Source organism: Lepeophtheirus salmonis, chromosome 7 (genome assembly GCF_016086655.4).
Source record: "Lepeophtheirus salmonis chromosome 7, UVic_Lsal_1.4, whole genome shotgun sequence".
In the NCBI taxonomy this organism is placed as follows: domain Eukaryota; kingdom Metazoa; phylum Arthropoda; class Copepoda; order Siphonostomatoida; family Caligidae; genus Lepeophtheirus; species Lepeophtheirus salmonis.
In genome coordinates, this window is record NC_052137.2 from 40455782 (window position 1) to 40599960 (window position 144179).

The 144179-nt window shown below is 30.7% G+C and overlaps 2 protein-coding genes and 1 pseudogene across 2 annotated transcripts; 1 reads left to right on the forward strand and 2 right to left on the reverse strand.

Moving 5' to 3' along the window:
- The first annotated feature begins 7702 nt into the window (after positions 1-7702).
- LOC121121496 (uncharacterized) lies at positions 7703-79677 on the forward strand. Its single transcript, XM_040716447.2, has 14 exons — positions 7703-7949; positions 39320-39481; positions 42236-42334; positions 64865-64966; positions 69201-69397; positions 70166-70268; positions 73217-73315; positions 74493-74927; positions 74987-75166; positions 76246-76503; positions 77252-77685; positions 77758-78125; positions 79053-79235; positions 79302-79677. Exons 2-14 carry the CDS (start codon positions 39335-39337, stop codon positions 79541-79543), a joined length of 2847 nt encoding a protein of 948 aa, XP_040572381.1. The 5' UTR covers positions 7703-7949; positions 39320-39334; the 3' UTR covers positions 79544-79677.
- Positions 61050-64212, reverse strand: LOC139906005 (uncharacterized; annotated as a pseudogene).
- A 6386-nt stretch (positions 79678-86063) lies between the features above and the next one.
- LOC121121721 (general transcription factor 3C polypeptide 1) lies at positions 86064-92277 on the reverse strand. The gene is given in 4 exon segments (XM_071889816.1): positions 86064-88941; positions 88943-89092; positions 89094-91794; positions 91854-92277. Coding segments are annotated over 4 exon segments (5655 nt in total). The 5' UTR covers positions 92152-92277; the 3' UTR covers positions 86064-86435.
- Positions 92278-144179: the final 51902 nt, after the last annotated feature.

Genomic DNA, 144179 nt, shown 5'->3' on the forward strand with positions numbered 1-144179 from the left:
AATAATTATGTTTTGATGCTCGAATAATATTTTATTTTCTCCTTTCAGTAATTGGATTGTTGAAAATTTATTTTAAAGAATAAAAGTTACTCTTATTTTAAAGTGATTTTCTTACGTATTAAAAGGAAAATATAATAATGATTAAATCATGAAATATATATTAAATTTTCTATGATATACCGTGAAGAATAGTAATCAGAACATGGATGGTATAAAAACTGCATATGTCTTGAAAATGAGGGCATCCTATGGGTAATTACTAGTGTTGGGTTTTGGTCTAAAACCGTTATGGTTTGGCTCGTTGCTCCACACAAGCAATGACAAGGGGTTCAAGGCACAACTTTAAATATTGGTAAATCTTTTTTTTAACACGCTCACTGCAAAGACTGTGAGAGAACTTTTAATTCTACCATTCAAAAGCGATGATATTGTTTGGAATATGAAATAGTAATACTTCTTCTGATAATATTAAGGCATTGTATCTTGCTTTGTCTAATGCCAAAGCCCTCATAGCGAATAAGATATGCGTCTATCATCCCCTGTAGGCTAAAAAGTTGCAAACAATTTTGATATCTGCAACTGTGCGATACTTGGACTTCTCTTTGAAGATTCAAAATGTGTCAGGTTATGGATGGCACTATGGAGCGGATTTGGTAGGATACTAACCAAAAATATTTGAACACTTTGATGGGAATTATTGAATATTATGAAACTTTTGGGAATTATGTCATTGTTTTGAATGTGAATTTTAGACTCTTGACTCAGTTTTTTTGTTCTTTTTTTTAAATATGTGTTACTATTTATGGTCGTTTTCCTCGTCATATTTTATTTTTATGTAAATTGATCATGTTTAAAATATCACCAGATTTTTTAAATTGCTGTGTATCAAGACTTACTGGAAGGTTCTCTAGGAGTGGAATAATTTGAAACTAAAAGGTTTATTTATGTTACTTTAACCCAAATCCTCTACCTACATATTTTAAATTATTAGATAATATAAGTGTGTATGACCCTTTATATAGAAATAAATCGGTCCACAATTCTAGAAGGTTAAATTTTGATCTACCATCTGAGATCACGGTCTGAACAATAATATCGGTAAAAATTCCTCTAGAAAAAATCACTTAAGACCGAATAAAATAAAAAAAATCAGTCTCAGACCGAGTCTCACCCTTAATAATCCCATGTCGGTCTATAAAACATAAATAAAGTATTAAAATCTTTATTACATGCAAGTATCCAAGTATTTGACTATTTATTCATTTGTGGATATCTGCTTTTTGCCAATTATTTGTCACCTGAGCCACCCCTCCAATCCCTCCATTGTTAGAATAAATACAATCGGATCTTGAACTTATTACAAATAAAGAATTACATTCTTTATTTTTAATCCTCCCCATAATCCAATTCGATAACCTTCATGAATTAAATCTCATTTCTAAAGGATATAAATTCCAAAATATTAAAGCTACCCCGAATCTAATAATTGATCAAAATATCTAAAATCCAATATAAAATAACAATTGACAAATAATTTCTAGTTTTTCCATTTTTGTATGAGTACTTATCAATATAAGTAATATTGATGACAGAGGAAACGGAGTAGTTCATTTTTTTTTTGTGACGTCATCATTATGGACGTATAACATTCATATTAAAGGAATTTGTATTTTATCATGATGAATTTGAACCGTTTTTTTAATGGTGTACTTTATCTGAGAGAAAAGAGGAAGAAAGACTATAGAAAAATAAATTTGAATAAACATATTCAGTACTGCTACTTCAACATTTAGGAACTTATATATATATATATATACATATTGCATCTTTTGACCCATGATTTTAATCGTGGATTGGTTGGATTATTTATCAAATTATATCTAATAAAAAATTATCAAATAATCTATCTGTAGAATTGGTATAACTTTTGTATTGCTGTTTTATGATTTTGAGAATATTGAATGGCTAGTATGACTCTGATTATTCACAGATTATACAAAAGGATTCGGTTCCTTTATTCTAGATTTAAAAAATTATTTATGAATGAACTGAGCAAGGGATTGTAATTTTGCAAAGATTAAAAAAATATTGTCTATAATAAATATATTTTTATTCCTCTTCTTCTTTTTTTTTCAAAATACTCAAGATATACTTTATGAAATTAGAATAGTATCAAGTGTTCCAAATTAGCCATTTGATATTTTATAAACGTAGAGTGGGCAGTGAAAAAACATTAATTTATGAGCAACAATGTGCACTTTTCTGACATTATTTATATGGCTTGAACAAGCATCTGTGCGAAATTTACGACCACTTAACCTGCCGATTATTGATCGACATTTATTACTTACTATGATTTAATAAGAAAATATATTTTCTATAATGTGATCATATCTCATAAACGGTTAGTGAAACAAAATCCTTCTATATCAATAATAATCAAATTACAGGATAACCAAGTTACATTTTGTTCTTTAATTATGTAATTAAACAAGTTTATTTATTTCGCATAGAAGAAAAAGATTTTTAATATCCATTAAAAATGCGGTACACAAGAAGACGTTCATTTTTACTACATATTAGTTTAAATTTGGCATAGGATCTTAAATATATAAAAGGAAATAATATCTGGAGAGTGTATATAGCCTTGAGCAAAAATTGATTTCTCCCTAATAAACATATACATAGTTTATTGTAATTTTTGGTACAAGCTGTAATTTTGTACGTCTCATAACATTTAGTTCAAGTTCATTTTACAACTTCAACCATTTTAATTATCAAAGATACATTTCATATCGATATGTTAATATAGATTATTTACCAGAGATACAGTTCTTTGTCCTTGAATTTTCTTATAAAATACCTGCAAATTTTTTATCTGTCATTATAAATATCAAATAACAGTTCTTTAATCATCCTCTTCACACAGCTTTGAATTATTCTTCTCACAAGCACTGTACATTATTCATTTATTTGTACTTACTAAAGCTTTAAAATAAAATTATTAAACAAGCCTGTGAGCTTGATTCAATTCCATGTCGTAAAGATATACTCTTTTTCACGTTATTTTGTATGACACCACAGATGACGTCACTTTATCATTTCCTGTCATTTTCTCTCGTGACAGACGTATGCAATTTGTTCTTCCTCACAGAGCTACTACACTAACACAAAGATACTCCATATATTTTGTTGTCAGCTGTCGATTCCTTGTCTCACTTGATACGTCATGGCTATTTCATAGTGTATGCTTTTTTATATATAAACAAAGTAATAAGTTATAATCAGAGATGGTATACCTGAGGGAGCGCGAGGAGAAGGCGAACACAAGACGCTATGGTATAACTAAATTAAGACCATTGTTTATATCAGCTGCCTGTTATATGATTTTGGGGTGAGAAAATGAATTACTGCTATTAAAAGGAAAACCTTCTATATTTAAAATATCATTGGTGTAGGGAAAATATTGTAATTATACTTAACTTCATTTATATTGATTTTATTACGCATTTGAAAAACAAATTACACCAAAGATAAGAGAGAATTCTTCTTTTAGAAGGAAATATTAACGCGCCCACGACTGATTTAATAATGAACAGAACCGAAGACAGAGCACACGCTCAAGCGCTTTTTTTTTTCTTTTTTAATCATTATACTTCGTTTTTCCTTTATACACATCCCATCTCCAGTTATAATAATGAGATGCTCCGTTTACAAAAGAACAGGAGTACAATTTATTGTTGATCCCTCGTCGTATACATATTCTTATCATAGAAATATATAACATAAAGTGAGGATGTGTAAAAGAAATTGACGTTAAATTGTAGAAGTTTTTTAATAAAAATATTTGATGCAACCTCCATAATATTAACAAACCTATTCATGTTCGATTCTCGCCGTATTTTAAATTTGATTATATGTTTTTTCAAAGCGCTCTTTAGTTTTTATAGAAGGATAGAATAATTCCATGCAAGATCTGGAGGGATTGATGTATGAGTAGTATAAATAACTATATTTTCAATTGTTTTGGTCAACTGACTACCGGCTTTAAAAAAAATTCCCTTGCTATTGTTCAACGTAAGGACTCTACATATTTGATCCCTATAGTACAAATATATCAGCCATCTTATCATTTATATCATATCCAAATGTATAGCTACGCTTTTGATAAAATATTACTGAGCAATATTTTAATTTATTATACAGTATCGAATGAAATAATGTGTAGGATTTTGATATTATGAAATACATATACAAGTATCAATGTGTAATTCTGTTTTAAAAGTCTGGAAACAATGATGGAATGCTCTGGAGTACATACTAAGAGATAGATAGTAATTAGTATGGTTGACTTGTATGGCTAACTACCTACAGATTTTGAACATTTTTCACCGTTTCTTTTTTGGAGGAAAGGTTGTGCTTTACCATAAAAGTAACGATATGCCCCTTGACAGAGTTATCCTTGTTAATTCTTCTAAAAGGGTCCATTCGTGGAGACTGCGAGTTGGTTAAAGTCAGAGTAATATTCAAGAATAATCAACACCCCTTGCAGACAAAAAAGTATAGATACGACCACTACTTTGTACAAATATTCATTACATGGTCTTCGTTTCCGAACTTGGACTATAGTTTTGTTGCTTGCATCATATAACATTTTCTTGGATAATTTGTGATTTTTTCTAAATCCAAATATCAAATCCTTCTTTTTAAGTTTGTCGGACTATTAAAAAAAATATGTTTGGTTGGGGAAAAAGTAATTTCGTATTTTTTGCTCTATTTCAATGCTTTATAAAAAGTGTTACAATCATCCAATTTAAGCCAAATATACCTTGTTCTGTTTGATAACTTGTTACCAACGAGAATCCAACTTCATAATGTCCTTTTAAAAGAAGCCCTTGTCCCTTTTGGCAAAAAAACTCGGACTACCAATTTTCAAAAGCCTCTATTGACGCCAAATTTGTATCTTCTCTATTGGTCATAGACAGGAATAGGTGGTAGCCACTTATTGCCAGGACCGGACTGTAGGGTGAAAACATAAGAATTTCCCATCCGAGCTCCTAGAGCTTCTGGTGCGGCATCAAAGATGTGATCGGCCTGGAGATATCTTTATGACGTCTTGTTGTCTCCTATTCACATATGTTGGACGTTTCTGTTCGATTGCCAGCTTTAAACAGTCGAGTTGATCACAGTAGAGGGCATAATTGAATTGAAAAAAAAAATCGCTAAAACTACTGTTGTGCAACAAGAACCGAAAATTATTGTGCTCAAATACATGGCAAATTTTCTAGGTCGCGTTGTCAATTAGTAAAAATGTAAAATATGGCAATTTTTTTCCTTTGAGACCTCCATACCCGACACACAATAATTCACGAGTGAACCTTTCAAGCGCAATACTGTAGAAAAAAGCGTTTGTAGTATACACTCACACCTTTACAACCTCTCAACGTATAATCTTATTGACCAATAATGAAAAGGATATACTTAGTTTATAAACTGGGGCGCGGAATACGAAATTACTTTTTTTCCACCCTGATATTAATTAACAAATTGCGGTGGATTATTATATTAAAATTAGAGGTTAATTAGGACCTTTTCCATGCATTAATTCGTTAAAAAATAAATGATAATTATATTTAAAATAATATAATTATTTTTTCCCTAAATTCGTTTTCGTTAATTATATCATGATTATTAAACAATTAAACTTGGAAAGAAATAATTTAATTTTATTAATTCTTTTACACTCAGTATTTTTATATGAGGTCTATTTTAGATTAATTTACACCAGAGAGTATGTTCTTATTCTTGATTCGTATTACATATAAAAATAAGTTGCATAGACTAGGAATTTTAGTCCGGAAAACCTGTTTGGAATCTCTTGGATTATGATGCCAAAGATTTACACTTGGCAGTCACTATTATATTGCAAATAAATAGTATAATTTATCAAATTAAACATATTATATTTTAATTTAAATACAAAAATATTCACAATATCAACACAAGAAATGTGGTCAGATTGTTAAATGAATGATAAAGGACCAGAAAAGAAGATACTGATAAAATTTTGAGTCAAAAGCTTTAGGAGATAGATAAATATACTATTATTATTATTATTGCAGAGGTTAAGTGGTTAAAAATCAATTCCACTAAATAAAAAAATATAATCATCTTTTGAGTATTTTTATTTTGAAAATCGACTTTGTTTTTGAGCCAAGTCGAAACAACAAAACTAGACTAGATTTTGGAACAATATTGCTTTCAATTCATATAGCTGTATAGTAATCGTTGTTTAGTTATGAGAAGACTAGCCCACCCAAACCGGTCTCAAAGTCCTTCAAGCCCCCCCCTGCCCCATTCAGAAATTTTTAACATTACCATTATTTTAAAATTATTGTTTTGTGAATTTTTTTTTAAAAATAGATTATTCGTTCATATTTTCCAAATAATTTAACCTCTAAGAATTTTGAAAAACATGTGGGGGAACCCTCTGAAAAAACCAATGAAAAAAATATATTTATGACTCAATTTCCAGTTGATCATTGCCTTCTACAATGAAAAAGGTTTGCAAATTTCTCTCTTTGAGGAATCCTCTATGTTTTAAATGGAAAATACAATATTAAATTTTATTCAACAAGGATAAAAGCTCTAAAGTTCAATGTTCTAATCATATATCACAAAGTATTATTTTTGTATAAAAGTCTATAATGCGTATAAATTATTAAAATAATGTATTTGTGAAAGGATAAAAACTCAAGGACTCTTGTCATCATATCCTACGAATATAATTCCTTTTAAAATTCCAAAATAAGTTAATTATAAATAGAAAAAAGATTCACCTAACTACAATACACTGCAAAAGACCTCAAGCGTTAAACTACCATAATATATCCATATGTTAAATTAAAACACTAGAATTGATGGAAGGAGGGAAGAAATTAGTGATGGGACGATTAATCGGAATTGAATTGGAGAATCGGGTGTATATTCTGGAAAATAATTTGTAATTTGGGATTCCCATACTTATTTATTACTTTTCTAAGTTAATGAAAAAAATAGCCCCCCCCTAAAAATAAGTAATTTTTGATTTTTACTAGAAAATTAAATATTTGAAATTTAATTTAATTTTCTGTGAATAACTATGTATTTTTTTTTTAAATTTGGGAAAAAATTTTATATTATAAATTTAATTTCTGAATTTTTTTGAGAACAACTGGGATTTTGAATATTTTTTCCCGAAAAGTTTTCTTTTCTATGATAAAATTGAGATTTTTAAAGAATATTTTGAATATCAATTTGTATATTTGAAATTTTATTTTCGAAATTTCTGATAGCAAAATATTATTTTTTAATTATTAGTTCAAATATTAAAGAATCGACATCGGGATTTTTTTTTAAGATTCGTCCCATCACTAGAAAAAATATATATATTTTTTTTTATATAATATAATATACAAATGTATGCTTTAAATATAAGAAAAATTTCCATATAGGTCAGAAATAGTACGTATAGGTACATACTACGGTTCTTAATATACCATGTATTTATACATTTTTGAACCAGCGTCGCCTCCCATAGAAATATGAAGGGCCTTAAAGGTGCTGCGCCAGGTATAGTATTTATTATTATATGTTCAAATCTCCTTGAAGCGCGCAAGACGTCGACTCAAGTACGTTTTTTTTGTTTTTTTACAATCTACTCAGTAAAATCCTTAGCCTTCATGTGAACGGTGTGTTGTGACTTTTTCTTCTTCCTATGTTATAAATTAGTTCCTTGTGTTTCAAAAAAAGAGCGTTGAATTAAAAGAAATAATATTTTTTTATGTTTTTAAAAAAACGCTAGAAAGTTATAAATAATTTATACAATATGAAGAACTTTGTGTTTTCTTTAGTTATGTAATATGCCACGACTAGACTCGACAAATTTATCAGAGCTAACATCCACAGAGGTAAGAAAAGTAGTCTTCGTGATTCATCATATTTTAAATGAAGAAAAAATTGCGTGAGAAAGTTTTTATGAAAAATTAATATATATGTACCTTCAGTAGATGTGAATGCCTGTATTTTTAAGTAAATATAATTTCTCATTCTCTTTTATTTGAAACCAACTGACTTTGTATCAAAAACATCTACTATATACGTTTCTATGTACACCATGAATTTTAAAATCATCATAATAGTAAATTTCCAACTCATCTCACGGTTTTAAATTATCAACTATCATTGCTCTACTAAGGTTGTTTTTTTTTTTTTTTTTACTGTTCAAAAACTATTTCGTGTAACAAAATTGAATCATGATAAATTGATGTTGTAATTTGTCATTGAAACAAAGTAATAGATGAATGTACTCTACAAAAATCCATGATCAAGTCATAATTATTGTACTAACTATCAACTTCATTCGTACTTAGTTTACAAAGCTATTTATACAGTGCATCAACATAAAAACAATCTTAAAAAACATCAAGAAAATATTTTTTTGCTAATTTACTTCATTACTTCAAATATATCAATATTTCACGGACATATTTGACCCCATTATTGATTCTATATTCAAATTTATGGGACGAGTTAATAACACACGAACTTCCAACTTGGTTTAAAACCTTTATTTGATTTAAGAGATTGTATTGTCCACAATATGGCCTTTCAAATAAAAATCTATCCACTTCTTATTCATTTATTGTGACCATCAACTTTGGCTACTTTAAATGCTAGTTACGACTTGATAACAATAACTTACTTAGAGAAATGGACGCTCATTTGTCAAAGAGGACAAATGTAATCCACACACAATTTTGAGAAAAATTATTTTAGTTTGCTTTTATGTTGATGGGCAACATTTACAATTTGAATAACTAATATACGAATAAAAAAGGCTTAGAAAATAACACATAGAATTATAGAGTTTGTGTGAGCTGTATGGTAAGTCTCATAAAAACATTACATTGGCTGCAATGTGGCTGCATGTTGGACATCCCAGGACACGAGTCCATTAACATAATAAATAATGGCTTTAAATGTTTTTCAAAAGATGTTATTTTTACTCGTGTTTATTTTATGTATTTGAAAGATGTATGGTTGGTGTGTGCTTGAATACAAAATAGCTTTATATTATACTAATACATGAAAATATTATCAAGTTTTAAATACATTTGGTTTATGCTTAAACGCTTAAGCATACTCACTTTCATTTTATTTAAGAAAAAGTATATTTGTTTTTTATCAAATTTCTTTGTTAAGTCGTATCGTGAAATAATAAACAGTTTATTTGAAAGGGCAGATAAACTTCTTAATATTATTAAATGTGATTGAGTAATAATAGGACTGTTGTTATTCTTAGAAAAGTCGACTGTTTTTTATTCCATTTTAAAGCAAAATAGAATTAAAAACATTCTATTTGAATAGGTAGTTAAACATCTTAATATGATTTAGTCATAATAGGACCTTATTATGACTTTACAATTAGTCAATAGTTTGAAGGGGAAAATAAGGCTTAAGGTTGAATCAATTTACTTTCATTCAATCTAATATTAACTTACCCTTTCAATTTACAAATAATTTTGGACATTTTTGAAAGACTTCAGATTATATTTTAAGCACTCTGATACCTTTTATCTCATATTTACGTTATTAAAAATTTCATTTATTATACAAAATGGGCATTTTTGTACGAAAAAAAACCACTCTTATTCAACCACTTTAATCGATTTATCCTCAATTGTTATTTATTACTTTGATTGCAATGATTAAATTAAATTGTCTTACAAAAATACATTAATAGTCAACGTTTTCTACGATACCAATTTTTAATACATAAAATATCAAACTTCATAGGAATTCATGAGAATGAAGATTTCCCAAGATTATTTTTCCTTTTTTCATAGGTACAAATTATAATCTAGCCCCAACATTTGCGTTCTGTATGTTTATTTTTGAACTCATTTCACATTGGTGTTCAATAACATATCCTGAGTTTCCCCCAAAAGCACTTTTGATGAAGGATATGCTCAAAATCCTTCATCATCTGTCAAAAAACAGGATCTTATCAAAACCGGGTTGCCTCGAAATAGGAAGTTTGAAAATTACTTATTTACATAAGTGACCAAAAGAAGGGGTTTTTATGTACTTTGTATATAAAAAATTTCAGATATAGTCAACTTTTCATCTGAAAAAAAAACACCCTAGTTTCCTTTATCCAGATTTGACTGTACTAATCTTGCTTTTTTGTTGAAAAAAAGTCAGCTTCTTAAAATACCTACAGGATAAAGCTTCACTCCCTATTTACAAAAAGAAAAAAAAACATCTAAAAAGACGCCCAGATTATGGACATTAAGTCTTTACACATTCATAGATATTTTCTGTTAGGACTATCAATTTTGTTTGGTCAAGTATTCATCTGTAAGAAATACAATATATCACTACAAGAGAGACACTTTTCTTAACAATCAAAACAGCAGCAACAGATATTATTTGTACAAAACAAAACAAAAAATTCTTTAAGAAAAAAAAGGGAAGCTCAAAAAGATGTTTGGTATAATATAAACGTAATGTCGTTTTTAAAAGAAGGCTTCTTCCTTTGAAAAAAAAAAAAAAAAGAAAAAAAGAAGAGAAGATGAAAAATGAGGACTTGATGGAAGAGACCACACATGATAATGTTAAGTGTATAGGTATGAAGGGGGACCTGGTTGAGTTCGTCTTATATATATATATATATAAGTATTAATATACGTTCGTTCATGAATCATATTTAGAAGGAATGAGGACGGGGGAAGAGAGGAAATGAGCTCATTGAAAAAACGCTAAGAGTACGTATATATAATATGAAGATAATTACACAAAAAAACAAAAAATGGTCGAAGAACAAAGAGTTCTTAGGGTTTGTTAAATTAAGGATGATTTTAGAATTAGAGTCGAATTTGTTTGCACAGAAGATATAATTTTATTTATTAAACAACCAATTATATGTATACATATGTATATATAAGTCATAATGTTTAAATTGGTCTGGGATAGGCAAACCACGACTCAGTACGTTCTATGCGTATGAAGTGTAACCCAATAATAGTTTTTATAAATTAAAAAAAATATACTAATTTAGTATATTGTAATTAATGTTGGGTTTTGGTACGAAATGGAATATTTTTATCAATTTGGTCTCATTTTTTTCTAGAACTATATTTGTGTCCAAATGGCAGTCTAAAAGGGAACCCCAATGTTATCCAATTTTATTAATTACAAAAAACAGAATTATTTATTTGTGATCAATCAAGGTCGATTTTTTTATTATATGTAAGCATAAATATATTATGAGGACCAGTCCTTAGCAAATTAGTTCAATATACAATACCTATAATGATCCTAGACCGGCTTAGGATTTCCAGATTGAACCCCAACACTAATTAAAATTTCTAGCAAAAGAAAACTAAAATAACACTGACTATACAAGCTGTAAATCCTAAGCATTTTTCAGTGTGCGAGTTTTGTTCTCGTTGGCAACTTGAACAATGTTTTGTTTTTTTAATCAAGCTGTTATCATTATTCTTCTATTCTGGGAGGATGAACGTCTGAGTATAACGTATAACTACAAGTATTTTGTACTCATATAAGATGGGAATGAACTCTGAGGCGTTATAAGTGTAAGTTCTTGTTGAACTCTGAGTAGAATTGTGGATCGAAAAGGAAGTAATTTCAGCCCATGTCCTTGATAGATACAGAGTTGGATTTACATGTATTTCCTTTATCTCACAGGTAATTTAATAGAACGTCATGATAGCTAAGTTCCTCTCCACTCAAACATTATTCAAATTGTCATGGTTACCATATTTTTTTTACATACCGGAAACTATTACAATTTACAATCCTAAGTAATAGCCTGTTTGACTCAGAGTAAAAGTCAGGATCCAAAATAGAGCCATTTCCCCCTATGTTCTTCCTTGATACGGAGTGAGACTTGTGTTTAATTCCTTAATCTCACAGCTAATTTAATGAAACACCATGAGAGCGAAGTTGATTTCCTCTCAAGCATTCAAATTGATAGGATTATCATATTCTTTTTTAGTATATTTTCTTAAATATCAAAAATCCTTACAATTTACATCCCTACCAACTTATGGACCCGAAAAAAAAGTCCCTAATTTTCGGACAAATCTCACAAACTCTACATTAATTAATTAATATATTCTTTTCCCGTTCATATTTTAATAAAAGAAATAAATTGTTAAAAATTATGTTCATGTCTAATAAATTAAGCTATTTTATTTATACTGTCTTCTGACAAGACATCTGGCGTTTCCTCATTGAGCTTAAAAAAATATATATAAACCAGGTAAAAAAATTTAAAGTTAATTGATTGTCATTACGCATGTTTTTATATGTAATGATTGTATTTTAAAGAAAAATTATGACACACGACACTGAGAAAAAAATAAGTATATATTATCATATACATAGAATGAGTAGCTCGTGAATAATCTAACTATCTGTCATTACAATATTATCAACCGGAAATGAAGAATGTTTTTATGAAGTAACCCTATAATTTAAATATAAAAAGGACATCATTATTTCCTTGTGAAAAAAAAAAAAATTAACCGTGGCTCCTCAACATAAAAGTAAGATGTAATAATTTTCTAAAAATTGAGTCTGAATTGCATTGGTATTCTTGGATGAATTATCCTTCATATTTCTAAAAAAATTATTCTAAGAAGTAAAAATACATTTTCCCAATAGAAAATATTAGAAATAGATAGCTTTGATTATAAGGGACATATCAGGCCGAATTTAGTAGGAGACTGTATCAAATACAGCCTCTAAGCCAGGGATTCTAAACAGACGACCATCAATTATGACAGTCATATAGTTAAAATTTTAAAAAATGACAATAAATTGCTTGAGAAATCAGGGAATTTGATCAAAGATTTCAAAAAGTCAATAATTGCGAGGGTGTATTTCAACTGGTGTAGTCCACATTTTCATACCTGCCAAATAGCGTATGGAATGGGCAGGTTCATCCATTTGTAAAAATTGTAAATGTTCCATGACTTCAAATAGAGTTGATTAACCTGCAATCAAATGATGAATTAAAGAAAGTTTCCAAATCATTATCTTCTACTGAAGAATTCTTAATTAGATTATTACCAGGACTTGAGCTTCTAAAAAAATTGATTATTTGTGTTTGTGGTTTGTTCGGATCTACAGAGTTGTGCGAATCTGTTTTCTCTGAGATGATTGTGGTGATAAATGAATATCGTACTAAATTCATTCATTAGCACATTATGAGGTTATCACAACCTGGGTGGAATTAAACTTTAAAAATGTTGCGCAGAATTTACTAAAAAAATAGAGTCATTAGACATATAATATATATAAATAAATATAGTCAAATGTAATTCACTTTTATCATGTTTATATTGGTTGCAGTCCAAATAAAATTAAAACTTTTATTTCATTGGTCTGGCCTGCAATATGATCACTGCATCACTCATTTGGCCAACACCCAAAAACTGTTGAGAACCCCTACTCTAAGCTATTATTAATATTTTTGCGTATCTCAAATTATACCGGAAATTTAATTATAATTGGGGAAATATGTTTATGAAATATTAGGGTATATTAATATAAGAAGTAAGAAAACACATTAGGATTTTCCACATTTTAATGATGTTTTGTTCAAGCTGATTTTGTTTTAACTCACAACATGAGTCGCTTATTTTATGTGGATTCTATTTTTTTTTTTTTTTATTTATCAAAAGTAATATTTCAAAACCAATATACATATATACGTATTTTTTACAGTATGTTTCGCGTGATTCCTAAAATTTATATCAATATGAGAACATTACACCCCAGTCGTTCTGAAACTGTGGTATACGAGTCCCCTTTAGCGGTACGAAGATGTCTGTAATTATGCCTTGAAAAAATGTATAAAATAAGACATAAATTTAATTAAATATTGTCAAAGAAGTAAATAACATATTCTCTTTTATAAAAAGATTATGCTTGTCACGGCTCTGCTTGGAGGAACGTCATAAATAAGCAATTATTTAAATCTGGTGTGTTTTTTAGCTGGGCTTTTAATTTGGAATTGGTAGTATAAAAAAGGAATTTTCTTTTCATTGGCAGTTGTCATTATTATTTAATACCTGAGTATTCAACATACTTTTACATTCAAAACCTGATGAAACATTCGTGTGTGCTCATGAAGACGGAGTGAGGTTGTAATTGTAAGTCCTCAATGGACTCAGAGTAGAATTGGGGATCGACATTGGAGTAATTTTAGCAGATATCTTGTTTATATCATTTTCTCCTTCCTCTTAGTCACAGCTAATTAAAGCTAATCTAATGAAACGTCAGGATCATTATTATTTATCTCCCCAAAAACATTCTTCATACTGATTTTTGGTTTTTTATCATACCCATTCTACAATGGATTCTCATTATTGTTCATAGACATATTTGAGTCAATTATAGACTTTTATTCAAATTTGCAGGATGAATTGAGATAACCAAATATTTTAACTATGATTTAGAACCTATATTTGATTTAAAAGATTTATATTCGCCCCAAAATGTACCTTTTAAAATAACTTATATTAATTTTTAATTATTATATTGTAATGCTTAATTTTTGCCTACTTGATGTGCAATTGGTATTGGCTACAAAGGGAGAATCCAAATAATTTTTTGATAGAAATTGGCGGTGATTTGTTGAAGACTACAAATATAATCCTTACTCAATTTTGAGAAAATCATTTTAGCTACCTTTTTGTGTTGACGGGCCACTCATGTGTAAGGAAAAAAAAAATAAAAAAGTTTTTCCTCGTAATAGAGTGACCTTCAACTGATGAGCTTTGATTTTTATTTGAGACATTCTTCGATTAACCTATTCAACGCACGAATGATTAAGTGTATTCATCATGAAAATAGTATACTAACAATAATAGGGATTAAGGTATTGATTAATCGTCACAATTAAAAGCAAATTGCGCACAAGAAGTGCATCAAATTAGTAAGTAAGGGATTATATGTATACCTATTCGTGCTATTGGGCACACCGGAACTACATATGGTGGTTCCGGTGTACTAACATATTTAAAATGGTATTATACATAATTAATTTTCAAACGTGTAATTGCAGCTCCATAATAATATAAGCTCTCACATTTCTGACCTCCCCAGGCAATAGATAAAGAAGTATATAGAGGCAACAGCTTACTAAATATCTTGATATAAATTGCAGCCTTTAAAAGCATGGCTGTAGTAGAGACGAAGGTACGGAGGCAAACAAGAGTTGGAAAGGAGAAGACAGTCATAGTATTAACGAATTAATTATCCCAATTGGGAGTACATTTTCTCTTTCTTTTGGAATATTGTTTTGGCCATGGAATTTTTAGGAAAGTGGTATAATTTTCTTCTCCCCCCCATGAAGAAATGTCGTAAAAAATGACGTCAACTCTTTTTTTCCTTTTATATTCACCTCATGTGGGAATAAAAATTATGCGTGCTTATTACAGATCTCTAGAACTCCATGGTTTTGACCAAGCAATTAATCAATTTAATTAACTCAGCTGACGTCAAAGAGAACCCCAATGAGTAGTGTTGTGTTGATAAAAATTAGAGCAACCCCACTACTTCCATATTTGATTTTAAACTCAGAGACTAATTCTCTTTCTCCTTTTGAAAAAATCATTACATTACTGACTTGGACGGAAGGGGATCTCTTTCCATAGCAGCTGAATTCTTCTACCTCAGCTGCATGTTATTTAAAAGCGCCAAAGAAGATTAAAAGAGGAAAAGAAAGTTTTTTCTTTCATAGAAAAAAGTATTCATATTTCTGAGCCTAACTCCACTCCAAATACAGACACCCCTGTAAGTGCATAGTAATTGGCCTTAACGCCATTTTTGTTTGTTATTATTTATAGAAAAAGTATCGAACATTACCCAAATACCAATACCTATATCAGTACCGGAATTTTTACAAAAATATGGGTATCGTGATAATATTAGTATTATATATACTTTTATTTAATATCGGTCTTGTGCTTCGTTTGAAATTTTATGAAGTAAAAAAAAAAAAAAAATTATAGTTTCACCTTTTTTGATTTTTTTGTTCATAATTTCCGTTATCTATTTGTTCCTCTCATGTACCTACAAAGGTATGATTCATAATTTTCATTAAAAATAAAAGACTGATCACGAACTGAATCTGCTCTATGCATATTCGTTTGACTAAGAAAACAAATAACACACGCATAAAAATAAGCATTTATTTATACCTACATATAATTATATATGTAGGTATAAATAAATATATTTATGGGGAATGGATTTAAATTTGTTCAATGAAAATTAAAACATATATATTTTTATAAATTAAATGAAATACTAACTTGGAAATGTTCCAATTTATGTAATTATCGAAAATTAACAGTATTATTATTATTTTTTTAAATTCAAATATTTTTGATTGCCATGATGACCTTGAAGTATGATCAATAACAAACGCCTAAAGAAACAAATGTTAATCACAAGTCATCCATTAATATTTTTTATTCACGTCCGTAGAATTAGCAACACTAATAATGCTAGAGCTTGATTTGTATATGCTTAAGCAATCGGAGAGTGTTATAATTTTTGATAAAGCAAATTACTTTGGTTCTTGAAAAGGGGCGTCTACAAGGATGGGCTGGAAGGGCTGAAGCCCTTCCCAAATTAAGAAATTTTTGCTTTTTACTACAAAATTTAATATTGTTTATTTAACTTTTGAAATATTTTTTCCAAAAATTTAAATTTTTATAAATGGTTGTGGATTTTTGAAATATTTTTTCAAAAAATTTAATATGTGAAATTTAATTTTTGAATTAGTTTTTCCAAAAAATATTTGTAAAAAGCTTTGGATTTTTGAAATTTTGTTCGAAAAAATTCAATATTTGATTTTTTTTTAATTAATATTTAATTTAATTTTTGTATTTTTTCCATAAAAAAATCCAAAAATCAAGCACCTCCTAAAAAAATATAGACACCCTTGCTCAAAGAAGTTTGGTTTGGATCGGTCTCACCATGAAAAAATCGTTCATGATGAGGCTGACTCAAAAATACGATCCATAACAATTTTGTTAAATAAGTATATCATGTGTTTTTCCCAAATTGTCTACATTCGTAGAATGTCGTCATTAAATGTCTAAGTTTTTCATATCTTTCACGATGTTCTCAAGTTATTTTATAGACGGCTGTTGATTTTTCCGTTTATTTTCTCCTTATCCGTCTTCTGAACCTTGATTGGTTGAATTAGAATAAGCTTAGGGTAAGCTCTGAACAAATTCCAACAATTATTAAACTATAATTTCAAATTTGGGAAGAATTAGCCACTACCAAGTTATTTTGGGGGTTTTTTTTCTTTATTCGGAGGATAATTGTGTGATACAATCAAATTAATGGCGTGTTGTGCAACTTCTAACACTGGGATGGGGAGAAAAACGGCCTACGATTTCAAAATGATTAAGTTTCTGTCCATTGTCTAAATATCAGTCCAAATCGGTCTATAAAAAATTAAACAAGTCCGAACCGATAAAATTCGGTCTCGAACTCCGTCTCAAAACTACTACTTACAACGATTGTGAAATGTTTCATGAATGTTGTACGGAAATTGTTGTTCCTTACATAATTTAATTTATTCTACAAATGTAGGAATACACTTACTATTTTCTGTCTTAATAGGAGTATGTAAAGATATCAATCATATATTAAATGTATTTTATTTTTCTAATAAGTGAATATGTGAAGATATTTTACACCAAATTAAGTGAATCCACCTTTTCTTCAACATGAAAAATGAATTATTTCCGATCGGAAATTCAAAATTACATATGTATGTAATTTTGAGCACCAAAGCGGATATTGGAAATTTCATAGTTCACTTAATCAATTACATACAATTAATAAGTTTAAAAACAAATTATCATCTCTGGATACACAAAATATTAAATCATATTCAAGGTAGTTTTCTATAGCAAAAATGTGTATAAGCATAAAATACATATATTTTAGTAAATTTAAGATTTTTTTGCACATTTAATCAATCATTTACGAAAACTAAAACCACCAGGAGCGATTTTAAATGTTTTATTTTAATTTCCATTATTTTATGGTAGTTTAATTATACTTAAATATTAGTGTTTAAACTCAGCCCAAGATCGATTTTTTTCTGGTCAGTCTTAAGTGATTTATTTATATCCGGCTGTATCGATAAGTGATCCAAACTGCAGTCGGAACCATGAACTGTACATTAAATTGTAGACCGTAAATTGAAAAACGTGGACGGGGGAAGGGTTATGAAATTTCAGTGGGACTAATCAAGACTGTGCAGTCCAAACTTTAATACAAGACCGGTCCAGAACGAGCTCGGACTAATTAGTCCGGACATTTTTCCTTCTCCTAAAAAAATAAAGTAAATTATAATTATATATTATTATATTCATAGTGTGATTAAATAACAGGTTCTGTTATCGAAATGATTTTTTTCGTATCCGTTTGATTTCTAAGATCAGCGTGATTATAATTCCTGGATCTAAAAAATACCATTAAGTGTATAATATTTTTTGAGGGGCCCTTTTCTTATACTGTTTTAGTATTGGTTTTAATTACTTTTTTTTAAGTAAAATGTTATACAAGTATCTACATGTATCAAAAGGACCTTATTTATAGATTTAGGTTATTTTTTATTAAGGCCTTCATAATTTGTTTTTTATACCTGTTATTCTCCGTTCAATCATTCCCGAATCTCTTATTGACAAAGTTATGTAACCAATACCAATACAATTATTGGGATATCGAAAAAAAAAATCATTATCTTCCAAAAGTGTACCTATAACTATATGTATGTAGTTTCATTTACAAGTCAACCTATGTGTACAAAATATGTAAATTATGTTGAGCTATTAAAGAAATTTCATATTTTAAAGTATGGTAAAGAATGTTTATATATATTTTACCAAAATATGATTATTTTTTTTAAGGAAATGAAATATGTGGTTTTCACTTGAAAGATTTCCTAATTGAATATTCATTATTGCTTAAAAATAAATCTTTTTTGGAAAGATTATGTAAATATTTATGTTGGTGCGTAGAATACTGTACAAACATGTACAACAAACTAAATGTTAAAAGCCAAAATAGTTCAATTTTGATGCTTAAGTGCCTATGTTGATCCTAAAATCCTATATTTAGCTTTATTTTGTATACTTTATGTCCTCCTTTACAACCAATAACAGCCTCGATACGCTGGCGAACAGATTGACAGCTCTTGACAATGGAGGCCGTATCTATACAGTAGACATTCTTTTCCAAGACGTCTAAACTTGCAAAGTCCAGGGGCTTGAAGTCAGGGCTGAATAAGGCCCATATAAAGTTTGGCCCGAAGTCAGCTATATTGTTGCTGCAAAAGTGTTGGTTCTTCTTGGCTGTAGGAGAAATGGTGCTCCTTAATGAACTTATTGATGTTGTAGGCAGTCCGGATAGAAGTCCCAACGGTTTCTCCGGCCTTTGCGGCACTAACGTAGAGGGGACTGTACAGACGATGCCTTTTTTGTTGATGATCCAACATTTTAAACTGAGAGACATGGGGTTCAAATAAAACTTGTATATTTTTGTTTTAGATGTCGCTCTGATTTCATTACGTCACCCTGTAATTAAAAATAACAGAGATAAAATTGTAATCAAATGCTACTGCAAGTTTTGCCTCTCCACTCTCTACGTAAATATTTTAAAATAATATAATAAACTTTTTATATTGATAAAACATATTTTACTGTCAATTAAAAGTTGTTGTTTTTTATGAACGCTTCAGGTATTTTTCTTCCCTTCATGCTTATACAAAAAGAAACCGGTCCTTATCTCTTAGACAACTCAAAGGGTAACAAAAAATAATTAACTATCCTAGAGAAAATATGATCTTTTTAATGAAAGAAATTCTTAATGAAAAGGCCATTTTAAGAATATGAATCATATATATAGCTTATATAAGTTTGGAATTTGTGCCAACTATACTTTTGAGTACAGAAACATGATCTTTTATAAGAAATCTCCCACCCAAAAATAAGACTACAAAATTTATAAAAAATTACTCTATAATAATGTAGAAAAAACTGGCGACAAGATTATTCTATATTCAAATTTTTCCAGTGTTTATCATTCGAGTTTGAGTTGAGTCGAGTTTTTCAAATAATGAGTTAAGTAATTTTCAGAAAATTTCGACTTTTTATAAAGTAGAGGAATTTTTTAGTTCGAGATAAACTCGGATCCAACACTAACTTATCATGTGGATTTTACAACTTTCTCTATATTCAAGTGTACATACATTAATTTAGAAAAGCTGTTATTTCTGTCTGTCTGACTGTATGAATATATGACAACAAGTCACCGAGTGCATTGATTCTGTTTGTTTTTGTTACTGGTCTCCAATGTAGGTATGATATCATAAATCATAATTTATGAGCGTATAGGTTAAGATTTGAATTAAATATAAACGCTGCTATGTTAAAATTAATTTTGTTTCTATTTATTATTTAGAGCTCTAAAGACTAAATTACTATTATTATTATGTTTTCATTCTTGTAAAGAGAACACGTCAGTTGAATCGATATGTTTTGTATTATATTGAGTAATTAGGTGTTATTGTGCTATTGAAAAAGAATGAATAGAACTAAATATTTGTTGGGGATTTATCTACTACATTATTCAAACAAAATTTGTCTGTTAGCCGACACCTAATTACTCCAGACAATGCCGAGTACTATAGGATCTTTAAAAAAGTTCAAAAATATAATTACAAACATATATTTCCTAATATTGACATAAAATATGCATTGAAAATGTAAGTATGCATACATTTTATGTATTTAAATTTGTTTCTACATACTATAGTATACATAAGCAACGCTGATATTTAAAAAAAGATACTTAATTGTTAAGGCTGTAAATACACCCACCATTCACGAGTCAAAAAGAAGTTATCAATTACAATGTATGTATATATAATTTTTGCTGTGTTTAATTATAGATGCAAATGTTTACATAGTACAATGGTACATAGGTATGTTGCAAATTGTATTTTATGTCGATACTAATTAAATTACTTATTTATATTAGCATATGGATTCTTTCATGCCAATTCAATTAATGAGTGGCATCTGATCATTATATAGTATTTTGGTGGGTTTTTTTTTGTACGTAATATGGTACTGAAAATCGGTTCAGTCCCTGTTATTGGTCTCTATAAACCCCTCTGTATTTTAAAAAGCCCTCTCCGAACCGTTAAAACGGGGCGGGAATATTTTTTGTTGTAATCATAAATTGATTAAGTCATATGATGTCTTTTTTATAAGCGGGGTTTTCATGAGAAAATGGATTGGACTCCAATTTAGTATGTAGTATTATTTACAGTAAATTAGCTCAGATATAAAATTTCGGATCTTTAACTCAATTCAACTCTAGGTTCTGAGGCTTTTACCTCAAATTTTTTAAGGCTTATGACATTTAATCATATAAAAGTAAAACCTCTATCAGTTTAAAAATAAAACTGTAGAAAGGAAAAGCTATAGAATTAGGAGTAATAGTGTGATTTATAAAAATTATATCTTCTTTTTATGAAACTTTTTTTAACTGAAAGAAAATCCCTCGGATATATTTATTTTCCAAAAAAAAATTGAGTAAACAAAGCCAGTTTGAGTATCGGATATTTTCCGATACTACCATTTAATTATACCACACCTGGTTACTTCGGATCCAGCTTCATGATCCGTCTTGTCTCTGTTGAAAAAACTGTTAAATCTGTTTTTTATTTTTTTAAAAATTAGGAATTATTTCAAATTTAAGATAAACAATTTATCCATATAATCAATCAATATAAATGTAATATCATGCTATTCATCTTGTATAGAATAATCTTAGGGACGACCCTAGACCTCCTAGAATTTAAGATACCCATTCTTGGGTATACTTACAGTAGGTTTGATTACGGCTCTAAGTACATGCTATATAAATTCACTTTCTTTAACGATCAAAACACCAAACAATTTAATAAAAATGTCTTTGAAAATGGAAAATAAATATTTAAGTGGAAGAACGGCATTATTATTATTTTTTTTAAAGAATATAAAATCTTTTTAATATTTCATTAAATACTAAGTAAATTCAATACCTATCTGGAATGAGATTTTTAATTTGGCATTCCTACATTATTATAAAATCTGGTACAGTCCCTGGGTACATATGGGATTTTCCAAAATGAACGAGACCATATTCGTGCACCAGTACATAAATGTTGTAAATTTTGGATAAAGTCCTTCTCCCATTTATGCTAACAATTGTGCCTCTACTGTAGTCTAAAAGCTTTTTTAATATTAAATACATTTCCAATGTTTTTTTGTCAAGTTGTTCATATTACGTAATATATGTAATACAATTAATTATAACTGAAAAATGGTTAGTTATTAGTACAAGGGTTCATCCAACTTTTTTCATGAAATTGAATTTTAATTCAATTATATCAACTCCTAGGAAAGGAGTCAATAATTTAAATGATATAATTTACATCAAAAATATTCAGAAACTGAGTACATTATGACAAAATTATTTCTCCTCCAAAAATTACTTTCATCACTCAAAGTCAGTTTTTATTCAAAATCTAGAGGAAAATTTGACAAAATAAAAATTTACAATAACTTTCATTCTATTTAACAAATTGTGATTCAATTTTGTGGGAAAAGGAGTCTAATGCCTATCTATAATGGTCTATCTATCACATATCAAAACACAATATGTTAATAAAGATGGCATTTGTTAGCTCGCATATTTTCTTGTAGTTGACAACATGTAGAGTGAATTTTCTTTTCCTATGCCACTATCATTAATATTTAATTTCTGAGGTGTGAGCTTCATATTCTACCATATACAAATTATCCTTGATATATACGAAACCGTGATCATGGAAGACAGAGAGAACCCCTGAGGATTTGTTGTGTAGTTATAATGGTTAGTCCTTGTTGGACTTAGAGTTGAACTGAGGATCGACATTAGAGTAATTCTTGCCTATTCCCTTGTCTTAAACTTTTCCCCCTCCCCCTCTTCGCCAACGCTGCTTGTAGCTGATCTATTGAAATGCCATGGCTGCCTAGCGGGTCTCTTCCAAAAAATTATTTAAATCGTTAGTGTTACCATGTTGATTTGTACTTCCTTCTTTTAAGCATGTCCAAAACCCTTAGGATTAGCATATTTGTAAGTATATTTTGATCACCAGACACCTCTGTGGATGAAATGATGAAAAAAGAACAGAAAGTATAACCCAACCAGAAACACGTTCGTTATTTATTTTTGAATATATTATGGTATAAAAAACATATTGATCAAGAGATTTCTAAATAATAAATATTTATAAATTGTAATAAAATATAAATTTGCTTCACTAAACAAATTAAAGTAACTTTAGTGGGATGTATGAATAAAAATAATAAATTGGATCTAGATCCTTGGGTATACTTTGTTTTCCCCTCTTGAACAAATAATGATTATTACTTTCTAAGCTTTTTGCTTAGAGTGGTAATATTTGAAATTTAAACTCTGAAGTTTTTAATCTATCCAGTTCGGACATAAAACGTGAATAAAAGATTAAAGTTGCTTGAAATTGAATCAGGTTAAAATGTCTACGTATCAAAAAATAGAAAAGTATCTATTTATAGTATAAACTATGTATTTCTATCTCATTAATATGTATTACATGGTTTGAAGGGGGAAAAACACTTTATAATACTTATGTGTTTTATTCCTTGTGGACTCACAAAATACGTAACTATTCAACGCTAATAAAAATACTTGGAATTTACCTGTAATTAAAAAAAGAGGGAATGCATGAGATACTTTATTTAGTAAAGGTATATTTTAGTCAATAAATTAAATTTCAAATACATAACAATAAGTTTAAGTTGATTTAAAATGCCCTGAATATAATTTAGTTAAAAATGTCAAGAAGTATTTTCTTGCAAAACGTTTATGGGAGTGTATCTTTTGTACATTCGAGCAAGAATATTAATTTTTTTTAAAGAAGGATAAGTTGAATTAATGCAGAAATTATATATACAATGTGTGTAAGCAAATTTTACATCACCAATTAGGGTTCCCCGGATAATTAAAAATGAATTGCTCCAAATTTTATGTGCTTTCATACGCTGTATTATTGGTTGCACTACGTCAAGAAAGTACGACAATAGAAGCAAAAAAGCAACGGATTGGCACTCTTCTACGCCCCTACTACTCTGTAAAGGAGGTCGAGGACATTGTGAATTGCTCTGTTGAGCATTTTTTAAAGTCAAGAGGCTCATTAAGAGCAGTTATAGCCTCTCCAGAAAGACAAGAAGAGAAGGACACAACAGGATTTTAACTGTAGACTTCTTGATGGGTGTGGATTTTCAAATAGAAGCTAAGGAGTATTTAGAGGTAACAAAGGAGGATGTGAAGCCCTGGTTGGATGCCAACTATCCCAAAACAGATAACTATTGGAACAAGACTCAGTACATGGTGATAAGGGCATAAAAAATCAGCTTTTTATGAGGAAAACCTCACCGGTTTCTGGCTTGTAGCCCCACTCATCATTGGACTGCTTGTCACAGTAATATTAAATATGGAAATATTGATTCCCTGAAGGCTTCCGTTAAGAAGGAGATACAGGCTGATATGTCCAATGACTACGTCATGAAGATGCGCAAGACTATACTGGAGGCCATGGTGACAAGGAAGACATTTTGACAAATAATTGGGGATATTATAAGTAACAGGGTTTTATTTTAAAATCGACGCTAGTGTGCATCAGCGATTTAGTTATGATTTAGCTGCTTCATGGCGTCTTTTTTCTTTCTTTTCTTTTTTGTGTAAGAAACGTTGCTGTATTAAAAAACTTTAGTGAAGTTTTGGGCATCTCTGCGACAGCTGCTTCAGATATAAATAAGATTGAATTTTCAGAGGGGGAACGGCTTGTGCCGTGAAGATGATTTTTGTCCAAAATCATATTTCTAAACAGGAGGTATCAATTGGACTGGCGTCTCAATCGGGACAGTGCAAAAGATTCGTATGGCTCTTCTAGAGACTAGAATCTGAGACAGGTAGCTGAAGTGGCTGAGTGGGCACTTCTATGACTTCATTGGGAATAAAATATGGCCACCCTGCAGTCTGGATCTTAATCCGATGGATTATTTTGCACATGGCTATTTTGAATTTTTTTTAAATCGAATATCTCATGACATCAAGGACTCTCGATTCCCTCCATCAATGACCAACATGCCAAAGAACTGCTTTGTGAACGCCTGTTCCACCTTTCAGACCCAGATACAGCCCATAATTGATGCTGGAAGGGGATACATCAAATGAGCTCTTCATATCTACAATTCAACCTAATTTTTAAGTAAATCCACCGAAAAATGTGCTTCAGTGACAATGTAAAGTTTTTTAAAAGATGTGCCAATTTGATCTTACTCCCCTGTATAATAAAATTAATAATATTCATGATACATATACGTCGTTTTTGACAAAGTTGATTTCAGTCTTACTATCAAGAACGGCACGATTAGCTACATTTAGTAGTTGTTACTATAGTTTTAAAGTGAAATAAAAAGATATATATATTTCAATAAAGTTGAAAATATGTACTCTGTCCAAAAGTACATATATATTTGTAAACTAATCAAATACAACATGGCCTTTGTTTTTTGTTACGGCCTCTTAACATTTTTCTATTATTATTACGTAACATGATTAATGAATAACTGAGGAGGAATTTTCTTAAAATATTATTCATGGCATATTCAATCCAACGATTGGGCGTTCTCATATTTTGTTTTGTTTCCAATGGACGTGCACCTTCGATTTATGCTTCATGTTCAATACAAAATCAAGATAATATGTATTCATTTACTGGCAAGTCAAGGAAATAATTCAAATTACTCATATTCTTTCAAACTATTGTCTGATGAATAAAAAATGAACGTATTGGGCCTATTTCACTTCTCTAGCTGACCAAAGTACCATTTTATTATGCAAACCTCTCTTGTTTACGAATTAATTTAATAGATTTCCGGTTCTATGACCCTCTGGTTCTATACTATTTGAATCCTGCCTCCAGCCAAAGATATACCACTTCAATAAATGTACATGTAGTCATATTTTAAAGGTATGTTTGTATATACAATACAAGTGTTCCTCCATATGTGATATTTAAAACACACGATAAAATAATATAATATGCTGAATTTAATCATTAATACAAACGTATTATATATTCATTATTCACAATCGTTATGCACATTAGGGTGGATCGGTTTTAAGGGATTTCATCAACGTTTATCAATTGAATAAGTAGGGTATTCGTAAATGTGTTATAGTGGTATTCAAATACTTGGTACAAAAAATGATCATAAGGGAGGGGGGTTTTGATGTTCCCAAATACATACATTTACATTTTCAAATTGTGTCATTTTCATATTTAGGGAGTCTTTTGTTAGGATAACTAAGCCAATTTACTCAATCCTAAAGAGAGAAAAATAACCCCTACATATTTTCATAAGGATTGACTATTTATTAGATATTAAGGATGATTAATATAATTATCACGTTCCCAAAGTTGAAATATTATTGATTCCTTCTTGATGCACAAAAATGATAATAACTAGAGTTGAGTAATTTGATGCGGGAAAAAGTGTTCAAGGAGAAGGCGGAAGCGAGACATATAGCAACCTTAAATTAAGATCTTTGTTAATACTTGCTGCCTCTTATATGATTTTTAGAACAAGAAAATGAATTACTCCTATAAAGAGGAGAACCTCTTACATTTAAAATAGCATTGATGCTGGGGAAAGGTATTAGTTACAAGGAAATTCTCTTATATGATGCATTTTTAAAAGAATTTACAGCAAAGATAAGCGAGAATGCATACTTCAGGGCGAGAAGTTCATACCGCCATAACTAATTAAATGATTCCATGAAAATTCCAATAAACCATTTTCAGACAAAAAGGGAAAAAATAGAGCAAGTCCATTTTTTTTTTTTTTTTTTTTTTGAATATATATTTTCTATTATATTTCCTAAATGAACTTCAAATATTAACATGACATAACAAACCATATATTATGAGCAATAAATAGCTCGTAAATAATAAAAACTTTCACGATTCTCATAATCATTTAAAATAATCAGAATATGTTGCTTACAATCACGATATTGTCTTCTTTGGACAGGCGGAGAATGACCTGTAAGCTGTTGAATGACCTCTATGTGTATCAAGTTTTATTCATCCTTTAAAAGTTTGAGAAACTTCCAGAGAACTGGATGGCATGACGTACAACTTTCGAGGAACATCGACGGTACCATCCCTTCAATTACAAGTATATTAATAACCTATATTAATCGCAAAGAGATAATTTAACAGCTTGCAGGTTATCCTGAACCAGTTCAAAGAAGACAATATCGTGATTATAACCAACGTATTGGAACTATTTTAAATAATTATGAAAATTGTGAAAAGCTTATGGAAAATAGTTAAATGCAAAAAACAATCTTTTTATTTTTATTTTGTTTATTAATATCGGTGGGAATTTACAGGGGGGAATACACTGTGGGGGAATTTTTCGGATACCGATTAAGTAATGGAGAAAAAAGAAAACAGAGGACATGCAAGTGCCGTTTTTCCATTTCTAATTTTTAAAGGCACTTTTTACATTACAAACTACTCAACTTTATTAATAACTAGTGTTTTGTAAGTCCTTATTTATTCAGTACAGTCTAGTCTTAGGACCGCTCCTACCAGTACTTCCGCATGTCAAAAAAAACAAAAAAAAACTAGAATGGTACTCGGTCGAGTGCAAAAACTCCCCCTAAAATCAAATTTTTATTATGTATCTCTATTTGTTTCAAAGTGTTGTGATACCCTGGTCTTGACCTCTCAAAATTAAATGATCTCTTACTGCGACTATATATAATCTTCGTTCCAAGTTTAATCAAAATCCATCCGTAACTTTTACCGTAATCCTAAGACTAACAAAAAAACAGAGGCAAAAACATACTTCGTTGCGGAGATAATAAAGTTGAGTGACGCGATCAAGTTTTAGAACTGAACTGGACCGGGGCCAAAACTGAGCTGGGCGGAACTGGTGTCTTTAATCCTAAATAAAAGCCCACAAAACACTAATAATGACACAATATTTAACAGAAATGACACAGTTTGATTTGAGGGACCTATATTTTTTCCCCCATAAGAACGAAACTTGAGCCACTTGATTACTATTGGTTAATAATACCAGTCGAATATGTATAAGAATCAAATTTCTGACCATAATAGATAATAATGGCTAAGCTTTTTAAAATATCCTCAAAATATGAATACATAAAGGTTCAACTGAATCGGAGAACCTTCAAAATACGTTCAATCGCCATGAAATATGGCATGGAGTAGTCTATCATAGTATTACAAATTCCCAACAGATTCATTTCTAGAAATTTGATTTTCGAGTCACTCTAATGTTCATTGAACATATAGAATCATATTTATAAATCCTTTTTATCATCATATACAAAATATCAAAAAAATAGACTTATAACTTACTTTGTGATTACCTATGTATGTATGAGAATATTAAAACATGTCAAAATAATATGTAATTACTTCGAACTGTTACTCATTTGTATTTAAATACATAATATAATAGAAGAAAATAAATAAACGATTAGGTACTCAAACGAAGATAGATTATAATTTATAATGGAGAAAATTATACGGGGTGAGTCGATAGTTTTTATGGTGTTTTTTTTCAAATAATTTGTGTAGAGACGTTTCCCCTAGAAAAAGCTTTTTATTGAATTTAACTATAATATCTATTAATAAGACAAAGTTTGTCTTCAAAGGACTCATTTTTGAGTTTGCCCTTAATATCTTAGAACTGCTTGACTACTCCATCTAAGAAACAACAATAGAGCAACGAAGTTTTGTAGATAAAGCTTACCGCCTGAAATAATAAAGAGTATTTTTACGTGGGATCCGTAAGTGTTGATCGTAAAAAGGGTTTTTATTACCTAAATATCGACGCTACCTTCTCACATTCAAAATTTTCAAGGGGTTTCATAAAGCAAGATGAGTTTGATTATTCAGGATTTACTACGAAGGTTAAAGGAGAGTTCTACATGTCTTAAAGATTAAAAGATCTCTGTAGACTCCTACCACAGACAATCAGACTCTACTCAAGAAATTTCATTTACTTCAATATCATCCACATTTTAATACAGAACAGAAGTCTAAATATATAATTTCAAAATTTATTTGTATTTGTAATTTTTAACTATTTTTTAGATGAATTTATTAAATATTCTTTAAATTTCCTGTAGAATAATTATATTTTCTATATACGTACATGATGAATTTGGGCATATATATATATATATATGTATATATTAATAGAGCAAAGTTTGTCCGTCTCTTGTCGACACCTAATAATTCCGAGCCATACCAGGTACTTCCACAATTACATACTCATCAAGATTTGATTAAGCTTAAATATGCTGCATTGTTTCACAAAGTTATATCTAAATAAGACTTAAAAGCCTTACATGTTTTTATAAAGTAGTTTTTTTGCCAATGGTTTGATTCAGAGATTAATTATTGTAGTAGATGATATTTTCCCCCTCTCTGCATTTGCCTCCCTATAGAATAATCTAACAGATTTAAAGGGAACCATGCTGGCCTTAGTCAAAAAATATCACAGTGTGTGAATATAAGTAATATATAAATTGATAAAATTAAGTCATTGCTGAGAAAAGTAGGCCTTTTTCAGTTCAAGTTGGATATAATGTTTCCACCTTTGTTTTTTCATACCATTAACGTCATACATCACTTATTATTCACTTATAACTCATGAATCTATTGATGAATGCCAACTTGTTAGATCATGCAGAGTTCCTTGTAAAGGAACATGTGTTGAATAAGACTATAATATCTTTTATGACCAAAACTGTAATTTTTTGTTTGCTTTTTTTAACCCTTCTTGAGTCGTCTTTTTGGCTGTGTAAATGGAAGCCAATAGGGTTCATGGTATTGAAATCATGATTAAAAGTTATGCTGGCTAAAGCTTATACAAATCTCAATGTTTAGCACGATTTAACATTGTTGGATCTTACTATGCTCTTTGCTGTAGTTTCCTTATATTATGTTTTGACCATAACTTATGAAATAAAATTATATTTTGGTAGTCCTTAAATGAAGGCCGACTCAACGATTTCCATTATATTACCCACATTTTCAACAAATTAGCCTTCCAGAGTGTGGTGCATCTTTGACATCAAAATTACCAAAACAAAGTCCAAGAAACCAAGATACTGCGTGATTGACTGCGTTATTTTTTGTTATACATAGTACGAAAACCATCAACACTATTCATATTTTCAGCTACCTGGCTTGAATTTTCAACTTTATAGAATAAAAAACAGTAAAATATGGCGGGTTTTTTTGTTTGCTGGTGTCCATCTTTGATGCAGGCCCAAACAATACTGAGCTAAACAATCACAAAACACTCTGGCCAGCTTTTCAGCATGAAATCTTATCTTTCTAACACTTTCCATCGTTAACCCATTGTACTCATAGAACGCAAGATACATATTATTAAAGCCATCAATTGGAAAAATGATGGATTTTTTTTCTACCTCTATTATTACAAATATATCATTTATTGTATTGCAGAAATAAGATTGGATGTACCAAGCCCTTATAAAATGGTTATTGTGTATGCGGTAAAACATATTTATTTCTCAAATATATATATTTTTAAACACCTATAATTTTTGCCCAAGTATCAAACTTAATAAGTTTAATATCATCTGCCGTTTTAGTCAAATGCTTTAGGGAGGATGACAGTATTATTATGTATACGTTTAAAATTCAACAACAGGGGAACAACAATCATATTTAGTGACAATAATAAAGTTAGGGAGAATGATATTGGTGTTCTTAATCATCGAGTGACTCGGCAAAAGTATTAAAAAGTTACTGTCGTTGTATATTATTGTACATATTTTGTTGTTAGATTCTATGTATTCTACGAGTTATTTTTAAGTGCATAATATACAATATACCTTCATTATTAATCCCATTAATGTAAGATAAAAGTATTAAAACTAAGTTAAACAAATGATACTTTTAAAAAAACCTGCAGTTAAAGTGATATTAGAGCAAAAAAAAACATAGTTTTTTATTTAAATTGATCAGTTTATGCAACCTCCATCAATAATAATAGATCATATAAATACTCTTGGTTAGATGATTAGAGTAATGTGTTTTTTGTTTTTGAAAAACTTCTATAACTTTTTAGAGCATAACTATTATCTACATATAAATGAGTGCTTTTAGTTGTTTTTTTTAAATATTTTTTTTTTTGCTCAGTATTATAAAAGGCGAGATAATAATAAAATGCGCAAAATATGAACTTAGTGCATGCACACGATTTTAAACCAATCATAATTACAGGCTAGAAAAATCTTTTTGATTGATATACTTTGTATATTTTTCGTTATAGTTAAATTAACGAACCAATTGCGAAACGACGATCACGTGATCAACTTTTTCCCCTGCTCCCCCTAACAGACTTGGCTACGATAATGCTTTTTTCTCCGTTAGAGGCGCTGATACTTTAATGGACTACGTAATAAGTATCTTTATGAATTCACTCTTTTATTTGAATTGCCAATGGAAAAATATGAGAAGGGAAGAAAAAAATGGTATACGTCATTGAAGGAGCAAGATCCCCAGCGTTACCTCACTAATATAAAAAATTACAGGGAATTTTGTTCTTATTTTTTTATGCTTATGTGTGTTATTCCATAATCAGTGTTCTGAACGTTGATTGGTTGAATTGAAATACGCGTTTGTTAAGCTCTGAATAATTTCATACAGTTATTCAAAAATAGTTCCGTTGTTGAAGAGAATTAGCTAATTATCAACAGTTTTTGGACCTTTTTGAGTAAAGGATGCGAGATGCAATGAAAGTAACAACGTGGATAAAGTGATATCTCAAAAGCGACATCTTGTGGTGAGAATAAATTTTCATACAGTGGGAATCAAACTACGAGTAACAGGCACATTTCGTCAAAAAAAAATTATTTCTTGGGGTTAAACTAATTCAAAACTGAAATAATTTCATGTAGCATTATATAAATTATAATTCCGTTCTATGACTAGTATTTATCTATTCTCCAAACATAAATTACAATACAAATGCATATTTACTTACGCCATTTTCAAAAAAAAAGAAAAAAAGTGTAACATTTTTTGAAATGGCGTTGAATAAAAAAACTAATTAATTGACGACAGTATTAACAAGGTTGAGTGATTAATAACACAGAACCGGTCATATTTGTTTACTTTACACTTTTAAAAAATTACTCAGGACAACATGGACGTGAAATGCCAAATTGTGCCAAATTGCACGGGATGATGGTAACTGAGATCTCTAAGGCTGTGGGGATGAGCCGAAATGCAATCTATGCAATCAAAAAACAATTTGAAGAGTGTTGGACAGTCCAAAAGAAGAAGGGATCTGGGAGGATGAGGTCAGTCACGGCCAAAAGGCTAAAGTTGTAGCTGTCAAAGCTTGGATCAAGAGAAATCCAATCAGGACTATTCGTTGCATGCCAAAGGCCATGTCCTTGACCTCCAATACAGTTCATAAGATCGTTCATGAGAAATACCTCATCAATGACTCAAAAAAAGCCAGGGTAGGTTCTCCAAAGATATGACCTTCTTTTGGCAAAAGTGCATGTAGCTTCTCAGCTCCCCCGACCTAAACTACAACTACAACATTTAGGATCAGGTTGAGGGAGTTTCCTGCAACAAATCACAGAACTCAATTGCATCCCTGAAGGCATCCATCATGTCAGCCTGACTTGCAATGTCAGAAGACTATATTACTAAGATGTGCAAAGGCTTCAGAATGAGGTTGGATGCCTTCATAAACGCTGAGAAGGGCCATATCGAATAATCCAATTATTTTACAGTCATGTAATAATTTTGGAATAAAATAAATACAATTACTTCATGATGTAGTTCCCGTGGAAAGTATGTCATTATTAATAAGTGTTATAATTTTTTTTTTTTTTTTGGATCATGGGTAAGCATAAAATTCATGAGAAATATTACTAGTCTTGTAAATCCTAAGTATTTTTATTGTACGATTTTTGTTGTAGTTAGCGCCCTGAGAAGTGTTTTTATAATATTTTATAGTAATTGTCATTATCATTTTGTTCTTGAGGAACATACGTATAAATATAATGTGTAACCGTTATAAGTATCATTTGGCTTAGTATAAATATCTGATAACATGAACAAAAATATTTTATAAACGTACATTAAAAGCCCTAGATATAAATACATTAAGTGGCTGACAATACATATACCATATAATTGAAAAAAGGCAAAAGAGCCAAATATATCAATGTAGTTAAATATTTTATTCCACTGGATTCTACCTTGCATCATTCTTAGGACTGTAAATCCAGAGCATTTTCTAGCGTGCAAGCTTTGGTTTTTTTTTGGCAACCTGAACAGTGTTTTTTTTTAAATTTTATATAGCTGTTATAATTTATTTTTCTTTTATTCCTGGGTTGAGAGTAAGTAAGTGTAACAAGGAAAATGTGATCATAAATGCTGACAGAGAGAAGCATTGTAGATTTATTGGAAAGTTAAATGTGTAAGTCCTAGTTAGACTCACAAGAGAATTGAGGATAGACATGGGTGTAATTTCTGCTTTTGCATGGACTTCTTCCCGATTATATTAAGGGGTAGAAGCTTGATTTTGGAATTTTATTGAAAAATAAAATTTAGTGGAAAAAAACTAAGTTTTTTTGAAAAAAATTTGTAATATTCAATTTTCTAGAAAAAAATTTCAAAAATTTAATTTCAATATTAGCTATTTTGAAAAAAAATTCAAATATTTCATTGCAATATTAATTTTGAAAAAAAAAATCAAATATTAAATTTTTTGTAAAAAAATTTAAAAATCAACAGCCATTCACAAAAATTACATTTTTTCGAAAAGAATTTGTAATCTTACATTTTTTTGGAAAAAAATCAATAGCTATTCTAAAGAAAGTAAACTTTCTGGAAAAAAATCAATAGCTATTCTAAAGAAAGTAAATTTTCTGGAAAAAAAATTTCAAAATTTTAAAGTTCACAAAAAAATTAATTTTTTGGAAACAAATTTCAAATGTTTAACTTTTTGCAAATAAATTTGAAAAATCCACGGCTATTCACAAACAAATTTAAAAAATCTACTAGTGTTCACAAAAAAATAAAAACATTTGAAAAACATTTCAAAAATTAAGTTTCAAATATAAAAAATTTTGCAAAAAAATTTCAAATATTAATTTTTCAGGAAAAAAATCCGTTTTAAAGTTAGAATAAAAAGTACTTTAATTTGGGAGGGGGGCTACAACCCATCCACCCCACCCTCTGGGGACGCTCCTCTTTTTTTTTCATGATCGATTCAGAGTTGGATAGATTTGTATTTATTTACTCAATTTTGAAGCTGTATGTTGCTGATCTAAAGAAATATCATGTCAGCAAATCTGCTTCCTTAGTACTTCAGTAAATAATATTTACATTATAGTAAAATATATTTCATGATTTTTTATTTATTATTATTGAATATATTTTATTCAGCTTCAAAATGAATTTGACTTTTTTAATAAACAAAACATTCCCAATACTCAAAATCAACGAACAAAAGAAACCTTTCATGCAATATCTTTATACATAAATATAGGTAGATTAATTGAATTTTGTATTCATTAAACCTATTGTATTATTTAATATTAAAGAAAAATATTCTGCCAATTTTTACTCTGTGAGAGTAGGTAATAATTATACATACATATATTGCAGGTAAATAACAATAATTACTTTTTAATGAATAATGCCGACTCATAAAATGAAGGAAAAAATTTGCCATTTTTTCTGAATATCACATGAATAAATAAAAATTCACTTTAAATATTTCTCTCATGATCGTACTTGTCCACATGATTTATATATATATATATTTTTTTTTTTTTTTGGGTGGGGAGTAGGGGGGGCTTGGCTTTTGGATTTTTTATGAAAAAAAATAAAAAAATTCAAAAATTAAATATTTCAGAAAAAAAATTTCAAAAATACAAAACTATTAATAAAAAAATTAAATTTTATCGTAAAAAATTTCAAACATCAATAGAAATTCTCACAAAATTAAATTTTTGAAAAAAAAGGCTAAAAAATCCAGAGCTCTTCACAAAAAATGAAATTTTTGCAAAAGAAAATTCTAAAATTAAATTTTAAAAAAAGTACAAATATTATAGTTTTCGAAGAAATATTTCAAAAAATCATAACCATTCACAAAAAATAAAATTTTTGGAAAAAAATATGAAATATTAAATGCTTCAAAAAAAATCATAGAAAAATTAAATTTTTTCGAGTTTTTTTTTAAATTCTACAGTTATTCTCAAAAAATGAAATTTTTTGAAAAAAAATGCTAAATTTAAATTTCAAATGTCATATTTTTTTTTATAAAATAAAATTGACCCAAAACATGTTTTAGTATTTATTGAATTACCTTTTTTAATTAATATTGTTTTATTTTCATTTTACTAATACATTTATAAAATATATAAAATAATATTTCTTTATATTTTTAAAATGACCTTTTTAAAATAAAATATCATATATGCAAAAAAAAAATCTTATATACTTAATCCAATGGAAGAATATACATCCTTTTTCCATCACAAATTTGGAAAATCCTTTTTTAGTAGATACATTTGAATTTTTTCCGAGTCAACTCATAAATAATCCAAATTTTTGCCTCCCATCCCACTTTTCCTGACTCCTATAGTTCATAGGGAACCAGAAACACCCGTGGAGACGGCCTTGATTATACATACATATAATATTGTCGATGATTCCTAGTCAAAATTTGATTATGTAAGAATCTTACCATAAAATAACAACTTTACACTCAATGTTTCAATAAAAAATTATTCATTTCGGACAGTATACAAGGATTCATCGCATGGGGTTTTTTTTGCAGTTATTTTAAGTATGCTACTGTGAATTTCCAATATTTGCAATACCATATATACTTCTATTGATATATATAGTATATAAATATACCATATACAAAATTTATTGAATAAAAAAGTTTATATTTTTGCATTTTTTATATTTTGATCATAATGTTCGATTCCCTTATAATATTGGACTAAAATATATAGTAACTATATACATATAAGTTTTCACTTATTGAGAATCTATATATCTTTCTTTTTGAGTGTGGCCTGTGAAGGAATCTAAAGTGTTGGTTCTCAATATTATCCTCTTTTATCCTAGGAGGGATTTTTTATGATACAAAATACAGTGTTTATCAATTGCATGTTGTACATAACATGCCAGAAAATACTGCCTAGAAAGAAGACCTTGGAAAATATCTATTTTCTTTTCAAAAGATTTTATTTCATTCTTCATCTCAAGAAACTTTTTTTTCTTCCCTGTTCATACCTCAAGGTTATTAAATTAACTGAAGAACAGAATAAAATATCAGAATATTAATAAACCATTGATTAAGTTTATATATATATTGACGAAATTATATGTATGATGTTACAAAAAGTTCCGGAACATGTTTATTTCATTTTGTTGAGTCAATTTACTTACAATTTCCATCTCATTATTATATGGATAATATATAGAATGTAATATTACCTTGTTGAACTCAAGTACAGAGTGACTATCTTTTTGCTCTCGTGCAAGTTCAAAAATGTAGTTTTCTTTCTTTAATGTTTGACACTATTTAATTAAAAAATTTATTAGTACACATCGTATAAAAAACATATAATCAGTACGAGCACATGTATAAATAACTTTAACTTGTGGTGCCCTCGCAATAGTTTGCCGGTTATATATTCTATTACAGTCCTTCCTCAGCGTGTTCTAGGGACGGTGCATTGTTTAGCCAGTCTCGACATTAGAATTCATTAATACATTGGAGAGGCTGGAGCCCTTGAAAACGTCGAAAATTGTACAAAAGCTGTATCCACTCAATTATAAAAAAATTTGACATTCATAAACCAGATGAAGTTGTTTGTCATCTCTTAAACCACACCCACGACATAGTGGGCTAACTTTGTGGTGCATTTGGTGATAGTTTCGACGTAGTTGACAATTTCCAGTGGTAAACTGAAGCAAGGAGTTCGATTTTTCTTTCGTAAAATCTTAGTCTAATCTAAGTCTTACTTTTGGGAGCATCGATTGACTTTGACGGCAATAGTCAAGGTTCGACCAAAGGCTATGCCACTTGTCTATGTAATGGGCAGAGACTAATGAGATAAGGGAGGGATACCAACAATTTGGGTATGCGGTCGATCCAGAGCTCCTGCACTGGCTAGCAAATCAGTCACCTAGTTTTCAGTGACAATACTGCTACCTTCTACCCGGCAGAGTGAAAGAAGGGATATTTATACACTAATAAACTTGAAAGTAATAAGGAAATATATCATCATTGAAATATCTACCTATCTTTTTTATTTTAATATGATAAGTAAAATAAATTCTCAGCGTTGTTACAAATGCTGTTAGGGATGAATATTAAATAATATTACATACAGATTAGCTCATAAAACTTTTTTTGTAACGTGATATTCTATGTAGGTAGGTACGATGTAACTCTTTCAGTAAATTTATGATGATACTTCCGTCCTAGTTTTACAAAAGTCCTACTCTACCAAATAATAAATGTATATTTGTATAAGCCTTATTAGTGTTAAAACTCGGTCCGAAAACAATTTTCTCCTCACATTCGTTTTTAGATCAATTTGGGTGGATATGTATTTCAGGGGTTTGCATTAACACTAGTCTGACCGTTCCGGGACAGGTAAATTGTTCTGGTGAGCAGGCTAATAAAGTGTACATGCTGTCATACCGGACAGGGTGTCCCAATTCATTCAAACTAAGCTCGTTTCGATATGTGGCACAGTTATAATAATTGGATTCTGCTTTATTTTAACAAATTTAGTCATTATTTCCCGCTTATAACTATCGGACATGCATTAAGTTTTACAAAAGTCTACACCGTATCCTCAAACTGTTGAACCGGTGCTTTTTTTCTTTCTTGAATGAAAAAAATTAGTCGATAGACTTGTATTTCGATCAAGTCCCTTGTCTCAGATTCATATAACGTCATTGTACTAATGTTCACAATATGGAAAATAAATGACGTCTTCTATAAAATGAGTCTGTATTGAATTTTAAATTATACTGATCCAGAATGAATGTGTCTATTTGACCGATCCCACCCGCACTTATTTAGAGAATCGAAGAAGTACGGCTCAACAAATAATAAGCAGTCTCAATCCGATCCATGATTGATTTCCAAACCAAAACTCAACACTACGCCATGTATTTATTAAATGAGGGAAATTATTTTTTATTCAGTAATTTTTCTTTTTTCTAATTTTGTTATTCACGATGGATGTTATTTGATATACTTAGTTCTGTTTCACGGATAATTTTAATATTTCTTTCTTACCTATTATATTTACTTTATTGATTCGAAAACTTTTGAAAATAATGCAACTTGTTTTTTCATATTAAATAAAACTTATATAATGAAATAATAAAATGCAGTATTTCCTGTAGGTGTAAATCCCCAAGAAATCCTGCAATCCCATGAAAGACCCCTAATACCCATTATGTACATATATGTTCAATAAACATTATGGATAGAATCTTTATTGTATCGTCCATAAAAGAAAAAAATCAAATATCATCTTATAATAGTTTTTATATTGACATTACACATTTTAAAAACTGATTTATTCGAAGGAATTGCTTAATGTATTATATATACTTTGGAAGATGGTATTTGATTTACATCAATGTTATAGAAAAATGGCACATGTCGTTTGAAAGATCTTTATTAAAGGAATTATATAGGCTATAAATCAAAAATATTTCACTGTAATCCTTTGAGAATTTATATAAAAGGTTTGTCACTTTAACATGCATTCACCAATTTAATTATTTAAAAAACTAATGATTTGAAATATTTACAATATATTTATTTAGTCAGTTGGAAAATCATAAAACTTTTAGGGGTTATATTTGTCTACATTAAGGATAAAATTGTACCAAATTATTTTTCATATTATATAAATATGTTGTAAAAGCGTGTTAAATATATTTTCAAAAATAAATGATTCTATTGATTTTTTTCAGGTTTAACAAATAAGGATGAATGTTCTAAATTCTGCTTCGGATCTCTCCGAGGAAAACCGTGTTGAAAGTTTAGCAGATAAACTCAAAAAAGCAGTGGAATCTGGTCAAACAAATCTTGTTCTCTCACTCCTTAAGATAGGTGCTCCGGTTACCATTGATAATGTAAGACATTTATTTTTATTTTTTCTTTGTCTAGATACAGTAAGATTTTTTTGCATTTCTTTTTTATTGTTCATTGTATATCAAATGTCACAATTCGTTGTACGTAGGTTTATAAAATGTATAACATTATCTGCAGATTCACTGATTGAACTCTATGAGTAAAATACAAAACGTTCCTGAGTAATATATGTATAAAAATGTCAGAAATAATACAACAGAAAAAAAAATAACTTTATACATAATCCGTAGGTTTTTTTTTTCTCCATTAAAATTGTTGTGCAGGTACATAAAGGTATATGTACCTTTATATATATACATATATTGGCCTCTTGATGCTAAATACTTGCGTCGTGAAGAAGGGTATGCATCGCTAGACTTAATGATTTAAGTAGTATTTATATGTGTGGCTCGTCAGCACTACAGCAAGATAAAATTACTTTTACCAAAGATTAGTCTGGATTACATTTGCATTCATAACATAATAATTGTAGTTTATTTCTTAGAACTCTCTTTAGGCCATGCTATGGCTAACATCCAAGCTTGTTGTGAAGCATATTTATGTTTAATAACAAAGTAGAATAAAAAATACCAGGGAAATTCCAACACTTGTTGCAACTGACCCCTCTGTACACAGCCTTTCAATTTCTAGGGGCGTCCAGAGGATTATATATATATTTATTTATTTTTATTTTCTTTTTTGGAAAAGATTCAAAAAAAATTTAATTTTTTGAAATTTCAGAGCTCAAAAATTAAATTTTGTGGCTTGCTTTTAGGATTTTTCTCGTGGAAAAAAATTTGAGAATTAAATTTTTTGGCAAAAAAATTCAAAAATTAAATTAATTAGCTATTTTAATTTATTTTTTTCAATAAAATCAATATAGTAAATGGTGGAAGCATATTTATATTTAATAATAATGTAGAATAAAGAAATTGCGAGAAATTGTAAAACTTTTTGAGCTCCTTTGTTCTAAGCCTTCTAATATCTTAAATTTCTCCTCATAGAGTGATTTTTGAATCGAAAAATAAAATTATAAAAGAGTTAATGATTAAAATGTTAAAAAAAATCAAAAGCTAACAGCATTAATACAAAAATATATAACTTTTATCGTCAAAATCAGTTTTTATACAACTTGTTAGAAGAATTTAGACAAGAGTTATTGATTTTTTTACACAACAATCTATATTTTATTATACTATTGTAATATAAATTGTGTGGATGTAGCTATTTTGATGTTTGAGACAAGGAATAGCTGAAGGCCGTCAACACAGAAGCAAACTAGAATTATTTTTCTCAAAATTGATTGTGGATAACATATAAACAAATTTACAAAATTAACCCTTTACGCCCGTATGTGACTAATTCGTCATCCTATAGCTTAGAAACAGAAGGAGGCTATAGATAAGGGTTCTGTTAACATTTATGTTTGTGTTGCATCAGAAAAGTGCACCACTTTTCAGGAAAAAATAAAACTTTGGGGGTGCATTTGCGTGCATTTCATTTTACTGGCTAGACAAAATTTTGAGTACGCTAAGTTGTAATAACCAATCATGAACGTTAATCTAAGTATCCATTTATGTCACATCAACATCTTAACTCATCCCACAAATCTGATAATAAGGAAATTAGGATTTCTGCTAAAAGAATTATTTTAGATTGTTTTTATGTTGACGGCTGTCGGTCAAATAATTTATGTTTTGTATAATTTTTTGTAAACTTCTAAAATTAAATAGAGCAAGCCAAAAAATAATGGAATCATTTACCAAAGAATTCACAATATTTGTGATGAATTGAGGGATAGAACCTTCATATATACACTAATATTATTATTATATAAATTTAATTTCATATATTCTGAAAATAGGTCTTCCCAGGGTAATCTATTATGACAATGTAATTATATCATTAAAAATCTGTCATATGTTATATTAACAAAAAATGAGTATGTAATTAAAATACAAAAATAGATTAAAAAATATTCTTATTTATTAATACATTTTGAGATAGTGCTTCTCCAACTTGTGTTTGCTTAGTGCGTATTAATGACTCATTAAGAAGGGACCTGTGTATTGAAAAACTAAGATTAGCGATTAGAAAAGAAAAAACGGTTGACAAGTGTGATCTTTTTTTTTTTTTTTTTTTTTTCATTATTTAATAAGTCCTGGGGTGTTGACATCTCCCTCTAAAAGAAGAATTCTCGCCCATTTTTGGTGTATATAGTTTTTAAAAATCATAATAAAATAAAAATATATGATTTAAGTAGAATTATAATATTTATCTTGTATGAGTACTATTTTAAATGTAGAAGGTTATAGCATTAATTAATTTTTCCCCTCAAAATCATATAACAGGCAGCTGATATTAACAAGGGTCTTAATTCAGTAATACCATATGCCTCGCCCCCTCTTCCCCCTTACGCTCTTACAGCAATCCCATCACTATTAATGAGATAATAATCAAACCCATTGAACTTTTTTTTGTCTCGTTTACTTATGGATTGTAGAATCCTAAATTTTGCAGCGAATTGTTATTTTATCAGATTCATTTTTTTACAAAGACTGCTCTCAATAAATTAAACTGAATGTCTATAGAATAGTTTTTATACACATTTGTATTTCTTTAATGCTCTATATAATTTTTGAAATATGTTTTGGGTACATTAAATAAATTTGAAAATTGATTCAAAAGTTATTTTCAATAATAAAAACATCAACTTCATTTCAAAAAATCATTTATGTTTGTTATTTATTTTTTAGGATGGACAAACAGCATTACATCTGGCATCTGCCGCAGGTCATGAATCTGTTGTTGATGCTCTAATTCAATCCGGTTGTGATGTTTCAATACAAGATTTTGTAAGTAATTTTACCATCATAATAATCATTTAAATATTGTAAAGCTTTATATAATATTAATTCAATTATAAATAACTACGTACTTTAGAAGAAACCACTGGAAATGTGTGCAGCTGAAATTCGATCTGATACATAAGTAATCCAGACATACGGGATACAAAACTGTTTGAAATGTCGATAATATTTGTATTCTATATACCTTAGTTATTATTTAAATATTTTTTAACAAATTCATTATCTTTATTCAATAGAAACAGCTGGTGTTCGAAAAATCATCAATATGATAATATTTGAAATCTCACTTTTTGTTTGATTACTCAATATGAGTGTTGCATCAGTCCTTGGACTGATTTTCTAATCAGTCTTCCCCCCTCTTTAATATTTTTTTCATCAGTACGATATTTTTTACCATTCAACTCGTCCTACGGTCCTAGCTATCTTCTGTTTTTTTTTTAACTCATAGTTAGGATTAGTATTGTGTTGTTCCTTATTTTTTCGGCCCAGTCCAGTCTTAGGACTGGTTTCTATAAGTTCTAAAGACTGATTCTTGGACTGCCAAATTTTATAGGACTGTAGACTTTTTAGTTTTTTAGACCGATTCCACACTACTCAATATAAAGGGAGCGGGGATCAAATTGTAGGCAAAATATTTTTCTACAAAAAACCACACAAAATATATATTTTTTAACTTTTTTATTGAAAATTAAAACTATGACGAGCATATAGGTATAGAATAGCCATTCATTCGATATAATCACCGTTGGCATCAATAACGGCCTCAATACGGCCTCTAAACCGGCCGCTGGCTCTTCTGACCATCTCATTGTCCATGTTGCCGAATAATTCCTTGATGGAGTCCATCAGGCTGGCCTTGGTGCTATGGGGATGTCTGGGGCTATGTCTCTCGACATTGTCCCAGACAAAATAGTTCAAAGGATTAAGGTCCGGAGAGTTAGGAGGCCACAAATCCTTGGTTACGACGTCATAACAGTTCTTGGTTAACCACTGCATGGAGATTTTGGACACATGGCAGGGTGCTGAGTCCTATTGCCACACCCAGGGCCTGTCTACGGCCTTCATGGACCTGGTAGGGCCATCTTCAACCATCTTCTTTACCTTGTCGACAAAGTCGGTGTCCCTGACCTTCCTGTCGGCGCCCTCCTCCTTGGGTGCCCTCTTTATGGTGGCATCAACATCCCAGGTGTCCTCTAGCTTCTTACAGATACGCTGAACAGTCCGTAAATTCACTTCTAAGGTTGAAGCAATCGTTGAATTGGAGATTTCACCTCCATTATTAACCAATGCCATGACTAAAGCTCCTCGTTCCACTTATAGCTCTTTATCTCCTCATATGATGATGGCATGATGCTAACTGAACTATGTATCTTCAGCTGACGAGAATAGCTTTCCTATTTGGTAACCGGTTTTTTATTTGATAATGTCGTCTTCAAGTTATCAAGGTTTAAAGTAGGCGACAATTTGATCCCCGCTCCCTGTACATACTTGTGATTAAAATTATTTGCTTAAATTTCAAAGTTATCTTTTTAAAATATACTTTCTTGATAATACGTGTTGCTATTTATTTTTTTGACATCATTTCGTGTAGGCTATCTCTTTATTGATAATACGTTTCTTTTAACTTTTTCAATAAAGACGTCTAAATATGGAGTTTTTCTATCGAAGTGTATTACAAAGTGAATTTCTATTTTTGAGAGCTCTTTCAAATTAACCTTTTACGAAATATATGTATTTTTTCCTTATGTATATATTTAGAGAGAGAAATTTCCAAGAACATAAAAAGGGCATCCCACTAAGCACAGTATGAATTTAAAAGCCACTGATATACGAAGGGTAAATCAAACATTGAAGTGATGAAGGAAATAATGCTTATTGTGAATAGAAGTTAAAAGTTTTACTAACAAAGTACGTGTAATGTCAAAAGGAGCTTGAGCTCTATGGTATAATGTTTTAAAGGATTAGTAGTAGCAATTTTTGTTCTATGTTCTCCTTCAAAATTAATACTATTTGTTTGTGAGTAAAGTTTCTATTTGACCCAGGAATAAGCGTACATTTGCATTGACAAAAATACATACATAGTTATAATTCCAACCCCAATACTTTTTCAACTTATACCCATCAAGTATTTCTCAAGTAGAGAGCAGAGCAATGTTGGCTATGCGCTAGCATATATATACAGCGTTTTTAAAGCTATACCCCAGCATTATTTAGTCATAACAGGATACAATTATTCGCTATAGTTCTTTGTTATTTGCTCAAAGATTTAACAGTATCAAAACAGATTTTGACAAAACACGCAACCACTCATTTACTATGACGTCAATATTACAAGCATGGTGGAAGTCAAACATCAGTCGTACGCCCGTTATGGTATAACCTTGTATTTGTATTAACCTTGATATAAAGTAAATAAATATCTAAAGTCACATTCAAAGTTGAGCTTGAGTAAAATTGTTCTTGATTCGCAGAAACACAATTTATATAATTGTATAGGTGGAAGACACACTTCTGCATGCTTTAACTAGCTATATACTAGCGTTAAGCAAGGCAAAATTTGTGGGGAATCTTTATTATGATTTTAATCTTGGTTCATGTTTGAATTAAAATGTGATTTTAAATATAACATCAGAGTATTATTAATACTTTCAACTACTACCTCGAATATACTTTATTCACATTTGCAAAGTGATCAATCTAAATAAAGTTATATTTATAAGAAACCATGCATTGTTTGAAGTTAACTTTTCCCTCACATGACCTCAGTGCTCCTTCAAATTAATTTTTTTATTAATTCACAATTAAAATTTCAAAAGTGTATAACAATATTCATTTCCAAAATTAAATTAGACAGGGGCGAATTGTCAGTGAATAGCTTTGGATTTTTGAATTTTTTCAAAGAAAATTTTTTTATTTTAAATTTTTTTTCAAAAATTTTAAAATTTAATTTTATAAAATTTTTAACTAAATCATTTATTTTTTGAGAACAGCTCTAGATTTATGAGAAAAAAAAATCCAATAAGTTTAATTTTTTGAGAATAGATACAGATTTTTGAGATTTTTCTCCAAAAAATTTTATATTTTAACTTTTTTCTTTTTCTAATTATATTTTATGTTTCATTTTATAAATTTTAATAAAAAATTTCATTTTTTGTGAGCACCTTTGGATTTTTGAAGAAAAACTTGCCAAAAAAATAATTTTTTCAAGAATAGCTAGTATAGATTTTTGAAATTTTTCTCCAAAAAATTTTATATTGGTATTTTTTCTTCAATAAACGGTAATTGTAACCAAGCCTCGCCCCCCCAAAAAAAAAAAAAAAAAAAATATATATATGTTAGAATAGCAAATCTTTTTAGGTCATGGTTAGTTGAAATAAAAAAAAACATTATTTATTTAGAACTTCAATAATTAATTCATATATTTTATGAAATATTATGAAAGTCTAATTATTTTTATTCACTCTATATAAAAAATATTTATATTCATTTCTGCTATTTGTGTCTCAAATCCTTGAACATTTTGTTATTGTTATGTATGAAATTCTATATTCGAACCTTGGTAAAAGTTGTAGCTACTTATTAACATACTTTTTTTAATTTTATATACTTAACTTTTATAATCGTGATATATGTATGTATGTTCACATAAATATTTTGTTATGATAATTTTAGGTTTGAGGCCATCTTTTTTTAAAACAAAATAATACATATATTTACCGAAGGGGATTTTCTACTAAAAATATTTTGTAAATAGCCTAACTTCTCAAATTAATGATGAAGTGGATAAAAATTATGACTTCTTCATATATATTGATTTAATTTCGTGAGAGATGCCTCTGGATAACAATTTAACAACTTATCAAGTTATTAAAATTAATACATTTCCTCTGTAATTTAGTATATTAAAATGTAAACAGAATATTTTCGTGTTCATAGCTTTATATTTTTCCCTCCGAGGGCTCATATAAGATCCCCTATGTTGATTGACATAATTATGAGCAGCTGGACATTTCTTTAAATAAAAAAAACATATCAAACGTTCACTTTCTTTATAATTAACTATCCCCTTACCTAGAAAAATGCCAAACTTCCTTTAGACACAAAATATTAGGTACTTCATCAGACACATTTGAAATTTATGAACCTCTTAAAGTTAATTAACTTTACCGTTACTACTTCCCTTTGAATCCTAACGCGATTGCTTTCAATATGAATATACATGGGTAGCTTAGCAATTTATATAAATACTTTATTTTTCCTTGGTAGTTGCTATCAGTGTAGTGCCAGTCCTTATTTATTGAGTCCTATCCATTCTTAGTACGTTCTTAGTTCTCAGTACTGAGATGAGAAACTTTATATACTACTAAGCTAACTACAGAGGTTATCATTGATCCATGAGGATTTACAAATCTACTAACCCCTCACCCCCCCCCATCCACCTATCCGTAGCCCCCCTCCCCTCCCAGGATAGTCCTCCCTCTCTGATTCATAACTCATTCAAACCCCCATGACCTTACGCTCCCCACTGCTGTCGATTTACCAAATATCCCGCATTTTCGAAAAACCTTATTACCTTACCGCTTTTCCTCGGGCTGTTGACCTAGGAGGTACTTAATAAAACTTACAATAGAGTGATGTGGGCTTTGTTTAGGTGTGGGGTAATTATTTAAGGGGTTTATGGGTTATAACTTAAATGCTATATAAGTAATAGGGTGGAATGTTCCATAAGGGAGGGGTTAATTTTTTGGAATTCGTAGGACCAGTCCATTGGACTGCCAGTACTAGAACTGATGAAAAATGACGTCATCAATTACGGAACTTAATACGTTTTAAGACTGAACTGGACTAGGACCAAGACTCATGACGTTTTATTAGATCAGCTGCAAGCAACTATGAGAGGAAGGATGTATATACAAGTCTCACTCGGTATCTAGCGAGGACAAACGCAAGACTTACTCAAATGTCGATCCTCAATTCCACTCCGAGTCTAGCAAGGACTTATACTTCCAAGCAAATTCTCATTATTACTTTCCATCTTTCATGAGCACAGGCAATAGTGATTATTTTATACTTAGATTTCCACAAAGTTATTAGCCATTGACAAAAAAAAACAAAAAATTGTTTTAATAATATAGACTTGCTTTATTAACAACAAATAAAATAAAAGGTAAATCCTCAACACATCATGACAGTTACTTTCTGTCTATCATGAGCAGACGCACTAGTTATTGATCTATACTTGCACTTGTCCACGGCATATGCTTGGAGTTATTAAGCATCGACGAACAGACAAACTTCGCTTTAATAATATAAATTTTCCATATTAATATTAAATAATTTAGAAGATAAATACCCAACAAACCCTCAGTGTTCATCCCCGTGTTTCATGAGCACATTTACTTGTTGTTACTTTATACTTAAAGGCAGATGTTATCTCTTCAAAAATTAAATAATTATGATAATATCTTTGAAAATTTATACAAAACCCTGTTCATATTGTCAACTAAAATTAGCCACTCCCGCTTTTTAGGACATATTTTATACCCTTATAGGGGCATCCGCAGGATTATATTTTCAGGAGGGCTTTTTGAAAAAAAAAATCCAAAAATTGAAATATTTTGAAAAAAAATTCAAAAAATCATTGTTATTCAAATTTAATTTTTGGAAAAAAAAATTCTTAATTCAATTTTCATTATTAAATTTACAAATATTAAAATTTCAAAATTTCTATTTTTTGAAAAAAATATTCAAAAATGCAAAGATGTTTACCAAAAAAAAGTTGGTAAAAAATTTCAAAAATTACAATTTTTGGTGAAAATTTTCAAAAATGAATTGTCTAATGTAAAATTTTTTCGGAAAAAATTATAAAAAACTATAGAAATTCACCAGAGAATATATTTTTTGGAAAAAATTTCAAAAATTCACAGTTATTCACAAACAATCTATTTTTTTTTTGGGGTAAAAAAATTCCAAAATTTATTTTCAAATATGAAAAAAATAAATTAATCCTATTCTTTAACTTGGGGATGGCTACAGCCCCTGACCTATGGTCATATGTGACAAACACTGGACTGGGGAGGGGAGGGAATTAGCACTCCAAGGAAATAACAAAGGGATAAAAAAGCTCATTTAGACCTTTGTATTTTTATTCAAAACAGTTCAAGTTTTAATTCATCATGTGATTTATTATGTAAATATTTTCATGTAGTATTTACGTGTATCATTGATTAAACTATGACACTCCTTTTTCATAAAATATAAATATATATATATACAAATTATAATAAGTGATGAAAAGATTTTTGTGTGTCTGAGTTGAAACCAGCTTTTCTTGAGAAAAAAACCGTCAAAAGATACATATTATTTGCATTTAATCTTACTTACGTACTGGTATTAACAAAATTGGCTGTTATTTTATTTTTCACAAAAAGGTAAAGTTATAATGCGATCTTTTAACCTTTTTGGAGCATATAAATAGGGTTATGTCTTGCAATCATGGGTGTAATATCTTTTTAAATTACTTTAAAATAATGCTCTTAATACACCACTAAATTATTTTCATTTTCCCCTCTTTTCTAAGAATTTTCTAGATCTTTTTCATAGTTTATTACTTAAAAAGTATGCAAATATGCATTTGACTTACTCTAATATACACAAATAAAATATTATTTTCCCCGAAATTATAAACTTAAAGCTTATACATACTTGTACAATATTTTTTATATGAAGTAAATAGGTTCAAGGCATTTATCAGTGCTATATAAACTAAAAGCTGTATTTTTACTTGGATAAAGGTTTTGATTGACGTTCCAAATTGTATCAATATTAAAAATGACGCTGTTTGGAAGCTCAAGGATGATCTATTGATGTAATAAAATCAACAACTTTGAAGAAGACCAACACAATAAAACGAAGATGTTAAGGATCCCCTAAACATCTTCGTTTTATTACGTTAAAACTAACATTTAATCGATTTCGTCTCCATTGGAGACCTCTTCCGAAAGAATAATAATATTAAAAATCTCTCCCCCCCCCAAAAAAAAACAAAAAAAACATTGAAGAAACTTCATATAATGGTCTTAAAAAATAAAAAAAAACTAATTGATGCCCAACAAAACCAGTGATGCATAAGTTAAACCCAATATTCTTTATTTTATAAAAAAAATAGCTAGATTTTTACAAATAATATTGTAATGGATTGACAAGAAAAATAAGCTATTTTTGATCATTGTGAATGCAATAGAAAATGATCTACACTATTCTAAAAAAGCTTATAACGATGTAATAACATATTTTTAAAATATATTAGGGTCTGATATATAATAAAAATTCAACAATGCTGACTTCACATTAAATTTATATTAACATTGCTTTAAAAGCACATTCAAACGGGTAAAATTTATTTCTTTTTTTTTTTAAATTATACTTTTATTTGAGATAAGATGTAAATTAATTATTTTTGTAGCCTAACAAATTTGGAATTGATTTATTAATTGGTCTTACGTTAAGTAAGAGTCTCCGTAATATGATAATTGAAGTCTCATTTTCACCCAATTACTCAATATATCTTCAAACCGATGACAAATGATTAATTTACACTGAAAAAGTCATCAGGAGTGCATGCAGGGGCGTCCACAGGATTAAATTTTGGTAAGGTCTTGATTTTTGGAATTTTTTATGAAAAAAAAATCCAAATATATTAAAAAATTTTAGAAACTTTTTGAAAAATCAGTATCTGTTTACGAAAAATTTCAAAAAACCACAACGGTTTACAAAAAATTTAATTTTTTGGTTAGAATTCTTTAATATTAAATTTCAAATTTTTCGGAAAAAATCATCGAAAATCCATAATCTTAAAATCTTAAAAAATATCAGAAATCCATAGCTGTATTTAAAAAATTTTAAAAATTCTCAACTACTTACAAAAATTAAAAATTAAATTTCTAATATCAAATATTAAATTTGATGTAAAAAAGTTCATAGCTATTTACACAAAATTAAATTTCAAATATTAAATTTTATAGTCGAAAGGAAAGAATTCCTTAATTGGGGGAGGGGGCTACAGCCCCTTTATCCCACTCCCTGCGGACGCCCTTGACATGTGATGACTGGTATAAATTTGAAACATACACATCCATAAATATTCATTATAATTTTAATTATGATTTCGCATATTATAATTACTCATCATAAAAGTTGAAGACGCTCATTTATTTCAAGATTACGTAACTTAACTAGTTCATGAAGTTACCACATGCCACAACGTAATATTCTTCTTCCACCTCTGTATGTCGTTGGATATTTTTGAGGTAATTATTTTTGTGTTGGCTTTAATGTCTACATAGATACGTAAATACAAACATTAAAGCTTTGAATGTTTACACAATTATCTTAACAATGAATCATCCTTTTGTTGATTATGAATTAAATATAGTGAAAATATCATTTCTTTATTTTTGGGTGGCCTTCTCTACATCTTATAGAAGAAATAAATTATATAATTACTTACGTCCTTAATATATATATATATAGGTATATGATATGATAATTTCCAATTTGGATTGGAATATAAAAAAAGGGCACAAATTTTGCACCAACTACGTGCATCTAATCTTTATCAAAAAAGACCACTATTAAATAAAACCATTGGTATTATATAAGGCAAGGATCGGCAACCTATGGCACACGTGCAACTACTGGCACGAGTAGGCATATTCACTGGCACGAGAAAATTAGAACATACTCCAGTAGTTTGTATATTTTTTTTACAATTATTGTTGGTAGTGGGACACTCATTGATTAGAAATGTTGAAGTTGACACTCCATGTCTCAAATGTTGCCTACCCCTGATATAGAGTATTGGCATTGACTATATAAATTGCATCATGATTGTAGGCGGCGCCATTTTAGGGCTTTAAAGTTGATATTTTGACTACATAAAGTGGACAAATTTCCAATGAACATTCATGAGACTTCATCAAATGGCTTTAAGAGTACAAAAAGACTGGATTGAATACTTCTGAATACCAATGATATACACTAATATTCAGGCTTGCTGATCAGAGTTTTTTCTGATCGGGGATCAATAGCGATATGGCGATATTATATCACTGATCGCAGTATCATAATCTGTCCTGATCTTTATATCGTAATATAAATAGCAAAAAAATTGCGATCCGATCAAACAGATCCTGAGCAGGACTAGACAGAGACTGAGAGACGACAACTTTGAGAAGCAGCTCCTGTTAATATCAAATAAAGAGCTAGAAGAGAAATGATTATTGATAGACTATAGAGTTTAAGTCCTTTTATTTGTTGGTACCTTTTAAAAAATCTTCCACATTATGAACACCCTCAACAGTGTATCATTTTTACAAATATTGTAGTAAACGTGACCGGTAATTTCATTCCCCGTCTTTTTATTCCTAGTAATTTCATTCCCTGTAAAAATTCATCCCCGGACATTTCATTCCCATCTTGAAGTAGGATATTTAATGATGTCATGCGGTTTATGTTTCTAAGCTACTTAGAAGTTTTTTTGAAGGGCTCAGGAGGAAAGACTGAGCAGTGAGCAGTCGGCACTAGAGATATGTGAGGACTAGAGATAGATGGGAGATGAAAATGAATGATATATAGTGTTTATGGATTAGAAATGTCATCATGATAAATCTTAATAGTGTTTAAGATTAGAATCCCGATCCGTGAATAGTTTACCCAACGGATTAATTGTGCAGTTTAGTACGACCTAAAGTATCTGTCATGAAAGAGAAGGGTTTGTCATTAGTCATTACACATAGTTTATATCTAAGTGAGGTATTTTTTTAAACATTGAATTATGACGTCACTGGTTGATATTAATAATTATTTAGCAAAGAAGGTTCTATGGAAAGACTTTTATGCTCGTGACATTAAACTTTTGAGGGCGCTATATCCTTAGTCTGATATATAATGAAATACTAAAGCTATGGAGAAAAGAATTCTTAAAGAGTTACGACATTCTCCCTCTCATTTACGGTATTCATCGTGCAACTTGATACATAAAATCTTTTGTAGGCTATAAAAATATGAGTAATTTATAGAATCACGAAGGATGTATTTAAAAAAATGAGGTTATGGCCGCCTACTGTGTAAGAAGGGATTTGTGACAAACTATATGTATATATCTTCCTTATTATACTTGTGGCTATGTACGTATCCAATGTAAACTCATCTTCCAAAAGAGGAACTTTATATCTTGAGGAGTTTTTGAAGGTAGCAATGGATATATTATGTATATGATTATTATTTCAATATTCGAAAAATGCTATGTACCAACATTTTCAATTTTTGTAAGATATTTCTTGAATGCCTCTGAGGATGGGGAATAAGAGGATTCCTTCCATTCCTTAAGATACTATTTCAGATAAAATATTTATTTTTATTGTTGTTGAAAAGATGTATGTGTGTAGATAGCAAGCTACATATAATCTTCTTGTTCGAATAATGACCGTAAAAATGTTTTACAACATTTTTATTTGAGACTGAAATTGTTAAATGAATGTTTGTCAAATCCATTTCGTAATCCTTAATCAATACAAGAATTCAATTTACTTGGACAAAAAAAAATCAACCTTGTGACTCATAAAACATTAACAATAGGTACATACCTATCTTTTATTTTTAATGTTATACATACCTGGTTATTATTGATGTGTTAAAAGATATCCTTGAAAATCTTGTCAGCATATAAATATTTATACTGTATAAATAATAACAGGGAGACAAGAATAGTTGCTACACTTTTTTGCTATTGCTTGAATCTATTTAGTGATTAACATACAACATACTAGTCAGTATTTTTTGCAGGAATTGCATTTGAATGCAATCCGTCAATCCTAACTACACCTGCTGGGATTTGGTCTGAAACCCCTAAACTGGTCAAACAGTATAGTGATTTTTAGTGGTCCAAACTAATTTGCTTATTTAAAGAATTTCGGTCTCGACTGGTCCCAAACAAATAATCAGTCTCATTTAAAATTCGGCCAAAACCGATTCTATAGATGAATTAATCATGACGTCAGTTATGTTTCAAAATGGTGGACATTGATCCTACAATAACGTCATATGAAGGAAATTGTGTTGCATATATCATATTATAGAATTTTATTAAATATTTTATGGTTATAACTTTTTGAGGTTTGAGAAAAAAAGCCTTTTACCACTGCCTGAGATCGTCTCAACATATATTTGCCCCTCTTTGAATGTTTGAACATAGATATAAGTTAGTTTTTGATTAGAGTTACAACTATCGATTTCGAGTCAAGAGTAAATTTAATAAAACACATGAATGTAATATTCTGTTTTCTCTCGTAACCCACGTGTAAAGTAATCACTACCCTATATAAGCATCTTTACAATAGGAATTTCGAAACATTTAAGTCGTCTGGACAATACGGATCACTTCAGTACGTTCCTAGGGACAAAACTGTTTTATTTTTTCACCCATTAAAATTTCCTGTGTAAGATTGGTTTTATAATCCCTTAGCTGTTATGAGCCGGATTGAGAACATTAGGGTCTATACTTGCTCCACGATCCGTAGGTTGGAGACCCCTGAACTTCAATAGCATATAATAAAGGCTAAAATTGATGGTTTTTTTTTTTTTTTTTTTTTGTAAAATGGACAAAGAAGAAATCCTAGGCATCAATTAGACATGAGAAAAATATAATTTATAACATGTTGAAACAACTAGAGATGAGATTAATCTATACGTAAATATTTCGAATCTTGATCATTCGAGTCCGATTTTTTTTTCGAGTTTGTTTGAGTAATACTCAAATCCAACACTAATATAAATCATGATTTCACTACTAGTTATATACTGAGTAGTAAAATCAAGTTTTAAAATAACTATCTACATAACAAGTTTAATTGTTTATCTAATTTCATACTCATACAATGATCATATACATTTATCTAAGTAAAACTTGCGACCATATCACAATCATTAGCAAATTATGTATAACCAGCTAGGTTTACAATGATTATTTAATTTACAAAAAGTTATACATCTACATAATGATTTCTTCCGTTTGTTTTAATTAAACAATTTCCTCTGTAACTAAGTACGAAAAAGTATTTAGCTTTTTCGTTTCATCTGTGTACATAGATATACAGAAGAAGCCTTTGGTTGTGACAGAAATATCAAACTCCGCCTATGCTAAGTATTATTATTTATACATTTTTCAACTACAGCATTTTATTTAATAAATAATGTTCATATTATATATTATTTGATCCTTAAAATGAAAGATCGTAGATCAAGTACCTATGACGTAGTGTATGTTGGCCATCTGTACAAAAATATACACATGAATGTTTTCAATATTCTTACTTCCTTTTTTTTATATAAGATGATAATTGACCCCTCAACAATAACCCTGTCTACCAATTATGTAAAGATTAACACCTGCAAAAAAAAAAAAAAACTAAAGCGGTCGTATTGACCATATGTTTCTCCTTCAATAATATCCCTCCATATTTTGAAAAATAAAAGTATATAAAATGTAAAACTACTATATAAAATAACAATAATGGAATAGATAAGTGTATTATGTGGACCAGTGGTTCTCAAATGTGTTACACGTATCACTGATGGTACGCGAGGCATGTATAGGTTAAACCTCTGCCATTATACATTATGTTAGGCTATAATGATGGTAGGTGGCGAACATATAACCCCCTATACAAAGTTTGAGAACTAATGATGTAGACGAAAAATAATTCATCTGAGAAAAAGCGTGCCAAGATATTTTATGAAAAAAATAGAACAAGGGGAACAAGATACAGGGTACTTCTGAATTCAGAATATTGTTAATATCAGCTGCTTGTTATAAGATTTGTGGTGAGAAAATGGATTACTGCTATAAAGAGGATAATCTTCCACATTTAAAATAGCATTATTGCAGTGAAAATATTATTTATTCATATATACTAATTTGATTATGCAATTCTTAAACAATTTACACCAAAAGTAGGCGATAATTTTTCTTTTAGAGGAATATGTTAACACTAGAACGACCAAATAAATAATGAACAAAAAAAACAAATAAAAACGCACACGCAAACAACTGTTTTTCCTTTTCTAATTTCTACACTTAGTTTTTTCATAACAAAAATGTCAACTCTACTTATAAGTTAAACCTGTGCTGTAGTATATTCAGTTTGGTTATAATTATGGTAGATGATGAACTTGATATTTTCTCTAGTAGATCATACGATAAAAAGTTTGAGAACTACTGATGTAGACGGGAAAAAAAAATAGTTCATTTATTCATTTGAGAAAAAGCATGTTCAGATTTGTTATACTTTTGATGACCTCATGACATGGAAAACTTTCATAAATGAGGAAAACAAAGGAAGAAAATATTATCGTCGTTTTTATGTATTTTTTTTTTATATCCCAATTTGGCTAAATATAGTTATTTAAAAAGTTTTGAGACTCGGCCCGAAACTTCTGCTTTTCTAGTTCGGCTTTAAGTGCTTTTTATAAACGGATATTTCGGTCAAAGCGCCGGTTTCAGTCCGTGTGCCGATTTTCTTCCTAATTTTACAAGTTATACACATTTTAAACCCTTTAAACGGCATATGACGTCATTGTACCGCTGTTTATAATACATGATATCATCAACAAACCAAGTTTTATATGATACCGATTAATAATGATCTATGTATGTGTCCCATCCTATCCAAACTTTGGTTATCTAGCCTGGCAACCAACACTAATATACAAATTTATAAACCTATATAAATATTTATCACCTATACAAATTAATATTAAGAAGGAAATATTGCTCCATTTTCAATTGAATTAACAGATTTCTTACATAATTAATATTTTTAATTACATATTCTTCAACGGTACTCGACATGGTACTCCAGACTACATAAATACACATGACCTGAAGGTAATTGCGGTAGTTATCTTCTTTTTTCGTGCTAGGGATTATTAAGTATAATAATAATTAAAAATGGTCGTTTTTTATACTTTTGGATTAGCTGAGAGTCATTATGAAATCATTTTACAACATGTATGTATTTCCTTATCTTTTCAGTTGGCTTAAGAAGTGAACGTTCTTTTTTTTTTATATATATTTTTTTTTTTTGTTAAGTTCTCCAAAAAAGTAACAAATAAGTAAAGGCGGCATTGGAAGTTGTATATACAAGCATAAGAAAACACTGTTCTTAAAAATAGGTACTTAATGTTGTTATATGTGATAAGGCAATTACAAGTAACCTAATTTATAATTGACATTTTTGAAAACAAAAAAAAACACTTTTTTCTATACATTTTGGATTAAAATAAGCGGAGACCAAGTACGTTTGCTACCTGTCCTAGGGACTGGTCCTTAAGACTGTCGTTCTTTTGGACTGTCAATACTACAACGGATTAAAAAAGAAGCAATAAAGTCGAGTAACGACATTAAGAACCCAACTTTATAAGTTTTAGAACATATATAATTTAAATTGGTATACGTTAGATCAACTTGAGGGACCTTTAGAAGAGGGTGAATACTGTGGGGTTCTCCTCCACTAGTGAAGCTTCTTCAAACTTCTTCTTTCTCATGTAGTCTAAGACATTTTGGACCACCAATTCACAGCAGCCATCCAAATAATGACTGGTTGTGTCAAAATTAAGAGTCGATGACCGTGAAACACACTTTTTGGGGGTGGCAACTCCTATCTGAAACGCCCTGGAATCCCTTCCAACTTATTCTATATATTACGAGCCTGCCCCATATTTCAAATATTCAATTTTATGAAAATATACATATATATATCAAAAGTCCACAGCTGATCTCAAAAAATTCAATTTTTTAATTTCAAATATTAGATTTTCTAGTAAAAAGGAAAAATTCCTAGCCTTAGTCAACCCTTTTTGACCCCATGTATTAACATTTACCAACGTGACTGAACTGGACCGGACTACAGTCTTCAGTTCTAAATAGCGACCAACACAACACTAGGTAAAATTATATTTTGGTAGGAGCAATTTTTTTGAAGTCCATTTTTCATGATTTTCGTTGTAACTTAAACAACATGAATTATTCATTACTGTGGTATTATTTGATATAATTTTATCAGGATTCAAAACATGCTTATTAAGGAGAAATTTGAGGTACCACTGGCAGCTGTCTTATGTCTTCCATACTACATTAATATACATAGATAAATAACAACATGTTGTTATTGACATATTTTTTAACCCAACAAAAATTCACCCAGTTACAGTCCAGCATAAATAACTCAAATGTTACAATGATCAAAATGACTATAACTATTTATTAAATTTATATTTTTTAAGCCACTTCCATTCTTCTACATTTGTGGGTTGTCAACATAAAAACAATCAAGATAAGCACAAAATTACAATTCACATTTTTAGTTCATACAACATAAAAAAAAAAACAGCACAATATTTCATTTTAAATTCAAATTTGTGGGATAAGTTATAATACCCAAGGTTTTTAGCTCTTGTGTAGAGCTTTTCTTTGATTTAAGATACATTTCTTGGCCCCAAGATAACATTTTTAAATATAAATTTCTTGATCTTATATAGTGACGATCCATTTTGACGGGTCAGGGGCGTCTGCAGGTGGTGGGATTGAGCGGCTGTAGCCCTTCTCCCAAATTAAGGAATCTTTGCTTTTTACTAAAAAAAATTATATTAGTAGATTTTCTTTTTTCAAACTGTTTAATTTTTGAAATCGTTTTCCAACAAATTCATTTTTTTGTGAATAGCTGTAAAATTTTTGAAAAAAAAATTCCAAAAATGTAATATTTGTTATTTAATTTTCAAACTTTTTTTCCAAAAAAATTAATTTTTTGTGTACAGCCGTGGATTTTTGAAGTTTTTTTTTTCACAAAGATTTAATTTCTTATGAACTCTGGATTTCTGAAATTTTTTTCAAAAAAAAATAGTTTTTGGATTTTTTTATTTTGTTCAAAATCCAAGTTCCGTCCTAAAAATAATCTTGTGGACGCCCCTGCTGCTTTACGTACAATTTCCTACAGACTCCTAGAGCTCATGACAACAATTTATTAATAGAAATTGAGAATAGTTTGTTTAAGAATAAAAAAATTGAGAAAAAACATTCTAGCTTGCTTTTGTATTGACGGATCATATATGCAACATGTACAATATCGATGGTATGAATTTGAAACATTCTACAAATATAAAAGTATGTAACTTCTGCAAAAATATAAGGATCATAGCTTATAGCTTGATTGTTAACGGTTTCTTATAAGTTGGAGAAGAATTATTGCTGTTATTAAATAACGAACAGTAGTCACCTGGCGTTGTATTAAGATGTTATAGAATACCGTTAGTGTAGTAGTAACCTTCTTTACACTTAAGGTTATAAATCAGTGAATTAATATAGAAATCAAAACGAAATAACATCTTTATTTATCTTCATGGATGGAATTAGTTTTTAAATAATTAATTTTTTTCCCCAATTATTGTTAAGTTAATTTTACTTATATACGTGATACCCATTACATTAAAAATACCTATCACAAAAGGATATTAGACAGTTGTCATTAATCCTAAAATATGGTTAAAAAAGTATCAAATCTTGATTTATATTAAATTGAAAATAAGCATATAGGTGTATATATATATAAAAAAATAACGGACTATAATCATTAAGACTTTTACGAAAAGAACATTTTTTATTTACTTATTTCATCTGTTAGAAAGTTAAAATTATGTTAACCTATGATTAATTATCCCAACAAACATTTTGTTGGCATATAACAAATTATGTACTATAACATATTATGTAATGTGATAATATTGTGATTAAAAATATAAAAACCAAATAAAGAACATGTGCAAGAAAATACAAACATAATCAATCAATTAATAAAGAAATCCTTTCGCATTTGATCAAAATAATAGTGAGGAAATACGTAAATAGCTATATTGAAATCAAATTAAATAAAAATGTATGAGAAATTGAATTGTGTTGATCAAGGTTGTGCCCTTAGCGATTCTAGCGGTTCTGATTCTTGAACTGCTAGAACCGGAAAGGACAAAGTCTAACCGAGATCGGAACCGAGACTGCAATATTTCTTTGGTTGCGATCATTTTTGTAGTAACGGTTCTTAATACGGTTAGAGGCAACTATTGAAGGGCCCTCATAATGAAATTAACAAACAATCAATTGTTTCAATTCACGACAAATAAATTAAATATTCCCTTTTAAAATAAGAATAACATGAATGGGAATCATACCTGCTTTGTTACGACTACTTATAATAAAATGTACATTTTTCCCCCGTTTGGCAAAATGTTCTAAACCCATTAAAATGAATAATTTCGAATCAGGTCTACTGAAATAAATTCAATATATACTGAAGATTGAATGGAAAATATTGAGACTTTAATATGTCAAGTTGACAAATTAGATTAGGCCTGGAATACGAAACAGAAGGGATTCCATAAGCTTAAGGGAATCTGATCAATGTGAATCCATGATCATGATGACTTCAATAGGGATAAACGAAAGGTATTGATGGATTGTATTGACGATACAATTTTCCCACAGGATCAGTCCATTCACGGATCCATAGACCTTAGTAATGATACTTGTTCAATATCCTTATAGATATTAATTAGTAATTATTATTTATATGTATTCAAAATGGCTTAGAATTTATTATCACTAGGCTTGCTTGATGTTTCAAACGCGAGTTTTTTGAAATTATGATGACAGGTTTGAGAAAAACAAAAATGTTATACAGATTACCAACTGGTTATGATTTTGAGTATTCTAACTCTAAGCTCGCTGAAATTCTCTCTTATTTCCATATTAAGATGAGATATCACGTGTGCCATAAATAAGATAGAAATTGAAAACAAATATCTCTTGTAAAATCCGTTTAGTGCTTCCACTGAAAGTCATTATTATAAATTCAACCTCATAATTTTTCCATCGGCCAAAGTGAAAAAACAAAGACATAAAACGGCTAAAATCCCATATCGAAGCTGAAGAAGTTTAGGGATTCTTTTTGAGTTGAGAAAATAGAGATTGTCACGTTTATGATAGAGCGATGATAAAGTGGTGTTGTTATGGAAGTCAATGCCTAAAAATAAATCCACTTTTGCCAAATTCATTATTCGCATCCACGAAATAGTCTTTCCGGGGATATGTCTAATGTATTCCAGTAATGTAGGAGCCTTTGAACAAGGTAGTAACAGAAGTCTCTACAACTATTTCAATACCTTGTCATGTATATTTTAGGTTTAGTTTTTGAAGAATTCCCTTGGAAATGTGACACGGTCCTCTCTGGAGTCATTCGATCTTTCGCAATCAATCATGAGTTTAAGTTAATATCCAGGATTGTTCAAGTTTCTAAGCCTGCTGGCCGCTTAACCTCACACAATTCCATAGTCCAAGCTTTTCATCTCTAGTTAAACTGTTCGGCATTAATGGAAAAGATGTATCTCCTTAAGGAGCCAAAATTCTAACGACTGAATCCATCAAGGAAATAAATTATACCTACTATAAAACTGGTCCAGTCCAAGGGAATTATTATGCATGCTTGGCCCTATCTTTTCAGGTCTTTTTATCGATACATTATATTCATTAATTTGATTCAATTTAGTAATAGTCATTTATTTAAATAGATGGGATCTATAATAGCAAAGCTGTGAAACTTGCACATCGGAAAGCATCACCGAAATTACACTGGAAAAGAATTGATAGTAATAGATTAAAAACTACATTCCTTATAATAAGCATGTCATCACATACATATTCAATATTCTACATAAATGTACACTATAAAATTCAATTATGGATCCCTTACACTACCATATGAAGAATTAACGTCTTCTGTTTCTTGTTCTTTGCTAGCATATAGCTCTTCTCTCAGACCGCACGAACAATCCTAGAAAGATTTTATGTTCCCAGTGGTAGAACAAACACGAATTTCAGAGGCTTTAAGTTTCTTAAGATATTAAGGATCAAATAAGTCATCCAAATCGGTATTTTTAATGTCATTTAAATGGTCGTCAGGAAGACTCCAAACATTTGCAATAGGTTGCGGCTTTATGGAAGTTATTAACCTTTTCAATTTATCTACTTAAAATAAATTACTATTAATGAATTCAATCAAGGTAGTGAATGTAATCTATGTATATAAGGACCTTGGAAGATGGGGCAGGCATGAATAATAATTCACTTTGACTGGACCAGTTCGGTAGTAGCTATCATTTATCTTCTTACTAACTTCAGTCGTAAGAATTTCGGTTCCTAGAGGACATACATATCTTTCATTAATGCCGCATAGTTTAACTGTAGATGAAGCGCTTGGATTATGGAATTGTGTGAGGTAGAAATGGCCAGGAGGCTTAGAGATTTGACTTGAACAATCCTGGACAGTAATTCAAACTCATAACTAATTGCAAAACGTTGAATGACTCCAAAGAAAGCCACGTCGAATTCCCAAGGGAGTTCCTCAAGAATTAAACCTAAAAAATTAAAAATATATATGGCAATGAATTGAAGCAGTTGTAGAGACTTGAGTTAATACATGGTCAAAGGTTTCTATATCCCTCTTTATCTCAATCCTGTCATCCTCCATTTTCTTAACTTACAAAGAACCCCTAAACTTCCTTCAGATTTGAAACGGGATTGTAGCTGTTTAATAATGGTCATTTATTTATTTCAGGAGTTGAAATTTAGTCTTATTTTGTCAAATTACTATAACATACGTAATTATTAAATATAAATAATATCACTGAATAATATTTCCCTCTGTTATTATGTAAATTTGTGTGAGTTCAATAGTTATTTGATGAAGTTAGATTTCCAGTTTTATGTGATAGTATATATGATTATTTATATGATCAATTATATTTTGCTATGCAAAAAATAAGATGAAAATAATACCTGTAGTATTCTACTATATATAAATTTGAACACCTCCTTATCGTTAAAAATCGTTGGTTGGATGCCTTCATTCGAAGCGTAAAGTAACGAAGTTTCCAACTACAAATGTAAAAAGTTCATAGGTTAGAAAAAGTCATGGGTTTTAAGTATTTTAGTATATTTTTTCGGTTATATTTAGTACACGGAATGAAGCTGGCCAAAAAAGACGGGGAAAAAGTTAGTGTACATTGTATAAAAGTTATGGGAAGTTTATAAATAATAAAACTACTGTAAATGGCAATATGATGAAAAAAGTGTCAGAGGTCAAATCATGCGTAGTTTACTTAAAGGATGACCAATTTTATATTTAAAAAAAAAAAAATGAATATCTACTCTGGGTTTGTTTATATTTAAGGGGTCAAATATAATTGGTTTTACAAACAGTATCCACAAAAAAGATAATATTTGACTTCCCGGTAAACATATTTTCAGAAATAAGTTATTTTATGCAGTTCACATATATGAAATCTAATATTTGTTAACCCACTACTTATGGAGGGGATTTTTGTAGAGAGAAAAATATTATTTAGCGATTGAAAAAGGAAAAATTGGTGCGTTTCCCCAGGTATTTGTTTCATTCTTTATCACCCTCTGAATTAAGAATTATCTTATTCCTCCACTAAACCTATTTTAAATATAAAAGATTCTCTTTTTTAATTTATTTTCCCCAACCCCCGCCCCCAAAATAAATATTAATCATTTAACTGACATCTGATGTTAACAAGGATCTTAATTCAGTAATACCACAAGTAGTTATGTTAATCGTGTTTATTTTTTTGGCTGTCCCGTTGTTTGGAATTGGTAATTTCAGGAATGAATTTTCTTTTCCTCAGGTGTCGTCAGTAACTCCTGAGTAGTCAGCTTCCCCTCCTACTGCATTCAATTATATTCAAAACCTGATTGAACATTCGTGTGTGCTCATAAAAGACGGAGAGTAGCCTTGAGGGTTTGTTGTGGGATTATAATTGTAAGTCGCTGTTGGACTCATAGTAGAAATGAGGATCGAGATCAAAGTAATTCCTATAAATGTCTTTCTCTATTTCCTCCTCTTCCCTTGTCACAGCTAATTGCAGCTGATGATATGAAACGTCATGAAAGCTAAGCTGCTCTCCTCAGAAACACTCTTCAAATTGTCAGAATTGGAATGTTGATTTTCATTTTATGTAATATGCCCAAAATACTCACGATTTTCATCACTAACCATATCTACATACGTACTTACAACACGACATTCGTAGTGTCTTAAAGTTATGTGCATTCTAATCTAAGATCCAATCTTAAACTCATTAATCTTAATCTTATAAATCTAAGGTCAAATACAAGCTCATTTAAAATCACGAACGAATAAATGTGGAACTGATGTTTCTATTATTTTTGGGTGGATACCCAAAAAATGTTATTTCTATTCTTGTCGAGTAGGAGTTACTTAAATAAAAATAATTCCAGTTATCATATTATGAAGATATTATATAAAAAATGGTATGTCATCTTTGACAATTTAAATGGAAAGATTATACATTTTTTCTATATGGAAAACACGGTACATAGGTATAGAGGGGTGTTTGGGGCACATGCCCTAGGCCATGCTCATTTTACATATGGGTAAACTTTCAATAAATATGTTTAAAAATAAAATCATTTCATCAAAATCTTTAATGCTTAACAACATCAAAAAAAAAAATTATAAAACATTACGTCAAAAAGTGTAACTTTAAATTTTTTTGTCCAAAGTTGATAAATAATAAAACAAATAAAAAATATATAAATTTGTCTTTAAAAACTAAATGAATCTTATTCATGGTTCGGATGAATTCATTTTTATTCAATATAAAGTTTGCTGTGATAAAGCGTTTAGCATTACGTCAGCATTGTTGATGTTATCCATTTTGATGGCCTAAATAACCAAGTTTTATAAGAATGAAACTCAATTTTATATTAATATTAAGGAAAGTAGTGAACTATTTGTTGTCAAAGGACCATCAAATGAAAGGTCTTAAACCTTACTGTATACCTGCCTGCCCTACTATCCCTCTATTGTCTAGTTTTATTATATATCTGTGACTAAAATGTATTTCAAATATGTTACTACATCGTTATATAATCTTATTCCCATATTGTAAATCAAAATTAACTATTACAATTCAAATAATAGGATATTTTCACTTATTATTCTACTTTTGTTCTCGCTAATCGATCCCAAAAAATAATAATAGAGCAAATTTGGTAGGGATTTTCAGTAAATATTACTTCGATTATATTCAAACATCAGGGATTATCATTGGCATCTTATAGAATTCATTCGCAAATAGTATTAAGTCTTTTTTATTAACACATCATTCGATTGAGTTTTCTTCTTCAATTATGAGGCGATTTATGACGTAGGTGAAAACACTCTCTATTCAATAATCATTTAATGCATTTTTAAAATTATTCATGTTTTCATTTTCATTTTTTTTTTTCAACGTAAAAGTCATATTATATACATTATCATAAAAATTAAACTTCCATCTAATATCTACTTTTTGTGTTCATTACAGACGGGACATACGCCTTTACAACGAGCTGCTGCAGAAGGTCATATCGATATCCTAAAATTACTAATTAAAAACGGAGCAAATATAGATCATCAAGATGAGGTGGTAAGTGATTAAAAACTACGTCATTTAATGATTTAATCTTTATTAATAAAGTAAAGCTTGTCTGCCAAGGCATCATTCTTGAATATTTTCTTTATAACTTTCTGTAAAATAATTATAATGTGTAAGTACAAATTGGGCAAATTATTCATAGATGTAAAAAAAAATTAAAAAATTAATACTGAATACACAATGAATACGGGTAACAAAGACGCAGAGAAGCTTTGAGTTATAGTTTAACAAATAACTCACTCTGAGCAGTGCCGGGAACTCCTGCTGATGTATTGTTGATAAAGAAAAGTTTATCTGTGCGTATGAATGTATGTTGAAATGAAACTCCGTCATTTTTGATCTAAGAAATGAGATTACTAATGCGTTTTAGTATTTAGTTATTTAGCTTGTACATCAGGGTGCACTGTATATAGTGCACCCTGATGTACATCATATTCTTATTTTTATTTAAAACCTAACAATGTAGGTATACTCTTTGAATTTTTGTAGGTGTTTTACATGTAACATCGAGTGTGTCTAGTTAAAGCTCAGCCCGGTCGCGCTTTAGGGACTCAAGTCTCAAACTGTTATTCGATCACCCCGAAAAACTCCCGGTCCGTGCTAGGAACTACCACTAGCATATTATATTATTGAATATGAACTGTTTTATATCATTAAAGTCATCTTAAATACACTTTGTACTCGTGCAGTGGTTGCCCAACTTTAATACGCAAGTTCCGTTTAATGATACGTGAAGGCAAGGTCGTGACTATGGGGGTGGGAGTACACTGTACACCCTTGATTAAAAATTTATAATATTTTTGTGTAAAATACAACAGTTGTTGTTCAGCTGTTTAATATAATCACAGGGAAAAAAATCTTCAAAATTTGAAATACATTTTAAAAATGAAATTAATGTTGTCAATTAAATACAAACCATGTCTTTTATCATTAATAAAAAAGTCCTCAGAATATTTTACATAACCTCAAAAATTCAAAAAAAATCCCGTAATATGCATTCTACAAGGAAACGTGGAAGAACATCAAAAATCGGCTAAGACATTGCTATTGTATATTCATTTTGATCATAATGGTGATACTTGGATGATGCATTGCTATATCTTCAAGAGGTGCATCCTGTAAAAAACTTGATAACCACCATTGTATATGAATATGATTTAGAAACATGGGCTTAGAATGTGTATCCATAAGATCAATAATTATAAAATGGTTGAAGATAAATTGAATTCAATTTACGCCACAAAAGCCAAGGACTCGAGTCATTCCTTTTGCGATGATTAGATGGCATTTTAATATTTTTTGTTTTGTTTATTGAACGTGCATTGTGCTGTTTACAATACAAGATCCTTCGACTTTGAGGTATGCTTAAAGTAATGAAATGTAACCTATAAATAAAATTATGAGTCTACCTCTTTAAAAAAACAACAACATAATAATATATTTGTATATTTGGCATTAACATTTATGTTAAATTTGATGGATCATATCTTATGAGGATAACAGATATACATATTTTTTAGACATCTGTTAAAATGATTTATATTAGTCTTTAAAGCATCTCTTTAAATGGATAAAGTGATCAATCATCATATTTTTCTATTTTTCTTTAAAAGGTAAAATTATATGACCGATAAATAAAATTTGTCATCAAATGATAGACAGGTATCATTAATAGAATGTAAATACTTAATTTTATAGAAATATTAACACATAGCATTGACTAATTAATTATGATAAAGATATAAAGGAATCTCTTTTGACAGAATGGTAAATTTTGCAATTACGTATGTAGAATAAGGAAGAGGAAGATGATATTAATTTAAAGCAAATCTTTGAGTTTCTATTTGAGGTACAGGAAGCATTGTTGAAATTTTGAGACTTGTAAAAGAGAGAAATACGAAAAACACATTTAAGCGATTGATTATTCCTCCTATCAGCTGAAAAGCTGTGCGCATTGACAACCCCTCCATAAAAAATTTACTCAATCAATTAAAAAAGAGAGACAAAGAGACAAAAAATCGATATTACTGCTCTAATTTGCGCGAAACACACACAACAGAGATTCTAAACTTGACTAAAGCAAGCAAGCAACCTTTATTCAACGTCACTAAGCCCATTAATGACCTTATTTACATCAGAAGGAAGCCCAAGAGTGGTGACCGACAATAAATAAATCCAGATGACATCAAGGAGGGTGCCATGAACAGCCCAAAGAAATCCATGTGAGTTTATGCCAAAGAAATCAACTTTTCTGAAGGCACCATCAAAAATGCTGTTAAGAGGGCGAGGGAAAGAGTTTGAGAATGTTAAAGCGCCCGTTCATGACGTAAAAAGTAGGCCAGGAACAGCTTCAGCGTTGTAAAGCACTTTTCAATAAAGGAAAGAGCACAAATTCTGGTCGCATGCTGAGGACGGGGCATGCTGGACAATGAATCTTGAAGTGCTTAAGGCTTTCGTTGTGGAGCATTGGGACTGTATGAATTTCAGTTACATTATTAACATCTGTCATAGCTTTCGGCGGTGTATCAAGGCCCTTATCAAAGTCTATGGAGGTTATATTTAGGTTAGAAATGGCAACACATTTGCCAACATCTGTACAATATTTAGTTAATGTAACTCCCTCAGTTTCTGGAAAAAAAAACTTGTTAATAATCTATACTCAAAATGTCTAGTTCTGAATTACACACCTGGCATACGTTTCTTTATTTAAATTGAACACGTATTGAGCTTTTGATGTTATGACAGTCTTCATAAGGGTACTAAAAACCAAATTTTTATAAGAATAAAAAAACTTTTTTTCATCTAGATGAAAGGAAATAATAATCTATTTCTTTGTATTTGGATGTCAAAATGGGACCGACAAATAAATGAACCTTCACTGTCAATCAAAAATATATCTCTTCATTATATATCAAACCCTAATATGTAGAGATGAAAATCGAATGTATTTTTTAGTTTGCCCGTTGTTTTTAGGAAAAAGGTAAAAGGAAGAGTGAGTTTTCTTTTCCTAAGCTGTTGTCATTATTATTTAATCCCTGGGGAGTGAACTACATTTTCTACTACATACAACATAACATTGATATGTAAGAAACCGGATAGAACATTTGGATGTTCTCATAAAAGAACGGAAGTACCCCTGGGGATTTGTAGCAGAGTTATAATTTTAGGTCCTTGTTGGGCTCAGAGTAGAATTGAGGATCGGCATCATAGTCATTATGCTGTTGTCCTTGTTTATGTCCATCTCCTCATCCCCTTCATCACAGCTACTCAATACTGAGCCAGGGAGTGCTTGAGTCTCTAGAGTGCTGAGCTTTAACTACACACCTCGTTGCTCAACCTCATCTACAGTCGATTTGCATATTTTTTATAATATACTTCTTATTTTTTCTTTTGTCAATATGAAGTGCACGCTCGATGCTACATGCACAACGCCTTCGATATTTCATTTCATAGATCAAAAATGATGTAGGGATTACACCCATTATGTCGTTGCGGTTAATGTGCCACGCAACCTCTCCTCCAAAAAGAAACAGAAAAAAAGCCCGAAATCATCTGGTAGTTGGCCAATTAAGTCAGTCATACAAACTGCCATTTATAAAATTTACTCCCGGACTATTAGTGTCATATTATTTCTTCTCAATTTTTACAATGAATTACATATTTTTAAAATCTTTATAGTTTTTGTAATATTTTATTAAAATAGTAGTCATACATTTGTATTTGTGTATTATAGTCAAAATTTATTCATAGAAATAATAAAATGGCCGATATATATGTTATATAAATGACGAGGGATCAGCAAGAAATTGTATTCCTGCTCTTTTCGTAACGGAGCATAATTGTAAAATAACTTATGAGTTTGTTTATTTGCCAAAAAGTATAAATTATGAAATAAACAAATGCCTTAATTCCCTTAATGGAACATCCTTTTAAATTGAAAGTAGCAGGAGTTATGTTATTTTAAATGCCCAATAGTGAACGTGCCTACAGACAAACTTTGCAATATTAAAATAGAAGATAGATAAGAATTTCATTAATCAAGTAAATAAACTTTGACATTAGATTTTTACGATTACAAATTTAATCAATCATTACATAGTATGTGAATCGGTTATGGGGAAAGAATTAAAAATGTGAAATATAAATACATATTTAGTAGATAATTATCTTACAAAATGTCTTTTAAAAAAAATCAAATTAATTTATTTTCATATCTTTTTTTAAGCATGGAAACACTTCATTACACGAAGCCGCATGGAAGGGATTTAGTCAGAGTGTACAATTTCTTACTCGAGTAGGTAAAGCAAATTGTTATATGAAAAATAGAGGAGGTTTTGCTCCTCTTCACTTGTGCTGCCAAAATGGACATAATGAGACTTGTCGCATACTTTTACTCTCTGGATGTAAACCTGATATAAAAAAACAATGTAAGTAGTTTATATTTACTTATGTCAAGTAATAAATCATAATATTGTTGAGTAGGCTTCTACTTATGTCTATTCAATAATCATATTTATTGGCTAGTGATGAGACGCGGACCAAAACAGATTTTTTCCCGGTTCGGTCATAAGAGATGTTTTTCTTGAGCGATTTGAACCGATATTTTCTCAGACCACAGAAAAAAAAATTAATCGTTTTCAAATCGTGGACTGACTTCTTTGGTCTATCTATATGGATAGACCAACATTTTTTGCTCTCGATATATGTACCTATTTTTTGCTCTCAATATATGGGCCCATTTTTATACTAATTTATGAGTTGCACATATATGACTTATGCAGTCACTTAACTTCATATGACGTTATTATTGTAGATTGATATTCCCCATTTTGGAACATAACTTACGTTATCAACTTTAGACGCAATTTTAAACCGATTTTTTTAAATACCTTTATTTATAATTTTGAAATAAAAAAGACAATAAAAAATTCAAAAAAATCAAGCCCTCCCTCCAAAATATATATATATATATATTATCCTGTGGACGCTTCTGGGTTATAAATAAAATAAAAGCATTTTTGGTTATATTAGAATTCAGACCTATTTTGACTCTCCACAGTAAAAAAAAAAAACCAAAATCTTAAAGCCGACGGGGAAAAAATTGCTTTGGTCATGATAGCAATTATGCTTCAATAAATAATATGTGCTTTTATATATATTTATAAAATAATTATCATGTACAATTATATTTCAGTACGGAGATACACCGTTACACACGAGTGCCCGTTATGGTCATGCAGGAGTAGTACGAATACTCGTCTCTGGAAAATGCAATCCATCTGAACAAAATAAGGTAAGTTAACTTATTTACTACGAAAACACACACATTCCCGCTTCTTATAAAGGAAAAAAACTTTACTCCCCTACGAAATTTTATAGGCATAAACATTACTTTTTTTTTTTCATGGAGGGGGGGAGGGTAATAATAATTTTTGAGGAGTCGAGGTGAAAGTGAAAACATCATAAATTATATTTGTATTACATATGTACCTACCTATACTCTCATATACACAACAGGGGTATCATCAAGTATGATATAAGGTTGTTATTATTTTTTGTCAAATATGTACAAGGGTGTTGTTAAGAATTTATTACGCTATCTAAATAGGAAGTTAAACAAAAATGATTATTAGACACTTGTAAACACAAATACATAGAACGATATTTGTAGTCTAGGGAATGCTATGCACTTAAAAGTGGTGAGAATATATTGTACCAAAAATCGCAACCTATGAAACATCGTTGAATGCACAATGTGTGTGAGTAAATTGTACCGTTTTTGATAGTAAGATTTAAATCTATTCCATCAAAAATAACATATACAATGCATATAGGAGTATTTTTTATAAATTATAACTATACCTTATGATATTCACAATGATTTCTCAAAATATCTTATTTCTACGGCCGCAATGGCCTCTCGTCTGGTCCTGAACGAGTTGCACATCTTGATGATGCAGTCATTGGACATATCATCCCACTCCTTCTTAAAAGATCCCTTAGGGGAATCATTTCAGTGGAGGACTTTCAGGCCTTGCCCTCCACGAAACCCCGTATTCCATAGTCCAGTGATAAGGCCATTACAAGTTTGAAGGCCAGAAACCGGTGAGTTTTTCTTTGCACTAAGCTTGGGTTGTTATGGCCAGATTCTAAGTCTTCTTGCGAAAAGTAATCTCCTACGGAGAAGTTTCGATCAGAATCATCAGGGCTTCACAACCTCTTTCATCAACTCTTGGTTGGAGAGGCTTCAATGTCAAAGGCCACACTGGTTACGAAGTTACTATGATAATCTTGTTGGGTCCCCAGCTTCCTGTCTTCCTGAAGAGGCTCACGTTACTGCTAATGACTTACCGACAGACTAAACAGTGTATTTCACAATGTGATGTGAATGTTACAGAGTGATCAGAGTGATGGGCGAGGAAAGGATCTACCCTTTTGCATCCGTGTTAGCAAAAAATAATACGGATTATGAAAGCTTATAAACTTCGAAACAATTTATTTTTTTAATAATCCCGACTCGAATGCAGGGAATAATGAGCTCTAATTGTCGTGGTACGATTTACTTACACGCAGTAGTGTACATCTAAGTACCTTTGTATATAATTTATGCAAAAAAGAGTTTTAATAATAATTAATTCAAAAAGTTTTATACATATTGAGAGCCGTAACTAGGAGTTTAAAAAAATCAAAGCCCAAAAACCATAAAATATGTAACTTCAAAACAAAGGACGTGTTGAACTTTAGATATATATTTTTTAATATTACATAGGTTATTTTCTAGCTAACTGATAGCTTGAAAAGCTATCATTGATTATAAATTCATCAAAATGGTAATTTCTTCATCTTTAATACCTCAAAACTCTGAGTTGAATTGACGTAGATATCCAAAATTTCATTTCTAAATAGGACTACTTTTAATGATACCAGATACCAAATTTGAACAAAAACCTTTGTATCGTCGAATGACCCATATATATTTCAATATTCTTCAGTCATGTAACTAATATTCTTAATTACTTTGAAAAAATGAGCTTACTGAATGTTGTTGGAGGAGAATTAAATTATTTTTTATGTATTTATACAGGAAAACGCATCACTTTCTAGGAAGTTGATACGTACACAGTACATTAACTATGTTTTCATAGTATAAACTTTAATGGCTTTGGATATAAGCATATATAAATACATTTAAAGAATATATTTAAAGCAATGAAAATGATACTTTTATCCTTCATCGTCTCAAACAAAGTTCATAATATATATGTACAACAATCTTTTAAGATTTAACACTTAAATATTTTCATTCCATTAAAGGAAAGTTATTTGAAATTAACTGAAAGATAAACATACAATTAAAAGTTAATCAAAATATGTTCATTAACGTGATAGGGATGTAGGATAATGAGAAAACATATATATGGATAATGGAGCGTAACCATCAGCTCATTATTTAAGCTTTATATTACCGTATTATTATTATTGATTAAATCAGTGCTTCCAATGCTTTCTTTGAATCGCCCCTCCCTGGGATAATAGCGTTTGAATCGCTGTCATTGTTTCTATTATACTTATTCAAAAACTTTTTGGCCCCTTTATAGCCTTTACATAGGCAGAAATTATCCTGACATCAATCCTTAATTCTACTCTGTGTCCAACCTGGACTTATACTCATAAACTCCCCATAAATCTTCAGTATTACTCCTCGTCTTTTACAGACTAATGATTACTTTAAACTTCGATGTTCTCCATTTAAGCATAATGATAAGAGCTAGTGAAAAAAAAACCAAAAAAAAACCACTATAGTTGCAACAATAAAAAGTAATACACTCGTCCATATTTTTACAACTTTACAGATAAAACAGATATAAAAATTATTTCGTTTAGTCTTTGTATTACAATCGTTATACAAATAAGATTCTTTTAGTAATAACTGTCGAAATGCTATAGTTTGAGAAGCATTAATTGTTTTGTTTTTCTAAAAACAGGATAACATTAATTTATGAATGAAATGCTATTTTGAAATGCATATGTACCGTTGGAAGGTCTCAAACTTTGGGGATATTATTTGGGGAAATATTTCGGGGCAAAGTAAAGAAAATATATGAACTGTATAAACGTAAAAATTGGCCTATAATATTTCAATGAATGTTAACGACCCAGCACATTACTTTGAGTATAAAAAATAAATGACTTTTTTTTAATACAATGGATTAAACTTATAAATTTAAACATTTTTTTCAGAATGGTGACACGGCATTGCACATAGCCGCTGCAATGGGAAGAAGGAAATTGACTAAAGTCCTAATCGAGTCTGGATGTTCTAAAGAGACAAAAAACAAGGTTAGTAAAAAAATCAATTAAAAGGGGAAATGTATCATCAAATTTCGGAATGGATCTTTAACTCAGGAGCAAGGAAAGGGTCTTTAATTTCCGAGAGATAATACGTATACAAAGGCTTTTGTGTACTATTTCAACAGAGTAGTTAAAAACAAAACTTTCAAATTTGCTAGGTCGGTAACATCTAATCCCCTGTGAACGTCGTTTAGGCCGCCACTAATAATCAGAGTTGTGTTAAATATGACCTACCGCTATGTAAAAATGAACAAAGAGGAAAATTAACGTAGTAAACCTGACAATTTAAAAAAAATGTTTGGGAGGAAAGCAATTTGGCTGTCACCACGTTTATATTAGATCAACTGCGAGCAGCTATGAGATGAATGAAATGGGCACAAATCCCATTTTGTATATGGCAAGGAAATACATGCAGGAATTTCTCTGACGAAGCCTAACAAGGACTTTGCTTAAAACTTATTAGCAAACCCTCATTGTTCCTCTCAGCCTTTCATGAGAATTAAATACTAAATATAGGAGCTTTAGAAAATGAAATAATGTACAGGTTGTCATTACAAAAAAATATCGCAATCGTTCTAGGTCATATTTTATACAATTCTAATAATTCGTTAATAGAGGTAGCCTGGAAGGGAGGCTATGCCGTTCCGCACGTGGAATATTTAAATGGAAGTGTAAGAAATAAAATATATGAGATAATTATCAATTTCAACTTTTTATTAAAAGTATTTCAATTCAGTTTCAACTCAAATACTCTTAATAACATTATATTCTGTCATGATAATTAAATTAAATGATCAATTTTTGAGCCTGCTGTTCTTGTATGTTTTTTTCTATCAAAACGTAATGGTCTTGTATAAATTTTGTATATATAATCAAAAATATTATTTAAAAATCTATTATAAAGAATTACAAGGATTTACATGGAGTTTATTCATACTAAATATCTGTAAGAACATAAAACGACTAAATATTTATTAATCCACTGCTTTGAATAATAGCAAGCTTCAAGGCTTTGATATTAATCTTATTATGAATAGAAATAATATTAATTTTCTTATACTACCTTTATAAGACATTTATCCTTCTATAATCTTTTAATTATAGGACATAAGTAAATATTTCCTACATTTTAAATACATTAATGAATTGTTTCTCTTTTAATTAGCAAAATGAAACTGCCATGGACATTGCTTCTCGGAAAAACCTAATAGATATCATTCAAATCCTTCAATCTGTTGAACCTAATGTATCAATTAAAAGAGATGCTTCTTCTCCAGCGACTCTGAATGCTGCATTGAGGGCAGCCCTTGAAGAAATGTCTTCCGATGTTGATGCCATTAAACCAGCTGCGTACTCACATCCATTGGCGAATAATAAAACAAGACGATCTTCTCGGGGAGAAAAACAAAAGAAGTTTTCTAGTCGTAGACGTAGGCACTCGGGTGGAAGTGAGGATGTGGATGGTGTCGACTGGTCCTCCTACAGACATTTTGAACCAAATTTAGAAGAATTTTCATTTTCAAATCCTAAAGGTCTTCCTAAAGATCATTTGAAAACTGGAGAACAATACTTTTTAGATTTAGCAGGAAATATTCGAAAGGTAATTTCTTTGGCATGAAGTTTTCAATTTGATATATGTAAATATTTTTTTTCCCCAAGGGTCCTCTTGCTATGGGTCGAGACTGCGTTTGCTCACCATTAATTAAAAAAATGGAAAGACGATTAGATAGAGACAAAAAAGAAATCGTTCGAAAAATAAATGGAACGACATCCAAATTAGATTCACGAATTGCTCATTTGGAAAGGAAAACAAAGGATCATCTCTTTTCTTTAAACCAGGTACAGTTGATCCATGTTTTTCAACCATTTTGAGAAAACATGAAATAAAGCATAAATTTATGATGGTTTTTTTTTTTTAAAAGCTGATATAGAATCAGTTTTTGGATTTAAAGAGGGTGTGTTTTTATTTTGGGGATTCATACATAGTTCATACCTACAGAAGATAATTAAATGAAGATTTTGGAGTCTACTTGTGACAAAAAAAAAATACAAACATTTAATTTTTAATAGACGGTTGATATACAATGATGTAATTTTTTAAGCTTTCGATATCAATTACTAATTGATAACCCATATTGTGTGGCACAATGTAACGTTCAAACGTCCAGAGTTATAGGACTCGTAAATACAAAAAAATATTTATAATTTTAATTAATCTAAATGAAATATTAATTAGTAATTGAAATAGTTATTGATATAACTAATTACCTCCCCAGCAAAGAAGGTTATGTTTTTACCTTTGAATGTTTGTCTGTTAGACACAAGGATTACGGCAAAAGTTAGATATCGATTTTGATCTAACTTGGTACGAAGATTATATATGGTCACAGTAAGAAGCCATTCAATTTTGTAAGGTCAAGGTAGTGCAAAACTTTAAAATTAAATAATGCATCTTCCCTTTTGAACATATTAAGCTCAAATTGGTGTCATTGTGCAAGTTTAATAAAGATTATTTATATATAAAAATGATCCAAGGTCAAGCTTAAAGATCAAAGTCACACAAAAGGTCAAAAATGTAAGATTGACCATCACTTTTGAACAAATTGAGATACAGAGCTGAAATCATATGATTATGATATTAAAGTATGAATGCAATAGTTGTTAAATTTCATTAAATTAAACATGTTTAACATTGCACAGTTTTTACTGTAGCAACTTGTACAAAACATTTACATGAAATAAATCCCCCTAAATCTATTAATGCTCACATTGATCGAAAGTTATATCAATGATACTAATAGACATAAAAAGAATATGTGTTTTTACAAACCTTCATAATTACTTTTCATTACACAATATTAAGTATGAACATAATTTCGAAATGCGGAAATTAACTTTTTATTATTATTAATTATAAGGCGATGAAAGAATCATTTGCAAATGAAAGAGGGGATTGTATGGATAGAATGGATCGACGTGCGCTTAGAGAGAGAATTGCTATTGAGAGACAACAAGTGCTCAGGGATCTTTCTTTAAAGAGAGATCTTGCTGCATGGTTGGAGAGTAAACTCACGGAAATTGAGAAAAAACATGGACTTGATGCTAAAAATGCTGCATTATTGCGTGCAATGGCTATGAAAAGATTCTCTAAATATGGAAGATCGCAGCGAAAATTGGTAAGTATTCATTTCGCTAATAAAGTAAAGTAAGATTGATTGACTTTTCTTATAATTGAATCTGGATTAGAATCATTTGTGTGTTTTTTTATGAATGATCGATCATTTTGATCAACAAAATATTCTGATTAATCCTTTGAGGACACCGTAAATTACACTTAAAGTAGTAAATATTCATTGTCACAAAAAAAAAGAAGGATGAATTTCAATTAAAACGACCATATCGGGGTCAAATTACATCCCACAAATCAAATAAACATTCTCAACTGTAGTTAACATTCTTGAGTATCTAAAACCATCCCAGAAATTTGAATACAAAGTCAAAACTGACCAAAATATGTCTATGAACCATTAGGCTGTATGTTGTTTCTTATTTTCTTGATATGGGTTCAAGTTTGTTTTTATGTTGACTCACCATAATTATATGTTCATTGAATAAAATTATATTTATTTATTGTCTATTTTACTTATTTTATTATTTATATAAAGGTGTAATGTGTATGTACCCATAAAAGCACTCTTCGAGATTTAAACAAATATTAAAAATTACGTTCTTTTTTGTTTCGTCTTTCTGAGGGTCAAAGGTTAAGGTTATAGGTACATATATACAATCACGGTTACCTACTCAGTGCATGTACTTGCTTGTCTTTTATAAGAGAAGGTCGATAAACAATCATGTTTACAGTTATTTTGAAACTCAAATCTTGAACTTTTGTATAAATATATATCTTCTTTTTTTCTTTAAAAGTTACATTCAGACAACATCCTGGGCTCCAATTTACGGAGGGCTCACAGTGAAGAACTATTATCCGAAGTTTGCGTAGAAGAGGATGACGATTATGAGTGTCTCATTTCAAAGAAAAATGATTTTTACAAGGGTCTAAAAGTATCTGATCGACCTGTGCAAGGAGGCGGAGGAGATGGTGAAAAATCCAGACGAACACGCAGAAATAGTGAAGGTGATGAATCATCTCTTCTTGAAGAGGATATCTTCGGTCCAAGACGCTTTCTAGGCGAGTTAGAAAATCAAGAAGTGGATGATAGTGAAAATATGACGAAGAAAACCCTTTCCAACTATTATTCCAAAAATCAAGTGGATTTACATAGCACCAATTCTGAATCTTGTAATGAGCAATCGGATCATAGATCAGATACATCTTCACAAAGACTTGATAAAAAAAGGTACACATGAGTTTGATTATAAATTAAACATAATTTGAAAAGATAAATATTACATTATAATGTATATTTCAGAATTAGTTCCTATGAAGATGACAAGAATGTATATGAAAATACTCTCATGGGGGGAGGGAATCCCAAAGAGATTATTCGTCCAATTCCTACAGGTCGTGGTATACCAATGAATCCATCCAATGAATCGTTTAAGAATCATTCATCCTATTTGCCCATTCCTACTCACTTTAATCATAACTCTCAACCACCAAATAATGGACCTGAGGAAGTTCGACAATACCGGAGAGAATTAAATAACGTCCAAAGGCAATTATTTCCTCCACAACAAGCTCCGTCCTTTACCAATAATTCAACATTTAATCGCCCTGTTGCACCACAAGTTGTATCATTTAATTCAAACTATCCAAGTCGGTCAATACGTCCTATGTGTAGGTTCTAGCTATTAGCAGGATTGGCTTTACTGAGAGCGAGGCCCGTAATTATAATGTCTTTGTTTTTTTGGGGGAACGGGGGTTGACAAGTTCATATTTTTTAATAATCTTCAAAAGTATATTTTTTTCTCAGTAGACCTTTTGAATTAGTTTTTGTTCGATTAAGAAAAAATTAATAAAGATTTTGAATTTTTTTACGACTTTTATATTTATTCGTATTAATATATTTTTGAATGAAAAATAGTCATTTTTGATCTTAAAAATGTCAATGTAATCACATTAATGAAATCTCACAGTATGTCAACAGTAAATCAAATGTATCTCATAAACATTTTTTGACCTAAGAAATAACAATGTAATCATATTGATGACATCTCAGAGGCTTTTTGCATGTAGCATCGAGCGAGTATACAGGGTGTAATATATAACTACTCCCTGATGTATCTCATATATATATATTTTTCTCTAAGAAATAATAATGTAGTCATATTAATGAAATCCAATTGGTGTTTAGCATATAACATAGGAGTGTGTTAGCTAAAATGTGCCTATGTTGCGCTCTAGAGACTAGAGTACTCTCTAGCTCATCAGTTATAATTTCATATTAATTCTGTTGGACGACGCCAAATAACTCCAGGGAATGCAGGTCACAACCGCTAGCACCTATATAATATATGTTTTGTATTTCTTAATTTATCAAAAACAAAGTGACAACATTTATTTCACTTTTTGACACTTTTTCTACAGAAATTTTGTTTTTTAAACACCTTTTCTGTCAATCGCCACCCTTACGTACAATACAAAGTCATCTATTTTTTACCTTAAAGCTAGGGTGCTCTCTATCTCTCTTAAAACCGGCACTGGCTCCAATAATACAGTTTTTCTGCAGAATTATTATCTTAAATATAATTTTATCTTTTTAAGCTCCCCTTGATGAGGATGACTATGTTGGTCACAATGAGATTGTTGGAGAAAAAGAAGATTTTCATCGTCAACTATTAAATATTCCTATGACCTCAGATGGCGGAGGTTCTCATGACTCCCATAATGATTCTGGTTACTCCACGCGTTTGGGATTTAGTGCTGGCCCCTCTCCCAGTCTGTCCGGTAGGTGATTTTAGAATACAAAACATTAATTTAACTGATTACTAATTTATCTTTGTATTTACATAGGAAGTCGTCCAGAAAGTAATGAAGGAGATCATCCTCACTATCAAAATACGAATGGCTCACATCTTTTATTAGACCCAATGGCTATTAATATGATTCCTCCAGAGATGGAGCAATTTAATCATCCAAGACAGAATTCGAATGGTCCATATCGAATTCACGAAATAAACCAACGACTACATAATGTGGATTTAAGATCTGGATGTGAAATTCAAAAGCAGGCACCCAAAGGAAGTCTTGTGTGATCTAGTCCATGGTTTTGCATTATATCCCTTATTATTCAAGCAAATGCATACATTCGTCATTCATAGATACATTTATTCCTAATAAGCTCTATAATTCCTCGCATATATTAAGTAAATACATACTGGATGTTAGGGTGAGGTCGTTTTCCAAAAAACTCTTAAATTTTGGTAGATAACACCTTACTTTTTTTTTTTTTTTGGGGGGGGGGGTACTGTATATGAATCTAGTGAATATTTTTAATGTAGTTTCATTTAAACATATTTACCTTCAGCACAAAGCCTATACATTTTTGGAAAAAGTGACGTAAAACTCATTTTTTGTTTCTTTTTAATGTGTTTAACATTTGTTTCTAGCTAAATATACATATATGAAATGAATATACAATTATTTGAAAAAAAAATAATATCATTTTTTCAGAACAAATCCATATATTACCAACAAATGGATGAGAGTGTACGAGTTTTTAATAGATATCTTATTACAACATATATATTCATAAATGTATTTTTATAGTTCTTGTCACTTTTTTCGAAAATTGATAGGCTTTGTTGAGTACAAAGAAATATTAATATTAATATATTTCATTAAAATTGCACAAATATGCTCATCAAGATCATACACAGTACCAAAAAATTGGCTATACTTCTTTGGATAGAGTTTATGGCCCCTTTCTACACTAATGGATTTATAAAAATCGTTTCAATTCAATTTTTTAAGACTTCCAAATTGCCTATATCAATGTAACTACGTTTTAACATGAGCATGTATCTTTCCCTACCTACCATTTACCTTTAAAGTGCCTTAAATACATATAATCTCCATTAAGTTGTGTAAAATAATTTGTAAATATACCTACCTTCAATATATTATATTATTTATTTTTTGTAAAGATTAATCTTTTAAGGCTGTGAAGTACAAATAAAAAATAATTAATTCCCCTTGCATACTCCTCTTTTTTTATAAAAATAAAGAACATTTCACTAATGATTAGTTTTTAACATTGGCCTGGGGGTTTGACATAGGCAATGAATCTTTTTTCAGGAGAAATTTTACTGACAATTCCGTGAATAGAGTTAGATTGGTATAAAAAACAACAACTAAAAAGACTGTAGTCCTATCAGCACGGTCTTAATGAAGTTTGTCAGTCCTAGAACAGGTCCTTATCGATCTTTTATTCGAACTACAACAGCTGAAATGACGTAGTTACAAAGTCTTATAAGCTGCTTAACATAATCTCTTTCAAAGAGACAAGGTACCTCAATTTTAAAGTAGGAAGTATTTGCCTAGAACTTATTATTACAGGATCTAGCTATCAATCATTATTTTCTTCGTTTTTATAATACTCAATCCTAGCTATAAGTGAAGAAGAAAGATAGTTAGGATAATGGGACTGAAGGACCAACGTATTGACAGCAAGTCGGTTTTCATTCTCTGACAACCAGACTAAAGCCATTGTGTCTGATGTGTTGAAGACAGGAGGTGCAGATTTTGATGATTTTGTTATATTGGTCATTAGTCTTGATAAATATATGTTCTCATAAAACCTCTTGTTTAAATTTTACTCTTGAAAAATTGAAATAATAAAATGTTTACCAGTAGATAAAATCAACCCATGAATCGAAGTATAATTACAATATGTTCCCAACACTAATGCTATTTTAAATGTTGAAGGTTCTCCTCTTTAAAGCAGTAGTTCATTTACCCCCAATCATGTAACAGGCAGTTGATATTAACAAGGAGTATTAATTAATTGAATTGTTCCATATGTAAGGGTGGTTGCGTTTGGTCAAATAGCTAACCATTTTGAGATTAGAAAAGAAAACCGGCTGTTGCAAATCCCCCATCTTCTTTCCTATTTTGATATTCATGATTTATTAATAATTGTTGTACAACATCTCCCTCTAATAAAGACTATCTTATCTTAGTCCAATATTGAATAATACAATATGATTAATTTTATTGGCCAAACGCCTTAAAAAAGTTCCTTTTCAACCTGGATTTCAATTAATTGGATCTGTATCTATCCATTTTCCCTAAGAATTAATATTTTTCGATTTGGATATCCTAGCCACAAGCCTACTGATCCTCTCTTCATGTTCTGTTCAAGGGATCTCATCTTTCTGTGACTCACTCGGTTGATCTCATCTTCTTTAATGGAAGGATTGTTCATTGTACAGATACCCCCAAACCATCAAAGTCTCTGATAGTGACTTCTGACCTCTACATTGCCAATGTATATTGTATTCAGTTCTAAGATTGGCCATGAACATTTTTTTCTGTTACGTATTTGGCGTGTAACATTTTCGCCTTGAGACGTTCTCACCTTGTACTGTTTTGCCTTGCGACGTTTTCGCCTTAGATAATAATAGATGGTTTTTTTCTTCTTAGTTATGTAGGGTTGTAGTTGAATTTATTATCATTGCATTTACACTGGTGGGCCATGTGTAGGTATGCCCCTCACTTATTTAAAATTAATATAGTAATGCCAATTTTTTTTTGTAATAGGTAAACTAATAAATACATTTTATTTGGACTCTTACATAGGCTCAAAAAAAGAAATAATAATATCAGGTTCCTACCTACTGCTAAGTTCTAGACTGTAGGATTACAAAATATTCACGAATGTTCGATACAATAAGTGAATATTTAAAGTGAAGGAAACAATCAATCTTAGAAATTTCCTAGATATTTCTAGTCAACTTTTCAATTAATTCAGACAGATTTGTAAAAGTCCTTGATCTAGCTATTCTCTAACAGGGGGATTTCATCTACACAGAGTATATCTCTTTGGAGATTTAACCTGACCAAATGAATTTCATACATGTATGAAATAATTCTTTATACAAATAATCATGAAATACAATTTTATAGGCCTTTGATGGAAACTCTCATAAATTGATAACTGTTTTTATACTATCTTCCTCCTATACATTGAGAGTTAAATATAAATAAACTGGAACCAATAAAATATTCTGAATCATGTCACAAGTTATATATTTTTGAAATGGTTAATTTGGATAGATTTACTTATAATGATTCAGTACGGTTTCTTTTATTAGAGAAGTAAGGGTTAAATATGTTACTATTTATTGATTTATACAATGGAAAGGGGTTTCTGACTGTTGTTCTATATATTGTACACTTCTTTACATACTCATTTTATGTGATTTGGAGGTCAATAAAGTGTTTGTGATTGTTCGAGAATCTGAAATAGTTCACTCAGCAACAATTTGTATTTCTCCAAAATGGAAATTGATGATATTCTTCTTCTGTATCTCTTGAGGAAAGGAACTTTGATGTAAGATGATATTGTCCGACACAAGTGTATACATTCTTGTCAATCATAGATTGATTCGGTTCTAATAGGCTGTGGAGAAAATTTTCTTGATGTTTTAGGAAGATTAGCCTACATCGTACATGTCAAACGTACATGTCATTTTCATCCAATAATTTCACACAAGATTTTAAATAACACTGTCCCACATCAAAAATGTAACAAAAGCAGTATATGCTCAACTTAATAGACTTTGATCCCCTGATTCAAAATATGGCCTTATTTGTTCTCTCAGAGCTTCGTGGCGTTCAGAAAACGGCCATACTTTTTTATTTTTGGCTATTTTTAAGTTTCAAAGCTGTTTTAAGCCCTCAGTTTTGAAGACAGGGATAAATTATGTTAATATATTTTTAAACCGAATGTAAAAAAATTATAAAACCATTTTTAAAATATCTGTATCCTACTTATAACACAGAAAAGAGATTTATACTCTTACATTACTTTAAAATTCACTACTAAGAGTCATACCGCACATGCATCCTTATTTCAAGCTCATTGGACACAAAATGAATTTTAGCAGACCTCTAGTGTGAGAGTGATTCAAAAAGACGGGCATTCAAGGAAGTCCTGGGAACAACCTACTGGCCAGGGACAGTTCAGCAGGGATTATTTCCGTACATGCACTCTTCTCCATTGATGAACACCAATACCGAATTCGGAATTATACACTCTCCGGATGGATTGCATTCCGCAATTTGGAAATTTCTCCCCCTATTTTTTCTTTTTCTCTCTCTTTTCTCGTTCTGTCTCTTTGTTTCTATCTCTTCTAGTTGGGGCATACCCATATATATGGACTTTTATTATGAGATCCATTCAAAAATGAGTTTTAACAACGATATAGAGCGTTTTTGGGAAGTTTTTTTCTTATTTAAAGTTTATACTTTCAGCTATTCAACAAGATATTTTTATACTTTTTGAATCTATTCGTCTTGAAGCTATGAAACTCTAAATAAAAACCAACTATTTTGCGCTTTAGACAAAGATAACTCGTGTTATAAGTATGACGCAGCCGTTTTAACAATGGTTTTAGAATTTTTGACCATTCGGCTTTACAATATGTTAACATAATTTATTCCTATCTTTAACACCGAGGGCATAAAACAGCTTTGAACCTTAAAAATAATAAAAAATGTATGGCCTTTTTCTGAAGACCACGAGACTCTGAGAGAAAAAAATAAGGCCATATTTGGAATGAGGAGATCAAACTGTACTTTCTTGTTTTTGTGCATAAAAAAAAGTGTGATTCTATTGGATATTGTAATCAATTGTTGAGATTGGCACTCCTCCTTGAACTGAAAACACACTTTTATTCTTCGGATACACGATTCAGGTGGCAAGTAAATAATACCAGATTGTCTAAAAATTCAGGAGAGTATTTTCTTCCTTTTGTACTTACAGAGTAAAGGTGAAGTTGTTCTATAATAAAGCTTATATGATCTTTCGAATTAAAGTGTTGATGATGTTCTGCTTGTTCCAGTATCTCAATGGCATACTTTATGCTTGAAGCTAGTTTGGGTTCATTCTGTTTATTTTGAAATATGCTAAAGTGTTATTGATATCAAAATAACGGCTCTGACTCTTTCAAGAACATATATAATTTACTTCCGACAATAGATATAGGAAGTTCTTTTTTTTTTAAATTGAGAAAGAGAAGTCATTATTCACTTTTAAACCAAAAAAAAATGTAAGGAACAAGATCCTTTGATGAATGAGCAAAAAACATGACGAAGTCTTCAATATATATTACCTTTGGGAAAACACGATTTATCCAGGTTTTTGCTTTATGTCCGTGAAATTTTTAATTTCATCTTCTTGAAATAAACTTTCAATTTTGTGAATTAAGACAAAGTCTATCTTGCTTTAATCTGAAAAAATAACAATGCACTTTAAACTACTTTGAAATATTAACATGCCTTTTCTAAAGTATAACTGTTTAGTAGAAGTAGATAAAAGTGTTGTCCTTTTAGGATATGTTTGTTTTCTCAAGATATTTGGGATATCCGGAAATACGGTTCGAACAGCATCAAATTTTAATTTATATCGTTTAAGTGGACTATATATTTTTTGCCGAGTTGAATTTGTATCCGTTCTTTCATTAATAAAAATTATATAGGAAAATGCTTGTTACATATTATTGAATATTGATTTGGCTCCTTGTATTTTCTTCTGATGGAATTGACCCATACTTTTATGGTTCAGAATCTTTGGGATACTTATGTAGATAATCTTTTTCTACAACAATTTTTTTCTCACTATGATTTAAAGGAGTTTATTTCTTAGAATAACTAATCCTACAACCTGGAAAACAGCAAATCATTCTGTCTAAAATAATAAATGAAAATATCAATTTATTAGAGGAAATTGTTAATAAATTCATTAAATAACTCCTGTGAAAATGTAATACATATATGGGATAGATATGTCTTATATTTCATTATGTAATTAATGTCCGTAGAATGACACACAGTCTGTATTATAATAAAATTTATAATTGCCAAATAAAAGTAGATAAACAATTGTTGAAACAAATAAACGTTAATAACTTTAACCAAGAAATCTCTAAGTACACACAAAACTAGAATAATCATTTGGAATGAATATAATTAATTATATAAAAAATGAATTATTCGTTTCTTCTTTGCACTCTTGTAAAACAAAACAAAAAGAGCTCGTTCCATATTCATTTCAGTGTTCCTTGAATAATGTTTGTCATCAAGGTAAATATATTATATTCGCTATGCCAGGGATTCTCATCCTTTTTTTAGTGATGTACCACTCATCAAATATTCATTTAACCCAGGTACCCCTCCCCCTTACTCTTTCGAGAAAAAAACAATCAAAAATCCAGTTTTTCACAAATAAATTCAAAAAAATTTATAAAAAATTTCCAAATATTACATTTCTTGAAAAAAAGTTCAAATTCTTCCAAAATCTCCAGTACGCCCTTGTGTACTTCAAAGTACCTTTATACCTTGGTTTGTGATATGAGTACCCTAGCTGTCATCACGCTTCATTCTATTAGCTGTAAACGGCTATAGGATGAAGGAAATTTACACAAACCCCACTCGCATAGGCAGCTCTGTGAAAATGAATGAGTCCCGTAATCGGACCTATATACAAAGAGGGACTCTAAAATTCGTTGGGGCCCCAACTAGGATATTTCTTTGAAAGAATTGACATGCACATCAATTGTTTTCCCTTGGGAGTACATTATTATTTATTTATTCTTGATTTTTTTTAGATTTAGTAGTATATAAGGTAAATTCGGTTTATTTATATCTCAGTTTATGGGAGGGAGGGACAAGCATTGTTTTTGGAGAGGCATGCCACATAGTGCCACCACAATTTACATACAAAATAGAAGTCGCAGCAGTCGGCTATTTTATCCTATACGAAGGGAGAATTAATATACTGTTTCACATATTATATAGAGAAAAAACATTAATTATGGATATTATTTCTTTCCAAGGAATATCCGACTCAATATGGAGGAATATATAAATAAATAATTAAAAATATAAGATAATTTTACAAATTCTAGTTAAAAATGCGATAGGTTATCTTTTATCTGGATGGCAAGGACATTGACACACAAAATCTTGACTATATTGTTTATCGCCAATGAATTGACCCAATTTAATAATAGCATCCACTTCAGGCTCTACGATCAAGTCTTCGGGTTCATCCAATAATGATGAATGCACTATATCCATGGAAAGTACTTTTGAAAATAAATTACAGCTTATATTTCTTTTAAACTTTAAAACATTTATAGCCCCAAGTTCTTTTAACATGTCTAAAAGCTCTCTTGTATGCTGTGGTTGAAGAGCAGGAGAAAATTTTTGTTGGATTTTATCCATATACTGTCCAGGCTTGAGCATTACATATCCTAAAACTGCACCAAGTAAACGATCTAATACGCGTCGATTCAAATTTCCATCAATTTTAACCCATGGTCTTAAAATGATATGAATTTGATCTACTTTTGACCAATCTACTTTTTTAACAGCTTCTGAGACCTCATTGTTGGACTTATTTTCCAAATTTGGATCAACGTTGAACAATTTAGTTGAATGTTTTAGATTCGGAGCAGCTTCTTTGTGCCGTGTTCGTAACATCTTAAAAGAATGAAGGAGCCATGGCGAACTATATTCAATGCATATATAACGAGTTCGAACGCACCCAGCTCGTAATATTAAAAACGAGTCTATCATTGATATACAAATTGCTTCTATATTAATGTCAGGAAATTGAATGCACAAATCTGTTCCAGTTACTCCTAATTCTTTACCGGATTTGATATAGTTATACACTTTGAAAGTCAAGCTATCTGGAGGTATATTTTTGTAAAATGTTTTATCACAAGGCATACAGGTTTTTCGTAATTTATCAACACTTACATTGAATTTGCCATATACATCTAATCCATGACGATTCAATATCCTTTCCTGAGCTTCAATATTAGCTGGAAAAATGGATCTTGTAATTTCTTTATATTTGCCTCTTTGGGAAAAAATCAGTTTAAAAGTTTTGGATGATGGTGGTTTTTGTAGAGAAAGATACTTGATGAAAATACGACACGAAGAAATAACAAAGAAGTCATGACTATGTTGGATAGTTTTATCGTTTTTAGCCATTTCTTTATGACTAGATTTAGAAGATTCCTTATATTCTTCTTTCATTACATGCAAGGCAATTCTTGAAGCCGAACGAGCAACTACCTGGGAAGATCTCTCTTCTGCAGTACAGTTCGGCGAATCTACGTTTGATCTCTCATTGAAAATTACATTGTTAGTCCCAAGTGGTTCAGCACATTGTGTTAATTCTTTTTGAGTCTCTTTTTTGGACGAAGTCGCTTCCATAGATTTATTATTTACTTCATCCGATAACATAGTATTATTTGTATCATTTTGAGACGAAGAATTAACGTTTAAGTTTTGTGCTTCAATATCGGATTCGATCTCTTTACTTCCAGAATTACGAAGTAGCTCTTTATATCTACGTAGTATTCGTGCGTATGCATCATCAACTCCAGACATATTTGGATCAAGAACAACCAATTGATCAGGAACTTCAATTTTGAATTTCAGACATTGTAAACCTAAAAGACACGACACGCTAGCAGCATAACCTCCTTCATGATTAACTATAACTTCCTTAAAATTATTAGGTCTTAGTTTATATTCTAGAACAACATTTTTAATGAAATCCCAGCTTTGATGGTATATTTCATGTTGATAACGATTTAGAAAGACATGCGAAAAAGTAACTGACAGTTGATAAGGAGAAGAACTTAAAGGCAAATAATTGCCCGTTTTGACTCTCGAACGATTACATTGTTTCTTCAGGGACACCATTTTATTTGTTCTTAGCTTATTCATTACGTCTCGTAGCATCCAATCAGGATATTGTTGATAAATTTTAAAAAGCTGAAATGCCCATGAGTTTTTGTCCGAGGCTGAACATAGGGAACTAGTAATCAGTGTATTTATGGTCAATGCTTTAGCTTCCTCAACACTATTGGGATCTTCAAAATAAAACTGCCCTTCTTTTGTCTGGGGGAAGACAAATATGTATTGATCTAAAAGTTCTTCCATTGAGTCGGGAATCATATTAGTACTATTTGAACTAGATGACTCAACAGTTTGATATTTAGTAACCAACATGGTAACTAGTGGTTCAAAATTATTTTTCAGTCTTTGATCATCTTCATTTTTTCCATATTCATGTAGGGGAAATAGTTTCTTTATGGATGGATCTTGTTTTACATCCGATAAAAATAGGGATACATTATCCGCAGTAGTCGGATTTTTCATCATGTAATTCAGGCGTCTTTGGCATGCTCTAGATGTTTTATTTAAACTTTCAGGAAAGCGTTTATGTAATAGATCCCGAACTAACGTATATTGGACCATTTGATATCTAGTATTTTGACATAAATAACTTCCAGCAACTTTGCAAAGTAGCAATAAAGAGTCTTCAGTTTTAGTCCAGTCTACACGGAGTTTTCTCATTAATCTAAGAGCAGCTTTATCTACATCATCATAATAAGGTTTGCGTTCTTCTTTTTTGTCTTTTAGCAATAATTCTTGTCCGAACAGAACTTTTTGAAACACTCGTAGAGGATGACCGGGTAATTTGGTCACTTTTTCTTTTTCTCTTCAGATTTCTACTAGTACTTTTGGCATTGTTCATTAATGTTACTTTAATAGAGCCTTTTTTTACCAGCCTTATTAGACAAATTCTTCTTTGAAGAGTCTACGTCGCAATTACTTGTCCATGACCAGTTTCTTTTTAAATGAGAAAACATAGATGAATCAAGTCCAGCGGCACCCCGTTGATCTCCTGGTAGATAACCTGTATCATTCTCTTGAGCTTCTTCACAACTTTTTGGATTCAAGCAACAGACAAGCTCTTCTTTTTTATCCATATTTTCAAGTGTTATTTCTTGGCCAAGCGAATTCGACGAGACACCCAGGGGAGTATAAATACAAATTTCCCACATTCGGTACCAATACTGTTCCACGTCATCCAAAGAGTTAAAATTGAAAGATTTAAAAGTATATTCCTTTGAAGGATTTATTTTATGATAGCCAGGGGATGAGTTCGTTGTGTCGAGTAATGAAGCATTCTTGTTCACAAATAAAAAAAATTGATCCTTTTCTTTTAATTTATGGGGTCCAAATTGAACAACACCAATATATGCCAAACGAGTGGTAATTTCATAACACGAAAAAATATATTTACGATGAAACAACAATTTTTTTCTAATATCTTGTGGTAAAAACTGTATCAAATAATGTTGCTTTACTGGATGTGATAAGTAATCTTCGATCCCAGGAATTAAGTATGTAATATTAACTAGCTTCACAAAATAGCTGAGTGGTAATCTCAATAATACATCACACATTAAGCACCAACCAGAATCCCATCCTTGGTGATTTGGTAATTTTGGTATAAACATATTCCAACCAATTTCTCGGGAGTAAAGGGAGAAATCCTCTAATTCTTTTTTCATAGAATCATCAACGCTATATATATTGTTTTCTTTCCATTGATCATATACTTTATCCTTATCAGTTACAAGTTTACCATCATATCCATATGTTAAATAGTAGAGAAATACATGGAATTCTCTCATTCGAATAAACTTGGGTTGTAAACCATATGTTTTCCCTATTCTGGGGTTATAAATCATTTTGCAATCAGCCATAGAAGAATTTTGAACGGCATCCAAATCATTAGAACGAAATGAAAGTTCATCATTAACTTTGGGAGTTATATTGAATTTCATTTTCGCCTGCTCAATTGCAGATTGTATCACAGTATTTGTTTCATCTATATCTGGACCACATACAAAATGTAAAACTCGTTTTTTTACTTTGTTCTTGAGTACAACTCGAATATTTCGAATCTGTTTTTCTTTAGCAAGTTTGTTAAGTATTCTGAGAAGTGATTTTTTGTCCATACGTGTTTTGATGCCTTCAGCTTCCTCTTTAAGAAGTAGCATTTTGTATAGTTTAGTTGTGTCATCGATTACTTTCAGCTGCCGTACCGACTCCATTATAGCGTTTGCCCTGCTTAATTGACGAAAAGAGTTTGTGTTAGTGGGTTTGATAACCTTATCTGTTGTTGATGGGAGTACAGGAGAATCAACGACTTCAGTGTCGACATACATTGAGCCTTCATTAATTTCAACCTTGAGTACATCTTTTGAATCAGTTATATTTTGGCATTGAGAAGAAGAAGACGCAGGAGGTGATGATGATACTTCATTGGAAGAAAGTTTAGAGGACTGTCGAAAGGATGCCATTTTTTCTTTTTCAATTTTAAGTTGATTTGAAGCTTTACTTAAATGACTATACCTTAAAGCAATATAATAAGTAACTCTTTGCCTGCCAAAATCTTTCATAAGACTTTTAACCAAATTTCTTCTTTCTAAGTTACGACAGACTGTACGCGCTTCTAATTTTCCTAAACCCAATAGTCTCCCTAACTCACATTGGTATATACCTTCTGGGCCAACTTTTTCCAAGAGTTTATAAGCTTGATGCATGAGTGATCTATCAAATAAAACAGACTTTTGATTTGTAAATAAACTCCCTTCATCTTCATCTTCTTCGTCATCTTTCTTATCTTGCCAAATACTCTCGGGATCAACATTTATGTCGAGTAATTGTACCACTCGTATGGTTTTTTCCTTACTTGCGGAATTTTTACAACGCCATTCGGAGGAATCCGGAAAAAGTGTTCGATAAGGTACTATAAACGAACCTTTCATAAACTTCTGAAACTCTTGCGATTTGTATACTTTTTTGATGTTATGCCCAAGTTTCAAATGCTCCCTCATTTCCTCACAAGACACCATACCTTTAGGTTTAGTCTTTAGAAATGACACCATATTATGTACGAGAATGAGGGCCTTTGACTTTCGTTCAGTATAAAAACGAGGCAAATGAAAGAGAGTACCTTGAAAATTTTGACCATGGCTCTTTTGATGATGAATTTGCTTGGTAATGAGACCAAATGAGATAAGAGATTTTCTATGATAGAATAGCGTCTTTGGATTTTCATTCATGAATTGCAGAGAAAGTATTCCTTGGGATACCTCCCCCAAAAAACGTGTTCGAGCAATTCGTTCCAGAATACACCATTGCATACTAGAGAGTGGAAAAGAGACTTCGTCGTAATCCTCAGACAAAATAGCATTTGCCCGGTTTTTTTGAGAAGCCACAAGAACAAAACCATTTACTCCACCATGTTTTTTAATCGCTTCATTAAGGGGAATATCTTCAATCAGATTATTATCTATCTTTTTACGGGTAAAATAATCTGAACAAGACCCTTTTTCATCTCCATCAATAAGCTTGAACGGATAGATTTCAATTGGAGTATCGTCAGGTTCAATGATTATACCTTAAATATAAACTTTGATTTAAAGAGAGCAATAATTAAGTAGCGGTGCTCAAAGTTACCTAAATCTGGATCCACGAATTGATACCTATCAAAGATGACGAGAGGTTTTCGAGGCTCTTCCAATCTGTAGCTTATAATGTCTACCCTAGATATGAGCTTTTGAACAATCGACCATATGAATTTTTCTGAAAGTGAGAAATCCTTGTCCTTCCCAATAAAGAATGGTCTCCTTTGCTCCAATCGTCTCAATAACGCTTCCCATGTTATTCCATCAAGTCCCTCAAGCGCTATTTCATCAAGAATAATGAAACTATAGTTCAGAGAATTGAATATACGATTTTTGCGAGAATCACTCATTTTAACTCATAGTCAAATGATGATTTAAAGGCCAAAGATAGTGTGAACGAAACTAAGCTCGGGACTCGAGCCCTCAAGTTCACATGCTAGTTTAAATGTTCTTTCTAGGGTTGAAAATAAACAAAAGACTCTAGCAAACATCCCCGGACTTTTTTTATTCTATTTAATCACTCAACTTTTCATTTCCTCCCATCCACAACATGTTATCTACTTTACCGCATTTTTTTTTTGTCAAAATGTAAATCTATTCCACATTTAAAATTGTACGTATAATATTTTTGGGCCTCTAATTAATCTCTGAATTATAAATTGAGCTTATGAATATTTGCATTATATCGTTTATGCAAACAGTGAGAGGTTGTACGCTTAATAATACTTAGTGTCATAAAATGAAATGCCCTTTTTATAGCTAGAAAAGAAAAGAAAACATGACGAAAGTTACTAAATAATATGTAAATTAAATAGCTTTCAAATATTTCTGTAATAAATGTGACCAGTATATTTTAAGATCTTGTAGGTATGATATTTAGTTACAAGTGACATTTAATGTCAAATAAAACAACGTGGTAAAGAAGCATTTGAATTATCCAGAAATGAAAGAATTATTATATACATCAAGTCTCTTCTAGAAATTATAATACTTTTAATTGCATGTTGAATATGTATTCTCTTTAATACTATATTAACGCAGATAAATAAAGGTAATTTCACTAAAGTGCATAAATATTTATTTTATTATCAATTTATAACAAGAACATATTTGTACTCTGGATTAAATGCCCGTATGTGTATAATATATTTTTATAATTAGTAGCATAATACCTGTAATGATATCTTCTTTTAGTATATTAAAAAATAATTTCTTGGCCCATGGGGGGATCGAACCCGCGACTTTCGCGTTATTAGCACGACGCTCTAACCAACTGAGCTAATGGGCCACTTGTATTAAGTATTGAAAAATATAAAAGATATAAAACTCCTAAAATGTTTTTAGCGTTATTAAATATAGGAAACTTGGACCATAATTAATTTTCCTTGAATTTGCATGTGCTCAAATAATTTATATTTAAGTATCAAAAGACAACAAGATAAAAAATAGCCATAAACTGAACAACTTCTTTGATAAAATCTCATGATATGTTCAATATGATCGTTAAAAATATATTATTCTATGAAAAACCTAATTTATTCTTACAGGATATGAAATCATTTTTTAGGTAAAAGGAAGTCAAAACAACTAATCAAAAAACTATAATTATTAATGTAATATAACGAAAAAACGATCTCTTACGTTTGCCGTAATCCTAGTGACTAACAAACAAACAGTCAAAAACAAAACCTCTGTTCAACTTTGTTACAGAGGTAAATATAGATTAACAGTTTTTGAGCAATTTTAAATATATTCAAATTTGAATTACGATGATTTGTAGCTATAAATGTAAAAGCTAGATACTATTTCTTTACGTTTTCTAATTGATTTTAAGGAATTATATATATTTTATTGATTATAAATATGTTCAGGAGTTTGTGATTGAATCACATTGATAATAACTTAATGAACCCCTGGAGTTCTAGAATACAAAATGAAAAGTCTTATTCATTGACATCATCATGGATAGATAAGCTGAACATATCTCCAAGCAAGACTATATATATAATATATATTTATACAAATTCTTTAGGGGCAAACTCAAAAAAGTATGTTGTGTTATCCAAAATATCAAGTGGTACCTAAGAGCTTAGAACTACGGTCGTCCTTATTGTTAATCCTTCTCGAGATATGATGAATTATAATTATTATTTAAAAGCTGAAAATTAATACCTTAATTTAGCTGCAAAATATTAGGAATATATTTTTTTTATCAATCAAAGTGATTCGAATGATTAATTATCGTTTCAAGTCATTTCCGAAATAATTTTAACAATTCATCCTAGAAAGTTATCAACAAACAATAAATTACAAGTATGATTTATAATTATAAAATATGCATAAGCAATGACACCATAGTCGAAATAAAAAATTGACATTGTAATTTGTAACACAACTTTTTGAATATTAGAACGCATAAAATATAATGCACACTGTTATGTAATGTCTTTTATTTACTTTTAGATCATGACGTAGGGATTTGTTTTAAATAGATAGTAATGTGGGGTCTACGAGTTGGTATATTTTAATAGTTATAAGTATGTACATCCTTTTAAATGTAATCCCTTATAGAATATATGTTTTAGTGTATGATTGTATCCCCAATCCAAAGGTATTCTTATTGGCTTTAGTCCGGTCCGTTACTTCCGTCTGTTGGTGGTGTTCGTAGAACATTACACACACTCTAGTACTTAAGTACTCCTCGTATAATATGTTACAGTGCACACTATTATAAATTCCTAAATAATGTATTTAGATGAGAGATGGGGATTTATCCCAAGATCTTGGAATATTGGAATCGTGCGCAGAAGTCTAGAAGTGTTTTAGAGATCTCCATAGAAATGCTGGATTTTCCTTACTTAAATGAGGAAAATCGATCTCACGTCATTTATACTTAATGTAGATAATTTTTTTAATATTTCAACCAGTTTTTTTTCAATCCGTTCTTCGTTTAATCGCAACATGTTCTGGAAATATGTCCTTTCAAGATAGCCTTCAAAACCACAAATAAAGTGTACTGTATCGAATAAAAAGTATAATGGACGTTATTACATTTATTTATTTAATATTTTGTAAAGTTTTCAACTAATTTGTTTATTGAAAGTACATAAATTTTAATCCGACATCAGCACCATCAATCTTTATTACTGCACAATATGAAAGTCTTATATTTTATCCTCTCTTTTTTTTCTAATAATTATATTTTATTGTCTGCAGAGCGTGGGAACATATTCATATACTCGAATTTCATATTATACAATTCAATTGCAGGTATTTGAAAGTATCATCTTTTGCACAATACTGTATTCTGTAATTCCTGAAATTTCATTCAATTCTCTTTACGGTTAACAAAGTTGTGTTGTTTTATCGAAATATCATATTTTATTAGATCACAGATTTTGTTGCAGGTTATGGCATAAGCAGTATAAAAAAGGCGTAATTTTTTTGTGATAAATAGGTCATAACTTCCTTAATATTGAAGCTACAGACATGATTTTGGTATCAAAATGTCTTTTTAACCATTATCTATTAGATAAAACAGAATTAAAAGGGGGAAAAATGAATTTGTAATTTTTTGTTACACACTTAAATAATTAGACAAACCATTGTAAAATCAACTCAAACACTTGTGTTAGAAAAGGTAACGCATATAATCAAGCATGTGTATCCCGAATTATACAAATTAGTAGGGCTTTTAACACTCGAAAAGATCCATTCATTCTAGAACTCGAGTCACTAAGGAAACAGAATGCAGATTTACACGAAAAAGGGAAAAATTTTCAATCGAAAAATAGATTATTAAAATCAAAATCTAATTTTAAGGAAGCGATGAAAGGAGAACTGGAAAAGAGATTGACTAAATCTGAATTTAAACTCATAATTAGTGGGAAGAGGTTTGGAAAAATGGAATGAAGAGGATTTTATTAAAGGATTGATACTGAAGTAATGGTTGTTGAGAATGCTCCCGTCAGATCTGAAGGAGACCAATGTTTTGTTTAAATGTTTCAACAAATTACAGGTTGTGGTATCGCCAATCCACTAATCTATATATACTAATCCTGCATCTCCTTTTAGGCCCTATTTTGAGCGAAGCAGATTCAGAAGATAAAATAGAATTTTATCAAGACTTTGATGGTATAATTTATCCTCAAATCATTAAAGATGAGATTGAGGAAGATATAAATAATGGTGAAAATACAATAGAACAACCATCTAATGATTTACATCTTCCTAAAATCTGTGAAGATGAAGGATTTATTTATGTTAGTGGATATATGGTCGAATCGTTACATCAAAAATTTCCCACTCTGGGGTGTAATACTTCCAGCATCCAAGCTCCTCCAAGTCCATAGCTTAAAATATTGTCAAGAGGGGGATGTTTTTTGGAATTTTGCAAAAAAATACAGAAGCATTTAATTAAGTTTCAAGGGAATTTTTTTGATACCGAACCATATGTGATGGATCGACTCATCAGTATAATTGTGGAAAATTATCCTAAGGAACAATATGAAGTTCTAAAAAAATTATTAGTACTCGTACATTCATTAGACTAAAGTATATTAATATTGTAAACAAAAGTAGCATAAAAAGAAAATTAGCAAGTAACGTGCAAAAAACTGTTCATTTCATTAGTTAAAAAGTAGAGACGGAAATTATATATATATTTTTTTGAGGCTCTTTATTTAATTTTAAACAATAAACTTTCAAAATGTGAGTGACTGTGTTCAAGCTAAGTCTAAAAACCTTGTCAAACAATTCCAACATTTTTTTCGAAGTAAAAGAGTTCTTCTTTAACACTTCTTTTGTAATACTATTGGGAGCGAAGTTTTCTTCTTGTGTCAAATCAACGAAGAGTCAATATGGGAACTGTATGACTGTGGATTAATCAGTTCTATTTCAATAAAGTATTCGTTTTAAGATACTTAACTTTAATTAAATCATCACATAACAATGCATATTATGATTTTTTTTTTTTTTTAAATTCATGATCCCTAGTAGATGTAATTATGTTGCACTTTATCATAATGACCTATTCTTTAATGCTGGGAGTGATGAAGTAACACGATCTTTTGTTAGATTGAACTCCACACATTCTCCAAGGAGTATTCATCTAGTATCTTCTATTTGATGAAGAATGCTTACGATAATTTATAGCCATCCTAACAAATGACAGTCAATATAAATAACTTATAAGTAATTATAATATATATGGATTGAATATATTGTTCTTGGATTGAATGATAGAATTGATGATGAAAAGACTGAAGAGTTAACACAGAATAACTAATAAGCCTTCAATTTAATTTTCCTAATGAATTTGAGTGAAATCCGACAATCTTCTTCGTTCATCACTGTAGTCCACTATGGCAAAATGCTCCTCTATAGAAACTGAGACTTAGCTTCAAATGATTCACTACGACGTGGAAGATCCTCAATGGGTTTGAATGTCTTTTAATAAAATGGAGAACTTGTCAAATTGTAGAATCAAGAATGTAAATTGTTTTCTTTTTTTATACGATCGAAAATGTAAATAACACATGCAACTACTCATATGAGTTATAACCTTGTATTTCTATTAACCTTGAATGGAACTTAGTTTAGAGAATTGAATAGACTATTTTTGCAAGATTCACTCATCTTAACTCATAGTCAAATGATGATTTAAAGACCAAAAATAATCATAACGTAAATGTAAACTATAAAGTAATCGATAATTAATAGAGCCCTCAAATTCACACGGATTGCCCCTGCTACTTGAATGTTTTTCCTCCTGTTGATAAATGAACAATGGCGTTAACACAAGATTTGCGGACTTTTTCATTTTGATTAATCACTCAACTTTTCGTTTCGCCCCCTTCACAACTTATCTATTAGACTATTAGTCATTTAGCTAACGTGATTTATATTGTATTTATTGTGTACGCGTAAATCACTCAGTAACCCCCCTCTTTCTCCCGAATTTTACAAACTCATGTATTTGCATGAATTCTAAAGAAACTAAAGGAAAGTAATCAAATAATAGTTAAGAATTATTAACATATCAGGAGCATCAGTCATCACTACCAAGGTTAATAGAAATAGAAAATGTATTTCTAGTAACCAATTTTTTCTTTTTGATCAGATTAAATTAACACTAAATCAATTTAAAAGTTTTAAATATTATAAACTTTTCCAATTTCGTATAAGAGGCCCATTAGCTCAGTTGGTTAGAGCGTCGTGCTAATAACGCGAAAGTCGCGGGTTCGATCCCCCCATGGGCCAAGAAATTATTTTTTAATATACTAAAAGAAGATATCATTACAGGTATTATGCTACTAATTATAAAAATATATTATACACATACGGGCATTTAATCCAGAGTACAAATATGTTCTTGTTATAAATTGATAATAAAATAAATATTTATGCACTTTAGTGAAATAACCTTTATCTATCTCTGTTAATATAGTATTGAAGATTTTTTGTGAACAGCTCTAGATTTGGAAATTTTTTGACAAAATTTTTTATTTTTTGTGAATAACTATGGATTTTTGAAATTTTTCTCCAAAAAATTTAACTTTTGTGAATAGCTATACACTTTTGGAATTTTTCCCCAATTTTTTTTACTTTTAGTGAATACCTATGAATTTTTTTTCAAAAAATGTAATATTTGAATTTTTTTTTTAATAATAAATTTGAAATTTAATTTTAGAATTTTTTTTCCAAAAAATATTTAATTTTTTGTGAAGAGCCGGGGATAGGGGGGCTAAAATTTAGACATGGCTCCCCTGAGAAAAATTTTCCCTAGTGGTGCCATAACTATAGTGGTCAATGGACTTTTGGCTACCTCACTTTTGCAAAATTTTATAATGATCGGAATTAAAAAACCAAATATTGTCTATCTTAAAAAAACAAAAATGTCATGTAATATAGTATAATCATAAAAGTGACCCTAGAAGATAAATCAAGGGCTAGAAGGAAAACACATTTGATCAATGACAAAACATAGGAGAAAATGCTCCCCAGATCAACTTTATGGTCGTAAGTTAACAAGGTATTTCGTTTACTAACGAAGAGACATGTATGTATATATCCATCAAGAAGGTTAATAGTATTATATTTCATGTTTTTACTATTGATTATATTAAACTATTTATATTTAAACACCCCTTATTTTAGTCATGTACATTCGTAGTAATATTTACTGCCTTGAATGACCAATGAACGCTCTTCCTCTCTTACATATTCTATATTTTTGTCGTGTATCATCATTTCACAAATACACTCTAAATTCATATTAATTTCCCGTCCTCAATCATTCATCTCCACTCCGTGGCTCCTATTTACTCGGCTACCCCGGCGATGAGAATCGTATAACTCTTTAATGACATTCAAGTAAACACCACAATTAGATTCCCCAACACAAATAGGGGACATTTTAAATGCGGCGATGAAAAAAATTTGATCTCTTCATTCATCTACCTCCACCTTACAAGCCTAGATAGAATATGAGCAGAGCAGAAGATGATTTAAATTGTGAGAAAAAAGCCAATATTAATAGTTTTTTTATAAAATAAAACTCATCCGTTTTTGGTGATATATGTACATGTAAAATTTAGTCATTGTGCTCATTTTATCCCCTCTATGTAATTACCTCCGTTTGAAATGTCATCTCCTTACCTACCTTGCATATTTCTCAAAAGACTGTATTTTCTTCTACATGCCTTTGTCTTCGGGCAACTTCGCACAAGAGAGGTCATAAATGCGATGTGTTAAATGGCTACTGAAATAACTAATGTTTGATTCTGCCCCCAACCATTGTGTACCACAATTAAGGATATATTCTAGAACACCTTTGACCAGGGATAGGTCACCCAAAATAGGGACTTTACGTCTGGTATCCTTTCTTATAACCCCAAGGGACATAATCTTCGGTAGCACAATTTAACCCCAAGTTTTCTTTTTGCTTCTATTTCGGCCATGATGTCAATAGGATCAATATTTTAAAAGAAGAAAAGCCTCAAAGTAACTCATTATCACACAACCCCATCAACAATAAAACCTACTTACATTTATTTTACGTTAAATATGAAACATGGCGTAAACACAAATAATTTAGTGGAGAAGGGTCGATAAATAAATAATTGAACATACAAAAAAAGAGAAACTTATGACAATGTGATCAGATATTATCTGGATAAAATAATACAAAAAGATATTGTGTGTAATAAAGTGTGACTATTTGAATGGTCACATGCCGTTGCTGCATCCCGTTTGATGTGAATAAAAGATAAAGCTTTTCACCCATAAAACGTGTTTGCAAGTAATTATATTATTGTTTATATTTCTATATGGTATATTCTTAAGGAATAAAGCTCACCCAAAAGACATAATTCTCTTGGTTAACAGGATAATCATAAGAACCATTCGTTTGTATAATGAATATTGCAAACGTTATACATGTTTGTATATAATCTTATACAAAAATAAATAATAATCCTATAGCGTTCCTTTAATCTATATTAATAAAGCAAAGATTGTCTGTACATATGCCTTTCTTTCTGTATGGATGAATGTCTAAACCCCTTTGAAAGTGCCAGATAAAATTGTGGACTTGATTTTAAACCAATCCGAATTAATTTAGCGTTACTATTTAAAAATATTAGGTTGGGGTTTTAAAAGTGTGAACTATTTTGGTTAATAAATAATACAAAACCAACTTTCAAAAATAAACAGCTGTCAGTATGGAGGCGAAAGGCAAAGGGTGTCATATTTGCTCCGCCCCCAAGAGAGTGCGGAGAAGATCATGAAGGTCATAAAGTGTTTGTGGAATTTTGTTTACAAGATTCAAAGCATATAACATGTTATGCCTTGACGAGGTTGAGGAGACACAAACTATTTAAAGGTGGAGAGATCCAGGACGACCGAGAGAAGTGAGGAGAAGGAAAGGCGTGGAGGAATAATACAAAGGTTTGTTTAAATGAACATCTATATTATTAGTTAAACAAAAACCTACTCTGATACATCCATAAAATACACGACTATGTATACTTAAAACGAAAAGACTGTACTTTACACATATACAAAAAAATAAGAGAAGAGAAGAAGGGGGAAGAAAACACTAGTACATTACATAATTTCAGGTCAGAACCTTGAGAGGTCCCCTGAATACCAAAAGTCCCTTGACCACTATAGTTATGGCACCACTTGGGAAAATTTTATATTAACAACTATTCACAATAAAGAAATGTTTTTTTTCGTTTTTATAATACAGAATTATTCACAACAAAGAAATTTTTTTGGAATTTTTCCTCAAACTCTATGGTTATTCTTAAAAAATTTCATATATCTACAGTTGTTAACAAAAAGTTTAAAATTTAAAAATTTTTTTGGAAAAAAAAATTCCAAAGTCCATATCTATTCTCAAAAAGTTGTATTTTTTTCCAAAAAATATACTATTTTTATATATACTATACTATACTAATACAGCTATTTACTAAAAACTAATTTTTTTTACTGAAATAAATTTAAAAAATCTACAGTTGTTCACAAAAAATTAAATTTTTTGTAAGAAAATGTCAAACATGAAATGTTTTGACAAAAAATATCAAATAATAAATTTTTAGAAAAAAAAATCCAAAGTCCAGAGCAATTCACAAAAAATTAAATGTTTTGCAAAAAAAAAAATCAAATATTAAATTTTTTGTAAAAAGCAAACATTTCTTAATTGGGGGGTAGGCTACAGCCCCTCCAACCCACCTTTTGTGAACTTTCCTGCCAAGCGAAGCAATTTCAAGTAAGGTACTCAAAAATCTGTTGTAGAGGGGTGCCAGATGGTGCCCACTATAAATTAATTTCTAAGTGCTATCAATTACTATAGTTTGCCAATTTACATGATTTTGTAACTATCCTAAATAATCTTTGTCCCAACTTACAAGTTTTAACTAACTAAATTTTCAAAAAAAGAAATAAAAAGAATTACATATTTATATCTACTAAGATCACTCTAAAATCGGCCCTGCTTTTTAATTGGCTATAATATGTTTTTTAGACAAATACTTTTGCTTAAGCGCTGAAAAATAGACAAGCAAGCTATTTTGTACTTTTTTTATATTGTTTTACAACGTAGTATCCATTAATTAATGTATTTTAAGACTAAGGGGAGGGGGAAGAAGGGGGAATATCATTAACAATCTCATTAACCACCATAAGAATCAGAGTTTCCTCTAGATATTTCAAGAGTAGTTCTCCTATAGACAAATTATTAGTAGGTGGTTGTACAACACAATTTGCAAGTCAATATTAGTATTACAACTGCTTTCAGTTTTCGGTTTTGTAGCCATGTATGTCGTTCACCTTCATAAATCGTTTAGTTCACTTTCGAGTTCGTTGAGTTTACTAAATCGTTCATATTGAATTCGTTTAATTTTTCATCGTTCACTTTTTAAACGACTTTTCATTTCGTTTTAACCAATTTCAGAAAAATAAAATGCAATTAAACCCAGACTAAGCCACATCCAGCCTTGCATGACCTTTTGATAGGCCCACAATTCCTACTGCCATCTAACTATATAAACTGGCACTTTGGAGTTTATGGATTGTTGAAATTATTTTGCATTGAACGAGTGCTGATTTATTTAATCCCATAAATATATAGTGATAATTTATCTAAATCAACAAATAATGATTTAAAGGTGGGTTTTTTGTCGTTCATTGTTTATGAACGATTTTTTTAACAATGACCTGTTGTGTCTGACGAGGCTATTAGACATGAGCTATATAAAGTAGTGATGTGTCGTTCGCGAACGTCACAGCTCTATAAGCCAGTTCATTGAAGTAAAAAGGGGGAGCCGGCTCCCCCCAATGAGGAGCTGGCTCACCCCAATTGATGGATTTTTGATATATACCTATATATATATGTCCTGCATACGCCTAACCAAAAATCTGAAGAGCTGGAAAACTTTTTTAGTGAGGCGAACCGAAAGAGCCGGAATTCCGATCACCAATATAAAGAGGACCAACAATGACCAAGAAAAACGATGAGAGATATTCGTGGAGTAATAGGATGATGTATACTATATACACATATAGTAGACTACTCTCACGGTTACAATGCAATCAGGCTATTTATACTAAGAAATACATGGGTAGTACGAAGATTAATAATGTTGCGCCATAATGTGTGTATGACTGATGTTTGACTTCACCCACGCTTTTTAATATTGACGTCATAGATTATGAGTGGATGCATGTTTTCTCAAAATCTGGCTTTCTTGCCGAGCAGGTGGTACGATGCATTAAATTGAAAATTCTAGCAATAGTGACGTCATAGACTATGATTAGTTGCATGTTTTTCAAAATCTGCCTATCTTGCCCAGCAGACGGTACGATACATCAAATTGAAAATTCTAGCAAGCCCGATTACATGATGGTCTAACCTTGTATTTCTATTAACCTTGTCAAACTCTTATTATTATCTTCTCGCCCGTCTTTGTAGTATTTCCCGGCCGTTTCGAGAGTACCTGAAAGTACTCTGTTCTTAAAACATTTCTCAGGAGCGGTTAGATACTTATTTTTAATGGCTTTGATGCTTTGCTGTGGAGTTCTTGGGATTTTTCGACGCCATAAAATTAAAAGAGTAAGTGTAGGTTGTGTTAGACATCTTCTCAGGTACCAGGTGGAAACAGTACTGATCTTGATTCTAAAAGGGAGTATTGGTCGCTGTAATTGTAAAAAATGTCCTAAGACTGACTGATAGAAGGAGAAATCAATCTGGTTTACTAGAGAGTTTGACTCTTATAAATCAGCGGCTACTTCCAAAGTAAAATCACCAGTAAAATTGTAGCTAATGCAATTTTTCAAGGGTATTTCCCATCCCAAGGAGACTCCAAGTTTTTTGATTACTTCCCATGACCCATCACAAAATCCTTTGAGCTTAGCTAAGAATCCGCCCAGTTTTTCAAAGACTTTGGATAGGCTTCGAGTATGGGCAGTCGGTGTATTTTAAACCTTTTGTGACTATAAAGGGGTTAAATTGGACGCTCCAAAAGTGTTGTGTGTCCGTCATTTCCTGATCCAATAGGAGTTAAGGCATTTCCTATTTTGGCAAATGATATCATGCTTATGCTACCATATTTTATTAGATTGTGTATTCTTTGGGTTGATATATTTTTCTACTTTAAGATTTTAAGGAAGGAATCTTCAATTACATTAATCTCTGAAGCTATATTTGGACAGAATTGATATTCACAACAAGTGGGTGATTTTGGGAACACTCTACGTGTTTATGCGTAGTGGCTTAAAGCTATTTTTATCCTTGAGAGGATTTCTTTATAATTCACCAACATGCTATCGGGCCAACCCATGATACTAATAATTTGAGGTTTTTTCCAAAACTAAATTGTGGCCACTCTTTGGATATTAGAGGGCAATAAGGACATAAAAGTTCGGGTTTCTCTTCATTCACAAAAAGACCAGATTTGTCGGAAAAACTTTTAAGTATGCCTATAAATGTTTTAATTGGTTTTAGTGTTTCTATAGGACTTCCTGGAAAGTTAGGTCGTCTGCATAGCACAGACAAGTTAAAGCTCTCTCAGATAGTTGAAATCCTTTTATCGTGGCTTCTGAGTGAACATCACGAATAAGTTTGACTAAGCATGGGATGAAAATTGTTGCAGATAGTGGATCCCCTAGCGGACGGCCCTTTTATTCTCAAAATAACTACACTGGTTTCCATACCTTATGGCTGTTCTATTTCTTGCCAACGTTACGCCAACCATTCGAATGATATAGTCTCAAAAACCCTTTCTGTACAGCATTTTGATAATGTATTTGTGTGATGAAGTATAATGGGCCTTGGCGAAATTCACAGCCATTAACGTCAGATCTTGGTCACTTTCTATACACGTTTGTAGAGTGAAATGAATGCAGTCCATTAGCTTATGCTTTAAGAAGCCATACTGAGATTCATGTAAAATTCGAAACCAGATGGTCGAGGAGTTTTATTAGATTTAGCGTTTTCTCTCATAGCAGTTATAATTTAGTGTATCTTTAAATGTTTCTCGATGAAATTATTATCATCCGGAGGAATTGGGAATTTACAGTCTGGTTCTAAATGCTAGGTCAGCATCTCGAGAAGATCTGATCCAGTTTGAATATCTTTTAACGATCCCAAATGTCCCCTTTATTTATATTTTCAATGATATCAATTTTCCTATTCCTATTGGCGGCTTGTTGGGCTCCAGCCTGTTTGCATATAGCTTTTATTTTTGATAGCATAATACTTCATAGAAAACTCCGCATCCAAATCTCGTGGTCTCAATTATATCCACGATCTCATCATTGATTTTGGGTATATCGAATATCGATGAATTAAGTTTCCAAGCATGTTTATATCTATGATTTGGGAAATGTATCAAATTAATTTTAATGTAAAGTCCTTTAGGGTCGGATATTTTGGTATCGATTACTTTATACGACATAACTGATTGCTTTTGAATACCACTGAATAGAAAAAGGTCCATTCTTGAGGACGCAGGCTTGGAGGATTTTTCTAAAGAAAATAAAGTATGACTAATCTTTTACGGGTTCAACTGCATCATAGAGATCATATGATTTAATGATGGAGCAAAGTATTTCCTTTGCGTGGGCATTCGTGTTTCCGTTAGGGTTAGTAGAGTCCCTGTTAATGTACAATTTTAAATTAAAATCCCCACTCATAATTGTTGGCCTGTGAGTCAAAATTGGTAAAAGTTTTTTACTATAAAAATCAAGGTTGTCTTAATTTGGGCCATAAATTCCCAGAATATCAAAAGTAATTCCTGAAAGGTTGCAAGATACCTTTATAAAGTTCCCATCCGATTCTCGAAATTGAATTGTTGGCTTGAAATTTTTTAAATCAGCAGTGTAACTTTACGTTTCGGATTAGGAAGTTTCTTGTCGACGGCACTGAAAGTTAGAAAAATGTCCAAAACACAAAAATGGTTATCTAAACAACACCAAGTATTGGACAGTGATACAATGTTTTCATACAAATATTAGTTATCTATTACAATTAGTTAAATAATCGTCTTTATAGGAGATGAGCAAACTAAAAAAAAACACAGCTGTAAGTTGGTGTGTTGGTGTGCACAACATAAATAAATTAAAAAAGGGTATTCCTTCTTAAAACGCACAAAATTATTTGGCAGTTACCCAAATAGGCCAATCACACCAATGCTTTTATCTTTTAAGTAATACCAGACTATCCTTCTCATATTATTTCTTCAAAGAAATAATAACATGACCTATTTATGTATATACTCGTATACATATATGTATGATCGTGTAGTGTTCTTCGAACACCACCAACAGACCAGAGTAAAGCCAATAAGAATACCTTTTGATTTGGAGTACAATCATACCCTAAAATATATTCTATAAGGGATTACACTTAAAGAAGGATGTACATAGACATAACTATTAAAATATACCAACTCGTAAAACAAAATGTACATTACTATCAATTTAAAAGAAATCCCTACATCATGAGCTAAACGTATAAAAAAGACAATATATAACAGATTTTGACCGGTAATTTTATTCCAGGTAAATTCATTCCCTGTTTTTTAATTCCTAGTAAATCTATTCCCTGTAAAATTCATCCCCAGACATTTCATTCCCTTTTTAATATTTAATGACGTCATACTGTCAAAACCAGTTAGTAGTTTTTATGTATATAGGAAGGCCCAGACAGTCGGCACTGGAGATGACTGATGCCTTGTGATGGTTAGTACACGGATATGAAAGATATATGGTGTTTATGGATGAGAAATGACGTCATCATAAGTCTTTAATAATGAGTAAGAATGGAATCCCAATCCGAGGATCAGACCTAAGGAAGTAGAAGTAAATGACGTCATTACTATTCCCTGTAATCGTCTATCATTACCACTACTCCCTCACATCAATTTCATCACCCTATTTCTCTTCTCACAGTTCAGATCTACGTAAATAATGAGCAAGATTGCTCGGACCCCTCAAACCCTTTTCCAGAATCACTTAAACTCACCTACTTTAAGTTCATCCCTGTAATAAAACCCTATGACGTCACTAAATATCCATCTTCAAAGTGGGAATGAAATGTTCGCGTATGAGTTTTACAGGGAATGAAATGACCTATCACCATATATGATGTAGTGTTCCTGTCCTTTTGGAAACTGAGCATAAGTATTTACAACTTATTAGTTCCTTTATAAATCCAAAAGATTAGATTATGAAATAATGTATGACGTATCAAGTAAGAAGAAGGAATCGACAGCGGACAACAAAATACATAGAGTATTTATGTTCCCGTGATATGCTTTTATGATCGCTATTACTCGAAATACACAAATGAAATATTATATTGGGAGGACTCCATAGTACTCCAAATCTACTTTATACTAAAATATTCTCAAAACTTTCATATTTTTATTCACTTAGCTTTCATTTAATGGTATACGAGAGCAATACATTCGTACAACGTTTTAAAGACCTTTTGATAGGATGTTTTAACAAAGAAATACGTACGATTTATACATAAATATAAAATAAAACTAACGAAATGGCGTGCAACCAATAAAAAAGAAATAAAAATCTCTTCGTCATAATCATTTTCATTATCCCATCATTCAGAAATAAAATTTTGTACAATCATTGGACCCTATGTTTACGAGTATACGAATAAATGCTCTAGAATATCTATGGTATTTTTTTTTTTCCTAGTTTTGGTTGAACGCAATATAAATTACTGGATATACATAATATCCATAAATTCATCTTAAATGGCGAACTAAAAATATTCTATTCCATACAGGTCTACTTAAATATATACTTATATATCTATATATTTTTTCATTTACATTTTAGATATGATCTCATGTCTTACTTACGATATTTTTGAGGCAAAAATAGGAGATATACTTATAGAAACATGTGGTACACAGAGACTCAAGTTGGAGTTATTTTTTATTTGAATGATGAAAGCTATATATATATGAGTATGGCGTATACGTTTTACGACCTTTTTATTGTCTATCTTGCCTCTATTTTTTTTTTTATTTGTTCAAAGATATTCCCCATCAAACCAACCTCCCATTCCTTTTTAGTAGTTAGTGTAAAAATTCGTTTAAAAAGGATGACGTCATTTTCCATATCACTGAATAAATGTTCAGTCAAGCATTGGTTTTAAAAAACTACTTTTCTTCTTCAATCCTTCAATATACCCAGGGATATCTAGCCGGCGTTAAAATTAACCATTACCAACAGGCCTAGTCATTTCTTTTTACTAGCCCTCTGACAAATTTATTAGCCTAGAATACCACAAAATATAAACTACCTACGTAGCTGGTAGATATACGGGGATATTTGATTGGCTTAGATTCGAAGGGAAGCCTCAATGCAATACGGATTTGTCCAATCAGAAACAAGGACACAAAGAGCTTTACAGAATATATTAAATAGATCGATTGGTTCTGGGATTGGAAATTTAGAGTGTTTAGAATGTTAGTTTTGTTAAAAAAACGTTTCCAAACTATTCAAGAATTAAAATTATGGGAATTTCGTATTTAAAAAATATATTTTACTTAAAAATCAACCGTAATATTTATTTTTATGTATATGAGACGTTGATACAATGTAATACTTCTGATTGGAATTTCCTGTACAAATGCAGTATTTAAAGTGCTGCAATACATACCCAAACAGAATAGAAACAGGTCACCTTGCACTATCCCGACTGGTTTTTTACATGTCTGTCGAGCCCTGGATATACCATGGATTACTTGACATCCGGATATACACAAGCCACGCAACCTCGTAAGTAAAGCCTTGCAAATAAATAATAAATGATTCTTTCATTAACTCAAGACAACTAGAAGAAAAGGACTAGAGATAGAAAAAAATCAGGATGCAGGTGCAGTCCTATTTAAATGTTACACTCTTTTTTAGTTTCACTCTACTAATGAAATTGTATATGTATTTTGAACCTTAGAAGTTTTAGTTTTTTTGTTTTTAACCTAAAATCCAGGAGAAAGTTACATTTACAAAGACTGGAAAGTTTAGCCAAGTCCTTGTATCTTAATTTAATCTTGAAATGAGGATGGGACTCTTCTTCAGAATCTTCATACAAAGGAGGGATTCAATAAGTCAAATTTAACTCCAGTGTATCAAAAGCAATTCCTTTCATGGATAGAGGTTTCCATTCAAGAGATAGGACTCTCGTATCGTCCTATGATGGGATTATAGGCAAGAATCTCCATTGTATCAAGTGTATGCCTCATTATGTCATTTATTTTGTAGAGACAGCGACAGGATTGTCTCTCTTTTAACGACTTAACAATCTAAGTGGATTTGCACAAGAAGTATCCAGTTATTTTTTAGTAATGTCTACACTGATGTCATCAGAAGTATACCATCGAAGAGTAGTAGCTCTCAGCTTCTAACAACACAATTTAAAAAATATCACGCGTAGCAGGACTCGACTCCTACTCAATCGGGAACTCGTATTAATCAATGGAGAAGTTCCCGATGTGCAGTGGAATAGGAGGCGAGTCCTACTAAATGTGATATTTTTTAAATGGCACTGTTAGAGGCTTAGAGATAATCCATGGGATCATCTTCCATGAAATGAATTGCCTTTCATGTCTGGATGTTAAACTTGACTTATTCAATCCTTCTGATGAAAAATCCCATCCTTATTTCACGATGAAATTTAGATAGAGGACTCGGCTATGCTTTCTGGTATTCGTATGCGTAATTTTCTGCATTTTAGGATAAAAACAAAAATATAAGAGTTGCTAAGGTCCAAAAGACATACACAATTCCATCAGTAAAATATGACTTTGCAAGATTAAAACAAACAATTAAATGGGACAGCGCTTGCCTACTGATAACTTTCTGAAGGCCTGCAGTGACCTTCATCCAAATACTGAAGTCCTCAAAGCCACTGTAAGCCAGTGCTGGTACGACCTGAGTGAGGACTACATTTCCAGCGTGTGCCAGACCTGGTTGAAATTCTATTGTTAATTAATAAAGTATATCTTGTTGAAGTTTAAATTTAAAAGTGTTCAGATTTTAATGGACCACTTGCTATCAATGTTGATAACTTCCATAAAAAAATACTTTTCCAGAAATTCATTGATTGATATTTGATTCAAAAATTTTATTGAGTTGTTAATTCGCATGAAACCATGTTCTTTCGGACTTTCTTCATTATTTTACTTTGTTTGTATATTAGAATCCATTTTTAAGTAATACTATCATATAATATATGAAAATACACTTGAAAATAATCTTATTTTAGCAAAATCTAATGTTGATTTCAAGTAGATGTTTATATTTTGCAGAACACCACAATCTTGAAAATGTGAGTTTTAAAGAAAAACACTTTTCTCTTTCATAAGTTTTATTAGATAAAGAATAAAGTATTGATTTGAGTTAAAGAAAGTGAATTTAAGTGATATTTACAAGGAAACTATATAAAGGATGTAAGTAAAAGTTGATGGAGTTTGGGAGATGAAATTATGAAAATACGCTTTCCCATGGAATTATTGAAACGATAACACTTATATGTTTATGATATATATCTGGTATAATATCACGTTAAGTAAGGATGTATTGTTCCTACAATTTTGAAGTCCTATCTTCAATCTGAACACTAGAATTATCCTCATTTTTTATACATTTAATGGCCATGGTGTCAAAAATGAGACCAAGCTTAAAAGTAAAATTATTTTTTTTTCAACGATATGTTATTTATTTTATAAGATCCTAGCTTTAGTGCCAATTATTAGGTCTCGTCGTTCAGACAAACTTTATTTTACAAAAGAAGAAGATAGCCTCCTAAGAAATCCTTAGTGTTAGTCTGCGTTTTTCATGGGCACACTCACACGTAGTTACTCAATACCTAGATTGAGGATGTATCCTCATTCATGAATGTAATTTGAATAATAATAACTTGAGGAAAAAATTATGACCTTTTGACGGATGATTTAAAATAATACTAAAAACCTATAAACGAAGGCTCAATCGCCCACTCTACAAATACGGAAAGAAGAACCTACAAATTATCCCAATCACATAACATATGTTCAAAAGGATATTTGTCATATTTTTAAGGGAAAAAAATATTTATTTCATTTAAATAGTCAAATATATACAATATACATACTCATATAAAAATCCGGCCTGTTAAATTCATAAATCACAGTTTTTATAAAATGATTTAATTCCAATATTAACTCTATGACAGTCCTCTTGTTTTACAAATTTTCGACTATTTGAATTTAATAAATGATTTTTAAAAAAAATATAAATATGACTAATGGTCCAAAAATGACCTTATGAAGTTATTTCATGTCATTGTAGTAATTTATATAATATGTTTTTCGTTAAAGTAGTCTAATAAATAATTACACATAGTATTGGAATATGAATCATCATCAAATATATATATATATATATTTTGGGAAAGTCACTATTTGAGAAAGTGTCTATTCAGCTAAGTGTCCTATCGGCAATGAAGTCGTTCGGCAAAGTGGCTTTCGACAATAAAGTTTTCAGCAAGTTTCCTAAAACCAGAGAGTTTATATTTGATTAGAATTAGGGAACAATTGACTTAAAATTTAATTGTGTCAAAAATGGTATTTTGGTAATTCTGTGTTAGAAAAACTTTGACATCGAACACAAAATCCCTCCAACAGAACTATTTTTTCTCCAACTACGTTATCAATAGTTTATTTTGACTATTTCAGAGGCATAAGTATCCAATTTTTATATATATAATAAATACTTTAATTAAGTCTTACTTAAGAATATTGGCAGACTCACCGTGTTGACTAGATATAACAATGAAAGATAATGAATTCAATGAGTAAACTGAAGTACTGAACTATTATCTAACAAAGGTGAATGATGCTGAGTAGAGGCTGTTTTAAGACTAGAGGCTTTTTCAAACATCGATAATAGGTACGCAAAGTGAAACCTGACATATTTTAAGTACTTTTGTTAGTAGCTATATATCATAGAAGAAGCCTAAATTTGTGGAGAAGAAATATTAAATACTAGGAAACGGGTAAAAATCCAGAGTCATTGTAAAATAATAATTTTTCGAAGAATACAAATGTAATTAATTCACCCTCAATTTTGAGAACACTATCAACCTAGTTTTCCTTTGTGTTGTCGACGCATATACGGAGTGGGAACCCAAAACTTGCAGTAGAATGATTAAACTACGAAAAACGAGGATTTTATTAGAACAAGGCAACTCAAAATCAATTAATGAATTGCTTAATTGCTATATTTTTTATTGGGATGAAAGGTGCGACGGCATTCTCTTCCAAGACCTCCTAAACTTCAAAGGGCAGAGGGTTGACGTCGGTGCTACAGAAGACCACATGGAAACAGGCTAGAAGTCAGCCATATTGTTGCTAAATAAGTTTCGGTTCTTCTTGTCTGTATAAGACTGTAATGGACTTCTTGATGTTGTAGGGAGTCCGATGTAGATGCAACGTTCTTTGCAGTCCTTAATTTTTAGATCTTTTTTAAAAATTAAATCCTTTTAAAAAATTTTAACACCTATTTTTATATACAAAATGTTTTAGTATTAAACAAAGATTCCTTTGTTTAGGGGAAGGGGATATAGCCCATCAAGCCCCTACATTGCGGATACCCCGATCCATATTGAAAAGGTTTTGTTGAGTAATGAAATAGTGATCAGTTTTCAATGAAGTGGACTCCTAAATATCCCACATCCCTCCCTCCCCGTCAACTGGATGTATAATAAAACAGTTGTAATTTATATTCAATATATTGCTTTTGTGTTGACAAGCCACTGTGGGTTTCTTCTTTTTAACACCATTATTATTTTACTTTGTAATTTCCAAGGGATTTTTTGACTCTTACTTTTTAATGTGTGCTCCTAAGAATGATTAAAAAAACTTTAAAGCAAACAATTCCATCATTATAAAGTAATGAAAAGGATATTAAGAGACTCCTACGGATATAAATTACTTTTCTCTCACTTATGTTAAAGAGCTTTCACTCCTTCTGGTGATCCATACTGACAAACAAAGAACTTACTCTTTTTTATTTTGTTGAACAAAGAAAATTGTCTTGTATCAATGAGAAGGGGAATAAAGAGAAACACAAAATATTGAAAAACTCTTTTTCTTTGTCTTACAACAAATATAATATGGAAGACAAAGAAAACAGTCATATAATCATGAAAACAAGGAACCCATATTAAAGTTTAAATAAACCATATATTTACTATGATGAAATATTTATGGAGAGTTTTCCTTTTTTTTAGTTCTTTTACTTTTGAGTGTTAATTTATCAAAATTACGTAAATTAGTTTGTAAAAAAAGTATTGTTTATTATAGAAGGGACGATAATTTATCTGTAGAATAGAGGGTTTGTTTGTCAACTATTTTTCGAATTTCAATTACAGCTACATTGGAAGAGTTGTTATCCACTAAAAAAATAACCTAATCAAAATTCCTTTTCCTAAAATGTGATCTTTAGGTAGCTTATCTCATTCAAAGGCTGAGAGGTGTCAAAAGTTCTTTATTCCATCCATAATGATTAAAATACAGGATTGATTATTATTTTACATTAATTAATTAGGAAAGACATTATTCTAACCTATAAAAAATATTTGAAAAGTTTTTTTCTAAAGCTACCCTATGGAGTAAAAATATAGACTACCCTAAGAAAATTTAAATCTTTCTTTTCTGTAAGTGTAAACAAAATAAAAGAGCGTTTACACAGATCATCAAGTTTTTCCAAATTATTTTTCTATTTTTGTTCCATTGGACAATTTTTGAAATAAACTTTGAAAAACACTTCTTATAGTTTAAATTTTTTTAAATGTAAAATCACTAAAAATATCCTTCTAGCATTTATAAACTTAAAAAATGACCTCTTTGGACAATATTTTTTTAAACGCAATTTTCATGATAATATTTGCGTACTCGCCGTACTCGAAATTAAAAAAAGTAAAAAAAATCAGACCGTTCTACTGTAGAAGAAGTAACGGGATGGACGTAAATTCATTCTAGAATTAATAAGTTTTCTTGAAAATACAGTAATTCCTATCCTCCGTTAGAGTTGTGAGGAACGTGCATTTGACGTGGAAAGGAAATATTGCTAAAATATGATTTGATTTAACATTTTTTAAATTTAAACTAATTGCAATTTAGCTTCTGCGGTTATCGTTGGTGTAATATATGAAAATCAGTTAATTGATTCTATTTATAAGTGTAGATATATACAAATCAACTGTATATCCAACTAAAATGGTTTAAAAATCGTAATGCACTAATAACCACCTACTCAAAACTTTTTGAATACAATTGGATCAAAATTATTTAATTTCTAAGCTATTTTGTTTGTTTTGTTTCTGAAGCAAACCAATAATGTCATACAAATATAAAAGGAAACCTTTTAAGCGGAGAGTCAAAAATGGAAATTCGGTCCATGAGGATTTTTGAGGTAACTTGTTTGGCACCCTTTTTGAATGAATCCAGCCTTATTTAAGTGGTTACAAACCTTTTTTTTTTGCACAGTTTAGCTCTTGGACAATTAAAACAGAACTTACAGCTTCGACTATTTCCATAATTTTATCGATGCTTTCGATAATTGATCTTTCAGAGAGGGGTGCTACTTAGACACCAAAATTACTGGAACAGAATCAACGAAATCAAAATTTTGCATGATTAGCCCTTACAGTATACGAAACATATTTACATTTTTAACCGCCTGGCTTGCATTAAGCTTGTATCAAAGATAAACTGTAAAATATAGCGGATTTTCTCTTTGCTTGTATCCATCTTAGATGCTCGATCAAACAATACTGAGTGTAACAATAATAAAATTATTTAAAGAGTAGATTTAAAACGAAATCGTATCTTTCTTATGCCCTCCAGCTTAAATGGATCAGACTAATACAACACAAGATTCAGATTACTGAAGCTACCTATCGGAAAAACCTAAAATAAACCTATTATTTAAAAAACAAGATAGGATATCAGGCTTTAAAGTTTCAATTTACAGCATTTAATTCATTAATTTGAGAAAATTATTGTGCAATTCAACCAAAGTATAGCTGTGATCCCTGATTTACATCACATACATATTTTTTATCTAACAAATGACAATGTAGAACGTAGTAAAACATTAATCCAAGAAGCGCATCAAAGGCTATCGTCATTATTCGTAAAAAAAATATCTTGGTCAAAATTTACTTTTTTTGTCCGCTAGAGGTATTATTATTTCAAGCATTTTGGGGAATCATTTCCTGTTTGCACGTGAATGAGTCAAGTACTGTACTATTTCTACTTTTATTTACTTCATTATTCATATACTTTTTGCTTGAACAATTATGGAAAAATAATTATTTTAAAAATGATTTTCACATACAGAATGTATCAGGAGGTTTCCTATTAGGAAGATATTTAAGATTTGATATCCATTTTTATCTTTTTGTGACTTCTTTTGAATTTTTGGGAATGGGAAATTATAAAAAAGCGAACGTTTCCTTCAACCTTGCTCCAAAGAAACTTTCCTAGTAGCAGCCTTGACTCCAATGACGATATGTTGGTCTGAGGAGAAGGAATCAAGGATACCTTGAATCAGGATGCAATGTTGAATTAGTTATTTAAAACTTCACATTACCTTCCAACATTGACATATTCGACTTAAATATGTCAACATTCTCTAGTACATAAATACTCAAGGGATATTCTAGTTTGAAAAAAGAAGTAACAAACAAAAATGATGTATGTAACATATACAATTATTATCTTAAGGGAAGACAAATGTAGTTAAAAAGTTTCTTGTTTTTTCATCTACAAAAAATATAATTTTTTTGTATTTTTGAAATTTTTTTCCCAAAAAATTTAATTTTGTTGAAGGGTTTATGGTTTTTTGATCTTTTTTCTTCATAAAATTGAATATATGATTTTTTTATAAAGAGCAATGTATTTTTGAAAATTGTTTCAAAAAAATTAATATTTGAAATGATTATGAAATAATTAAATGGCCAATATAAAGAGTGACCCACGAAACTTTTTCTTTTTGATATTGCTATAAAAAAAAGACAGATTTTTTTAAATTTGAAAACCTCAACACACCGGCTAATAATGGAACACAACTTTATTCATATAGCCACCGTCACTGGCCTTACAGTAGCCCATTCTGTCGACCCAATTTTTCAATACATTTTCGATTGTGTGAGCTTCAATAGCTGCAATGGCGACTCCAATTTCGTGTTTCAAATCGTCAATCGTCTCTGGATGGTTGGCGTAACATTTATCCTTGACGGATCCCCACAAAAAATAGTCCTACGGAGTCAAATCGCAGCTACGAGGTGGCCAGTTGACGTTGCTGTTTCGGCTTATGTTGCGTTTGTCGAAGACAGTGCGCAAAAGATCCACTGTAACGTTGGCTGTGTGGCAGGTAGCGCCATCTTGTTGGAACCAAATGTCGTCGATGTCTTCCTTTTCCATTTGGGGAAACAAAAAATCTTCCAACATGGCCCAATAGCGCTCACCATTGACCGTAACGGCAGCTCCTTGCTCGTTTTCTCGTCTTTTTGCTTTCGGCAACAGCAGCAATGCTTTCGATTTACCGCACTGGACGAACACGGGAACGCGTTGTTTTATGTTTTACTCCTTGGAAGGTGCTTTATTTCGACGGAATTTCCTGCGTAATTTTCTTGCAGTTTCGTTTGAAGACTCTCCAATTTGGAAGTAAGTCTTCAGTATTTTCCAACTTTCTTCGAGCGTAAACTTAACTATTTTGTAAACCGGAAACCTTTTACAAAATATTAGGCACAATGAGAATGTTACTACAGCTGTCAAACGTAAAAAAAGTCGTAGTTCAAAATGCAACCTCTAGATGGGCCACCCGCTATTTATATTATATTAAGGACGAGGGATCAACAAGAAATTGTATTCCTGTCCATTTGGAAACGGAGTATAATTGTAGAATAACTTACTACTTTGTTTATTTATCAAAAAGGATAAATTATGAAATAGAAATGACGTATCAAGCGAGAGGAGAGAATCGACAGGTGACAAAAAACAAAACAAAACATAGTTTATTTTTGTGTTAGTGAGGTAACGCCGTATCCTCTTTAAAGAAACTAGGAAAAAGGTTTAAAATCATTTAGTAATAGCAAGACAATTCTTTCTAAATATGAATATATTATTCAAAAATTGTTAGGAATTCCTCACAGTTTTCACTGGACGTATATATAATTCCACCAATCAACGTTCAGAACGCTGATGAGAAGAACAAAAGAAGAACTATTGACAACCCATCACAAAATATAATGTTTCTAATAAATTTGCCAGAAATAAATAAGTATTATTACTACAGTATAGACTCCTGTCACTCAACAAAATTAGAACTCAAATTTGGCATCTAGAATGGAAAAGTCATCAATCCAGTGTCTTCTGTATCTACTTTTGTGACTTCCTTTACCCTCTCTGGTCCTTATTCAGTCTTGTCTGCATCGAGATCCTTATCCGTTCCGCCATCTGCTCCTACAATATCCTTCTCGGGTGAAATTCCATTTTGGGCGAGCAAACAATGGACTATTTCCTTATGTTAATCAATGGCAAAGAAAAATTTAATTTTTTTTATTATTATATTTTAAATATTTTTAAATTTTAAATTAGTGAGTTGTCTTGATACAAATTGATTATGCTCAGTTTACAATTAGTCAATCTTACATTTTGAGTTATACTCCTTGTAATCATAGAGTAAAATACAAGTACGGGCAAGCGTATTCCTCAAATTTGTTACGTCACTAAAATGGGATTGCTTACTTCTGTGAAATTATAAAAGTCGTGAGTGACACACCTTAATTATCCACCACATTTTGAAGATGAAAATATAGAAAATGGAAAATTGCTGAATAAACTAACAAAATTGTCTTTCATATATAAAAGAAGAAATGAAAATTGTAGGTCATATAGGATTTTTTTTTTAGAAAACTGTCTTGAATAAATATACTATCAGGAGTACCCAGCTTTGCTAAGATTTATTTGTAAGACACGAAGCTTTTCAAAACTTTTGTTACTCATATTCATTTTATATTTAGGTAATTTTAAAATTTTTACATTTTTATGTCAATAAATAATTCTTTCAACTTTAAATTTGAACAACATTTTTAGTAGTTCCGTCTTGCATTAAGATATACATTAGAATGGTCCAATTTGGACCATGCATCGCGCATTATCGATTTTTTTTTTTAATTAAACGGCAATATTGTCGAATTTTTACTAGAAAAAGGAACAATATTAGCAGCGGGACTTTGAGCCTTGAACTTGACAATATTGTCTTTCTTATATAAAACAAGATATGAAAATTGTAGTTCATATAGGATTTTTTTTTTCACCTATTACTCATAGCGCGCAATATCGATCTTTTTTTTTTAATTAAACGGCAATATTGTCGAATCTTTATTGTTAAAAATGAACAATATTACCAGCGGGACTTTGAACCTTGAACTTGACAATATTGCCGTTTAATTAAAAAAAGAAAGAAGATCAATAATGCGAGCTGTGAGTAATAGGTTAAAAAAAGTCCTTCACTACTAATCCGTTTAAAATCCAAAAAAACTAATTTAAGAACAAAATAGTATATATATTTTATAAAGGTTACTTCAGTATGTAAAACAAATTATAAGAAAGATTTAACCATATCTGCTAAAGATAATAAAAGAAGAAGACAAAATTTTCGAAATAAACGTCTATTTTCAAAACTTTAAGTTCGTTGCGCGACCTCTAAAACTTTTTTTAAATTTTTCAAAATTTGTCTTTCATCTATTTTCACCCAATTGTATATTTTAAGCATATGACGTCTCAATATTCCCAAAAAAAGTGCAAATTGGACCAGTCTAATATACATATGAAACTTTTTGATTCTCAACTCTTTAGCATATTATTATTTTTTAATATGATTCACTGATTTTTTATCTATACACACTTGTTGCTATATTGTTATTTCTTAGATCAAGTAGTCATGCTGTGCAAAGATATTATGTGCACACTCAAAAGTGAACTAACTCTTCAATGATGGATATATATAAATAGAAATTGGGAACCAATTTTCCTAACTGACAATTTTCTCCAGAGCAATCTTCCACGGCCAATTTTTCCCAGGGAATTTTCCTAGTATCAATTTTCATCTATATGCATTCGTGTTTTTTTTTTCATGATCAAGTTTTTTTTTTTTTTTTCCCCTCTTTATTCATTTAAAAAAGTTGCATCTTATAAATATGAATTAATGTTTTAGCTTAACATTACTTTCCTAGAAAAACGGACAACATATACTTCAATGCACTCGAACAAATCTGTTTAAAGCGACGACACAAATACCCACCACAAGTTTATAAAAAAATTGGAAAAGCAATAAATTAAATAGCATTAGAAAAAAACTAAATAGAATAACTTAAAAAAAAAAGGCAAAAGATTTTCTTGATTTAAAAATTGCGAATAATGTTATAGAAAAGCATCAAATATCTTGCTGAGACTAAATGATGAAATGGAATAAGGTCTCCTGAAAAATTCCAAGATGAGATGACAAATTCTGGAACTTTAAACGGATTAATGGTATGGCGAGCAGTTTATATTATTTAAATCTATGTTGATACATTATGAGTTGCATCCATCTTTTATAATTTTTGAACCAGACAAATAATATTTTTTTCCTTTAAATATATGTAGTGCATCATCCTTTGTCTTGTAGTAAATGATTGATGTCAATTTGATTATCCTAATGCTTGTGTAGATAATCAATTTCTTTTGAGGCATTGAGTGAATGGATTGATTAATATAAGATAAATTCTAAACATATGAAGCTTAGCCAATTGGGAGATTTATTGATCTTAAAAACTTTTATTCGGTGGCGTTTTTGAATGTACGAAAAAAAAGTTCCAAAAAGTAATATTATTTTTTAAATTTACGCGGGGTGGGTGGGTGGGGGTTGGGCGAAATGTGGAGAAAATACATTTGGTTTTCTCTTTTTTTTTTGTGTTAGAAGTATTTTAAGTTTTCGGCGATTTTTATATATTGAAAAACACGATCAAAGAATTTTTTGTATCAAATATTGAGTAAAAAATGACATTCAGTGCTCTAAAACACTTGTAATGTTGACAATGACACCACACTGAGAAACCCTTTTGAGCCAAAAAAAAAAAAAAAAGTTTACAAGTGGTACAAACTCTTCCAAGACAGTAGGAAAGATACGTATGACGATCCTTGCTGAGGACGTCCAAGCACGTCAACAACAGACAAGAAGACATTTTAGAGTTAAGGAGTTAGAAGACATTTTTTCTAAATTTTATTTATTTTTTAACATGGTTTCCTTGTAGTTCTACACAATTCTCCCATCTCTGTAAACTCTACAAATAGTACTCGACGTTTTTCTCGGCAAAATAATTATTCACGAGATAATTTTTATTTTTGGATCAATGACTCCGATTTGGATTGACTTGGACGTGTCAAGTTTTAACACAAGAAGCCTTTATATGTCTGCTATTATAATATTTAATGATAGCTCGATACTCCATTTTCTCCATTTTCACAAAAACACTCCCATGAACGCACTTAAACAACTATTACATAAGAATTGCGCGTTCAAAATGGCTGAAACCTTTGTTGAGTAACTGTTAACAGATGTTAGATAGATGTGAGCAGGTTTTATTTACAAATACTACCATCTTTACATTAAGATTGAAATTTTTTAGATCAACTCTAATTATGTTATACTTATTGAACATGTTTACAATATATTTCAAAATAGAAACAAAAAAATAATATTTATGGTCTGTTTTAATATCATGTTAACATTAATATGAGTGTTGAGACTCGGTCTTGAAAACCTATTTTTTCAGTTCGGTCTTAAGTGATTTTTTTAAAGTTTCGACATTTTAAACTGCGGTTGGAAACCGTTGACAGAAATTTCTTTAAAATAATAAAAAAGTAACATATTACTAATTTTGATATCTCTATTTTTTAAACTGTCATTATTAATACATTATTAATATTTATATGACCACATATTAATGTAAAATTATTAAATCACATCTCTCTTAAAAAAATGATTAATTTCACTGTTAAAAAATAATACCGGTGTCTTGACTAGTTATAAAAAAAACTCCAGCAAAGTCTAAATAGCAACAGTGAAACAACAGCCGATAATATGGAGAGACGTTGAGTCGCAATTTTGGAACTTTCCGTGGGTTGGGAAAAACTCCTACTGAAATTGCCAAGGTTCTGAACTGCAGCCACACCACCGTTTAAAGCGTGGTAGCCAAAGGGACTCCTGAGGCGACCACAAGATCTAAGTCAAGGCCTCGAAGGTCAGACGAAATGGTTGCTGCCATGAAAAAGTCTGTCGAGGACAAGAGAGGCAAGGTCACCGTCAGCAGCCTCTCCAGGGAGTTCAACGTCAGCAGAAGGACCATGGACTACACCTTTTCGGTTCATGTCGAGGGGAAGATCTGCAGTTTCCGTTATCCTAACACCCAGTCTCTCAAAGCCACTGTTAGCCAGCGCTGGACGCAATGAGAGAGGACTATATTTATAGCGGGGACACGCCTTTAGCCGCCACCTGGAAGCCATCATTACCTCTAAAGGTGGCTACATTAATGATTCAGAGAGCTCAGACACACATCTATTTAATGTATTAATTTTGTTGAAATCCTATTGTTAATTAATAAATTAATTCTTGTCGATGCTTAAGATTCAAAGTGTAAAGATAATAATGGAAATAATTAGTTGCAATTATTACAGTCTCAGACAGGTGTAAGGATTTCCATAGCAAAACCTTACACAAGTAAATAAGTATAATTGTAATTTATTTTTATGATGCTAAATTCAATTGAATTGCTAACAAAAAATGCATTATGAGATGATTTGCGTTATTATAGGCACTTAAGAGAATTAAGTTCTTTCTAATACAAATATATACCAATATATTAATGTCAAAAAATGAACTAGTGACCACATTCTTAAATGGGAAATACATGGAGACGTTTTTTCTGTCTGTGTGTGTGTAAGTCTGTATTGTACAAGGAACTTGGAAACACTTTTATTGTAGAAAGTATGTCTAGAAAGTTCAAGATCATAGACTATTATGCGTTTATGTTGAGAAAGCCTTTACTCTAAAAAGACAAATAGAAGGAAGCTTCTGTCTGGACAGACGTTATACACCGTTTTTATCTGACAGAGTGTAAAAGTAATCAATATAAATGTGATGTATGGCGTGGAATATATGTACACATATAAACTTCAAATTTCCGAGTTGGAAGCATCACACAATTGCATTTTTTATGTTTCATGAAAAGCGTCAGAGAAAGTTACTCCAGATGCACGGGAATGGCTGGCTGCAATATGTAAAAGGAATGCGTGTAGCATACATAAAAATATATTTTTAATAAGAAGAGGAAGGGGGTTGAATGAAATTCACTTTCGACTAGACAAACGCGGATCGATACTCTCACCCTTACAACAGGAGGGTTTTTTTTTAGAGGGGAGAGAAGAAACGAATTGATCTATAAAATGGAAAAAAAGAAGTGCATCTTTGAAACATAAATATTTGAACTAAATGTTTGGATAACTCTAATTTAAACAACCCTTCTTTTTTATAAAGCAATCCCTCTATTAAAACTTTTATAACTCTTATGTAAATTATCCTTAACACTACAGTGTAGAGAAAAAAATCTCTAATTCTCCCTTGATTAACCTCTTCAAGTTTCTCAAAAAGTACAAAGAGTTGAGCGTTGAAACTTCCAACATTTATTTATACATGCATATTCAATTATTTTTCAAAGTAGCCTCAATTGCTGCCAATCATTGACTCAATCTGGGGCCTGATCGTCTTACACGTTTTTTTTTTATAGAAAAAGTCCACCTACATTATGATGTCTCAAAAAAATATTATTGTTTGATATCATGAGACCTGTGCGGTTTTATTATGAGGTTTTTCAATATATAACTAACAGATATCTTCAAAGTTCAACCATACCTGGTGGTTTAAAGATTTATCCGATTTTGAAGGGAAAAATTGCAACAAAATTTGATGATTTCAGCATATTAAAACTTTATATTTCCGTGAATATGACTAATTATATGCATTTTATTACTTTGTTTGACCTATATTTTCATTTTGAAAGAACTAAAAATCAATATTTTACTTTATAGGGTTTTTAATTAATTTTTCTTTCATATTTTATGCATAAATATACTAGTTTGAGTTATTTATATAAACTTTAAAGTACGATATAACTAAAGCTAAACCTTCTACTGTGTGAATTTGGAATTTATCTGTATGATTTTTGTTATGTTAGTTATATATTGAAAAATATCATCATACAACAGCACAGGTTTTATGATACCAAAAAATTTTGTTTTTTGAGACACCTTAACCCACATATCGTTTCATCTCAACAGAAGCCTTCAAGTTTTCAAAACTTGAGTCACACAGGCTTTCTTCTTGACGGCGCCCCAGATACTGTAGTCCAACGGTTACAGTCTGGTCTGGAGTGTGGCCACGTTGTCCAATACCAAAAGTTAACCAAGTAGTTCAGACTCCATGTCTGGGTTGTCGTGTACTTGAGTGTCAAGTAGTGTTGCTCTAAGGAATGTTTGACTACAGCCAAGTCATTACCATCATTATTAAGACCTCCAAGTACTATTTGGCACCCTGTTCTACCTTTTAGAATCTAAAGGTGGCATTCCTTTGCCATCAGATGCAACGGCCCTGAGCATCACGTCAGAGTCGTGATGCTTTGTGCCATTTATGGTGGCACATTACCAGCACTGTAGACCAAGTAGCGGAAGTTTTGCGCCTACCAGGACTGGCCCATTGTTCAAAATCCCATTCTGGCATAAAAAAAGATGATACACATCTTCTTTTAGCCTCCATCTCGGAGTTGGTTGGTCTAATTATCCTTTTATTTACTTCAAAAGTTGTTGGTGTGTATTTGTAGATAACTCTTGAATGAAGTAATTCTTCTGAAAATTTTAATTACTCTATTTTGAAAACTTTAAATTATTTTTTACAATTTACCATACTCACACTGAATATAGATATAGAGACGTGTACCGACAAAAAGGTCATTTTGATTTGAAATTGTATTTATAACCTTCCAAATCAGCAAGTTACAAAATACTTGGACTGAGCAACGTCTGGAACTTACTTTTAGTACAAATAAACTACCCATTTTATCTACTATAGATTTGATTATAATAAAGTATATCAGTAAAGAAAAGTTTTTGTGAGGAATAATCAGAATTTAAACATTTTTAGAGGATTTTCCTCCATAAACTGTAAGAGTCATGTTCGATGAAAAAAAAAAAAAAAGACATGAGTCATGTCTTTAAAAAAAAACATTTAGAGTATTGAAAAATGAAGTTAAAAAAAGTTTAAATAAATTACAATCAAATTTGTGGATGATATTCAAAAATCCAAAGCAAAAATGGACTAAAATGACCTTTCCGTCTTTAAAGTGTTAAAAATCAAAATATGTGGGAGTTAACATAAAAAGAATCTAGAGCAAAAATTAGAAAAATGAAAAATGAACATAAGATATTTTCCTTAAAAAAATTGTTTATTTTTAACTAGATCAAGTAACACAAAGTAAATAAATATAAACATTTGAATACATATCAGAAAGGAAAATCAAATGTTGTAAAACTATTTTGAAATAATTAACAGACTTGAGTTATAAAAAAAAAAAAAAAAAAAAAAAACTAGACATTACATGAAATATACAAACATTTCTTACAGTTATAAATAAAAAAAGGAGATTTTTTTATTATCCTATATTTTTAAAAGACGAAAGTAAGATGACATAAAAGTAAAGTCCTGTAGATTTAATATTTGTGCGCATTAGTCAATATATAAAGCTTATGAAACGCACAATCATATCCTTCATTCTTACGCTAACGTTGCCGCTTTAAACACAAATTTCTGAGGAATATCCTCATAGTTAAACAATAGAATTTAAATATGAAATACATCCCTAAAACAGTAGTAAATTTAACAACGATATTTAACCTTGGCATTGATGAAGAGCTGAACCTGGAACACGGATATGGATAAATATTGGAGAGAGAGAGTGATTGCATGGAAAAATCTTGAAGCTGCATTTCATTCGTTAATTTTCCATTCTAAAAGCTCCATGAACAGCCTTATAATGATTTAAAACCGGATAAGCAACAACGCAAAACTAGTGGCATATGATCAAACTGTATTTTTTCACAAAAGTCACGTAAGTTGTATCGGATTGTGAACTTTTATTGTTGATCAGAAGCAAATTTTCGTGACAAATTCCGAATATATATTATAAATCAACATTCTCAAAAAGTAAAAATGCCTGAATTAGTCCAAATTTTTGAATTTAATAAATTATTTAAATATTCCAGTTTTCTAACAAAAAATTATTAAATTGGGAAATCCATTATTTTTTAATAAATATAAACAAATTAAGTGTGTATGAAGATAGTAAATGCCTAATCAGTAAGGATGTATCAGTCCAAAATTTTAACTCCCCTTCCGAAATTGTTCCATATCCTAAGAACGCGTGCAACGTAGATCATCCTATGCAACAAACTTTCGTCTATTTTTAAGGGAAAACAAAATATTCTTATCACTTCATATACATGTATCTATTTTTTTTTAACCTTGGACAACAAATAATTTATAACAATTAGATCTATCTAAAATTTTCTGGTGAAGATGCATTTACAAAAATATAATGAAATATTATAGTTTAAAATAACTTCACCAGATTAAGGCTTACAAACATAAAATATTCATATATCTAACTTAATAACATTAGCATCTAAAGCCAATAAAATATAGGCATATAATATTAAGAACAGATTTGCTGTTTAAGTAACAACTAGCTGTTTTTTTTTGTTTTTTTCTAAAAAGTTTGAGTATTTTCTGCAAAGTCAGAAAATGTCTTGATGCGTTTGATGAATGATATCCGAGGCCCAGTCCCCAACAACCTCAACAGCCTTAGGGATATTCCATTCAATTGTTCGATATCTTGCCATCGCCAAAATTAAAATAGCACATATATAATCCACAACTACAGGTTCTCCTAATGTTATATTCTTTGCTAGGTAGCTCTTACCCTTTAATAAAACATTCTCTATTGACCTAACTTAAGAAAAACTTTCTTTATATTTTGATGACACGCCGAATAGAATTATCGCCGTAATTATATTAACGTTATTTTCCTCCGGACAGATCAGGTTTAAACTAATAAATGATCTCAGAATACGTAATTATGGACATTCCGAAAAAGTGTGTCTAATGGTGTTAAACAATTTACTACAATCTTTACATGGAGTGCTGATAAACAAACTTCCTGTGGCTATTTGAAATTGACCTTTGAATTCTCTTTCATCAGCTATTCGGGAAGTCGAAGAAATAATCCTATGCATCCAATTAATAAATAGATTTGATTCCCTAACCATAAATAGAATGAATACCAATATCATGTATGGTTAGCTGGTTTTTTGTGAGTGCCTCCTATTCCAAAGATGCAAGTTCCTGTAAATTCTTGTAAGAGTCTATATTTTATGGATTAACTAAAAAGATTTCTAAATTTTACACTTATCACTAAAAATGGATCAATCCTTCATTATGGAGAACAGTGAAATGAATGATTAAAAGCTTCTGTTATCGAGATTGATTGATTTTAATTTATTTATAACAGCCCTGCAGATGTTAAATATAATTTTATACATTCCTAATTGAAGAATGATGATATATTATAATAACGCATTAGACAAATTTTATAATTCACTTGACTAATGGCTGTGGGGGATGATTATAGCTTTTCACAATGGAAATTTATATACTATTTATTTTATTTAGTTAGTTCGGACTATTTATGCAAGGCTCTCCATCGAAGGTAGAACGTCGTTCTGAAAAGCCACATTAATAGTTTTAGTTAATAAAACTAAATTCTATGTTAATTGATATTTCTGTTAAAAAGTATTTATTAGACATTTGTTGGTCGATTTTTAGAGTGATAGCACCATAAGTGAAGAACAAAACATAATTTAAAACCAAAATAAATATATAAAAAAAAGTGTTGAAAAATTTAATTTAGTTTATTAAAAATGTATTTTTTTAATTTTTAGACATATATATATATTTGGGCTTCCTTGATATATATGCTAATTCAAATTCAATTTATGGTATCTAAGATATTTACAGTTAATTAATTTATTTAAAAAATACATGTCTTTGATTATAAAACATCTTTACCAAATTTCCGATCATTTCAGGTCCATTTACCCTCATGCATATTGATGGACATTTTAGTATCTATTATACTTAAATAAGAAAATAAAACTTCAATAAAATGGCCATAACTCATGAACTGCTGATTTTGCGCACTAAAATTTCGCACAAGTATTTTTCTGATAAGTGAGAGCTAAGAATGATCATATTACTCAATATTTGAGTATTTTTATTCAATAATGTGTACTAGATTGCGGTTTAACGTTTATATTGACATTGCTGGTCTCAGTTCAGCAATCGTAAAAAAGTCGAGGTGTAGGATGTTTTTCTACAGCTTTCATTTGCCCAGATTAGTCTAAATCTTTAAGCTGCTTGTTTCTTTTTGTTCGTCATGAATACATATCTTTATTAATAAAGCAAAGTCTGTCTGAATGTTTCCATTGATGGCTGTATAGTCACTTTTTATCAAAGAAATAATATTTAATCAATGAAAAGTCTTGAAAGCTAAGCTGCTTTTTTTCTGAAACATTTTTTTAAAAGTGAACAATCTGAATTTACTTACATAAAATGAATTTTAATTAAATGTGGATCACTATTTAAAAAGTTATAACGAAATAAATAAAAAATTAATACACAAATTTCAACACACTATTGAATGTAATACGTTCTGATGCTTCCTGGTTTCATTCGGCTGTGTTAACCTCCATTTCTTTACATATATTTAATCAATATTCGATTTTCATCAAAACTCTCCATATGTTATCTCTTAACCATTTTCTCTATCCCTCGAGGAATTGTCTTGTGATTATTCTTGCTTGGCTTACTTTATTTTTTCTATCAAGGCTTCTATTTATTATGAACTTTTTTGGGTTATCCTTGGTTCCTTTTTGCATACCAAAAATGCTTACAAGCTACAACCTAATAAAAAGTGATTGTTAACTTACGAATAATAAGTTGGGGTGTGAAAGGTTAATAGAAATAAAAGGTTATACCAATACACGTATACAACTTATGCTCGAATTCCAACATGCTTTTAAATATTGACGTCATGTGTATGAGTGGTTTCGTATTTTGTCAAAATCTGTCTTTCTTGCCGAGTAGTTGGTATGATACATCAAATAGAAAATTCTAGTAATAGTGATATAATAGACTATGATTGGTTGCATGTTTTGTGAAAATCTGTCTGTCTTGCCCAGGAGTCGGTACGATACACCAAATTGAAAATTATAGCGAACCCGACTTATTGATGATCTTATCCAAAGTTAATAGAAATACAAGGTTAGACCATCATGTAATCCGGCTGGCTAGAATTTTCAATTTGATGTATCGTAATATGACGAAACATACAACTACTTTTATACTATGGCGTCAATATTAAAAAGGTATGGTGGAAGTCAAACATGAGTCCTACACTTGTTATCGTATAACCTTATAATGCTGTTAACCTTGGTCTAACTTGATGTTTCTATTAACTTTGGGTGTGTGTTAATAATGCTATTTTAAATATAGAAGGTTCTCTTGATAGCAGTAAATCATTTTCTCCCTCGTATATCATAAAACAGGCAGCAGATATTGCCAAGGATTTAAATTCAGGTGTAATGCATGTCTCGCTCCTGTCTTTTCTTTGCGTTCTTTGATGAGCTCAGGACCTATTTATTACTTTATACATACTGTAGGTCAAGAAATGGATGTACTCTTTTTTAATTGTCACTTTCAAAAATTAAAAGGGGAATAAATAAAAACAAAAGTAAATGGTCTTAAAGACTCTTAAAATCTCTATCGACACAAATTTAAGGTATGGAAGCCCAACTTTATGCATTTTTTTCTTCATTGAAATTTATACATGACTATTAAAAAAATCTGATGTCCAGAATGGTGAAGGAACACTCCTTAAGCACCCAAAGCAGGGCTGTAGACCTACTTCAGACCGAAAAAAGGTAGGTTGATGTCACTCGGGACCTTGGCGTTTTGGTATAAACTATTGGAAGGTGATGGAACTGAGACCTTCCCAAGGAGAGCCTGGAGAACAAGGGTGGACGTTAAAGAAAGAAAAAACTTTCGAGAGTTGCAAAAATAACCATCTCGAAAAGTCTTACGAAAAAAGGATAATCCTTAAGGAAATTAGCCACCACATGGATGTCAAATGGTCCTCCAGTGCCAAACGAGACTGTCAGCAACCACATAAAGGAATTTCTGAAAGGCTTGTCGTACGGGCCTCAAATGCAGCCGAAACTCACGGAGATTCAGAAGAAAAACCGAATTATTTTTTGTTGTGAGAGGAAAAATTGATGAATAAATAACTGGAGAAGAGTTCCTTTCTATGACAACTCCACCTTTGAACTCTTTCGCCAATACTAATCGTAAAACTGATCGTGTTTGGGCTTGCAGAAAGGAAGATGTTCCGTCGACTCCGAAAGTGATGTTTCCCTTGAAAATTCCCATCTGGGGTCTTATGAGCTACCAGGCTTCTAATAAGCTTTATTTTATACCTCGAGGACAAACTCTGACGTCATCATACTATGTTGAGACCATACTCATGATGTATCTCACCACTGCAATGCAAGTGAGCCGAGAAAAACGGATCGGTTCTTACGTGGAAAATGTTGCCAGACATGTCAAGAGCCATTTTCCAACTATACAGAGCTCCTGCCCATAGATCTCACGTATCTTAAACATGGCTTGAGGCTAACTTGGACTTATTTTGGGCAAAGGGTACATGGCCTAGCAACAGTCTGGACCTGCGTCTCCGAAAGAAAATCTATGAGCCATATTCCAAAATAAGATCAATAAATTACCGCCTGCAACTAATGAAGAAACTCTCGTCCAAAATGTAAAAATTGCATTGTCGCAAATTTCAGATGAGACATTGAATAATTTAATTGCTTGACTGCCCGAACGCATTAAAAAATGTACAAAACTTAAGGGTGGATATATTGGGCAATATGCTAAATTTACTTTCATTTATATGTGTTTGAAAAGAAGACATCAATTTCTTGACATACTATAATGTTCCTTTCTTTAAAATTACATAATAATGTTTGGAGCTTTGGAAAATTAAAAAGCCTTTTCAGAGTGTCAAAAAGTAAAAGCCGCTCGCTCTTTCTTAGAAATGCTTTATACACGCCTGCAAAATTTAATTAATTAGCATACATTATTATTTCTCAGATCGAAAATGTATGTACAGATTACATACAGATAGAAAGACTTACATAGATATAGACAAACTTTGCTTTATTAATATAATTGTAATTAAGTTGGAGAGTGGGGATCCAAAACTTGCTGTAGCATGAATTAATTATTATGTGGTTTTTATGGAATCAAGAAAAGACATCTCAAAACAAATTTCTGATATGTTTAAATACTATATTTTTTATTCAATTTATGCTCCATCACAAGCAATAACAGCCTATAAACGCCGGCGAACATATTGAGGGCTCTTGATGATTAATGCCGTGTCTATGCAGGGGCTTCTGCAGGAGTGGGCTGGAGGGGTTATCGCCCCTCCCCAAATTAAGAAAGTTTTGATTTTTAATAAACTTTTTTTTCCAATTTTTTGCATCTTTTTGAATTGTTAAAAAAATGCTACAAAATTTAATATTTGAAAGTTTTTGTGAATAATTATGGGGCTTTTTTGAAAAAACTTACTATTTGAATTGTTTTTCCAAAAAATTTATTATTTGAAAGTTTTCTTAACAAAATTTATTTTGGGTTTATTAGTTATGGAGTTTTTAATTATTTTTTTTTTCAAAAAAATTGATATTTGAATTTTTCTTTAAATAGTTGTGGATTTTTGAATTTTTTTCAAAATTTAATTTTTTTCAAAATTTAATTTATAGAATTTTTTTCAAAATTTAATTTATAAATTTTTTTCAAAATTTAATTTATAAATTTTTTTTCCAAAAAAATGAAATTTTCAATTTTTTTTCGATTTTTTTTTTTTTCTGACTATAACTATGGATTTTTGAAATTTTATGCTAAGTTGTTTAATATTTGAAATTGAATTTTTTTTTAAATAGCTATGAATTTTTGAAATTTTTTCTAATTTTTTAATTTTTCGACTTTTTTTCAACAAAAAAAAATCCAAAAGGCAACCATCCCCCTTCCCCAAAAATATAATCCTGGGGACGCCCGTGCCATTACGTACCATGCTGTCATGATGGCAGCTAGGAGTGAATCCAATTTTGGATGAGAGTTGCGGCAGACGTTCTTCTTCAAGACAGCTTAAACTTCAAAGTCAGAAGGTTGAGTTCAGGACTGGGGGAGGGCAACATGGAGTCAGGCCAGAAGTAAGCCATATTGTAGTAGACGAAGTTTGGTTCTTCTTAGCTCTATGGGGCTTAATTGGATTTTTTAATGTCCAATGAAAACATAACCTGTAATGTTATGTTTTAGGAAGTCCGTATGGAGAAAACAAAAGTATTTACAGCTTTCTCGGGACACCCACCGGGCGGAGGAGATTGCACATTCCTTGCCTTTTTGGTGTCACTCCGATATTTATACACTCAGAGACATGAGTTAAAAATAAAACTTTTTCTTTTCTGTTTCAGTTTTCATTTAGTTGCATAATGAAGCCCCCAATTAAAAACAACGTGTGACAAAATCATAGTTAAAATCCACCACAAGTTTTGGGTCTCCACTCTCTATACATATATGAAAAGTAATTAATCAATAGTCCTTTCATTTTTGAACCTTCTTTTTTTCTTATATATACTCGTAGACTTCTAATAATGAATAACATTTGTCCAAATACAGAGATCATTTATTACTTTGTTCATTATTCCTCATTACAACTTATCATCATCATTCTGAACCAAAACATTTATTTTCAATATCCTGTATACATACATACTCTTCGTATTTACTTCTTAGTTATTATAAGCATCCTGTCAGGAAGGGCATTGACCAATCCCTTTTATCCCCTCCCTTCACCCTCATTTATCTTATTCGTAATTACATGATATCTTTTAATTATATACATGTTTTGTATGTAGATGATATCCCTTTCAAGAGGGCAGATATACAGTCTAATGTATTCATAACATTCATTACTTTTTAATAATTAGATTCCAAATAACGTACCAGCCAATAACAAAAAAAAAAAAAAAAAACTTCGATTTGATTGATACTTATGTGCGTGTAGAATCATGAGGTGTCCTTCTCAATGATTTTTGCCTACTATGGGGTGAAGTGAACAATTATTATTGTATTCCTTTGAATTTTTATGCAATACAGAAGATGGGAAGATATTGTTGGATGGGTCTAAGCCAGTCATAGAATTTTTTTTGAAAGGAATCTTGTTTGGCAAATACCAACAAAATAGTCTCTGAATAAGCATGAAATAATGACCATAATTAAAAGATATATTTTTACTATTAGGGATGTTTTGTGGTGTGAAAAGATCGATGGAAGAATGGCATTGAAAAGAATACTACCAAAAAGTATGGACAACTCCCACAAAATATTAAGTTACTAGGGGGCAAACTTCGAATTTATTTTACTTCGCCTACTTTCAGAGACATTAAGAGTAACTGTATAGCAAATGTTCACTCTAGAAGTATCAAGTGTATTTTATCAAGGAGTTCTTGGATAAGGGTAAGGAAGTAGAAGAAGCTCCCAGGAGTGTTTGTTCTCTTAAAAAAAAAGAAGACTATTGAAGCTGTGGTTAAAGCCTGGAACAAGAACTCTTGGCCTCCACCAATCACCAGATCGGAATCCCTTGGATTATATTATCTGGGGGCAAGTAGAGTCCCAGTCCTGCATAATCCAACACCCAAATGTTGGGACTTTTTTTATGACCTGCCTGTATGTGCCCCTCCTCTAGCACTGACATAAGCCCCATGGGCTTTGTATTGGATTCGCTCGAAGCCGAGAATCGTCAAGAGTTGCTAATCTATTCGCCCAAGTCCCAAGGCTGACAAATTTAAAAATATGTTTATGATAACAAAGGAGGACATAAAAAAATTGAATCAAAAAAATATAGTTAAATATCGTTGAATATTGTTTTATTTATAGCCGAGAGATGGTTTAGGTATGGAGTCCTTTCTGACACTCGAAAAGTGTTTAATGTATTTTCTCCATCTGTTATTGTTTTATTGAATAAAAAATATAGTTAAATATAGAATAAGACATTTTTAATAAGACCTAGGAACTATTGAGTCTTCTATTAATACTCTAAAGGCACGTAATTATGATGCTGGGATATAATTTTTTGGCATGTTCTCTGGGGACAAACAGGATGAAAATCTACGCTACAATTTCGATGATTTACGCAAGAAGATGTAATAAAGACAACATGCATAATGCAATTATAGATTAAGAGGCTTTTTAAAACTTTTTAAATAGTTGTTTTTGAAGGGAAGTATTTAAAATGTAATGGATAGGTAATTTACATATTGTTAATGTGAATAATAAGTGGGAAAAATATGTGATCCTCGAGGGTTATTTTAGAAAAAAAATCTACATTATATCACCAATACTTTTCAGTATCCTCCTGAAATTTGAAATATTAATAAATACCATTCTTTATTTATATTGATAATGCCTTGTAGAGTATTTATTTATTCATATATTTAAACCATTTTTAATTGAGGTTTAGTTAGCTTAATGAACTGTTTTGCTTAAGTGTATTTTCTTTTTCCTTTCGATTTCTTGGATTCTTCATTTTTTTAATTTGAGGACTGAGGCCAAAGAAGATATGTATATTTGGAACTAGAAGAACAACGCAAATAGTTCAAATGTAGTGAGCTGGAACCATATGGGCTAACTTTTGATTGATTTTTTTTAAACCTATTGCAATAAAAATATTTCGTCTTTGGCAAAAAAAAATTCAATGTCATAACTTTGGGAGAAAAATAAATTCAAACTTGCCTTATATGTAAAAAAAAAAAAGTTACTCATTCAAATAGTTTCTTCCCGAAAATTAGTGCCTCTTCTTAAAAAAAGTTATATCTCAAATTTGGGATTGATTAAAAACACATTGTGTCCAAATGGTCCATGATGACGTCACCACATAAAAATGCATTCTCACCCCGGTGTTCAAATGAATTGTTAGCCTTCTTTTGAAGTTCATTAAAGAGCGGGAACTCAGGTTAATATCTGATTATAAAGTATTAAAAAATATCAATTTTTATGTTTAAAATTTATTCTACTTTTCTGTTGCTCTCTTCTTTTATTCAGATGAGGTGTTGCTCTTATAGGTGAGATCTTGGAATCAGGTGTGTTTTTTTAGCTCGCCCATTAATGTTTAATTGGTAGTATAAAGAAGGAATTTTATTTTCCTTAGCAGTTGCCAGTTTAATTTTTATTATGTAGTGAACATCTTTTCCTAAATAGATTTAATTATATTCAATACCTCATGAAAAATTCGTGTGTGCTGATAAAAGATGGAGCATAACCCTGTGGATTTGTTGCAGAGTTATAATTGTAAGTCCTTGTTGGACTCAGAGCAGTATTGGGGATCCACATTGGAGTAATTCTAGCAAATGTCCTAGTTTATATCCTTTTCTCCTTCCTCTCTTGTCACAGCTGATTGTAGGTCATCTAATGAAACGTCATGAGCATTATTCTTTCTCTCCTCCAAAACATTCTTCAAATGTGTTAGGGATACCATGTTAATTATCTGCCCATTCTACACTGGATTCGCATCTTTGTTTATAAATATGAGTTATGTGAACGACTTTGTTGGCGTACTTCTGAAAAGACACTGTTTCATATAGCATTAAGAGGGATAATTCTATTTAAATGCATTGTTTCACCAGTCAAAAAAAATCACCATTCCATATTCAACCGTGTGTTCCTTCAAAACGGGACATTGCATGAAGTTATTAGGAAGTCCTCAACACTCCCGACAAAAACGTGAAAAAAGATTATGATTGGTCACCCTAATTTAAGATATATTGATATTTTACGGCTGGTAAGGTATGGTGAACCCACGGTTCAGTATGGTATTTTGTATAATCTTTTTTTAAAAAGAATAAATGCAGTTTTTTCGATATTTTATTATTTAATATTTTCTTTTCTGTACGAATATACTTAACTTTTCAGAAAAAAAAAAGAAGCTTGATAATAAAAATACACGATATAAATAATACTATTATTAATGAATTTATAATTTTTTTTTTGATAAGCAAGACCGATTAGCAGTCACAATATCGCCAGTTGTATAAAAAAATATTTTGCTTGATACTGATGTACCTGTAGCTGCGAGGTATCGATCAGCTAAACTGGAAAATTTGTAAAATTTATTCAACTTATCCCTCCACCATACCACTGGGGTTTCGTCAACTTGGACTTATTTCATCAATTTGTTAGCCATTATCTCTTTTATTTATAAGCAAATACATAAATTATTTCTTATATATTAGGATGCTTATGGATTAAAATTTACCTCACTATCTAAATTTATTAATTAAAAAAATAATAAACAAAAATTTATTAGATCAAAATAAGTTCCGTACCACAATAAAATCCCGAACAGTACCAGCCCTAACAAATATACTATATAACTATTAGTGTTGGGACTTGGATCACAACCTCATTTTTTTTGGTTCAGTCTTAAATGATCTTTGATGTTCCTTTAATTGGTCAGATGTAGTTCCAACGATTCAGTATCAGTAAACATTATAGTTGACACCATTTGACCTCTTCTTTGAAGTCCATATAGGTGAAGTATATTTCCTTCTCTAGGAGTGACCGAAGCCCGAACCTACGTAGATTGAGTTCAAGAAAATAATGTCTCCCGAGCGAGTTGTACATTGCCATTCCTCTCCCAACTCATGAGTTATTCAAATATAAAATATGAAACATATCTAATTTTATAGATTAATGTTCACAATTTGGAAGTACAACTGACATTATGAACCATTCATCTGTAGATTCGGTGTAGACCAAAAATAAGTGGAAGAGCAATAGAAGTAGTTCAAATGAATTGGAAGCCTTCTTATGTTGTGTGATAAGCAGCTGAAATATAGTTTTACATCGAATGATAAAGTATTGATAAAAAATATCTACATATATTTAAATTGCTGACTCCTTTTCATTCATTTGATGAGTTTTCTTTCAGTTCTTTATATATTTTCTTTGGTCTAGAACAAATTTTATATGCGACTGGTCCAGAGCAAATTTTTATATGAGACTGGTCTACAATGAACTTATTTAAAGGACCAAATTAGTTCATTCCACTAAAACCTATAACTGTATCAGACCGGTCTAGGATATTCAGAACGAAATTCAATGCACCTAACTATGTTGAAATATTTATATAAATAGATATTATAAATTATTTATTATTATTCATTTCGATCTTTTTCCCATTAGTTGGTGGTTTTTTTTTGTATTCATCAATTACATATGTAAGTAAAATGTTCATCCCATGTCAACTTATAATTAAGTTACTGGAGATGAAGGAACATAATAAAAGTTATTTTCTTTTCTTAATCTGCATTTTCATTCTTTTATTCTATCATGATATACATACACATATGTGAGAAGAACCAGACGTAATTACTCTACGTTCGTAATTTTGTTTCCATCATTCAAACATTTCATTATGAACGTATAATACCCAATATATCCACATATGTATTTATTTATGTACTTTGAACATACGGAAAAATGGGAATATATGGACTACGAAACAGAGTGGAGAAAATAATTAGTTGATCCCTTGCCGATTTTGTAACTTTACCCAATGACAAAGACACGTACCCTCAATAATTTTAATGGTAGGTCTATTTAAACAGTAAGACACATTATATCAAAAAATCTTTTGAGAAAGAAAAATGAGGAGTATACCTTTCTTGCATCCGCTGAGAAATCTTGTGTAATAAGTTTTTTTCCCCATCAGGTAACAGGAAATGGGTCTTATATTGTGTATTCCAGCGACACAATGTTCCAGAACATACAGCCATGGCAACAAAGGAGTGACTCAAGAAGAGGCACATTAAGGTCACGGAGTAGACTACTCCACCCAAACTTTTTCCAAATGCAGACCGGTCAACGCTTGATAATTTGACTGCGGGCTGAGGGAGGGCTTTCACAATATGACGCTATAATAACATCAAAAGCTGCACGTAACGCTAAATTAATTGTAACCCTAAACTTGTTACTTTGCAACTTGATGATACCATAAGGGGTACTCATTTTCCTAGCTGAGTTAGATTTTGGCACGCAAGTAAGGATAATACCGTCATTTTAAAATTAAAAAAATGTAGCTTGTTGGTAAATCTAATGAGTCAATTAAAAATAATCAACACAAAATTAATGATCAACTCCATTGCAGAATTCATTATTTTCTGTAATTTGTATTTATACTTAATATTTTCTTGTTCTTCTACAAAAAAAGTCCCTCTACTCTTATCGTCACAGACTTAGATAATAAATAAAACAGAAAAATAACTAATTAATTTTTGTGCGGTCTAGTTAAAAATATTTATCAGTAGAAAACTTACAGAGGGAGGACCCAAAACTTGCAAAAGCATAACTTAATTATGAAAAACGTGATTTTATGGAATCAGGAAAAGAAAACTGGAAAATATTTAGTTATATTTTTATTCAATATGTCCTCTTTTACAAGCAATAACATCATCGACACTCAGCAGAACTGATTGGCAGCTCTTGGCGATGAAGGTCGTGTCCATGGTGTACCACACCTTCGTGATGGCAGCTCGGAGTGAATACAAATTATACATTCTTCTCCAAGATTCTTAATAAGAAAAGTCCAGGGTTGGGGGAGGGTCACATATAGGCAGGCCAGAAGTCTGTGATATTTCATCAAGAATAAAGAAACGACAACTTAGAAACAAGTTTGTTAAATATTTAAATGGTTTATTTAGCTATATGTATTCATTATATATATGTCCTCCTTCAGAAGACATAACCGCCTCTACGCGCGGCAGAACAGATTGCCAGCACTTGACGATGAAGGTTGTGTCCATGGCGTACCAAGATGTCGTGATGGTAGCTCGGTGGTAATTCGAATTTGGATGAGAATTGTGTTATACATTCTTTTCCAAGACTTTATTAACTGCAATATTCAGAGAGTTGAGTTCAGTGCAGGAAGAGGTCCAGATGGAGGTAGGCCGGAAGTCCGCCATATTGTTATTGCAGTAGTTTTGGTTCTTCTTGGCTGTAGGGAGGGGGGCTCCTTACTGGGCTTATTCATACTGTAGGCAGTCTGGATAGAGATATTAACGGTCTCTGCAGCTTTTTCGGCACTGACACCGACAAATGTTGCTTTGTAGTTGTTGCACCGACATTTTTACACTGAGAGATACGGGATAAAAACAAACTAATTTATTTGTTTTCAGCTGTCGTACGGTTGTGTAATGAAACTTTGTAATTAAAATTAATGGGTATAAAATAGTAATTATGTATAAGGGGAATCATATCGTTATTAAATGAGACTACAATTTTTTGGGTTCCCACTCCACACAAAATCAGATAGGGATCAAATACTTATTTCTTCCTGAGATATACTATTGTATATTAATTCAAAATATTGCATTTTATTCAATATTTTCTAGGCACCAAGAACCCCTTCTAATATGCTATAATACACCCCAGCCCACGGGTTGTGCAGGTGAACTGTTTGACCCGAGGCAAGCTTAAATTCTCTGCTGCCGCTTCCCTGAGCTTCTAAAAACCCTCCAAATATTCAAAAATACACTCCAGCTCTCAGGTTGTAATGGTGAAGTACTTGGCCAAAATACAATTTAAACTTTACCTCTACCGTGTTTCTTGGCACCACAGAACCCTTCTTTTATTCTATAGTACACCCTAGTCCACGATTTGTGTAGGTGAACAGCTTGACCCTAGGTCTACACCAGTTTTTCTTGGGAAAATGTGTTTAAAACCACTTTTTAATGAAAATCATAGTCACGACTCAAAAACTCTTACTTAATAATGTGAAGAATAAATGAAGGTTTTAAATTAATATTTATTTTCATTTTCATCAAAAAGGATAATAGGAGAGACTAACAAGACTCCAATAAGAATTTCCCTTTGGATACATAAATCAATTTGGATTAAGAGCCTTTGACTACTATGTATCTATCCATCTATATAAATAGACAGATAGATATTCTACACATAAATGCGTTACTCATTATTTCCATCAGTTATAAATAAATGGGCTTTTTATCAGTTTCTTTTCAACACGAAAGGATTAGTATAAGGGAAAGACGTATTGACTCATTTTCTTAGTCTGAATAATCCCCTTATTGTATGTGAGTATGCAGCGAACGGACGTTGCAGAAAATAATACTCAAACGTACATAATCCAAGTTCATCCCACACTTATGAATTATATCTATTGTAAAATTTAATTATATCCATTGGAATCATATGCAAAGAGTAGTTGGATTATAATATTTGTGGAATGTCAACACCAAAGCAAGCTAGAATTATTCTTTTCAACGTTGAATGTGGATTATATTTGTATTCTTAGCCAAATTATCCTCAATTTCTAAGAACAAATTATTCAGATCAATTATATAAAAGCATCACAAATTGTATTTAAAAGTAGCCAAAGTTGATCGTCACAATAATAGAATGCCTTTAAATGGGCCATATCAGAGTCAATACTGGGCCAACCCTTATTATTGACTCATCTCTATCATGCAAATTATGAGAGATTAAGAGTCATTTTCTTTACAATTTTCCTTACATGTATGGGGACATTTTGTAAAGCGTCTTCATCAAGGCCCCAGTCTGCTCCACATTGGCCTTTCGTGACAATTCCGCGTGGAGGAGTGCTACTACCTCAAACCTTTTTCTCGTACTGTGAGCTCCTGCTGGCGACTAGGACAATGCTTAGCAATATACAGCTGATTATTTGTTCTACAAAATTGCTCATAGGAGAATTATAAAAAATATCTTGTAACTTCTAAAAATTTGCAAAATAGAGATGACTAAATTATCAGGGTTGCCCCCGTTACATGTCTCTTTAATCAAATAAAAGTTTTAAACTATATCTTAAGTTCGTGCGTGTCTTCACTCAACCCACAAATTTGAATATAAAGTCTATAACTTACTCAAATATGTGTATATAACATACTTGATTGTATACAGAGTTGTGTTTGCCTTAATTTGTTCGGTCCTGTCTAGTCTTAGAATAGTTTGATTATAATATTTATCACCCGTCAACAGAAAAGCAAGCTATAATGATTCTTCTCAAAATCGTATGTGAATATTTTTTGTATTTTTCATTAAATTATCCTCAAGTTCTATCAACAATCCTCTGAAGGTGTCGCAAATTGTATCCATAATTGATGTCATAAAAAAGAAGGAGAAGTTTATGGATTGTATGCCGTTGAAAGAGGCCCTATTGGGCCCAATATTAGTATCTTTAAGCAAATAAATGTAAGGAGAAAATATATTTATAGATATGAGTGTGGAATGTGGGTGGAGTATGCCATTAAAAAGATTTTTTCAGGCATAAATGAAAAAATAAAATATTATCGATATATAAAAGGGAAAAATCCAAATTTAAATTAATGAGTTCCCCATAATAAAAAATATAATAATGACGATAGTTATTGTTATATCAATGCCAACATATACCTAGGTGATTTAGCAGATCCAATTTCAATCAGATAAAATTAAAAGGTTAACATATCCTTACTCCATATTTATGATGAATATAAATTGACTTTGCAGCTTTAAATGTCAGCTTCTTGTAAGGACTTTCAAAAACTACCAGGAATCAAAATTAACAACTGGTTATTTATAGCGATTTTTTTATGTTTATATTCCATTTTATTTTATCTGCTCGTATTTTATTTTGGTGTGTCTTTTTTCCTGCTTATTGACATATTTTATTTAGTGTTTTTAATAGTGTTTTATATTTATAGTGATTGGCCAGGGTTTATGTAAAGGGAATCATTATAAACAATAAAATGTTTAAATAAAAATGCTATACTTTTTACGTCATCCCTGTTTTTACATTTATTACCTTCGATAACGAAGTTGAACTAGAATAAACCTTTGACAAATCTCTGTCTAAAAAAATGAGACCAATTTGAATTATGTATCACATTTTATTCCAAAGTTATGGTCCATTTTCTGCTTTTACGTAGCTCAAAATGTTTAATCTTCATATAACTTCGGCCGGACCAATACATTGATGGCTGTGAAATTTCGATTTCTGACGCTTAGAGTTCCGATTAATTTATAATCGGACCTTTTCAATGTTCCTCCGGATCCTTTCTGACCTGGGACGGTCACTTTTTGACTTTTCATCACAACTACGAGCCTTACGAAGCTTCCTTGTCGTATATTCAATGGTATTTAGCCTTATTGAGTAACTTAGTCTCCAGTGAATCTGCAACGGCGTATTTCCTTCATTGTAAAGAGCTCCAACCGTATTTTTTGCTCTCTCTTTTTTATATCTTTTGTTGGAGTCGAGAAAATCTGAGACTGAGAGAAAGAGGCAAGCATTGGGCTCCTCACAAACGTTGCAAAGCCTGTGTAGAGACTTTGAGATAATGATCTCAAGTAAAAAAAAAATGCTAAAACTAATTTTGGAGTCCCTATAAATTAGAGAGAACCAAGCAATGAAATAGTTGAGATAATGTAAAAAATTTCAGTAAGATAAACTATAAATATTTGCAACAACCAGTTATTGAAGAGTTACTTATAGAGACGAAATACCCCAAACAATAATTTCAAAAACATGGGATTGCCTGTAAATTGGAGAAAACCAATTTGCTTGATGAATATTAATACCTTGTTAATTCAAAAAAAATCAATAAGAACGACAAGAAATATTTGCAATACCCAGTTATTCCACCACTTACTCATAGTGACGAAATACATCAACAAAGTGGGAACTTCAAATATTTTTGAGCTATCTGAGGGTAAGAGGGAGGAGAACTGCGTAAATACAGAGCCTTGCAAATAAATTGGGAAGTTATTCTCCTTAAACTATTATATTTATAGTATGACTATTTCGTGAACTTGTTGCCAGTGATCTTGTGTTTTGATTTATAGATGTGACCTCCCCCAGAAAATACCTTTGTGATCCTGGGACCAGAATCGTGCTGCAGCCTTGATTACATGATTATTGGGGATCCTCCTGCAGTTCTTGTTAATCCTAGCCTTTAGGTGGCTAACATTGCGGAAGGTGCGTTTGTTGAACTGTTCTTGAAGGATACCCTTACAGATAGTAATCGAGAATGTTCAAATCCAGATTATTGGTAGGTCATATTTAGGGCTTAATGAAAAACAGGAGCCTTTCAGATATAATGACTGAGTAGCATTGGAGGCAGAATCTTGCACAAGTACCACATTGCTCAGACAAAACTTCTCCTCCATGAAGGGAATCAAGACGTCCATTAGGGTCTTAAGGAACCCAGCTGTGTCACCTCATATTAAATGTGTTCATAAAGGAGAGTACACTAAACCCTGTTTTCTGTGTTACTGAGACAATAGAGCTGTATCAGAACATTGGGTGAAAAAAGAATAGTCATCAACGACAGAGTTTGACATATGGCGATTGTAGTGTCATCCACGATCCTCTAGTGGACGGATAGAATATTGTATTTTCTGCATTGCACACAAAACTTGAAAAGATGAACCAGTTTTTCAAAACTTTTGATCAAAGTGGACAATGTTTCTACTATATATTTTCAACTAGTTCTGGTCTTAGTGTAAGTGAAAAAATGCTTTTATTTTTTATATCAATGAATATGTAGGAAAAAACGAGCTTTTAATGCATTTTGTAATGTTGTGAAGAATTTGCTAGAGAATAAGAGAGCAGACAACTACGAACAGATTGTAGAAGAGCTTTTAATGAGCCTGCGAGATCTCGGATGTAATATGAATATCAAAGATCACTATTTACTGAGCCAATTTGACAATTTTCATCATAAGCTTGAGGTTGTGAGCAAGGAAAGAGGGGACCGTTTTCAAGAGGTTCTTAAAACAATGGAAGAACGGCATTAAGACCAGTCGAACTCGTATATGATGTCGGAGTATTGCTGGAGCTTGATAAAAGACTACATATTAAAAGCTGTACATCTGCCAAGAAAAAAAGTTTTGAAAGGACTACTATTTGTCATTGATCTGCAACCACATAAATGTATATTTGATTGTAATTCCTTGATTCAGACTATACAAAATGTATTTCTAAAAATAATGTGTCTTTAACTGAAAACCTTTGGCACATTGTCATCAAACACTGAAAAATGATATTACCTTAAAACTCTGATGTGAACGACAAATATTTAGTTTATATATCGTAATCAGCAATTTAAATTAAATTTAAAAAAATTGAAAACCTTTTGCCAGTGATATCGTTTTGACCAGATTTATACAACGGCATTGGGTTATATAATCCAAAAAAAAGCCAACATAGATATTTCCAAAATTCTGAGTCATTATTCCAGGTTTCTAGAATTCCATGTCAGACCTCATAGCCCCCCCCCCCTCCTCACCCTTTTCCCAGTTGTAACACCATATCTAATGAGCCCCTATTTGCTATAATACAGCCACCTAATAAGATAATAGATCCCATGCTATGCAAGTAAGTAATACCTACATTGGAGTAACCTTTATCCATAATTAAGTTTGAAGGTCAAGGTCAAGGTGTATTTACATCATAGATATTTACTTACAACTATTTTATGCTCATAGCATAGTAAAAGCTTTTTTAATACGTAATAAAAGACTATTAATCCTGCCGATTCTGAAAAATACATTCGTTTTTTAACATGCTGGTACATTAAATAAACGTTTGTTTATTGATCATATGCTTGTAAAAGCCTCTCAAGGTCATAATAAATGATAATTATAGTTATATTAAGAGTGAAAAAAGGAACGTGAAAGTTGAATACTGCTTTTAGTCTATATAAAGGTAACCATCTCCGTACTTGATATAGCAGGGATAAATATTCATTAAAAACTACATTCATATCTAAAATACAATTAGGGTTAGGTAAATCTGCTATAAAAACTATAGGTTGTGTAGATAAACAATCAAATAAAAATAAGTGTTGAGAGTCAGTCAAAGACTGTATTTTTTTCAGGTTCTGTCTTAAATGATCTTTTTTAGAATAATTTGGACTCATATTTCTGTCCATACGGCGACCTCAGACCGCAAAAC

Coding starts and splice junctions, on each gene's coding strand:
- LOC121121496 (XM_040716447.2), top strand. CDS start 39,335: ATGAATGTTCTAAATTCTGCTTCGGATCTCTCCGAGGAAAACCGTGTT. Junction 76,504..77,251: donor GAAGATCGCAGCGAAAATTG/GTAAGTATTCAT, acceptor TTTCTTTAAAAG/TTACATTCAGACAACATCCT. Junction 77,686..77,757: donor CAAAGACTTGATAAAAAAAG/GTACACATGAGT, acceptor TGTATATTTCAG/AATTAGTTCCTATGAAGATG.